Source organism: Ochotona princeps, chromosome 6 (assembly GCF_030435755.1).
Source record: "Ochotona princeps isolate mOchPri1 chromosome 6, mOchPri1.hap1, whole genome shotgun sequence".
NCBI classification, from domain to species: domain Eukaryota; kingdom Metazoa; phylum Chordata; class Mammalia; order Lagomorpha; family Ochotonidae; genus Ochotona; species Ochotona princeps.
The window spans coordinates 16,548,899-16,658,163 of record NC_080837.1 but is presented as its reverse complement, the minus strand read 5'-3'; the positions used below and the strand labels follow the sequence as shown (position 1 = coordinate 16,658,163).

General features: G+C 49.0%; 2 protein-coding genes and 3 non-coding genes across 6 annotated transcripts; 2 read left to right on the top strand and 3 right to left on the bottom strand.

Annotated features, from left to right (window-relative positions):
* Positions 1-7,029: 7,029 nt before the first annotated feature.
* CILP (cartilage intermediate layer protein) lies at positions 7,030-73,421 on the bottom strand. Its single transcript, XM_058665669.1, has 9 exons — positions 73,287-73,421; positions 18,917-19,070; positions 17,063-17,155; positions 15,260-15,532; positions 13,578-13,757; positions 12,613-12,927; positions 11,739-11,847; positions 10,930-11,087; positions 7,030-9,592 (listed from the first exon to the last, which is right to left on the bottom strand). The coding sequence occupies exons 2-9, from the start codon at positions 18,975-18,977 to the stop codon at positions 7,224-7,226; spliced, it is 3,558 nt and encodes a 1,185-aa protein (XP_058521652.1). The 5' UTR covers positions 18,978-19,070; positions 73,287-73,421; the 3' UTR covers positions 7,030-7,223.
* Positions 70,621-92,515, bottom strand: PARP16 (poly(ADP-ribose) polymerase family member 16). 2 transcript variants are annotated; one of them, XM_036495544.2, is made up of 6 exons: positions 92,025-92,515; positions 82,160-82,297; positions 80,153-80,365; positions 76,770-76,941; positions 73,287-73,428; positions 70,621-71,999 (listed from the first exon to the last, which is right to left on the bottom strand). In XM_036495544.2, the coding sequence occupies exons 1-6, from the start codon at positions 92,196-92,198 to the stop codon at positions 71,861-71,863; spliced, it is 978 nt and encodes a 325-aa protein (XP_036351437.2). In that variant the 5' UTR covers positions 92,199-92,515; the 3' UTR covers positions 70,621-71,860. The 2 variants fall into 2 exon arrangements, with proteins under 2 accessions (XP_036351437.2, XP_004578035.2); XM_004577978.2 differs by having other exon boundaries at positions 70,621-71,996.
* Positions 82,478-82,584, bottom strand: LOC131480605 (U6 spliceosomal RNA). The gene has a single exon (XR_009245659.1). It is a non-coding gene; the product is annotated as a U6 spliceosomal RNA (small nuclear RNA).
* Positions 92,516-103,407: 10,892 nt separating the features above from the next.
* On the top strand, positions 103,408-103,523 carry LOC118759254 (U5 spliceosomal RNA). Its single transcript, XR_004996058.2, has one exon. It is a non-coding gene; the product is annotated as a U5 spliceosomal RNA (small nuclear RNA).
* Positions 103,524-108,871: 5,348 nt separating this feature from the next.
* On the top strand, positions 108,872-108,987 carry LOC118759253 (U5 spliceosomal RNA). Its single transcript, XR_004996057.2, has one exon. It is a non-coding gene; the product is annotated as a U5 spliceosomal RNA (small nuclear RNA).
* Positions 108,988-109,265: the final 278 nt, after the last annotated feature.

The window sequence follows — 109,265 nt, the reverse complement described above, 5'->3', positions numbered from 1 at the left end:
CAGTGAGTCTGAACTTCAAATGTAGCTGGGCCACGGCACTGAGCAGCATGTGAGTGAATGGAAGCAGAATTTGTAGGGGCATATGGGTTCTCACTCCTGCAGAACAACAATCTCCATGGTCACACGCAGGAGCTGTGGCTGGGAACAGACTTGGTTGGAATACTAACGGAACACCCTAGTCGGGCTGGGGTTCCCACTGGTGAATGCAAGAGCCGGAATGGGGGTAATGCTCTAGGCTGGACATGGCTGCAGTCTCCCTCAGCATGGGTGTGGACTGGGTCTAGGGAGCACCAGACTGGGCTAGACTCCAGCACCCACTGGTACTCGTGAGAGTCAGGGTGGGTGTAGAACAGGCTGGGCTAGGTCAAGGCTCCCGCTGAACCACGTGAGAGCTGTGTTTGGGTGTGAACCAGGTATGGCTGGGCTGTAGTACCTAACAGTGAGAAACAGAATGGTTGTGGGCTGGTTGGGCAAGGTCTTGTTCCTGCCAGGACAAGAGGTGAAGAAAATCTACCTGGGCCAGACTCACCAGCATGTGCAATATCTGCCATTGGGAGGAGACCTGTTGGAGGAGCTTGGGTAACTCCTTGTCAGAACACAGTCCTTGCAGATGAGTGCAAAAACCAAGACAAAGAGCAACCCAGACCAGGCCAGGTTACAATACCCACTGGCATACATGTGGGTCAGGTCCAGGAGCTGGCCAGGTTGGCCAGTTTATAACATCCACTGGCAGATCTAAGAACCAGGTTGGAATGCGGGAGGGGCTGGGTTGGGCCGCAACACCAGCCAGTTCACACAGGGTTGGAACTGGAGGCTGTCTGGGCCTGGCTGGGCTGAAGAACCCATTGGCACAAGCTGGGAATGGGGACAGGTTGGACCAAGACGGACTGCAGCACCCGCTGGTGGATACCGAGGTGAAGCAAGTTATGACAGTCAGGGGGAGGTGGGTGCTGGGTCCATGAGCCCGGGCTTGGCACGTCTGGCAGGGTGCAGGTTGCCTAGCTTGGGTCTTTGGCACACCTGTGAGATGGGTGCTGGGTCTGGGAGCCCTGGGGGCAGGAGGTCCAGCAGGGCCTGGGTCTCCTGGCCTGGGTCCATGGCCTACCTACATGGTGGGTGCTGGGCCTTGAGCCTCATGGGTGGGGGATCCAGTGGGGCCTGGGTTGCCATTCCTGGGTCCTTGTCCCCCTTAATAGCAGATGCAGATCTGTGAGCCCCGGGGACGGGGGGTTCTGGAAGGACCCAGATTGCATAACCTGGGTTCTTCGTCTGCCTGCCTGGTGGGGGCCAGGTCAATGAGCCCTAGGGATGGGGGTCCAGTGGGACCTTGGTCTCCTGGCCCGGGTCCCTAGCCTGCCTGCACGGTGAATGCCGGGTCCATGAGCCTTGAGGGTGGCGAGTCCACCAGGGTCCAGATCACCAGGCACGGATCCTTTGCCCACCTGTGAGAACTAGTCTTCCTCAGTGAAAAAGATGGAATAGTGAACAACTGGCCCAGATCCACATGGAAGATGTGGCAGCCCATTGAGCCTTTCAGTGGACATCTGTACCAACCCAGAGGAAGAAGGACATAACAAATTAGACAACTACCCCAGTCAAACAATGACAGCAAATATCTAAGCAAATGGAGGCTCTGAGGTCAACTGTGTCAGCCAATGTACATTGAACAGGTTCCCTCAACCCTGGATCGGTGAGATTGACAACATTTCAGAACTAGCGAAACTACGTGGACAGAACCCACAGAGTATGTGCCACATTGGGAGCCTGGCCATTCTTCATCCTTGAGTACGGGAGCAGTTGGGGGACTGGGTATGGCTTCTCCCCTTATTCTTCCCCACCCCATCACCCCAGAAACGAGAAGGAGAAACAGAAAATTTGGAAACAAAGATCACACCCACTTTTCCCTAACCCTTGATCCATCCCACTCTGATCAATTATGTTAACATCATCTAAAATAGAAAATAAGTTAAAAAGAAAAAAAAATACCGACTCCTTCATTGGTTAGCAAGGAAACTGGGGTACAGGAGAAAGTCCTGCAGCTAGCAAGGAGCCTGTCTGGCTTTGGAGGGGAGGCACTGAGGAGCTAGGTGTCTTGCACTCCACTTGTCTGCAGCAATAGAAAGCATCTGCCTGCCTAGTTCTGCACAGACTTGGGCCCCTTATGCATGACTGCCACACCAGCAGCGAGCCAGCTCCTCACCATCCTGCCAACCTCAAATCAGATTCCCTATCCTCTAAGGAATCTCCCCTGGCCACAACCTGCTCTAAGCTGGGGGCCACCACATGTAGTATATTTGTTACTCTTTCATGAAGGCCTTTCTGTGGGCAACACATGACCCAGCATAAAGTTAGCCGTCCGTGAATATTTGGTCAGTGAGGAAGAATCAGGTGCCAGCTGCTGCCTGCTAGAGTGTTTATTCATAACAGCAGCAACAGAAGGGTCTGGGGTGGGGGCCCTATGTGTGAGGGAGCTGGTGGTCAGGATGTAGCAGCTTGCATGATGGCTTCTGAAGCAGCTGGGGTGTCTGTGTTACAGATGACTCTATCCTGACCCCCTGACGGGGGGCAGTCAACCTCCCCCAACCCTGCCCCAGGTGCCCTGGGCCAGCTGTCAAAGAGAACTGTTCCCTGGAAACAGGGAGACAAAAGTCAAGTCTGGAAGTGGGTCAAGTTGCAATGGAAAGGCCACTAGGTCTCAGTCCTGCCTTCGCTCATTCTCTCAGCAGTCATGGGGATGGGATACTCAGCCAGAGAGATTCTTAATTGATTTCACACTGAATATTCCCGGGAGCCAGGCATATGCTGATCCAAGAATACAAATCCAGCCCTGGCCAGAGGAGGCCAAAGGAACTGTCCTGGGCTGGCCAGGGACTCAGGGGAAGCTTTCAGTTCTGACTGTAAACAATACCCTCTTCTCCTCCAACCCCCTCAGTCTCTTTGCCCAACAGACCCTGGAGTGACTGGGAGGAGGTAGTGAATGCATGATACCCGGCTCCACACCCCACCAATGGGACTGTCGATGTTGCCAAGGTCCCTCTGTCACCAACCCCTGTCCTCTGACTGTTTTAAACCAGATCCCTGTTCCCAAAGCAAAACCCTGTCCATTTGGTCCAGCTGTCTTTACCCCCAGGGACAGGGGGCTGTTACGCAGCAGAGATTTGGGCTCTGGAAAGGCGAGGTGTCATACGAAGAGTTTTGCAGGGTAAGAAAAAGACCCATCACCTCTGAGTGAGCTCAGCTGGCCCTGCTGGAGAAGGCAGGCAGACTGCCCAAGCCAGAGGACATACTGGCCAGTTTGCCAGACCCTGGGCCAAGTAATTGTATAAGCACTACAGTATTGGAAAAAAAGAAGAAAGGAAAACTGGGGCATGATTGTAGTCTTGCTCAGGAGCCCAGAACACGCTCACCACACCAGGAATCTCGGCAAATGGAAACTATGATCCTTGACAACAAACTTGACTGATGTGGGATGCGCCTAGATGCCTAGCCCTGTAACTTCGGAGACCTGGCTCCACACCACCTTGTGACTGCTTCCCAGTGCCCCCTCTGCTCCACTGAGCACCTGGATCACTTTAGTGGCAAAAACAGACAGGACTGTGGCCTTAGAATCAAAGTATACAGAATGTTTACCTATTGGCATCTTTACCCTGGACTTCTAGTAAGGACAAAAGTAAATTTTAAGAAATTAGCATCACAGTGTAATTGTGGATGCTGGGTGTTCTTTCTAGACTTGGTAGGGGAACTATGGTTATCCTCTCCACTGGACACCTTGACTTTGAAGATACCCTATAGGTTATCTAAGATTTTTTACATTTTTTAAAGCTGTTTAAGTTTTGAGTAGAAATATTGAGTAGAAATATTGTGACTTATTTCTTTATGATTGAACTGTGAATAGAGGCCTTGCTTATATCATACAGACCAATGGCAAGAGATACATTTTCTTTTTTTTTTTTTTTTTTTTTTTTTATATATAATCCATTTTATTGTATTGTTGTTGACAATCTTTACATAGTTAACTATAGTTGAAGGAAAATCAAGAAAGAGAAGGAAGAAAAAAAAAAAAAAGGTTCAGGGGGATAGGGAGGTGGGCAATGCTATTATGTCCATATTGTTTCCATCATGTATCTGAGGTAAAAGGGGATATTGAGGGAGAAGCCCCACCCGGTTTCCCGCCCACCCCAAGTCCCATATGTGGGGCATGCTCTGAGATATGTGCTCAAGTGGAGTTAATAGTTCTCCAGTTATGAGTCACTGCCAGTTTCGCTCGATGAGGTGGTCCACTGATTGATATGGTCCATCATGAAGTCTCCATTTGTCCCATATTTCGCTGCCAACATGTAGCTGAGATGAATGATTGTCCTATTCTGTCTTCTGTCTTTTCTTGGTTAGAATTCTGAGTCCAGCAGTTCAAGTGGGGAGATCTCCAAAGATACTTTGAGGTATTCCCAGACCAGATTCTTGTATGTTCTAGCAAGCACAGGGCCCGGCACAGTCCATCACCCTGATCAGCTGGTGGTTGCAATTGCTGTGTTGGTTCTGTTTTCAGTCCCGAGTTGCACTGGAACCAATGGGTGTTGCAGTCCAGTCTGGTTCGGCCCTTACATCAACCAGTGGGAGCTGCAGCCTAGTCGGGGCGACCCACAATAACCCCCACCAAGCCTGCCCCCTACCCTGGTTTGCCAATTTGTGTAGCAGAAGACCAGTCTGTCCCCCATCCCATTTGGCTCTGGTACTTGTCAATGGGTATTAAAGCTTAGTTCTATCTAATCGACTCAACCATCCAGCCCTCACAGATGTTGTTGAGTGCCTCTGTCTAGCCATCCCAGCCCCCGTCCTAGTTTTCATGCCCTCCCACGGGAATAGTGACCCAAGAAGGGGGAACCCACTTTTTCCCTCCCAGGTCTCTCTGTCCCGGTTTATGCACTCTTTAGGTGGTCCTGTGATTTGACTCGACAGAATTAGTCCCCAGTGCCAGCTTCTGCCAGCTGATGCTGTGGCCCTGATCTTGTCCACATGCAGCGCACAGGTGTTGTAGCCTTGCTTAGTCGTGTCTGTCTCTATCCCAGCCAACACTCTCCAGTGGGAGTGGTTGTCCAGCGAGGGGACCAGCCCCTTAACCCCCCCGCCAGCTCTGCCCCTCCCTTCCTGGATCTCACGTGTGCTGGATGGGTGTTGCATTCATATCCAGTACAGGCAACCACGCCCTGGCGTTCCAGAATGTGTACTGGTTTTGTCGCAACCAAACCCGGCCCATTCCACACTCTGTTCTGGTGATCGGATTTGCCAGAGGATGACATGAACTGATTCAGCCTGGCCTGCTCCTGACCCATGCCGAATGCATGCCAGTGGGAAACTTTCCATGGCCTATTCTGGGCTGTTTCCAATCATGCTTCTCGCGCTTACCTGCAGGGACTGTGTCCTGCCAGAGGAGTTGCCCAGGCTCCTCCATCAGAACCCCTCCCAATGCCAGATTTTGCGCTTGCCAGGGGGTTCTTGAGCCAACCCTACTCAGTTCACCTCCTGTCCTAGCAGGAACAGTGGCTTTTCCTGGCTGGCTTTCACCCCATTCTGACTCTTGTTGTTGGATGTTTCAGCCCAGCCATGGCTCGTCCATACCCACATACAGCTCACACATGGCTCAGAAGGGGATTGAGACCCAGCCTAGTCAGTCCCACATCTACCCTGTTTCTCCATAACACCAGATGGTGCTGGGATCTGAACCGGCCTGGTGCATCCAATCCCAGCCCACACTAGTGCCTCGGGTGACTGCAACTGTTTCCTAGATAGAACGCAGCCCCCATTCCAGCACATACACCCCTTGGTGGGAACCTCATCCCAGCTGTGGCTTCCCAGATTGGGACCGTTCCTAGCTGTAAATCACACACCTGCACGTGGTTGCTCCGAGGACCATTAGGTGCCAGCCTGCTACACAAGCCGCAGCTTATCTTTTACTTGATAGGTGTTCAAAGCTCAGCATTGTTAAGGGATTGGAAGTTCTTCAAAGGAAGAGTTACTGGCATTGGGAATCTTTAGGATTGACTCAGATCCCAGAAACAGTGGGGTCACTCTAGAGCTATCTCAGCAGCGATTCAGATGTCCAATACCCCAGAGCTCCCCGGCCGGGCGGCCAGTAGGCACAGCCCGCCATGAGCCATGGGCACATGGCGGACTGGGTTCGGGATCCGAGCTAGACGTCCTCTCCCGCAGCCCTCGGCTCGCCTCTGGCAGCCGGAAGTTAAATCCTGCAGGCCCGAGGTTGCGCCCCTCCCCAATCCCGTTCACCCACCACCCAATGAGGGTGTTGGGTGGGTCCCGGACATGCCCAGTCACGGAGGCCTCCCCCCTCGGCGTACTCACCCCAGAAGGAAGCAGGCCGCACCCAGGCATGTCCGGGCCCAGCCCGCCATGAGCCATGGGCACATGGCGGACTGGGTTCGGGATCCGAGCTAGACGTCCTCTCCCGCAGCCCTCGGCTCGCCTCTAAGAGATACATTTTCGGGCCCAGCACGGTGGCCTAGAAGCTAAAGTCCTCGCCTTGAATGCGCCGGGATCCCATATGGGTGCTAGTTCTAATCCCGGCAGCTCTACTTTCCATCCAGCTCCCTGCTTGTGGCCTGGGAAAGCAGTCGAGGACAGCACAAGGCCTTGGGACCCTGCACCCGTGTGGGAGACCTGGAGGAGGTTCCTGGCTCCTGGCTTCAGATTGGCACAGCACCGACCATTGTGCTTACTTGGGGAGTGAATCATTGGATGGAAGATCTTCCTCTCTGTCTCTCCTCCTCTGTATATCTGACTTTGTAAAAAATAAATGAAATCTTTTTTTGAAAAAGAGAGAGATATATTTTCAATTCATTATCTGATCCTCAGCACCAGATTAGCCTTATTGCAAAAATGGGTAAAACCATGCAGAAAGACAAGGAAGTACTTCTGCATTAATGACACTACATAAAAAACAGGCCAAGCTGTAGAGGTTTACCAGTGGCCAATTTTTGTGTTCTTAAAAAAAATAAATAATAATAAAATAAAATAAACAGCACAAATAGGCTTTATTTTGCTATGTAGGGGCATATCAGTATCATGGGATGAGGAGAATAAGTCAAAGGCACGAGGAAATAAACAAGCCAATTGTACCAACCAGATGTGCTTAAATTAACCAAGTGACAGTTTGTGCCTCAGTGTCAGAATGACTGTCACATGAGGTGGGGTAGGAAGCACCGTAACATTTAGTTGCTCAGGGGTTGCTGAGCAGCCCCAGAGAACCTCCAAGGGGCTGGTCCCTCAGGCTGGCGCTGGCCACCCCTCCTGGCCCGCTGCTGCCTCCTCAAGGCCACTCTTCCTCCGGCAGTGCCTGCAGCAGGGGTCCTGGCTGGGGTGCTCTGGAGGTACTGGAAAGCACTCTGACGGCCCACCTGCCTCTCCACACAGTTAAAGGTGAGTGCCACGCCCACATTGCTCTTCATGATTCTGGAAGAACCGTCAGACGTGCCATCAAAGCACCTGCCAAGCGCTATCTCCTTGGCTGTGCGGGGATCCTGGTCGGTGACCGTGTAGATACCATAATTGTGGCCTAGCGGGTCCAGGGGTGCCAGCATAGTGTACTCGCTGCTGTCGTTGTTGACCGCCAAGGGTAGGTGGTTGACCAGGTACTCGTGCAGCATGGAGTTCACACTGACTCGCTGGCAGCTGCCCTGGGGGATGACTTTGACCAGCGTGCGGTCCACGCGGTCCTGGTCATAGAGCATTCCGCTGCACTTGAACTCCAGACATGCTGATGAGACATTAGGCTGGTCTCTATCTCGAGTGCTCTTCACATCTCGGATCCCGTACAGCTTCCCCACTGTCCGTCTGTGGGTACCCCCCATGTTGCGAGATCGCACATTCACCTCCAGCGGTCCCACGATCTTCACCTTAATGTAGCAGGCCCTGAACTCCATTGGCTTGGGCCACCACGCCAAGTAATCTTCAGTCCAACCCATGGGGTCATCTTCATTGAAGGGGACCGTGTTGTAGTCATACCGATCTCCCTCGACCTGGTAGAACCGGAAGTGGGCTGCACTGGGAGGCGCCTCCTCGCAGGCCCGAAGATTCTCAAAGGCATAGATGGGCCCATTGCTCTCCTCAGCTGAGTTGGGCCTTGGCTTGGCCGTGCTGATCTGGAACGCTGTCTTTTTAATGCGTGGGTCCTCGTGGTCTGTCCGACGGTACTTGAGCTTGTTGAGGTAGGGCTGGGGCACGCCGATTGCATTTGGATTAAATTTGGGAAAGGACTCCACCGCTTCCAACTCCTCCCCAGCCAGACTGGCCAAGACGTAGGCGGAATACGCATCAGGGGACTGGTCGTCACAGAAGGCAGGCAGGCAGGCTCCATTGGGGCCTGTAATGACGCTGTCGAAGCGGCCCCAAGCCCTAGGGTTGGATGAGAAGCCAGTTCTTGGCTCCAGGTTGATCACGGAGACCACGACCCCCTGGATCTGCTCACTGGGCAGGAACCTCTCACTCCGGTAGGCCCTCACCTTAACAAAGCACCTTCGGCTTTCAGGGACATCCAGGTTAAACAGCCTCCTCTCCCGGATCTCCAGGTTACCCACCAGGAACGTTCTCTGCTCCCTTTTGTTCCTCCCTGGGCTCTCCAATAGGAAATCACCTTCCTCCTCCCATAGCCCCGTGTCAGGGTTGAGTGACCAGAGTTTCATGGCAGACAGGTGCTCTGGCATCTTGACCTGGGTCGAGTCAAGCCGGACCTTCACCTTGCCAGCATTAAGTGGCTTTGCCGTGGCCTCCTCTGTGAAGTCCACTGAGAACATACCATATGTTCGAAGCGGCAAGGTATCTCCCTCATCATTGACAAAGTTCAGGTCACTCTGAGCAGCTGTGGCCGTGGAAACATCACGAGGATCCAGGAAGGTGACACTGGCCTTCACTTTACCAGCATAGGGCTCCCCATTCTGCTGGAAGAAGCTGTTGGATGGGATCTCCAATTCAGCCATGGGATCTTCGCCGTCCACTTCCCCCAGGGGGATGATGTTGGTCTCCGTGGCCTCCAGGGTGATGGGCTGTTTCCGGCGAAGCATCTTAATCTCGTGGAATACAGCACTCCCCTTCCTGTTAAAGGGCAACACTTTGGTGGTGTTGACAAACTTCTGCAGTCGGTCCACAAACGTGAGCACCAGCCTCTCTGTATCCTGGGGTACGTGTAGTGTGAAAGTGCCCTTGTAGCCAGTCATGCTCACACGGTGGCCCCCCAGGTATACATGGCCAAAGCGCATGGGCTCCCCGGTGTCCGCTGCACTGACACGGCCCCGCACGATGCTCCTTGTCTCCGTGCATCGCTGGCAGCTGCACTCCGCCGCCACCTTGGTGGGCAGCGTGTACCCGTTGCATTGGATTTCCCTCTCCTCAGTCTTGGAAATGCCACAGCAGTTCTCCACGGCATCCTGGCACCTGAGGCCATGATCCTGCTGTCCGGCACAGGTCTTGACTGGGCAGCGGCCCACGTCATAGTAGAAGGAGTTGGTGGCATTCTGGAAGCAGTCATGGGGCAGCCTGATCAGATAGCTCTCAGGGACCGGGTTGCAAGGAGCCGCATCAGGTGCTGTGGAGGGAAACAGAATGTGTGCTAAGATGTAAATTCACGTTCTACTTAAAGGGCACCTACTCTAGATCACCTCTCTGCTTTTCAGAGACTATGGGTGCTCACAGAGCTCTCATGAAAGGGAGATGGAGCAGTTCCTGCTAAGCCTATTGAGTACTTATGGAAACGATACTGGTTTGCTAAGACAACTGGACGAGTGGTTCTCAGTGACATGGTCTTGAGAAAGTTTTGGGGTGTTTTAATGAGGGGTGCTGCTGGCATGGATTGGGGCTATGGATGGTCCAAGTCCTACAACACCAGGCACTGTTCTGCCAGAAGAGTTTTCCTGCCACCTGCATGGCCTTCCCATTTATGTGGGAAGATATTCAGAGCCTGTTTAAGATTATCACAGCCTGGCATATTTTACATGGCTTTAATTACACACTAATTTTTGAAAGGATGCGAGCTCCCCAAGTGAACCAAGTAAACTCCCCAAGTGCCCGCAACAGCCGGGGCTGTACCAATCTGGAGCCAGAAACCAGGAGCCTCCCCAAGTCTCCCACATGGATGCAGGGTGCCAAGGCATTGGGCCTTCCCCCAGAGCCTCCCCAGGCCACAAGCAGGGAGCTGGAAAGGAAGTGGAGTGGCTGGGATACGAACTGGTGCCCACATGGTATCTTGGTGCATGCAAGGCAAGGACTTTAGTCACTAGGCTATCATGCCTGGCCACCCCTTTGCTTTCTAAGAACAAGTTCCCAGTAGGTTTTCAGCCTCGTGCTTCCTCTAGCTCCAACTTTAAATTTCAATCAAGTCACTCTTTCTTTATAAGGCTCCCTGCTTTCTCCACTTCTGTTCTTTTGCTCACATCAGTCAATGACTACAAATCAGAACCTTATGGGCAATTTTAAACCATGCAGGCTCAAACCATATCCCATGCAGGCCAATTACATCAGGCTCTCCAGGAGGCCAGATGGAGGCATCTGTATTTAAAAGAAACACTCAACCAATAGTGCTAATAGGCACCCCTGGCTGAGAACCATTATTTAAGGCCTAGAAGAAAAACTGCCCCTTCACACAGCCATCTATGGGCACTCCTTTCTGGTAGGTATCATTCTCTCATGCATTTAAAAGTTCATCGTACCTTATCTCCTTTTTTTACTGCATTTTCCATCTTTATTTATATTACTTCACCCCCTCCTCAAAAGATGACTGTGATGGCAAGAATCAGGTCCACCTTAGTGTGCTGGAACGCAGGAGCACCAGGCCCAGCAGACAGGCCTAAGTCTTTACTGCCCAGTTGTGTCCATTGGGCTGTGAGCCCCACTGCAGAGTCAGGACCCCTAGGAACTCAGACTTACCTATGACCATCAGCTGGGCGACCCGGGATTTCACAGCCCCAGCATCGCTCTGAGCCTTACAGAAGTACTCCCCAGCCTGGTCCTGCTGCAGGTTCCTCATCACCAGCTTGCTCTCATGCTTGTAGAGGGAAGGATCCAGCAAAGTATTGTTGTGGTACCTGCCAGTAAAGGAGAGGTAGGGCCTGAATGGACAATGGGAGAGCGGGCATTTCAAATGATGGTGCCAGGAGTAAGTAGCCAGGGATACAGGTAGCTTGACAGGAGGTGTTCTTACAGTTGCCAGTGCCACCTTGGATTCAGCTCATTCGAGAGTACTAATTGGCTTGGAGGGTCAAGTTCTAAGTTCAAGGCCCAGTCCCAGTACATAACTAGCTATAAATCCTTGGACAAATCATTTCGCCACCCCCTCTGATCCCTGAGCCTCAACTGCTGGACCATAAAGTGGGAGCAATAATTTGATCTCAGAAACACGATAGTGGCTGTAAAGTGTTGGTAAAGAGTGAAGGACCCACAACCATTGGGGAAATACAGTGAGGGAAGCTTGGTCTGCTCTCTGGGGAGATACCAATCAAGACTCTAAGACCAGAGACGCTCTGGGAGACCCCTGCTTTCAGGGGTTTTACTGTCTGAGCAGCTTCCATCACATTGACTCCCACCTGTAAGTACCAGCCAGTCTCCATATGGTGTCTCACTTGCAACTTGATGCTACTGACTAGTATGACTATTACTATTCATAAATCCAGATCCAACACAAGAAAGCTCTGGTCTCTGAGAGGGAAGCTGGGCCAGGTATCCAGCTGAAGACATACCAGAAATACTTCTCTGGATTGGGCTTCCCCGTGGCCTTACAGCACAAGGACACACTCTGGCCAGCTCTCCGTGCTTTTGTCTGGGGGCTTGTCACCATGTATGGAGTCTCTGTAGCAGAAGATAAGGAAGAATGTTCTGGCTTGTTCCGTGTGACAGGTTTCAGAGCGCCTTGCTTCCTCAGGGTCTTGGATGGCATTCACATTGTATGGCTGTCCCCACCTCCGCCCTGTCCACCACCAGCCCTGATACCTAAGCAAGCAGGTGCAGACTGGAGGCCACCTCCTCTTCATCCTCAGCCCCCCAAGCAACACTCAAGATGGGACCAAGGGGATTTTGTACCCACCAAGATTCCCAAGCACTCCCCTTGGAACAGGACTGGCTGTTTATGATAATGCAGTAGTCATGTTCTGCTGCCAATAGCAGAAATTTTTGGCAGTTTGCTTCCCCTACCCCCACCCCTGCCACCAATGGTGTCTCTCTCTCTCTCTGTGACCTACAAAGCTCATAACAAGGTGCTCAGGGAAGACCTCATGCATTGGAGGGAGCAAATCATGCAGGTATCTGATGGACCAAAACAGAAAGCAGAGTCCATGGCATAAGTGCAAAGGCCCTGGGTGGGAGTTAGTGTGTTTGAGTGACAGTTGGGAAGACACGATGGCTGAAGAAGAGTAACCCAGTGTGGAGAGGGTATTAAATGAGAAAAGAGAGGTAATGGCTTGGGTGGTGGAGGATCTGGAATCATGGCTCGCAAACCATCATAAAGATTTGGAGTTTTACTCTAGAAAAGGTGGGGAAGCCAACTTTTGTCACCATGACCCTCTTATTGGACACTCTTATCCTCCTCATCAGCCCTACCCCAGAGCATGTGGTTACCTGCCCTCACGAACTCAGCATTAACGGTAGCCGCTTTCAGTCTAGTCTTAGGCATTGTGAGCACAATGGGAGCAAACTTGGTCTTTGTAATCTTCAAGACACTTTGACCATCAGGGCACACACCAGGGACACGAAACCTCCCATTGCTGTCAGTCTGAGTCAGCAACTTAGGCTTCTTGGTCAGTAGGTAGACAGTGGCCCCTGGGGCTGGCGCACCGCCAGGGAGGGAGACAACTCCATGAAGCGTGAAGTCCTGGCACATGCAGGCATCGCAGTCAGCATTCACCTTCCCCATGGAGCAGGTCAGGTCACATGCTGCAAAACAAGGGACCACATCAGCAGGACTCATGCAGGTCCCAGCTCTTCTGCAACCATGGTCTGACCTGCAGGTTCACATGTGCTTCCCCTTACACCTTATGCCTTTGCTACTCTTCCTTGTCCACCAGCATCACTACCTCTTACTCATCCTTCAAGACTTAGCCCAGGCTACCCCTTGTAGAAAGTGCTCCTGGAGAGACCGGTGTTGTGGCCCAGTGGATAAGACATTGCTTGTGACACCGGCTCTGCTTCTTATCCAGCTCTCTGCTAATGGTCTGGGATGTCACAGGCAAATGGCTCAAGTACTTGAACCCTTTCTACTCAAATGGCAGATCTGAATGGAGTTCCTGATCCTACCCTGGTTGTTACAGCCATTTCGGGAGTAAACTAGAAGGTGGAAGATTCTGTCTCTCTCTCACACACACATTCACTTTGTTGGATAAATAGTTTTAAAAACAAATAGAAACCTTTCCCTATTCCCCCAAGTTTTGATACTTGACCCTGCCCTGTGTTCTTATATTTTCCCATATATTCCCATCAGAACATGTAATAGATACTCAGTTAACATTCAATGAGTGACTGACAGAATCTATCCCTGACAAGCCTGCTAACTCATCCATCTAGGCTGTGTCAGCAGAGGACAGTACCTGTACAAGCCTGGGACACACACAGCCGGCCTTCCTCAGTGGCCTCGGTGCATAGTGACATTGTCTCTGCCAAGCAGGCACGTGTGCGGGTCTGCACGCCAGTCTGGCCACAAGCAGCTGAGCACTTGCTCCAGGGAGACCAGGAGCTCCAGACACTCTCTGAGTCCCGGCGCAGGGACCCTGCAAAACACAGTCACAGACAGTCTGACCTTCCTCCCACAAGGGTCCTGATGGGAGACTGATGCTGAGGCTCCTTCTGCTGGGGTTGGATCATCGATGTCATGGATGTTTGCATTTGCTGCAATGACTTTTTTCAACAGACAGGAGTCACAGTTCTGGCACTCAAGGGCTAGTGGGGGCCTACACAGGGCTGGCGGCCAAGCACACGAACTTTGACTTGCTACCCTAGGGTGTATACACGATCCCCACATTACCTCTCCACCTGTAGGGGAATTGCCACATATTTCTGCAGAAGTCAGAGCCTGTGGGGACTTGGACATCTTACACCCTTTGCTCACCTGCTCACCTCCAGTTTATCGTCCCAGACCTCATCCAGAAGACCAGCTTGAGTATACCCTCCATATGACCACCACTGGCACTTGGCCTACCAAGTCAGGCTGTGTAGACGGGCAGGACCCCAGAAGGGAGGGTGCCCATCTAAGCTCACCTGCCCACATTCCATGTCTGTATTATCCAGTGTGTATGGAAGGGAGAAAAGGATGAGAAGAACATGATCTCTGAAAGCACAAAGGACCACATCCCAGCACTGCAACTCTCAGCTTGCAATCATAAAAAGTTACTCAACCTTTCTTAGCTTCCTTTAACTTGTCAAGGTGGAGATGCTTGAGACCAGCATCGTGACACAGCAAATTAAACCTCCACCTGCAATGCCGGCATACCATAAGAACACAGGTTCCAATACTAGACTCCACTTTTGTTCCAGCTCCTTTCTAATGTGCCTGGGAAAGCAGCATAAGATGGCCTAAGTGCTTGGGCCCCTGTTACCCCGGTGAGAGACCCAGATGAAGCTCCTGGCTTTGGTGTGGCCTAGCCCCAGCTGTTGCAGTCATCTGGGGAGTGAAGCAGCAGGTGGAAGATTCTCTCTCTCTCAATCTCTGTGTTTGTGTGTCTATGTGTGTGTAACTCTGCCTTTCAAATAAAATAAATTAATTTTCTAATTGAAATTTCAGATTTCTGAGAAGCCAATTGTAAAGGCTGAATAATGTGGATAACTCATCCGGGATCTTTCACATCAGGACAGTGTAGAAACTTAACACTCCATCAGCATTTGCTCAGATCAAGCCCTTTGCATCAATTATCTCATTTAATCTTTATAAAAACTTCCAAAGAGATGTATGGTTCCTTGTTTTGTACATGAGGAACCTGAGCCTAAGAGAATGTCAGGAAGTTTCTGGATGGAACATGGTCCCCAAGGTAGGTGTAGGATTCAGTCCCAAGAAGCCTGACTCCAGAGCCTGGGGTCTTCACCACAGTGTCACTCAAACTCAACATGACAGGTTGCTCAGAGAGCACCTAAAAATGTGGAACTCTATGGGAAAACTTCTAGTACTAACAGCACGGCATGACTCATTGTCCTGAGTTCCTGCCACCAGAGGCAGCCTCTGGCCTCTCCCTGTGCCATGACTGGTGGGAAGAAATGGTTGGGGACCACCCAGGCTCACCTGGTGGGCAAAGGAAGCGCACAGTATAATTGGAGCAGTTCTGGCCCTGCCGCTGTTCCTTATTCAGGCACCAAAAGCCTTCATGGGGGCTGCCGTGGACCACCTGGCCATTGCTGCCTGCGGGCATCCAGTCAGTGGTCCGAGCCTCCAGCCTCAAGGGACGGGCACACACACGATCACCATAGTAGAAACGAATGGCATCTAGCCGCTCATAGTCGCCCAGCCCACCTGGATGGTCAATGTTGAACCATGTGGTCCACTCGCCACTGGGACCTGTGACAGAGACAGATTAGCAGGAGCCACCTCTTAGTGTCCCTTCCGACTTCCAGCCACTTCCTGCTCAGCCCCTGGGCATCATCCCTGGGACCTCTCACACCCCTGACACTGGGGTCTCCCCTCCTGGCTTCTCTATATCCCAACTGCCAAGATTTCTTTCCAAGTTCTCATGGGCTTGGCTGAACCAGTCAGTAGTTTCCTGTCTGATCTGATCTCTGTACTTCAAGGGTTGCCCTGTACCCCAGTGCCACCCCTTCCTGGCACAGTTGTCAGGGTAAGCTTGCTCCATGGCCTGGGCCACACACTCTTCAGCTAGCTACTGTCACCATGCCATCCTCATCTCCCCTGCTCCCTCCCTGCCAGACTGTGCCCTGGCCCTAGGCAGCTGGGTACGATGCCTGCAATGGATTAGGCAGCATCATGATTTTGAGATGTCCTGTACACTAGGCCTCTCTCCCTGGGCAGATATATAGGCCAAATGCCATGTAAAAATGGACAGGCACTTGGCAACACAGAAGAGACACCATTTGGGATGCCCTCATCCAGTATCAGAGTGCCCCGGGCTCCACTTCCACACCAGCTTCCTGCACATCTGGGAATGTAGCTGGGAAGGCTCAAGGGATGGCTCCCAGTTCAAGCTCCAAGCTTCTGATTTGAGTCTTGCCCAACCTCAGGTATTGTGGGCATTTAAGAATTAAGCAATGGATAAAACAACTATCTCTCCAATTAGTAAAAAAAAAAAATGTATAAAATTTTTTAAATTAAACACACACACAATCTTTTGCAGTGGGTTTGCAGAAAACCCTGACTTGGCTTAAGAATGACCCTCTCCCTGGTGGGGGTTATTGGGGGTCGCTCTGACTAGGCTGCAGCTCCCACTGGTTGGTGTGATGACCGAGTATGTGATGAGCAGAACCAGGACGGACTGCAACACCCATTGGTTCCAGTGGAAGTCGGGGCTGAAGATGGAACCAACCCAGCAATTGCAACCACCAGCTGATCGGGGGATGGACTGTGCCAGGTCCTGTACTTGCTAGTACATATAGGATTCTGGTCTGGCAACACCTCAGAGTTTCTTTGGGGATCCCCTCAACCGAAATGGCGGACTTAGAACCTTAACCAAGAAAAGACAGAAGATAGAACAGTTCAGTCAACCACCACAGCTATATGTTGGCAGCGAAACACTGGACAAAGGGAGACTCTATGATGGACTATGTCAATCAGTAGATTATTCAACAGCCTCATCGTGTCTGGAGTGGCGAGACTGCCAGCAATGCATAATTGGTGAACTACCGGGACCACTTGAGCAAGGATCTCAGAGCATGCCCTACATTGGGACCTGGGGTGGGTGGAAGACTGGGTGGGGTTTCTCCTCAATATTCCCTTTAGCCCTTGTGACTTTTTACCCTAGTCAACAATGTAAAGATTGTCAAAATAAAACAAACAAACAAAAAAAGAATGACCCTCTCCCCCGTCCCCCACCCCGTATTCTGCTCCCTGTGCTCTCCCCATTGCCCCACCACTCACTGTCTGGAGGGTTAGCAGACTTGGCCAAGACACTGGGGGTCCTCTTCCCAGGCTGGACTCTTCTCACAGACTGGGTGAGCATCATCTGCCTCCCTGAGGGCAGAAGGAGAAGAAGTTGAACCATTGGTGGGGACCAGGATGAAAAGAAGGTTACAGGCGCCTCATCTGGCAGGGGAGGTTCCTACCGGGATTCAAATCCTTCCTCCACCACTTACTGCTGTGCAACCTCAAAAGAGCTTTAGTCTTCAGAGCTCATTTCCTGGTAACATACAGAAGTATTTGCAGGTAATTGTGAATGTAAAGGGACCTGGTATGTTCCTTCCACTTGGTCCAGAAAACCGATCAGATACTGACACTGTTGAGCCACCCTCAGGCTGTGGCTCCCATGTCCGTGTCTGGACCTGTCCTTGGCAAAATGGGGCCTCATTCCATTCTTGATTCCCTTCTCCTGGGGATTGCCATGAGGACTCAAGGAAATCAAAGGAAAACCTCTCTGAAATACATGAAGATTGAGAGTATGGTCTCTAGACGCCCCAACACTTCCTAACCGTGTGACCTGGAACAAGTGACTTAGCCCAGCTGGCCCACGTTTTCTATCCAGCCACGAGGATGAGAATAGTTCCTACCATGGAGGATTGTTCACAAAGTCCACTTAGAGCAACACCTTGCATGAATGGATGCCAAGTGACATGTTAGTAACTCCTTTTAGCCCAGTGCTGTACCAATTCCCTTCCCTTGGCAAAGTCCAGCAGTTCCACCCTCCCATGAAGGATGGGAATGGCCTCATTGAGAAAGTGTCCTCAAATTTCTGACCCCAGCTTGACTGGGTCCACCTCGGGATGGGTACAAGATCCTCAGGCTGCAGGAGGTCCCCGTCCTGTCCCACCCAAGGCTGGCTTGGGAGCTGCAGAATGAAGTGGTCAGGGGAGGGAAAGCAGAGAGCTGCAAAAGCTGGGAGAGATGAACTCTCATAGCAGGAGCCAATTCACTCCGCTGCTTGATTGGAATGATGGGAGCACTTTTTCATCAACCTAATCTGATTGCCTCTCATTCAGTTTCGTGCTAATCATCTCCACACACAGTAGCTGGCACAATGGAAAGAGCTAGGCAGGGGGCTGAGCTGCTGGTGGCTTACACAGCCTCTATTCTACATCTGTGGTCACAAAGCTCATGAGGACAGGCAAATGATTTTAAAGCTCTAATCAAGTGTGTGGTTAGAAATCAGCAGGGAAACGGAGGTGGGTGGGGGCGTCCAGGGCAGGGCTGAGAGCTTTGTCTGGAGGGTCAGCAGGTGCACCAGGCTGAGTCTCTCTACCTGGATGTCCCTTTCAGAGCTCTAAAACACCAAACAGGGACAGATCAGAGGGCAAGGAGACCAGCAGAAGTGGGGGTGGGGAGACGTCTGTGAAATTTGGCTGCATGATCCAAAGGACACGGAGTTTTAGGCCAGAAACATTTCCATGAAGCTAAAAACAGACCAACACCCAAACCTTGCTTTGGAGAACCCAGCCAGCCCCTGCGATTCCCTCTAGCTTTGGCTGCCAAGAAGTTCGGAGCTAAATTTAGTGTTCAGGGCCATCCACCCTCTTCCTTGCCTCCTCCCCTGCTCATCACTCTTGTCATTCAAGAGGTTTTCCACGGTGAGTTTTAATATTGGGAACTGTTTCTGTTTTTTGTTAGTTTGTTTTTAGGAGAAGCAGGCAGGGCGTATGTTATTAGTAAATCCATAAAATGGCCTCAACTCGTAGGGCCATCACTATATGCTAAGGTGGATGCATGGTTGGACCCCAGACCCACTATGACTTCACTATAGCGAATGGGAGACCTAGGAGCTGGCAGATACTTAGCCGGTACCCAGCACGGAGGTGATTTCCAGGAGCAGGAAGGAGAATATCCAGGCCTTGGTCCCTGCCATCTTTCCCTCAGGTCTCCTCAGGAAAAGAACAGGAGACAAGGACAGTGCTTCACAGAAATGTGGTGCCCTGGGCAGGTTCTCAGATCCAGTGACCTGCAAAGAAAAACAGCTTCAGGTTCCCCATTTCTGAGTTGTCACCTTTTATGGCTCAAGCAGAAATATTGTTTGACCTGTCAAGGAAAGATTGTTGGAAGGATGGACAGAAGGAAGTCCTGCAGGAGTGGCACTGGCCCGAGTTGTGATGATGGGTAGCTTCAGAGGGGCAGAGCCTCAGACTCCAAGTTTAACTGAGGCAGAGCTTGGTTCTGGTCCTGAGTCCTGGCTCCAGGACTCCACAATAACATCAGGCACACGGGAGAGCAGAAGTGAGAGAGAGCTTCAAAATGATGCACCCTGAGGTGCATCTGCTCCATCTCCCTTTGGTGGGGCTCACCCTCTTACCTTACAAAGGATCATACTGATCCTTTGTAGCCCTAGACCCCACCCTGAAAGAGGAGGCAGGCTGGAGGGCCCACTGGCTCAGACACAGCACCTCCATGAACAGTTTCCCAGATGTGCATGTTGCAGCTGGAATACATTGTGGGACTGCTTGTTCAGGGCCTAGTTGGGAGTCATGCATCTAGGAACCAGCTGAGGAAGAGCGGAAGAGGGTGCACTGTTGAGGATCCAGAGCTCCCAAGTAACTGTGAGTACAGTTTAAGGGTGAGGGGCTGCAAGAGAGGACAGAGGAAGACAGGCCTGGTAATGAGGGTGAGGAACTGAGGGGCACACATGGCCCAGACTCAGCAGAACATGTTTCTGTTTCGGCAGAGCTCTGGACGAACCCAAAGTTAGACAAATTCCAGGGGATTCCAAAGTGGTTCCTTCAATCTCCAAAGCCCAGGGCGTGGTATGAAAAGGAAGATTCTTCCCCTCCAGAAGAAAAATCCAAAAGTACATGGATGTCCCAGGGGAAGAGAAAAGCAATTCTATGTAGCAAATCTCCTAGCTGGAAAACCCGCTCCCCTTCCCACCCCACCTGCTGCTCAGATAAGGAATGGGTTCCAAGGTCTTAATTAGCACCTTCAAGTCTTATCCAAGCTCCTGGAATCCTGCAATACCATCCAGCCTGAGCCTGCTCCGGGGCCATCTGAGAGGCCAGGATGGCCGAAAGTACCTTGTGGAAAAGCCGTTTCCCATCTGGCAGCCCACAGAGGTTGCTCAGCTCCCCACCTCCCCCCATTTCCTTGGCATTTTCCACGATGGCTAGGTCTCCCGGCCCACGCTCTTCAGAACTCCTGGAAAAAAGCAGACTGGCTGAACGCAGGACAAAGCTGGGCGCCCACAGGTAGAGAGACCCTCGGTGGAACCATTTGGGGTGCCGGGTGCTCCTGGCGTCACTTGGGGGAGGGAGAGAGAGAGGGAGAAGACTCAGAGGTGATGGAAGAGATGCAAGTAAAAAGGGGTGTCTTCTCTGTGGGAGGTAAGGGATCAGCCAGAAGTGAGGGGATGGGGGGCTCAGCGGAAGGTAGGAGGAATAGCAGAGCCAGAAAGCTGAGTGCAAGGAAGGGGCTGAGAGGAAAGGAGTTGCAGCTCACCAGGTCTGGAACAGGACTTGGCAGCTGGGGGTCCGAGTGTTCGCCTCCGCAGCAGTCCTGCCGCAGGCCCTTATATAGCACAGCTGGTGGCTCAGGCTGTGTGGCAGCCAGCCACGGGGAGCAGCAGCGAAACCAGATCTGAGCCTGGGCCTCCCCTCCCCTTGCCACATCCCCTGCAGTTCTCAGAGGCCAGGATTTCACATCCAGAGCATTAGGGGGAGATGGCGCAGAGCCTGGTGAGGGGCCAGGTGGGCTGCTGCCTGGGGCTCCTGGGGCCAGAGTCCAGAGACAGAGAGGTGGTCAGGAGGTGCAGTGGGTGCTGGGAAAGAACCAAAGGGAATTCCACATCTGGGCAGTTATTTTGGGACTCTCACTGACCACTCCCCCCAAACTTCCTTAGCCCTGGCACATAGCCAGTCTTAGCACAGACCCCAAACAGATCCACAAGCAGCCTTAGCCACTCAGCTGGACACCAGCATCCAGAATTGGGCCACTGCTGGGCTCCTTTGGTCCCTGAGGCAAGCACTCAGTGAACTTCTGAAGGGAAGAGGGGCAGAGGAGTGGCGGGGGGGGGGGGCACAGGAGGACACCTGGTGAGAGCAGTTCTTTCTCGCCCCTTCCTGGCACCTGCCTGTACACATGGGAACACCAGAGCCCCAGCGTGTGGACTCCTCTGACCTGCCAGACACTCTTGTACTACATGAAGCATCTTTCAAAAGTTCACAGAAAATGTATATTTCAAAAAACCTAGGCAGGGATTCCAAATTTTTTGGCACCAAGATAACCTTAACTTTTAATGCATTCTCCATGAACTTTTTGAAGTCCCTTCACACACGCATACATGTGCGTACGTGTCTGACCTCCTGTCTGGGTGCCCCCCAGCCTGTGGCCAGCTGAACTTACGGGTGGTGTAAGCAGCTGCCTGTGTCTTGGGGCTCCAGCAGCCCCACTCTCTGCCCTAGGTGAGACTGCCCTTCCAGACTCATCTGGAAGGAAGGCTGCTGACACCCAGACTCACATACCCAGAGCTCCTGATTCAGGGCCTGGGACTTTGCAGATAGCATTGCTGCTGCTGCTGCTGCTATGACTTAGACAACTTTCTTGGAGTTGCTGATCACCAGGACAGAGCCCCAGCTGGAAGCAGAAGATGAGGTAGGAGGGTGTTGGGGAGCACAGAGGGAGCTCTTCAGACTCTGCTGTATGTTCTTGGGCTCAACCAGCCTGGGCTGGGCTTCTTGCCTCGTACCAGCACCAAGAGATGGAGACCTGTCCCTGTCCACAGCAGGTAAACTCACTCTTTCAACACACCCACACTGAACTCTTTCTCGGAGTAGGCTGTGGGACTGGACACGCGCAAACCATAACGAAAGAGAAGTGTCTGTGCACTCAGAGGAAGCAGGTGCATTTGGCAATCACTGGTTCTCAGGCCTCTGTGCGTGTGTGTGTGTGTGTGTGTGTGTGTGTGTGTATGTGTACCTGTTGATGCCCATCTGTGCCTTCCTCCATGTGCCTGTGCCTATGAGTATTATGTGTGTGTACCTATTTGTGCCCATCTGTGCCTTCCTCCACGTACATGTGCCCATGTGTTGTGTGTGTGTGTGTGTGTGTGTGTGTGTGTGTGTGTGTGTGTGAGCAGGGGGTTAGGAGTTGGTTTGCTCTGAGCATTATCCTGGACAGGTACTGTTGCAACATCCCCTGGGGTACACATGCTCCACAGGCGAATCCAATTTGTCTTCCCTTCCTAAGGCCTTGGCCTGTGCACTCTATAACCTGGCCCCACTATGGTCTAGCTTGTCTGAGCCAAATCGAGCCACAGACAACGTGTAGCTGTGATTATGATAGCAGATGTCTGAACTAAGCAAAGCTCTGATCTGAGGGACAGACAGAGAGAGGGTGAGACACATGGCCAAATCAAAGTACAAGTGAGAAATAGCAGCCAGGCAGTCAGAAGTCTCATGCTGATACTGCTGCTCATCCTGACAGGTGAACTTGGGCTAGTAACAGTGGAAGCAACCCAGGCTTCCACTATTCAGGGTCTCCAACTGTGCAATAGGAGGGTAGGCTGAATGAGCTCATAGGCCCATGTTGGTTCTGAGACCATAAGATTTGATGATACACTTAAAAAAAAAAAAAAAGCAGCTCAGGGCCAGTAAACCTCTGTCTGAGACATTGACACCCCATTTGGGTGTTGGTTCAACACTCAGATGCTCCACTTTTTTTTTCTTTTCTAAAGATTTATTTATTTTTATTGGAAAAAGCAGATTTACAGAGAGGAGAGACAATAGAAAAAGATCCCCTAGAAGTGGCCACAACAGCCAGAGCTGAGCTGATCCAAAGCCAAGAGCCAGGAAAGAGCATCTTAGGAGTCACCCATGTATGTGCAGGGTCCCAAGGCTTTGGGCCAGGCTCCCAGTTTCATCCTGACCCAGCCTTGGTCACTGTAGCTACTTGGGGAGTAAACCGGCAGATGGTAGATCTGTCCCTTAACTCTACCTTTCAAATAAAATAAATAAGCCCTCTGTTTTTTAATGGTGGGAAGGAGAGAAAGGAAGGAATGACAGCTTCAAGGAGTCTGGCAAGGGGTCAGAAGGGAGGTCATAGAAGCAACAGACCACTAAAGCTGAATAAGGAGAGCCTGACAGATGGGAGAGGAAGATGGGGGCGGCAAACCAGGGGGTCAGAGGTCAAAGTCGAGGTCAAGGTCAAGGCAGTTGGTTGTACTCCAAAACATTCAGTCTATGGAATTTTAGGGTGTGTAAAAAAGGCCTCCTGGTTGCCTTGCTGTCTTGTATTTCTGTAGTGGGAGGCAAGGAACCCTATGGAATGAACTTTTGGCAAAGTAACCAGTTGGGTGTAGTCATGGTTGGAATAGAGACGACAGATTGGGAGCTGGACAGCCCTGCCACTTGTGTTCCTCTAGTTTATTACCTTCCCCACCCCATCCCCTACTCCCACCAGAGTCTTTTCCTGCCCACATGCAGGACTAGGCTGTGGTCTGCACGGGGCAAGACTCCAGAATCTGAGCCTCCCAACCTCTCTGCCCAGCACTCCTACAAGGAGGTGACTGCTGCTCTCCTCAGCTGGGACCCCAGCACGGAGAGGCTTTGGGAAGCAGCCATAGCACTGTCCAGGGCCTGGCCTGGATGGGTTGGCCTCAGCCATAAGCGGCCATCTGGGGCTTTGGCAGGCCAGCCTCATCTGTGGCAGCTCCAATCTCCTGCCTGGAAAATTCTGGAAACCCCATCCATCACTCCCATCCCTGCCCAGGGGATGGGGGGCTAAGAGTTCAGTTTAGCCAGGCCACCTGTGACCCAAGCCTCTAGCCAGGACTCCCCACTCCCACTGCAGGGGGAGGAGCTTGGGAACACTAGGAGGGGTCTGCTCCTTGATCCTAGTGGCTATCTCCAGCCTCCTCTGACTACCCACCCACTTCTTTCTTGACCACCCTCTTGTGGGATGTGGAAACTCTGTATGTCTGAGTGGGACTAGGCTACTGATCCTGGGTACTAGAAGCTTTGGCCACTGCTTAAGGTGACCCTCACGGGCTGTGATCTACTGTCTGGTGGCCAGAGGCTCAGATTCCAGGTAGTTTGATGGGGGGGAGCACCCTTTGTCCAGGTTGCTCTCCTCCCTGTCCCAGTTGACCACTCTCCTATTTCTATTCCTGGGACTTGATGTCCTGCTTCTTATCTTCACCAGTATCTGTCCCCCACCTGCAGAGCTGTGTCTCTGTCTCCTCCCTCCCAGCCTCTCTGACTCCTTGGGCCTTGATGAGTGTCTCCTTAAATATCAGAGAACAGTGTTCAGTCAGCTGAGGACTCCGTGTCATTCACAAAGCACAGCCATGGTACTTGTCTCATCTTCAATCTCACAGCCAATCCTCCAGGCAGATGATGCCCATTGCACAGAAAAAGGACTGAGGCTCACATAGATGTCAGGTCTTCAGCTCAAAGGTGCCCCCTGGAAAGCAGGGATCTAACATAGACCTTGTCACGGGACCCTCTGCTCAAAGGAGCCACCATGGAAAACACACTCCACCTGCACACTTCTCCATAACAACGTAACTCAGACTGCTGGGTCCACCTTCCCCATGCACATGGCATTCTCACTTCAAAGAGAATCTAACATGATCTCCAGCTACTGATCACACATGTAGCAGATTAAATATGGTCATAGGGTAGGCATTTAGCCTAATAGCTAAGACGTCTGCCTCCTATATTGGAGTGCCTGGGTTCAAGATCTCCCTCTGGCTCTTGACTGTAGCTGCCTGCTAATGCACATCTTGAGAGGCAACAGTGACAGCTGAAGTAGCTGTGTTCTTGCTACCCATGTGGGAGACCTAGGTTGAGTTCCAGACTCCAGGTTGGGACCCACCTGGAGCTGTTGCTGCCATTTGAGGAATGAACCTATAGAAAGGCTTGCGCTCAGGCCTGGCGTGGTAGCCTAGTGGCTGGGGTACTTGCCTTGCATACACCAGGATCCCATATGGGTGCCAGTGCTGGTCCTGGCTGCTCCACTTCCCATCCAGCTCCCTGCCTGTGGCCTGCGAAGGAGGTTGAGGGCAGTCCATGGCCTTGGGCCCCCGCACCCATGTGGGAGACCTTAAGGAGGCTCCTGGCTTCTGGCTTCGGATCGGATCGGCTCTGGTCTGTGGCCACTTGGGTGGTAGACCGGCAGACAGAGGATCTTCCTCTCTATGTCTCCTTCTCTCTGTATATCTGACTTTCCAATAAAAAATATATATAAATCTTCATATAAAAAAAGAAAGGCTTTCTCTCTCTCCTTCTTAAATATTAATCTAAATGAATACATAAATAAAGGCTGCAACACGTCCAATATGAGGTAGAATCTTATTCATTTCCTTGACCTGGGCTGGCTTTGCGACTTGTTTCGAGCAGAGCCATATGGCAAAAGTCATGCTGTATAGGTTCTAGACTGTAGGCCTTAGAGTGCCCTACAGATTCTGTCTTCAATGCCTGAATCATTGTCTACCATACCGGAAGTCAGTTGGTTCTATCAGAAGATAGAACACATAGATAAGAACTGAGGCCCTCAGACAACAGCCAGGCATAGGAATAAGGTTATCTTTATTTTTTATCGTTATTTTTAAAGGTTTATTTTAAAGTCACAGAAAGAAACAGAATCTTTCCATCTGCTGGTTCACTTCTCAAAAGGCCACAATGGCCAGACCAAAGTCAGGAGCTAAGAACTCCATCTGGGTCTCCCACATAAAGTGCCAGAGGCCCAGGCAGTTGGATCACCACTCATTGCTTTGCCACGTACATTACCATGAAACTGGACTGGAAGTGGAGCAGCCAGGGCTCAAACCCATATATGACATTATATGGTATGCCAGTTTCTCAGGTGACAGTTTAATCTACTGCACCACAATGCTTGTCCCAAGAGTAAAGTCGTCTTGAACTTTTCATTCCAGCAGTTTCATGACTGGGCCCAAGTAGGACCAGCTAAGGAACAGCCCAGCCAAACCACAGATTATTCAGAAACAGCAAATCATTATTGTGAGCCACATGGTGTCAGCACAGTTTTATGCTGCAGCAGATAAATGATACATACACTAAGTCTCTTTCAGTTGCAAGTGATTGAATCTGTGGGGTATAACAAACTGGTGTCATGTAAGCCACTAAGATGTAACGTCCTCTGTTACAGGTCACTGGTAACTGAACCAGAGGCCATTCCTGTGTAGTGCATTCCATTAGCAACATACATACTCCTTGACTAGTGTCCCCAATGGAGAGAATGTCTCTTTCTCAATTGTTCCAGCAAAAGTTCCTTGGGAAAGTTCTCATTGGCTCATTCCTAACCTAGCCCCTTTAAACTTGGAGAAGGAAAGCTCTGATCAACCCATTTCTGGAGCCAAGGGTAGATTAGAACCCATTGGGATCATGTGAACTGATTTTTTTTCCTCAAAAGAAAATTGTGATATAGTCACCAGAAATAAAAAGAATAGATGCTGGGAAGTGAATAATAATGCATTTCTACTGAATCCACAGCCACAAACCAAGTGCCTTCTTCCTAGAATGTCTGGTTTATTGACCTTAATGTCGAGAGTCAGGAGCTAGGTCTGGCACTATGGCATAGCGGGTAAAGCCTCCACCTGAGGATTCCACATCCCCTATGGGTGCCAGTTCAAGTTCCAGTTGTTCCATTTTGAATCCAGCTCCCTGCTGTGTACGAGCACCACAGGGATGCAGAGGTGACCCTGTTTTAAGCCTGAGGAGCATTCTGTGGTAACCACGTTAAGCAGAGGAAGGAGAGTTCTCTGGGATATGTTGAGGGGGGGTGCTGTGGCCCATGCTCTAAGAATCTGCTCTCCCCTGGCTTCGACTTGGCTCAACTCTGGCCATCGTGGTCATCAGGGGAGAAAACCATGGATGGAAGAGTTTAATCTCTTTCTTTCCCTCCTGTTTTCTCTCTCCTCCGTTCTTCCCTCTTTTTCTATAACTCTGACTTTCAAATAAACACATCTTAATTTATATAAAGTCAGATTTATAGAGAGAAGGAGAGACAGAGAAGAATATCTTCCATCCACTTGTTCACTCCCCAAGTGGCTGCAATGGCTGGAGCTAAGCTGATCTGAAGCCAGGAGCCAGGAGCTTCTTCTGGGTCTCCCATATGGTTGCAAGGTCCCAAGGCTTTAGGCCGTCCTCTATTGCTTTCCCAGGCCACAAGTAGAAAGCTGGAAGGGAATTGGAGCAGCCAGGATATGAACTGGTGTCTATATGGGATCCCAGCGCATGCAAGGTGAGGACTTTAGTCACTAGGCTACCATGCTGGGCCCATCAAATAAGTAAATCATGAAAAAAAAGGGGGGGTAGGATTTGTCTCCCAGTCTTCCTGGCCACACTCTCCAGGGGTTTGCTAGCATGTTCAATAATCTCACTGTGCATCAGCCAGACTACCGCTAGGCTTCCCATAACCCCAGATCTCTTCCCATGACCCCAGACAGGGCCTCCATGGCTCTGGGTATGGGATGACTTCAGTTCTGACCACGACAATGTTGGGAGTTCTGGGCAGTGGATGAGTGGGGATGAGGGGAGGTGGATGCTGGTGTGTGCTCTCCTTAGCTGCGTGTTCTCCGTTCATGTGTCTGTTATTGGCTAGAGCTGAAGAAAGCTGAGAGTGAGGAGCAGAGTGTTTTCCCACACAACATCTGGGCCGTATGATTTGGTTTCTTTCCAAGTTTACTATCAGTCCTATAGCAGGAAAGGCGAGCTGGAAAATAGAAGGGCTGAGCTGGCCCTTGGTGACAGGGCAGGGTTAGTGAGACCTGGAAACCCTTAGAGACCATTCTTACTGGATTCCCTTTTTGTTCCCACAAACTAAGCACTATGTTCGGAAACTAGAACATTGTCCATCCCCACAAGAACAACAGCTTTGAGGGCAAATTGTTGGGCAGCGAGAGAGAGAAAGAGAGAGAGAAGTAATTTGAATCCCAAGCCCAATTGGCAAAATTAAATGTTTGACAAACCCAAAGACTCATGTAAGCTCATTCACACTGAAAATATAAAATATTAGGGCTGGTGTTATGGTGCAGTGGGTTAAGCTGGCACCCCCAACTCCAGCATACTATAGAGCATTTGAGCCCTGGCTATTCCACTTTCAGTTCAGCTTCCTGCTAATGCACCTGGGAAGGCAGCAGAGGATGGCTCGAGTGATTGAGTCCCTGCACCCATGTGGCAGATCTGGATAGTGTTCCAGGCTCCTGGCTTCCATCTGGCCCAGCCCCCTTGCTGTTGCACCCCTTTAGGGAGTGAATCAGAGGTCGAAAAGTTCTGTCTTTTTTTATCTCTCTCTCTCTCTCTCTCTCTCTCTCTCTTTGTGACTCTAATTTTCAAATAAATTAAATAAACCTCACAGAAGATATAAAGTATTTCTTGATTCACTTCACTTTGGAGATATCCTGTGTGATTAACGGCGCTCTGCATGCCCAGCTGCCAGCAACCACTGACATGCTTTCCTTCCCTGGGATCCACACGGTATGAGCCCTTTGAGTCTGCTCTTTTATTAGCAGAAGCATCCATGTTGCTGTGTGGGCTACTTTTCACAGCTCAGTGATATATTGTGTTTGCACCCCTCTTTGCCCATTTACCAGTGGAAGGATATGAAGTTTACCTCCAAGTTTTAGCAGTTGTACTTTATTTTATTGTTACTGGAAAAGTAGACTTACTTTTCCAGAGACAGAGAGAAAGATCTTCCATCCACTGGTTCATTCCCCAAATGGCCACGATAGCTGGAGCTGAGCTGATCTGAAGCCAAGAGCTAGGAGCCTCTTCCAGGTCTCCCACCTGGGTGCAAGGTCCCAAGGCTTTGGAACAGCCTCTTATTCTTTCCCAGACCACAAGCAGGGAGCTGGATGGAAAGTGAAGCAGCCAGGACATGAATTGACACCCATATGGGATGCTTATGCTTACAAGTAGAGGATCAGCCAGCTGAGCTATCACGCCAGCCCTAGCAGTTATATTTTAGCTATAAATATTTACATACGTGTTTTTGTGTAAACATGGTTTTCATTTATTTGGGGTGGATGCCTAAAAGTGTGGTTTTTCTGTGGCAAGTATATGTTTAACTTCTCCAGAAATTGCTAAGCTCTTTTCCAGAGTAACTGACCATTTGACATTCCCACTGGGCATGAGAGGTCTAGTTTCTCAGCATTCTTATCAACACCTGACCTGGGCAAGGTTTTGTTTCTGAGTAGATTTTTTTCATCTATTCTACTAGGTGTGCGGTATGATCTCACGGTGGTTTAATTTGTATTTCCCTAGCAGCCAGCAATGTTGAGCATGTTATTTACCATTCATACATCTTTCTTAGAAATCTATTTACTTATTTGTTTGAGAGGCAAAGAGACACAGAGAGACATTCAGACAGAGACCCTGCCCACGGTCCAGTTCCCAAACACCAGTAACAGCTACACCGGAGCTGAGAGCCCGGAGCTTAATCTGGATCTCCCATGTCAGTAGCAGCAGCCCCATCAATTGAGCCATCACTTGCTGCTTCCCAGGGAGGGAGTTAACAGGAAGGTAGAATTGGGAGCAGAGCTGGAATTGCAGCCCCAGTTTCAAATGCTCATCCCTACTCATGTATCTTATTTAGTAAATTTTTTCTTCAAGTATTTTGCCCATTGTGTAATGATTCCTTATTTTCTTCTGATTGAGTTTTGTGTATACTTCATAACACTTGTATTCTACATGTGAGTCCTTTATCATATATACACAAATTTATTCTGAAATATCTTTCCCAGTTTATGGATTTTCTTTGCCCATCAATCTTCTTTTAAAATATTTGTTTTATTTTTATTTGAAAGTCAGACATACAGAGAGGAGGGGAAACAGAGAGGAATATTCTCCGTCCATTGATTCACTCCCTAAGTGACCGCAATGGCCAGAGCTGTGCCGATTTTAAGCCAGTTTGTAGCCTGGAGCCTTCTCTGGGTCTCCTATGCAGGTGCAGGGTCCCAAGGCCTTGGTCCATCCTTGATTGCTTTCCCAGGCCACAAGCAGGGAGCTGGATGGGAAGTGGGGCCTCCGGTATACAAATCGGTGTCCATGTGGGATCCTGGCTCATGCAAGGTGAGGACTTTTGCTGCTAGGCTACTGGGCCTGCCCATCAATCTTTTATTTTCTGAACACTATTTTGCTGCTGGAACTGAGAAATTCACAGACTAAGTCACAGTTGCAAAGAATTTCTCTTCTGTATTCTCTGGGAGTTTTTTATTTACCTTTAGATCCATGATTCATTTTGCTTGGTTTTAAGATTTATTTATTTTTATTTGAAAGAAAGATTCACAGGGAGAAGGAAAGACACAGAGAAAAAGATCGTCCATTTGCTGGTTCACTGCCTAAAAGACCACAATGGCTGGAGTTGAGCTGATCCGAAGCCAAGAGCCAGGAACTTCTTCCAGGTCTTCCATGGTGGTGCAGGATCCCAAGTACTTGGGCCATGCTCCATTGTTTCCCCAGGCCATAAATAGGGAACTATATGAGAAGTGAGGCAACAGGGGCATAAACTGACACTCTTATAGGATGCTGGCACTTAAAGGTGGAGGATTACCCTGTTGAGCCATGATGCTAGCTCCCAAGGGTTCATTTGGAACTACTTTTTTGTATATAGTGTGAAGTACGGATCAAGGTTCACTTTTTTGTTGTTTTTTGGTTTTTGGCATGGAGTTGTCCACTGGTTCTGCTACTGTTTGTTGAAAAGACTGTCCTTTTTTCTTTGACCAACTCTTGTGTATATATATATATGTATATATATATATATACACATGCACACACACACATATATATATATATACAAATATATATTTAGCACAATGGCTTTTTGTAACCTTGACCTGACCACCCTAAAGCCTTCTCCGTACACAAATGTCAGTAGTGGGGGCAAATGTCTTTCTTTCATGAGCCTCAAACAGCACTGACAATGGCCAGATGGCACACAGAGCCCTTTGGGCTTTCACTTTCAGCCCCACCCCACCCTCCTCAAGGCACCTCATGACTCAGCCATGAGTCTCCCGAGGTCTGCACCAATAAACTCCCAGGAATGTCCAATACATTGTCAAGTATACCACCCCTCCCCACCCTGTTGACTTCCCTCTGCCCCTGCCGCCCAGGGAGGTTTGAATCCTACACTCAACCCATGAGCCTCCAACAGACAAAGGGAGAAGGCCTGCTCCTTTCTGCTCTTCACCTTGAAAACTGCTGTTGCTTTCATTTTAGCCAGAGCTTGCTCATTCAACCTGAGCCTGGTCATAAAGGGAGAAAGCACCCAGCCCCAGGGGTCCCAAACGCCCACCAAGACCTGGCTCCTGGGGATGCTTGAAACTTGAATCTGCTCAAGTACATTGTGTGTGTGCCTGGAACAGGCATGCATGTGGTGGGGGCGGTGCCAAAGGAGAGTCAGCCCATTTGCCTGAGTCTCTGAAAGGGTCTCTTGCCCATACATAGTTAAGTCCCCAGAGTGTGTGCCCTGACACCAGTTTCATGCAAATACTTACACTATTAGCCCAGCTACCATCTCCTCTGGGCATCCTTCCTTGCCAGTCCCAGCAGAGCCAACTGTCCTTCTTGGGTAGTCCACATCACAGCTGACTCCTCCAACAGAGCATCTGGCACATGCTAGTGACATTATTTTCTTGCTTTATCTCCCTTCTGTTTGCATCCTAGCACCCAGAATGTTCTGAAGCTGTGTGTGGCCTGGGCTGGCCTGGCTTCTCATGTTCCCTGGGCAAGATGTCATATACCCACAATGGCCCCATACCCTATGCCTACGACCCTCTTGGGAGTAGGGGGTAAAGCAAATCAACCCACAGGGCTTTCCCTTTGAGGTCACCACCCTGGGTCCTTCCTGTGGCCTGGGAGGGGCTTGCTGTTACCCTGCTGAGGGAGGAAGACTGGGATACAGGGCGTGGGCGGCCCCTGGCTGACCCCACTGTGCCCGGGGCCCCACGGCAGAGCGTCCCTTCTCTTCTCTGTACTTTCTGGCCCTGACGTGAACCTTGTTGGCGCCAGTGGGCTTTTCATAGTTTCCTGGCCATTTTACAATATTTCACCTCAAAAATGCTTCCGCCTCCTCACCCACGGGTGCATCTTTCCAGCGAGAGGAACCAAGGCTGGGATAGGGGCCGCCCACAGCGTAGCTCTGCAGAAGGAAGTGACAGATGGGTCTTCCTGACCCACGGAGAAAACTTCCAGACCGGCTCTGAGGTCTCGGGGTCCCACAGGAATTCTGGATCTATGGCCACAAGGCAGAGGGCCACCTGCTCAGCCCCATCTGAGACCCCAGCCCCAGCCTGTGACCTTTTCCTCTCTGGAAACCCAAGGGCTTCTTGCACGGGGGGAGGACAGGAGTGCTGGCTCCAAGGCTATGCCCTGGGGCCTCCGGTTAGCGTTTACCACGCCTGTGCCCAGCTGGGGCTGGACCTGGACCATGGATGTTTTTGAAGTTGTGTGTGTGACTCTCACACACACAGCTGGCCACTTTCTGAAGTGACTTTATACATACTGGTATTGCTTTGATGATCCAAGTGCCATGCCACCCATTTCCCCCAAATAGAACACCAACCATGCCTGAAGCTCCATTGCTTGAAGGGGTGGGAAGGAAGGTGGGGTGTCCACAGCTAAGCTCTGTGACATACAGCTGCCACAAGCAACCTTGTCCAACCCTGCCCACAAGCAGCCTTGTCCCCACACAACTGCCCAGTTACCCCATTTTCTGGACAGATAAGGTCCTCCCCAAAAGACACCCCATCGGTGGCTCACTTGCCACCTACCCCTGACAGGATGACAGAGTGTGGGGTCACCTGCTTCCATGTCATTCCTCTCTGGAGGCCTGCGGGGCAGAGATGACACCTGCCAGCCTCCACCTAAGGAGACAGCATCTGCACGTGGCTCCACAGCCCAGGGCAGGAACAGGGCTCAAGGTGCCAAGCTTCCTGTAGTACCCAGCTGCATTGTCCCAGAACGGTCCTGGATGGAGGGGCAGAGAGTAGCCCCTCCTCAGGGAGGAAGTCCAGCTCCTGCCTGAGGGCGAGAGGGCCTGTGCCTCAATCTCCTGGGTCAAGCTTCTCCAACAGGGCCTGGGCTAGAGACACCACAAAAGCTGGCAGCCATAGCAGGAAATGGTGTCTTCCTCTGGGGAGCTGTGGACGAGACTCCGTTCTTCTGAGATTCCCTCCCAGCACTGTGTGAGGAAGGAAAGGAGAAGGAGGGAGCCCCCCAGGGAGACAGGCTTCAAGGATATAGCAGCATGGCAGGCAGGCAGGAGGCAGGACAGCAGAGGGTGTGTCTGGCAGAGAGAAGGCCATGCAGGACCCGGCACTATGGCCTGTCCACTGCCATCTACATACCTTTTTGCAGCTAAAGGCACATTAGCAGGTGCAAATGCAAGGAAAATCCCTAGCTGGAGTGTGGCCTCTGAAACAACGTCCACAACCTCAGCAAGGCCAGAGGGGAGAGGAAACCACCAAGCCAGAAGAAAACTTCAATCTCTACAAGTCCGCCCTCCGCTTCCCAGTGTCAGAGGTGGAAAAGGCACAGGCTGTGCAGCCAGGTACTCTGGGTGTAACAGATAGCCTCCATCATACTTTAGCTGCATTTTGCTTACCCATCCTACAAGTATTTTCAGCATCACATGCATTCCAGGCCCTAAGCTATGGACTGGGAGTGCAGAGAAGAACAGAACATGATGCCTAGCTTGGAGAGACTTCCCTATGTGGGGACTGGGGAGGAGGGTATGGACTCACATGGAGCTCACAGACAGCACAGTGACAATCACATGCCTGGGTTTATGGCAAGAGATATAGTATCTGTTCTGGCAGTTCCTTTAGAGCATCATCTGAGAGCAGCTCTTGGGGAAGACTTCCTGGAGGAGGTATTACTAAAAATGATAAGTTTAGGGCCTGGATTGTGGTATACCAGTTAAGTCACCACCAGCATCCCATATGGATTGGAGTCCCAGTTGCTCCACTTCCCATCCAGCTCCCTGCTGATGTGCCTAGGAAAACAGTGCAGTATTGGTCCAAACGGTTGGACCTCTGCACCCAGATGGGAACTCAGAAGCTCCTGGCTTCGTATCAGCTCAGCTCTTGCCATCACAGCAATTTGAGGAGTGTACTAACTGATGGAAGGTCTCTTTCTCTGTAAAATCTGTCTTTCAAATAAAAATAAATAAATAAATAAATAAATAAATAAATAAATAAATAAATCATTAAAACACACACACATGAATGACAGGAGGCAGCAGTGGGATGTAAGGGAGCACTGAGCCACATGTCCTGCCCTGTACTTCCCAGACTAGTGAACAATACAGTCAGGATGGCTAACAGTGACCAGAGACACTGAAGGGTAAGATGTCTGCTTGTTTCCTCTTCGTGCAGACAAGAACACACACACACACACACACACACACACACACATACACACTCCCAGAAATCCCTGTGAATGTTGCAGGGTTTTCCAAAAAGTGCTCTGAGAGGTGGAAGACCACGTCTGGGAGAGAGAACTGTAAATTGGATGAATGGTGAAAGTGGATACGGTTCATTTTGAGCAGGAAATAAAGGCTTGTGGACCAGAAAAAACGGACCCAAATGCCTCCGAAAGACCACCGTCTGGATTCTTCCTGTTCTGCTTCAAATTCAGCCCCAAGAACAGATCCACAAATGCTGGAATCTCCATTGAAGAGGTCAAAAAGCTGGGCAAGATGTGGGATAACCTGATGACAGTGACAAGCAGCCGCCCATCACCAAAGTTGCTGCTAACTCTAAGCCTAAAGGCAGGTTGGATGGCACAAAGGGTTCTGCCAACGTTGGCTGGAAAAGGCTAAAAGAGACAGATGAAGGGAATGAGAAAGAAGATGAACAAAAAACTGTTCTGTTCTGTCTCTTCATGAATACCTCATCTTAAGGGAGCGCTAAGACCGGCATGTCTCTCCTCCGAGAGGTGTCTGTTGCCCTTATTGGGTCTAATTATGAAAATTCAGTATGGATCACTATAGTTTCTTTTTTTTTCTTTTAAGGTTGTTTTGTTTGTTTTGGGAAAGGCAGATTTACAGAGAGAAGAAGAAACAAGTATCTTCCATCTATTCCTTTACTCCCCAAATGGCCTACTTCCATATGGGTTCAGGGACCCAAGGTCTGGAGCCATCCTCCATTGCTTTCCCAGGCTAGAATCAGAGAGCTGGATCAAAAACAGAGCAGTCAGGACACGAACCCATGTCCATATGAAATACTAGCACTTGCAGGCAGAGGATTATCCTGTTGAGTCACCATACCAGCCCCAATTGCTATAGTTTCTCAAAGTACTCTAGAAATCAATGGTGGTTTACCCAACATGGCTGAGTTCCTGAGCACCCCTGAAACCATACTGACGTTGTGCGTATTTCTAGACGTCTTTAAAAGGAAAAGGCACGCTCCTGTTTTCATCACTCTGTGCACATTGCTCTTGATGTGACAAGGCATTTCAAGATGTTCCTGGCAGTCTCATTCAATATGCAAGATGGTGTTAATTCTGTGTCGTGCGCTATAGCTCCTGAGTTACCAACTGTGCCTGTCTATAGCTGTGTAAACAGAGCAAAACAACAGAGACAAACACCTAATGCGCCTTACCTGGTATGGAGTCTACGGGGAAGGATTCTGTGCAAGGGCCCAAGCTCAGGGTGTGCGCTGCAGGGTTGGATTTGTTGACATGGCAGTGGGTACCCATTTCACTTACGGTTGTCTTATTTTTGTGTATGGTGACGTAGCATTCTGCTGTCACTCAAGCTGTGGAAAAAAGCAGGGGACGGTGACAGCAGCTGGCTTGAGAAGGGTTCAGTGTTTTGGGATTTTTATGCTTTATTTTTTGTTTTTTTATTGAAGTGCAGTAGTTTCTAAACTGTTTGCTTTTTAAACAAACTGTAGAACTCTTCAGTGTCAGCAAAGCCAAGAACCATTGCCATCCATGGAAAGGCAAGGACCTTCTGTATTTGCACTTCGCCATGTTCTGCTGTTGTTTTTGCATGTTTACAAAGCTTGAATGTTTTTGAAGTTAAATAAACAGTACTTTAAAAAATGAATGACAGATAGATGCAAAGAAGAAGAAGGGAACTCCAGGGCAGAAATGGCAATGCGACCAGCTGAGCAAGAGCAGCCAAGGCAGGGCAGCAGCAGCAGTTGGGGACTGCTGGAAGAGGAAGTGCATGGCCACATCTCTGTCAAGACTATCAGTTGAAAGCAACAAAAGCCAACCATGCCTGGATTTTGGCTGGTTGGTTGATTGGTTGGATAGTGTTTTTTCTTGGTTTGGTTTGTTTTTTGTTTTTGTTTTTTGCTTTTGTTTTGGGGAGCAAGAGAGAGAAAGAGAGAGAGAGTGCACTCTTGTCTGCTGGTTCCCTCTCCCAAAGCTCACAATGGCCAAGACCAAGACCAGACCAAACCGAAGGCAAGAGCTGGGGACTCAGTGCAACTCTGCCACATATCTGCTGCCTTCCAAGCATCTACACTGACGGAGAGCAGGAAGTAGAAGCTGGAGCTGGGAGTCGACCCCAAACTCTCTGATGTGGAACGTGGGTATCTTAAGCAACATCTTTTTCTTTTTTAAACGCTTATTTTATTTGAAAGACAGATTTACAGAAAGAAAGGAGGACACAGAGAGAAAGAGTATCCTTCTACTAGTTCACTCTCCAAATGACCACAACAGCAAGCATGGGCCAGGCCAAAGCCAGGAGCTTACAATCACATCTCCAACTCCCAGGGACCCAAGTACTTACACCATCTTCCCTTGGTTTCCTGGACATATTAACAGGGAGTTGGATTGGAAGTTAAGCAGTCAGGAGTTGAATTGGTACTCATATAGGATGTCAGGGTCACAGGCAGTAGCTTTACGCACTATGCCACAGTGCCAGCCCCAAGAAACACCTTAACAATGAAGTCAGATGCCTGTCCCCAACATTGCCTGGTTTAGACAGAAAAGGAATTCATTAAATGGATCCTGGAACCCAGACTCTGGAAAATCCCAGTTCAGAACCTTGGAGCTAAACTAAAACACCATCAAAGGCAGCCACACAGAAACTCTCCACTCATGGCAAATTAGCTATGGTGGATCCCAGAGGTTATTTTATCTGGACTTCTCATTCTTGAGTCTATGAAAGGCTTTCAGAACATAAAAAGAAATCCAATTTTTTTTTCTTGAGATGTGCTTATTAACTTGAAAGGCAGAGTTACAGAAAAAGAAATCTTCATCTGCTCATTCACTCCCCCAATGGCTGCAAAGGCTGAGGATGCACCAGGCCAAAGCAAGGACCCTGGAACTTCATCTGGGTCTCCCACACAGATGGCAAGGGCCCAACCACTTGAACCATCCTCCACTACTCTCCAGTTCTCAGGGAGCTGGATTGGAAGCAGAGCAGTTGGGACTCAAACCAGCACTCATATTGGATGCTGTTGTCATAAGCGCCAGGCCCACAAGCAGTTTCTTAACCCTCTGTGCCGTATCACCGGCCCCAGAAATGCAGCAGTTTGAATGTCTTTTTGTGTATGCTTCTGGGATAGAATCTGTCACTTTCATCAGATTTGCAACAGAATCCTTGTAGTAGCTAATCCTCTGGTGGGCAACCCCTGAGGTGCAGGTGCAGGATAAGTTCCTTAAAGGACAGTTCCAGGGAAGGCAGCATGGAGAAAAGAGATTGATCAGGAAAGGATACAATTGATGCAAAATCTCATACTCAGCCAATCCTCAAGGGAGCCCAGGAACATAAGTTGTCCTCAGAGATGTCCCTCCTCCAGATACAGCAACTAGACCTTCAATCCCTACAGCAAACTAATACTGGTCATGGACCAGGTACCCTGCAGATTGACATGAAGCACAAATTCCCAGACATTTCTAGCTTCTCTAAGGGACAGCAGGGCTCCAGCACCTGAGGTCAAAAGACAATGAAGGAATGGGTGTACAAGTCTGGTGAAGTGAGGAGCGGGCATTTGGTGAAATGACTGAGATGCCCGCATCAAATATGGGAGTGCCCAGATTCAAGTTCCAGCTGCACCGCCAATCCCAGCTTCCCCCTTCATGTGTGCCCTGAGAAGCAGCAGGTGATGACCCAAGTGCTTGGATCCCTGACACACACTGGGAGAATGGTGTTCCTGCTCCTGGCTTCTGCCTGCCCTGCCCCATCTGTTATAGACACTTGAGGAGTAAACTGCCAGCCAGATGGACTCTCTTTCCCTTTCAAATTAAGTAAGTTAATTTAAAAAAATTTAAGACACTGGCACTGTGGCTCAACAGGTTAAATCCTCCACTTTCAAGTTCTGGTATCTCATATGGGTGCTGGGTCATGACCCAGCTGCTCCAGTTCCCTTCCAGCTCCCTGCTGTGGCCTAGAAAAGCAGCAGTGGGTAAGGATAACCAAACTCCTTGGTCCCCTACACTCATGTGGGAGACCTGGAAGAGGCTCATGGCTCCTAGCTTCAGATCTGCTCATCTCTGGCTATTACAGTCATCTGGGGAGTAAACCAGCAGATGGAAGATGCTTCCCTCCCTTATTTCTCCTTCTGTCTGTAAATATACCTTTCCAGTAAAATAAATAAAGCATTAAAAAATAAGGTAGCAAAAGTAATCCCAGGGTAGACCAAAGTTTCCAATAGGTTTATGTTCCAAAAAAAGTCAGGGATCACTTATCTAGGCCAACCACCCTGCTCTGTGGAGTGCTCCTGATAGAATCGTGGTCTGGATGTAATCATTTACCCTGCTTCTGAAAACAAATGCAAATGCTAGATAGAAGGACAAATTTTAACTGCACTGATTAGCTGGCAATGAAGTGAGTGAAACTCAGGCCAAAAAAAAAGCAAAAGCTAGGATCCAAAGAGAATAGCTGAGCCGTGAAATGAGCTTTGACCTTGAAGCTGTTGTTTGAACGTGGTGACCTTGAGCTTCAGCTTTTTAGCCTGCAGAAATCACATAGTAAGAACTCCAAGCTTAAAACAACAAGTACCAGGGGAATTGGTACTACTTTGATGACAGTAGACTGAAGGTAACCTACTCCTCAGAGTTAGAGTTGGATATTTTCTTTAAAGATACAGCCAGTCAGAAGACAACAGGCTCCTGAACAAGGCTGGGCAGAGAGGAGATGCAGCTGATGGATAGCTAAGCAATTAAGATGTCACCAGCATTGTGGCCCAGTGAGCTAAGCTGCTGCCTGCAATGTTCATATCCTATATCGGAGCACCAGTCTGAGTCACGGCCACTCAGCTTCTGATCCAGCCTCCTGTTAATGTGCTTGGAAAGCAGCAGAGGATGAGCCAGGTACTTCGGTCCCTGCCACCCACTTGGGAGATTCAGATGGAGTTTCAAGCTACTGCCTTTGGTCTGAAGCAGTTCTGGCCCTTGTGCCATTTGGGAAATGAGCAGTGAATGGAAGATTTTTCTATCTACCCCTTTTCATCACTCTGCTTTTCAAATCAATCGATCTTCTAAAAAGAAGTTAGAAAAAATAGTCACTTTTTTATATAGTGAAATGCCTTTAAAAGTCTTTGTTCTTTTTTTTTTTTTTAGATTTATTTTATTTTTATTCGAAAGGAAGAGTTACAGAGAGAGAGGAGGGACAATGGTTGCAATGGTAGGAGTTGGGCCAATCAAAGGCAAGAGCCAGGTGCTTCATTTGGTTCTCCCACATGGGTGCAAGGGTCCAAGGATTTGAGCCAGCCTCCACTGCTTTCCCAAGCCATAAGCAGGGAAACTGGATTAGAAAGAAATGGACCTGAGCCTATGAAACTGTCACATAATGCAAAATAATTAATAAAAAAAAAAAGCTCATGGAAGATGATTATTACAATAAAATATATGCATTACAAAGAAAAAAAAAAAGAAAGAAATGGACCAGGTGCCAATGCAGTGGCTCAACAGGCTAATCCTTTGCCTGCCAACACCAGCAGCTCACATGGGCACTAGTTCATGTTCTAGCTACTCCACTTTCCATCCAGCTCCCTGCTTGTGGCCTGGGAAAGCAATGGAGAGGATGGCCCAAAGTTTGGGACCCTGAACCCATGGGGGAGACCTGAAAGAAGTTCCTGATTCTTAGCTTCAAATCAGCTCAGCTCCAGCTGATGCAGCCATTTAGGTAGTAAAAAAGTGGATGGAAGATCTTTGTCTCTCTTACTCTTTATAAATCTGCATTTCCAATAAAAATAAATAAATCTCAAAAAATGGTGCCCTCCTGGCACTGCAGCCTAGTGGCTAAAGTCCTCACCTTGCATGTGCCAGCATCCCATATGGGCACCAGTTCTAATTCCAGCGGCCCCGCTTCCCATCCAACTCCCTGCTTATGGCCTGGGAGAGCAGTTGAGGATGGGCCAAAGCTTTGGGCCCCTGCACTTGCATGGGAGACCCAGAAGAGGCTCTGGGCTCCTGGCTTCGGATTGGCTCAGCTCTGGCCATTGTGGCTGCTTGAGGTGTGAATCAGTGGATGGAAGATTTTCCTCTGTATCTCTCCTTCTCTCTATATGTCTGACTTTCCATAAATAATAATAATAATAAAGATCACCCATATAGAAGGATAGACAATAGTGTTTAAAACAGAGGCTTGATATGTGAGATTCCTACAGAAAAGTGCCTTCTTCAATTTGCCGCCTTCTTCTCCCCAAGGCTCAGTCTTCTACCATACAAGTCAGAGTGCTTTTCTCTCCACAGATGAAATGACTAAGCACAGGGAAGGTACCTGGGGTGTGGCAGGTGTTCGATGTTTGCAGAAGGATGAAGGACAGTGAGTCACTTCCCTTCAGGGGCCTCAGTTTCCCACTCCTTCCTGATTGTTTCATCTTTTAGTCACTAGGAGAGCTGTGTCAGCACTTGCCAGTGAGTTGTGAATTTATCTATATTTTGCTTTGCTTTCCTTGGTTTTTCCTTTCACATTATGTGTTTGGAATCCGTGTTGTGGAGTGTATATAAATTTAGTATTGTTCCATTTCTCTAGTGAGTCAGATATTTTCTCATCATGAAGTGATCCTTTTGTCACAATGTTTTTTGCCATCAAGTTTTTGACTAAAATTAACATGGATACATCAGTTTTCTTTAGTTAGTGTTTGATTTTTTCCCACTCTTTTAACATTGTTATGTTCTTCTTTTATTTATTTTATTTTTATTTCATAGCCTTCATTATTATTATTATTATCATTTTATGATACAGTTCCATAGGCCCTGGGATTTGCCACACACCCTCCCCAATTCCCCCTCCTCACTGAGTTCCCCTATATTTTTACTATAGTATAGTTCTTCATAAACAGTCCTATGTCCATCATTGCAGGCATGGACAATGGCAGAGTCCAGCTTCCTATTGTCAAGATATAATAAACAGTGTCATTGACAGTTCATCTTTGGTCTGGAAGTAGAGATGCATACTGCATTGTTTCCTCACATCTGGATATGACAGTCTCCACTGCACCACTGCACAGTTACTATACATCCCCTTAAATGAACAGCCACAAAACAAAATCGACAACAGGAAGAAAAAAGAAATTAACAATGCCATGAAGTTAAATAACATGCTGTTGAATGACTAATGTGTCACTGAAGAAATGAAAAAGAAAATCAAGAACCTTCTTGAAGAAAATGATGCTACTGTATGATCTATTTGAAGAGATTAAACTTTAAAAAAAATCAAAATCCACGAGATACAGTTTCTGCTGATCTTTGTTGGTGAGATATGTCTCCTGAAGGCAACAAATAGATGGACTTTGATTTTATTTTTTTGTTTGTTTGTTTGGGTTTTTTTGAACCCAGTTAACTATTCGATGACATTTGATTGATGAGTTTAAGCCATTTACATTCAGGGTTAATATGAATGGGTAGTAATTTGGTCCTGTCATCTTAGCAATGGGTTGTTCATTGATTTAGTCTTCTATTGTTATTTTTCTCTGTGGAGAACATCTTTAAGTACAATTTGTAGGGCAGGTTTGGAAGAGGCATATTCTTTTTTTTTTTAAAGATTTATTTATTTTTATTACAAAGTCAGATATACACAGAGGAGGAGAGACAGAGAGGAAGATCTTCCGTCCGATGATTCACTCCCCAAGTGAGCGCAACGGCCGGTGCTGTGCCGATCTGAAGCCAGGAACCAGGAACCTCTTCCGGGTCTCCCACATGGGTGCAGGGTCCCAAGGCTTTGGGCCGTCCTTGACTGCTTTCCCAGGCCACAAGCAGGGCGCTGGATGGGAAGTGGAGCTGCCAGGATTAGAACCGGCACCCATATGGGATCCTGGCGCATTCAAGGTGAGGACTTTAGCTGCTAGGCCAAGCCGATGGGCCCGAGGCATATTCTTTTAACTTTTCTTTACTCTGGAAGAATTTTATTTATTTTCAAAGACAAAGGAAAGTTTTGCTGGGTAAGTTATCCTGGGCCGACAATTTTTTGCTTTTAGAATCTGGAATATGTTACTCCATTCTCGTCTTGCCTGTAGAGTTTCCTGTGAGAGATCTCCTGTGAGTTTAATTGGCATTTCTTTATGTCAATTGAGTTTTTTCATGAGCACATTTAAGGATCTTTTCCTTATGTTCGGTTGAAGAGAGCTTGATTATCGTGTGTCGTGGTGAAGATCATTTTTGGTCAAGCCTGTTGGGAATTCTGTGCCCCTCCTGGATGTTGTTTCCCAATTCTTTCTCTAGAGTAGAGAAATTTTCCCTTATTATTTCATTGAATACACCTTTAATCCCAGTTTTTCTTTCTGCACCTTCTGGGACTCACATAACTCTTATATTGAGCTTATGATCGTGTCTTTCAATTCTTGAATACTAATTTTGGCCTGATCCAGCTCTGCTTCCAGTTTTTTCTTTGTTTCCCCCTGGTGACAGGAAATATCTTCTAATTCTGAGATTCTCTCTTCTGCCTCCTTCATTCTATTTTGGAAACTCCACTGTGCTTTTAGTTTGCTCCACTGTATTCTTCATTTCTTTTATCAGCTTTCATTTGATTCACCGCTGTTATCCTATGTAATATATTCCTTGAATTCCTTGAATGCCTGTTTCATGTACTTCTCATTGTTGATAAGAAGCTTTATAACAAGTATTTTAAATTCTGTATTCCCATTTTCTCAGTGTCTTCCTTAGTTAACTCTGAGGTTGGCAAAGGGTTTTGCTCCTTTGCAGGGAGTCTTCAGTAACATACTTTGTGCCACTGTCTCTTTTGCTCTTGGTCATCAGATTCTTCCCCTTGGGGCAGACTTCTAAGCTCTGTCACCCACAGGTCTACAGTTCAATTTTACTTGTTGCAATTGGTACCTGGTACTTTCTTTGCAGTCACTTGTGCCACTCCCTCCAGCGAGTTCCAGGTCTGGGTTCTTCTTATGTTCGACTTCCACCATAATCTCCACAGCCCCAAATCCTGACTCACCACTCTCCACCTCCTGCGATGTCACGCTGAGGCTGCACCGTTGTCTGTACAACCTTTCTCCTATTTTCGGTTGGAGCAGGTCCCAAGATTAGGGAGATACCAGGTGTCCTATACAGCTAAGTTGTTGTTGGTACTGATCTTGCCAGAACCTGTTGGCCATTAGGTCTGAGGGCCACATGGACCTATTTTGACCTGTACAATGCAAAGTCAGTATTATTTTCCTGTGGGACCAATGCAATGTACTGAGCTCAGCGAGTTCGGTCCCAGCTCAGCACATGTGTAGCACTGTTGTCCCCACAGTCTTAAAGTTTTTCTCACCATACAAAATGGCACCCAATTCAGCTCTAGGGGGTGGACTGGGTTGTGGAATTCACCCTGTTCCCCGCACTGCCCATCTGGGACCTGCTGCTCTGTCTCTGTTCTTGGTTAAATCAAACAGACCAGCAGGACAGGCAGTTCTTTGTCCGAGTTTAGCTCCTGAGCTCCTGGTAAATGTCCCTTCCCACCCTGTTGCTGGTGGAGTTTAGATCGTGGCTCGCTGAATGCCGCTGGAGTATCAGTTACTGCAACACCACACCATTGTGTCTGCTGCTTTCCTGTGTCTATCACAGTTAGTGAATATGTTCAAAGATACATGATCGTAAGGATGTGGTTATGGTCATCCTTGGACGCTGCTCAAAGTTAGCCACAAGCCTTTGTGAGCCAAAAACACCAGACACAATGAAGTATCTTAGGAGGTTTATTCCAAGTGGGCAGGAACGGGATGGAGGTGGTGGGAGATCAGCGGGGGGGGGGGGGAAGGGAAGGAAGAGGTGGGGGGGGAGGCCAGAAGGATAAGAGAGATTTTCTTGTTTTAGATACACCTCTGATAAGATAGGAGCCAGTGTTGTGGCACAGTCAGTTAAGCTGTTGCGGATAGTGCTGGCATCCCAAATCAGAGTACCTGGCTGATGTGCTTCTGATCCAGCTCCTTGCTAATGCACCTGGGAAAGCAGCAGAAGACGGTCCAAGTGCTTATGCCCCTGCAGCTCACATAGGAGGCCTGGACGGTGTTCCAGGCCCCTGGCTTCAGACCAGCCCAGATCTAGCTGTTTGAGCCATTCAGGGAGTGAACCAGCAGATAGGAGAGCTCTTTCTCTGTCTTTTACTCTATGTAACTCTGCATTTCAAAGAAGTAAAATAAATTTTTAAAAGAAAAAGAGATAGTAGGGCCCAGCATTGTAGCCCAGTGTCTAAAGTCCTCACCTTGCATGCATCAGGATCCAATGTGGCCGCTGGCTCTGATCCCAGCTGCTCCACTTCCCATCCAGCTCCCTGCTTGTGACCTGAGAAAGCAATCGAAGATAGCCCAAGGCCTTGGGACCTTGCACCCATGTTGGAGAACCGGAGGAGGTTCCTGGCTCCTGGCTTCGGATCAGCTCAGCTCCAGGCATTATGGTCGCCAGGGGAGTGAACCAGTGAACGGAAAATCTTTCTGTGTCTCGTTCTCTCTGCATCTCTGCCTTGCCTATAAAAATAAATAAATCTTAAAAAAAAGAGAGAAAGAGAGAGAGAGAGAGGGTTAACAGCTTATAACTAAATTTATTCGCTTGTCTAGTCTGGTAATAATCTTCTTTTAACCAAAACATTTCACTCATTTACATTTATTAAAATATTGATATCCCAGGGATGCCCATATTTTATACATACCATATTACTTCATATTTTTTCATATTTTTTAGGTTTCTTCTCATATCTTTACTTCTTTTTTATTTTTTCATATTCCACTTTTATTTAGGTCAGTTTTGGTGGTTGCATTAGAAATTCTTAATATGCACATTTTGTCTAAGTCTAAAGTTAATAGCATTCTCAAATAATACAAAAGCTTTAGAATTAAGCTTAAACAGCCCTCACACAAGTTATATTCCATATTATTTTATGTATTTGAAATCTATCTTGTTTTTAGTTTTTAAAAGGGTTTAATTGAAAGGCAGAGTTACAGAAGAAGCAGAGACAGAGAGAGATCTTTTATCCACTGGTTCACTCCCTACATGGCCACAACAGCTGGGGCCAGGCCAGGTCAAAGCCAAGAGGCTGGAACTCCATCCAGGTCTCTAACCTGGGTGCAGAGGATCAAGGACTTGGGTCATCTTCTGTTTTCCCAGAAGTCTTAGCAGAGAGCTAGATCAGAAAATGAATCTGGGCCTGGCATGATGGCATAGTGGTTAAAGTCTTCGCCTTGCATCCACCGGGATCCCATATGGGTGCTGGTTTGTATCCTGGCTGTTCCACTTCCCTTCCATTCCCTGCTTGTGGCCTGGGAGAGTAGTAGAGATAGTCCAAAGCCTTGGGACCCTGCAACCACATGGAAGACCCTAAAGAAGCTCTTGGTTCCTGGCTTCAGATTATTGTGGCCACTTAGGGAGTAAACTAGCAGATGAAAAATCTTTGTCTCTGCTTCTCTCTGTGAATCTAACTTTCCAATAAAAATAAATCCAGGAAGGAAGGAAGGAAGGAAGGGAGGAAGGAAGGAAGGAAGGAAGGAAGGAAGGAAGGAAGGAAGGAAGGAAGGAAGGAAATGGAGCTGCCAGGCTTCAAACTAGCACCCATATGAAATGCCAGAACACAGGCGGCAGCTTAACTTACTGTGCTGTAAAGCCAGTCCCAAATTCTATCTTTTGCTTTTTACAATCCTTGGTATTACTGCTCATACGATATTTGTTAAGATTCACACGTATATGGAGCCCTTTTTTTGCTCTGCATTTCTTCTTGTCTCTCGGTCCTGCCATCTGGGATCACTTTCTTTTTGCCTGCTAGTGGCACACATAGTCTTTGTTTATTTCATTGTGTCATTATTTCTTCTTCTTCTCAAAATATCTTCTCACTGGTTTTAGAATGCTTGCTTAACAGTCATTTTTTCTCAGCACATTGATGATATCATTCCTCTGTCTTCCAGCTATTGAGAAATCAGCTGTTTCAGTCTGATTGTCATCACTTTGAAAGCAATTTGTATTTAATACTTAGGTATTCTGCATTTTCACTAGGAGGTGACTAATTGAGAGTTTCTTTTCATTCCTCCTTTGGGAGGATTACTGGGTTTATTGGATGTATGGATAGCCAAGTCTGAATGAGTATGAACCACTAGTGAAATATTAACTCTGTCCCATTCTCTCCTCTCCTGAAACCTCCAATTAGATGGATTGTGGGTATTCTCACTCCATCCTTCACACTGTTGAGTCATCTTTCATATTTTTATTTGTGTTGCACTTAAAGATTTTTTCCCAAAAAACATTTATTCATTTGAAAAGCAAGATGTGAGAGAATGTGTGACAGAGAGATAGATACATCTTCCGTCTACTTGTTCAGTGCCCAAATGGCCATAATGTCTTGGCCATACTAAGATGAAGCCAGGAGCTCTTTCAAATATTCCAAGGGCCCCAAGTACTTGAACCATCTTCTACCACCTTTCCAGGCACAGTAGCAGGGAGCAATAATGGAAGTGGAGAAGCCAGGACTGAAACCATATGAGATGTGAGATGCTGAAGTGGTAGGAATCAGCTTAGTTCACTATGCCACCATGCCAGCCCCTTTAAAGAACGTACTTAGGTCTGCATGCCAGTTTTAGTACCCCTGATAACTTGAAATAGTCTATAAACAATAGATGTTTATTTGGTTTGCGATTTTGAGCTCCAGAAAGACGAAGATCAAGGGACAGACAGAATCTGGTGAGAGCTTTCTTGCCTCACCCTAAGGAGGCAGAAGGCATCGCATGGTGGAGGAGTAAAAGATCAGGCTACAGATTCATTTCCCTTTCTAACTAGTCCATGAGTTAGACGGAAACCCTCATGACTCAATCTCCTCTTCTTAGGCCCTACCCTGTTACACTAAGGATTAAGCTTCCAATGCAAGCTTTTTGAAGACTCACTCAAACCTTAGCACAGGAAAGACTGATAGGGGTGCTTTGTTTTGTTGGAGAGCCCCTTAGCTCCAATCACCCAAGCCTCATGAGACCAAGACCACTGAGGCTCAAGTTTTATTGAATTAAAAAATGATAATACTTGAGCTAGTCAGTATAAAAAAGTTCTTGAAATCTGTGGTACAGTACTTAATCCTGTACTGCACACTTAAAATGTTGAAAGGATACACATCTGAGTTTTCCTATTGCAATAAAGAAGAAGAGGAAGAGGAAGAAGAAGAAGATTAAATATAAGTATCCTCAAGGCAGAGGTCAGTTTCATCACTCAGCTCACATCTGGATGTCTGATTCTTGTGACCCGAGTATTCCTTACTTTCTTGCCAGCACATTGGTGTATGTTTTTTAAGATTTATTTATTTTTATTGGAAAGGCGGACATACAGCGAGGAGAGACAGAGAGGAAGATCTTCCGTCCGATGATTCACTCCCCAAGTGGCTGCAACGGCTGGAGCTAAGCCAATCTGAAGCCAGGAGCTTATTCCGGGTCTCCCATGCGGGTGCAGGGTCCCAAGGCCCTGGGCCATCCTCGACTGCTTTCCCAGGCCACAGGCAGGGAGCTGGATGGGAAGTGGGGCTGCCGGGATTAGAACTGGCACCCACATGGGATCCCGGCGCGTGCAAGGTGAGGACCTTAACCTCTACGCCATCGTGCTGGGCCCCATTGGTGTATTTTTTTAAAATATTTTCTTTTATCCTTGACTGTTTTCAAAAAGAGCTTCTTAAAGAGTATCTATCTGACCTTCTTACCAGAAACTGAACTATTCTCAGTTTCTTAGCTTAGGCATAAAGATAATTGGACTGGATCAGAAGTTCTTAACACTTTGGGGAACACACAGAAGTCAAAACTTGGAGATTACCTCCCAAGAGCAATGCACACACATGCAGAGAAAACCAAGCTTTTGTTCCCCTGAAACCATCTGTCAGCCTTATATCAGGAACCTTCAAAGAATGCTTTCTGATATCAGACTAGCATTGTGGCATAGCAAATAAAGCTGCCACCTGTGATGGCCAGGATCCTATGTGGGTACTAATTTGACTCCGGTTGCTCCACTTCCCAATACAGCTCCCTGTTTATGTGTCTGGGAAAGCAACCCATGATGGTCCAAGTGCGTGGGTTCTTGCTCCCACATGGGAGACCCAAAAAAAGTTCCTGGCTCCTGGCTTTGGCCTGTGTTATGGTCACTGAAGTAGTAGAACAGATGATGGAAGATCTCTCTGTCTTTCCTCGCCTCTCTCTGTAACTCTGACTTTCAAATAATTAAACAAATATATTTTTTAAAAAGACTTATTTATTTTTTGTTGGGAAGACAGATTTATATAGAGAGAGATACAGAGGGAAAGATCTTCCATCTGTTGATCCACTCTCCAAATGGCTGCAACTGCCAGAGCTGTGTTGATCCAAAGCTAGGAGCCAGGAGGTTCCTCCGGGTCTCCAACATGGGTGCAGGGTCCCAAGGCTTTGGGCCATCCTCTACTGCTTTCCCCGGCCACAAGTAGAGAGCAGGATGGGAAGTGGAGCATCTAGGACACAAACTGGCACCCATATGGGATCCCAGCAGTTGCAAGCTAAGGACTTAGTCACTGAGCCATCATGCCAGGCCCAATAAATAAATCTTAAAACCTCTCACTTTTGACAGTCTTGTCATGTTCCTTGCTCAAAAGAGAGCTACCAAGAGTCTCACTTTGAGTTCCTGAGTTGGACCTCCCAGACTCTCCTGGAATCCCGTGGAAAGAGAAATGGAGAATGGTCAGCTGACACTTGTTCAGGCCCAGCCCGCGCTCCTTCCACCAGACCTCTCCGCATTATGCAGCCATCAAGCATTTATGGGCGCCCACTTCAGCCACCTATTGCCATGAACCTTAGCATCCCCCACATTCTTGGCTCATGCACATTGTATCTCATGCTGAGCAGAAAAACTGGGTTCAGGGAGTTCCCACCTAGGGTCCCACAAGCTTGCCACCACATGGCAGCTTTCAGTGCATATAGGATCATTGGTGCTGGCTGCAGGCGAGGCTGTCCGTGAGTATAGCCGAAACACCCACATGCAACCTCTCTCTAGGTACCCTGGACATCCTCACAGTGTGGCATCTGGAGTCTAAAAGAACATATCTAAAAACAGAGCTGGAGAAAGCCATTTTACCTTTTATGGCTGTGCCTCATACGTCTTTTGCCACATCCTGTTAATTGGCCACAAGTCAGTAGACTGGCATTTATTTACATTCTGTTAATTAGATGCAAATCATCAGACTGGCATGTGTTTATAGGAAGGTCAATTAGATCCTACTTCTTGATAGAAAAAAATATTTTAAAACTGCAGACATTTTAAATGTTTATTTTTATCCTATTTGACAAGCAGAGACAAAGAGACAGATAATTTCCAGCTGCTGGTTCCATTGCCCAAATGCTTATAATAGCCAGGACTGGGCCAGACTGAAGCCAGGAGCCAAGAACTCAGTTTAGTTCTCCACAATGGGTAGCAGAAGCCCACATACTTGAGCCATCATCACTTGCTGCCTCTCAAGGTGCACCCTAGCAGGAAAGTGGAACCAGGATCCAAACCCAGACACTCTGGCCATCCCATGTACCATCTCAACCACTGTGCCCAATACTTGCCCCACGTGGACATGTTGAAAACCACCACATCTGTGTTCTGTGTGTCAGCACTGGACAAGATATTTCGGATAGAGGGGAGAACAGGGCAAGCCTTCTCCATTGGCAGAGCTAAACATCAGTAAAATAACATTATAAACATCTACACAGTGATAACCTTTGATCGTACTAAGATGAGGATAGGGAGCCACAAGAATTCATGTTTTACATTTGTCTTGTCCAGGCCTGGCAATCCATGAAGAAATAGCTGAAAGAGAGACAATTGGGTTGAAACCTGAAGTGTCTGTGGATGCTAATGCAGTGAAACAAGTGGAAGAGCCTTGCAGACAGAGCAGACAGCCGGTCAAGGCACAGAGCAGGGTCAACAGTGGTCTGAGAGCAGACACATGGGATGGGGAGCGAACCAGAGAGCAACAACAGGAAGTAGGAGACAAGAGCATGGAGGTGTGCTAGGGCCGGCCCGCCAAGGCTTTGTAAGGCCAAATGAGGGTCCTCATCACCCATCTACAAGCTGTGGGACACTGTGGAAACATCCCAGGATAGAATGATAGGAATAGATCTTTGGCTCATGCCAGATGCTGAGTCAGGCCCAGGAGGGCTTGGAGATTCCTGTCTGCGGGACCTCCCCTCCCCAGGAGATCCTCCTACACCCACTCAAGCCAGCTGCAGTCTTGCTCTTGTACTTCTTGGCCTGGGACTCCAAGCTGGTCTCTCACATCCTACACTTGCCTACACTTGATCCCTCAGTCTTCTTCCCAGACACTGGAAGTTCTGTCGTCTTATCCAATTAATTACTCTTTCAGTCTGTGAGTTGATGTAATCGACTGACAAGTGCTGCCCCTTTCCTGTATCATCCTGCAATTAAAAAAAAAAAGACACATCTGTCTCCTCATTTTCCAATTCTACAAATAGAACCTTATTTGGAAAATGGTTCACTGTGAATGTCATTAAGGACCACATGGATTATCTGGGTAGGACCCTAAGTTCTATGACAAATGTCTGCTAAAGTCCCAGGCAGGGGAGAGATTTGACCCAGACAGAGGAGGAGGAAATAACGTGACCATGGAAAAGAAGAGCAGCATGATGTGGCCACAAGCCCAAGAAGCCAGCTGCCATCCAAGCTAGAAGAAGCAAGAAATAAAAATCTTTCTTGGAGCCTGGGAAGGGAGAATGGCCCTGCCGGCACCTTGACCTCAGTCCACTGCTCTGATGTTGAACTTCTGGCCTCAGCACTGTGAAAAGACAGCTTTCAGATCATTGTAAACCCCTGGTTTGGAGTCATTTATTGCAGCCACCACAGAGAATGAACTCTGACTACCTTTCCAGCTGTCCCCTTCCATGGGACTTCCTGGGTTCCCTCTTTTGCAGGGGACCTCAACTGCTGTGGTTGTTGGAATGCCCCAGCTCAGTCCTCAGCTGCTTTGTTCTCTGTTCTTTCTTGCTCCATGATCTCATCCCTTTACTTGGCTTTAAATGACTGCTTGTTTGCTAATAGCCTCCACGCTTGATCTCCACCCAGGCCCTTCTCACGGAGCCCAGCTACCTCCAGAGGTAACTCCAAAGAAAACCATCATTCCACACCCAGTCTCATCCACAAAGCTGTTCCCGGCCCAGGCCTCCCCAGCCAGTACAAGCTCCAGCTGGAAATGTGGTAAGCGTCCCAGATTTCACCACTTCCCTCCTGCCTTATATCCAGGCTGCTGGCCAGTCTTGTGGGTGCAATCTCAAAATTTCTCTCAAATCAGCCCATTTCCCTTCCAGCTCCACCAAGATCTCTCTCATTTGGTTGACTAGGCCAGCCTCCTAATGATTCCCAGCTTCCATACACAGGCCCCTTTTTCATAGCAGCCAGGGTGATTTTCAAAATAACATATGATAACAGGTTGTAGTTTTCTTTTTAAGCCTACTACTACAGACAGCAAAGGAGTTTTTTTTCCCCCCTCTTTATTATAAGTTTATTTGAAAGGCAAAAAAGAGAGACAAAGAGAGATCCTCCATTTGCTGGCACACTTTGCAATGGCTGCGGCTGGGCTGGTCTAAAATCAGAAGCCAGGAATTTAATCCAGCTTCCCCCTCGCCCAACCAAGAGGGTGGCAGGGGCCCAATAACTGGCACTGTCACCACTGCCTCCCAGGGTGTGCATTAGCAAGAGGCTGCAATTGGAAGCACAGCTGAGATTCGAAGCCAGGCACTTGGGTATGATACAAGTGTCCCACTCAGCAGCTTAGCTGCTGTGAGGTCCCTGACAGTCAAGGAGCATGTTTGACATGGAAGAGATGACTTCTAGGGGCTTCCATGGACTGGACCACTGCACCTGCAGGTAGGCAAGGGAATTAAGACAGGTCAATTTATAGAGGGGTGGTGACAAGCCAAGCCAGACTGGACCACAGAATTCACCTAACACTCTCAGGATCCAGGAAGGAGACCAGGCTGGGTCACACAATAGCACCTGGGGGCTCATACAAAGGATGGGCCTGAGGGTAGACCATACCAAGTAAATCCACAGCATCTACCGCCATGTGTAAGATCCAGGGTTGGGAGCAGGCCTGGTAGGGGAACTTGCTAGGCTGTAGCTCCAGCTTGGGAGTACAAAAGCTGAGGCTCAAGGCAGGCCAGGCCAGGCCAGGCCAGGCATGACTGCAGTATTTCTCAGCATTTGTGTGAGCCAGGTCTGGGGGCAGGCCAGGCTGGACCAGGCCACAGCACCTGCTAGCATGCAGGAGAGCTGGGCTACGCTGCAACATCTGCCAGCAAAAGCTGAGGCTGTGGGCAGACTATGCCAGGTTGGGTCAAAACACACATCAGCATGGGTATGGACCAGTCTAGACCCATCTACAGCACTTATTTGGCACAAGCAAGAGCTAGGATATGGTGCTGACAGGTCAGGTTGGACCTCAACATCCACCTGTTCACATGAAGACTGGAGCAGTGGGTAGGGCAGCCTGAGATAGGTTGCTTCACCTACCGGTGAATGCTGTGACTGGGGGCAGGCCATCTCAGACTGGGTTGCAGCACTTCCTAGAAAGCTCTGGTGCCTGAATGCAAGTAATATCAGGCTAGACTGCAGTATCCCCTGACAGGCACAAGATCCAGGGCTTGGAATGGTCCTGGCAGGGCAACTGTGAGCACTTTCCTGCTGGGCTGCAGCTAATACTGGTAAGCATGAGAGGCAGGGCTGGGGGTGGGATAGGATAAGATGGTATCACCCTTGACATATGTGTGAGCCAGGTCTGGGGGGAAGGTCGGGATGAGCATTCGTAGGTGTGCACAAGAACCAGATGGGAGATACAGGGCTAGACAGCAGGACATACCAGCACACACAAAAACAGAGGCTGGGGACAGACCTGGTAGGGGCTGTTGGAGGTACCCCAACTTACCAAGGGCACCACTGGTATGCATAAGGACGGGGTCTACGGTGGGCTGGCTGGGTTTGGCCACAGCACCCACCAGTTCTTGTGACAGATGCAGGTGAGGGCAGAACTGACTGGGCAGCTGTATCTACCCATAGGTGTTCGCTGGTTCAGGTGATGGACCACACCTGACCCTGCACTAGCTAAAACACACAAGAGTCAAGTCTGAGGTCACCCCAGGTGAGGTTTTTAGAGGACTCCCCAGCTAGATCACTGAATTCAAACCCCAGCCACAGGAAAAATAATAATATGTGTGATCCAACCTTGGAGTCCATGTGTTGGCACTGGGTCTCCTCAGTTACTAATGTCTGTGTAGTGGACAGCATGCCAGGATGCACAAGGGGAATATGACAACTCATCTAGAACAACAGAAGACACTGAGTGCCTTGTCAGAGGATGAAAAGCAGAACAAGTTGGACAACTCTCCTGACTAAGCTTTGAAGCATGTTTCTGGCCCTGTAGATGCACTAAGGTGGACTATGTCAACCAGTAGACCTTGGGAAGATTTTCTCAACCCTGGTGCAACAAAGCCAACAACATCTCAAAACCATCAAGACCGCTCAAGTAACATCCTTGGAACACTCTTCCCCACATCAGAGTCTCTAAGGCATCACCAAATGACCATCTCTCCTCCCCAGACACTGATACAGTTTGACTGCAAGGAGCAGTTCCCTTCCTTTCTGCCACCTCTGTGGATACAGGAGAAAAAAAAAAACTGAAACATGTGTCCCACCCACCTTCCTCCATAGCTCAACCCTCCCACCCTAACTGGAGGCCCATATGTAAACCATGTAAATGATATTTAAAAGTTTAAAAAGATATTACAGATATAAGTCCTTTGTTGAATATGTGTTTTACCAGTTTGCTTTCCATAATTTTCCTAATGGCACATTTTAGAGAGCAAAAGTTTTCAATGTCAATGAAATGGAGACAAGTATTAAGTTGGCACTTGCGATGCCCATGTCCCATATTAAAGTGCCTTATTTTAGTCTTAGATCCTGTTAGATGACGACCACCGACCGCCCACCTGCTGGTGGAATAATATCAGCAAGTTGTCCATAGTTGTAATGGAAGCTTTATTGGAAAATCTACTCCTGGGCCCCTTCGCGCAGAGCGGAAGGAAGATGGAGGCTAAAAGGGCAGCTGACATACGTATCTCGGAGTTTTATACTCCTCTAGACATGCGGGCTGGCAAAGGGGCTGTCTATGCCCCAGTTATGTTAGGAATGTCCATTCAGGTGTGCCACTGGTCGGCTGGAATCCCAGCAGGCCGGTGACGTAACTGGCTCCTGTGGCCCCTCCTGTTCTGGACTGAAGCCTGGGAGACATGCTGGGTCTGGAGCAGATCCAGCCCCTCACCTCCAGTGTCCTGGGTAGGCATCAGATCCTATGTTGCTCTTTTATATTTTTTTATTTTTTTAAGATTTATTTGTTTGGGGCCTGGTGCAACAGCCTAGCAGCTGAAGTCCTCACCTTGTCCGTGCCGGGATCCCATGTGGGCACCAGTTCCTTTCCCGCAGCCCTGCTTCCCATCCAGCTCCCAGCATGTGGCCTAGGAAAGTGGTCAAGGACGGGCCAAAGCCTTGGGACCCTAAATCCGCATGGGAGACCCAGAAAAAGTTCCTGGCTCCTGGTTTTGGATTAGCTCAGCTCCGGCCATTGCAGCCACTTGGGGAATGAATCGTCGGACAGATCTTTCCCTTTGTCTCACCTCCTCTCTGTATATCTGCCTTTCCAATACAAATAAATAAATCTTTTATTTATTTATTTATTTATTTATTTATACTGGAAAGTCAGATCAGAATTACAGAGAAAAGGAGAGACAGAAAGATCTTCCATCCACTGGTTCACTCCCCAAGTGGATGCAACTGCCAGAACTGAGCTGATCCAAAGCCAGGAACTTCTTCCAGGTTTCCGACGCGGGTGCAGGGTCCCAAGGCTTTGGGCCATCCTCTACTGCTTTCCCAGGCTACCAGCAGAGAACTAGATGGGAAGTAGAGCATCTGGGACACGAAGCAGTGCCCAAATGGGATCCTAGAACTTGGAAAGTGAGGCTTTGGTTGCTGAGCCATTGCACCAGGCCCAGCTCCTCTGCTTCTGATCTAGCTTCCTAATACACGCCCCAGGAAGCTGCAGTTGATCTCTCAAGAACCTGGGCACCTACCATCCACATGGGAAACCTAGATTGAGTTCCAGGCTCTTGGTTTAGGCCTGTCCCAGACCTGGCTGCTGAGAAATGAAAACAGTAGTTGGAAGATCTCTGTTATTCTGCCTTTCAAATGAAAATGAGCATAAATAGATAAAAAGGGTTTTTTTTTTTTAGTTTTAATGAAATCCAGCTGGTCAACTACTTGTTTTATTGTGAGTGCTTTTTGTACCACATCTAAAAACTCATCACTCAACCGAAGGTTATAAAATTTTTCTCCTTTGCTTTCTTTCATAAATTTCATACTTTTACACTTAGGTTTGTGAACCATTTGACTAATGTATGCTATAAAATAAGGCAGAAACTTGTATGTTTTTTCTACACAGATATTCGATTGTTCCTGTACTGTTTGTTGAAAAGACCATATTTTCCCCCAAGGCACTTCATCACCTTTTCTTTCAAGATTTATTTTTATCCTTATTTGAAAGGCAGAGTTAGAGAAGGAGAGACAGAGATGGAGAAGGAATGATCTTCCATCTTCTGGTTTATTCTCCAAATGGCTGAAGCTGAACCAGGAGTTTCTTTTAGGTCACTGGATCAGAAGTGGAGCATCTGGGACTAGAACCAGTGCCTATATGGGATGCTGGCAGTATAGGCAGAGGCTTAGCCTACTATGCCAGGTTCTGACCCCACCTTTATTTTCCTTTTATTTAAAAAAATCTATTTGAAAGGCAGAGTTACAGAGAAGGCAAAGGGGAAGACAGAGAAAGAGCTCCTGTCTGCTGGTTCACTCCTCAAAAGGCTGCAACAGCCAGAACTGGGCCAGTCCAAAGCCAGAGCCTGCTGCTTCTTCTGAATCTCCCACATGGGTGCAGGAACTCAAGCACTTGGGTCATCCTCTGCTGCTTTCCCAGACACATTAGCAGGAAGCTAGATTGGAAATGGAACAGCCGGGACCCAAACCAGTGCCCATATGGAATGCCAGTGCCACAGGCAAAGGCACAGCTATGCCATAGCATCGGCCCCGGCCTTGTCACCTCTATAAAACAAATCATTCCTATTCCTGGATCATCTTTTTTGTTCCAGGGATCTACACATTTATTTTTATATAAGTACCACATTGTCTCAATTATTGTAGTTTTATAATATTCCTTCAAATTGAGTTGATAGCCCTTTCAATTTTATACTTCTTTTTAAAATATTTATTAATTTATTTGTTTGAAAGTCAGAGCTGTATATATAGAGAGATTTTCTATCCTCTGGTTCACACTCCAGATGGTCATAATGGCCAGACCTGAGTCAGGCCAGGAGCCAGGAATTTCATCCGGGTCTCCCATGTGGGTGCAGAAGCCCAAATACTTGGGCCAACTTCTACTGCTTTTTTAAGGACACTAGCAGGGAGTGGATGAAAGTGGGACAGCCAGAAAAGAACTGAGAACCATAAGAGAGCTGATACTGCAAGCAGCAGCTTAATGGGCAGCACCACAACACTGGATAAGAATGGACATGTCTCATTCCCAGTCTTCAGTATTTAATCATCAACGCTATTGTTGGTGTGAGGGAGGAAGATTGACATTAGGGCTGGAAATAGAACCGACCCATCAATTGCAACCACCAGCTGATTGGGCGATGGACTGTACCGGGCCCTGTACTTGCCAAATACATACAAGAATCTGGTCTGGGTTCACCTCAGACAAAGTTTCTTTAGGGATCCCCTCAATCGAACCGCCGGACTCAGATCCCTAACCATGAAAAGACAGAGAACAGAACAAATCAATCAACTACCCCAGCCATATGTTGGCAGTGAAAAACAGGGCAAACAGAGACTCTAAGATGGACTATGTCAACCAGTGGATTCTTCAGTGACTTCATCGTGCTTGGAATGGTGAGATTGGCAGCGGTTCATAACTGTTGAATTATCAAAACCACTTGAGCAAGACCCTGAGCATGCCCCACATCAGGGACCTGGGGTGGGTAGGAGACTGGGTGGGGCTTCTCCCTTTGCCACTCCCTTTACCCCAGATATAGAAAAAGTATGCGGAAATGATAGTCTTACCCACTTTCCTGTAGTCCTTGAACCTTTGTGCCCTATTTAACTATGTAAAGATTGTCAAAAATATTAAAAAAATGGAAAAAAGATTGACATTAGCTCATGCGTGTCAAAGGGAAAGGAAGAAAAACTCATGTGGGAAGGGAGATAGGTGCCTTTGAAGCAGCCCAATGCTTACACATCAAAGTCGTGCCCAAGTCCAGTAATTTTGCAGGGGTTCCCAGCCCTCCTTCCAGGAGACATCCCAAGAGAATCTTCCTGGCCCAGCATAGACAGGACACTCAGTTCTCTGCTGAGTTGCCCAAATAGCCTGCCACGTATATTGCTTCATGCAACTTTGCCAATTTACTTGCCTCCACTCTCTGTCTCATGTCTGAACTTCTCTTCCAACCATCTCTGCTGACGTTAGCAGTAGGTGTTTCCTGGATGTTATTTTCCAGGCAGAGGGAGTTCTCTTTTCTTACTTGGCTTGTTTTTTTTTTTTTAAAGATTTATTTATTTTTATTTGAAAGGCAGAGTTACAGAGACAGGGAGAGACAGCGAAAGAGGCCATCTATCCTCTGGTTCACTCCCCTGATGACCGCAACAGCCAAAACTGAGCCAATCCAAAGCCAGGAACCAGGAGCCTCTTCTGAGTCTCCCACATGGGTGCAGGGTCCCAAGGACTTCAGCCAATCTCCACTGCTTTTCCAGGTGGATGAGTGGGGGCCAGAAGTGGAGGATCAGAAGTGGAGCAGCCAGGTCTCAAACATTTGTCCATATGGGATGCTGGCACTGATAGAAGCTTAACCTAGAACAATATTGTGTCAGCCCAAGGGGTTTTTCAAAGGTTCCTTTTTTTTTTTTTCTCTAATCAGGAATAAGTGTTGAATGTTGTCAAATGTTTTCCCTGCATATAGTAAGGTATAGATATTTTTTAAAAGATTTTTTCATTGGAAAGTCAGATGTACAGCGAGGAGGAGAGACAGAGATCTTCCATCTGCTGATTCACTCCCCAAGTGGTCGCAATGGCCAGAGCTGAGCCAATCCAAAGCCAGGAGCCAGGAACCTCTTCCAGGTCTCCCACATAGGTGCAGGGTCCCGAAGCTTTGGGCCGTCCTCAACTGCTTTCCCAGGCTACAAGTAACGAGCTGGAGCGGAAGCAGGGACGCTGGGATATGAACCAGGGCCCATATGGGATTCCGGGGCATTCAAGGCGAGGACTTTAGCTGCTAGGCTATTGTATCGGACCCTCTTCTGCTTTTTAATATGTGAATCAAGTTAGCTGACTCAAAAATGTTGTTCCAACCTGGTCTCTTAGGGCAAAACTCATTTGTTAATCAAAAACTATGTTTTTATCCATTTCAGTTAGACTTGCTGGAATCTTGCTAAAGTTTTTTTTTATTTATTTCATGAAGGATGTTAATCTGTAGTTTTTTTTTTTTTCTCCCCTTGGCCTTTCTCTGGTTGTGGTATTGGAGATAGGGTAGTCTTCACAGGAAAAGTTAGAAAGGATTCCTCTCTTTTCAAAGACCTGGAAGATTTTGTGTAAACGTAGTACTGTTTCTTCCTTAAATGTCTCATAGAGGGTCTGATGTTGCGGCACAGTCAGTTAAGCTATCACTTGCAAAATCAGCATCCCAGATGAGGAACACTTGGGGCCTCAGCTGCCCCACTTCCAATCCGGATTCCTGCTATTGCACATGGGAAAGAGTAGAAGACGGCCTGAGTTCCTGGGCCCCTGATACACGTGCGGGAGACCAGGATGAAGTTCCTGGTTTCAGCCAGGCCCAGCCCCTGCCATGTAGCCTTTCAGGAAGTGAACCAACTAAAAGAGATCTCCCTGTGTCTCCTCTCTATGTGTAAAATTAAAAACTAATTTAAAAAATGTCTTTTAAAAAGAAAAAAAAAAGCAGAAACCAGAGATCATCTTCGCCTTATTCACAGCCTCTGCATCTAGCGCAAGACCTAGTGCCCCGAGGCAAGCATCGACACTTCATTAAAACCAACTCACCGGCTGCTCAGCCAGGCTGCCTACCTGGAGAGTGCCCTGCGAGCCTGAGGTAGCCTGGGGTTTGTGGTCAGCCCAGAGTAGGTTTGCTGGCTCAGTGTGACTGACACGGCTCCCCTGTATGCACACTTGGACAGACATGGGGGTCGAGAGGCTCCCAGCTCCCCACTCCTCAGCAGAAAGGGAAGTGCGTGGGACGACCACACCGTGGGGCCCAGGAGCCCTCTGGCAGCCACCACTGCAGTCTCTTCCAGCCTCATAAAAGCCTCACCTGGTGGCCGCAGTGACCAGGGAGAGCCTGTGGAGCGGGCATAGAGATGGCTCTGTGGCGCCTTCCCTGCCTCCCCAACCTGGGCTCTCATGGAAAAGTTCTCCACTGGGCCTGACCCCAGGAGACAGGCCAAGGCCAGCATGGCCAGTGTCTGCTTTCCAAGGGTCCCAGACTGGGAGCCTGGATCCCCTAGGGTCCCCATTTCACTAGACCAGAGGAAGGCCATGCCCTCCCGATGTGGGGGAGGCTTGGCATGGGCGCCGGGGATGGGAACAGTTAATCCCAGCTTTCCCTGCGAGCGTGGCTGTGAGGTCCTGGCTGGGGCTGGGGTTCCATGGTGGACTTCAGTGGAGCAGGATGTCAGAGCAGCCCCGGATGGGAAGCAGCTGTTTGCTAGCTCCAGGCAGCAGGGCGGCAACAATCACCCAGCCTCTGCTCATGATGACATCACCCACCTAACAGTGCGCTGCTGCTGCTGTTGCTGCCGAGGGAAATGAGCTCAGGGCGGCCGTTGGAGGTGGCCTGTTTACTCACACAGCCCCTGGCCGTCAGCAGCTCCTTTGACCAGACAGCCCCTGTCGGGGCCAGCATGAAGCAGAAATTTCCTTAAACACATTACTTTGGCCCCAATCCACTGCTTGTTCCTTTGCTTTCCTTTTTTTGTTTTTTTTTCAAGAGGAAAATTCCTAGTTATCATCCCAAATAGAACAGCCCACTGCTGGAAGAGGGGAGTCGTGGTGACCCCCAGGGGGCCTCTTGCACTTCAGGTGACTCCCACCTGCCTACTCATCCACGGAGCTGAGAGACCCCTAAAAGCAAAGTCTGAATCAGCCTTGTGAGTGGTATGAGTGTCAGAGGGTTGGCCAGCCATGAACTCCGGGACAGACCCTCTCCTAGCTGGCTTTCGGGGCATTCCCCAGGCCGGCAGCCCTGGCTGCACCCTGGACCCCTCCCTCATTCCCTCCAGGTCAGGGATATTTCAGGAGGGCTTGAAAGCTGCCAGCTCTCACAGGCTCCAGGGGATTCCCAAGATGGTCACCCCCACCCACCTTGGCGGACAGTCCCCAGTCTGCAGCCACTCCCAGCTCAGCCATTCTAGAAGCCTCGAAGGGTACCAGGGGGTCACTGAGGTCTCCTCTCTGTCCCAGTGTTCCAGGATCCTAAGACTGCCTCTAAAAAAGGCAGAGTAGGGGTATCAATCATGGGCAACAGCTGCCCTGGCAGGATGTGTCCATTCTTGGGGCTGCCCAGGCAGGCAGGGACATGCTGGGGAGCCTCTGCCCTGTGGCCTGACCTGACTGAGCTCAGCATAGCTCAGCACCTGGTAGAGGCTCAGCTGCAGCCCACTCAGGGGGCCCTGAACCTGTGTTCATGGGAAACATGTCAAGGTCCCCATCAGAAAATGGGGTGCAGGGAGTGACTCACAAATGGAGTTAGAGGCACTGAAGGGAGGGCCAAGAGTTCTCCCTCAAGTGACCTCAACACCCGCAAACACCATACTGCCAGATATCCCTAAATCTAAGGTTCACTTCGACAGCCTGTCTCTTGGCAGCATACAAAACTGGAAAGACTTTTCCCTGTAGCTGTTTATTTGAAAGGCAGAGACAACTCGAGGTCATCCATCCACCGGTTCAGTCCTCAGATGCCTGCAGCAGCCTGGGCTCCAAAGCCAGGAGCCAGGAACTCCACCTGGGTCTCCCATGTGAGTGGCAGGGACCCAAGTACTCGACTGAGCGGACACCTGCTGCCTCCCAGAATGCACATTAGCAGAGAGTTGGAATCAGAGAAGGCCCCAGGACTTGAACCCTGATACTCCCCAGTAGATGTGGGTGACCTAAGTTATTGTCTTTAACCCCTGTGACAAATACCCACCCCTGGAAGGATTCCAGCAAGCCAGAAGGTAATCTTTGTCAAACATCCACTGTGTATCTGGCATTGTGCTTGATGCTTCAGATATCTCATTTCATTTTGTCCTCACAGCACTCCAGAGGAAGAGTAACTTGAAAAGACTCAAGAAGAACCTGGCAGAGTCAGGATTCAGGTTCAAGTTTCTATAGCTATGCAGCTCCCAACCTGACCTCTAAAAAGCAATGAACTCAGGAATGTATCCGATTCCTTCTGCAAACCAAACGAGGCCTATAGACAGTTGACAGTGAGGTTCTCCAACTCCGTCATTCTCTAGAGAAGGATCTGAGGCCACATCACAGAGTGTAGGTGAGCTTGACAGAGGGCCCGTTCCTGGACTGTTAGAGTGGTGTCCTGCCAGTGCCCCAGCCTAGTTGCCATCCTAGGTGAACCTTAGTGAGATAGGCAATGGCAGGAAGTTTGTGAACCTGTCCTCCAGGAGAGAAGACAAACAACGCAACCAGAAAAACAAACCCACACAAGTGTGCATACGGGCCAAGAATCACGCACAGGCACCTGGACCCATGTGCTCATTGCATTGTTCCTATCACTGTCCATACCATGGCCTTCCCTTCCATGAGAAAACAGGCCAGGAGGGCCCTGGGCCCAGCCCACCCTTAACTTGATCTCTCTCTGGCTCTGCCCTGCTCACAGACACCTCTCAAAACCCCAAGGGTCTGGTGTGGGGCCAGGCAGAGAGCAGGCCACGAGTGGATGGGCAAACCACCTTCTGAATGAATCAGTGAATGAGTGAACGAATTAATGCTTCTGCACCACTGATACACAGTGGCCAGCATACCTTCAGAGGCTCAGCAACATATTACTGGCAACAGGCACCTCCAGGGACATACACACTTAACTTACCAGCAATAAAAAGCCAGCTTGTATTCACACTGAAACTATCCCCACACATCTACTCCCACAGACACACAGACAGCTTAAGTCCAAGACTCAGGGCCCCATATTGTTACTCAAAAGACATCTGCAGCCACCCACCAGCTTGTACAGCAGTGAAGTCACTCAAAGCCAAGGACACACTTCCCAGGGCCAGCCCAGCTCTCATAAGAAACACAGCCCTCTGTGGGACACATCGGGGTAGCTGTACAAGCCTACACTGATAGACTCGGCTAGCCCACGGCAAAGTTGGCAACCCAGACAGACTGGGAAGGGGACATCTGTCCACAGAGCCTCCTCCGGACCTCCCAGGGCTCCCCTCAGCTGTCTGCCTTACTCCCCCTCCTGTCTCTAGGAATGCTTTTTGCAGAACGACTGGAACCCACTGCCTTCTCCCCAGCAGCCCCAGGCCAGAGAAGCAGATGGTGTGTATTAGAGGATATGGGGAGAAGGTGCCCTCTTCCCAAGGACTCTGCCCTCTATCCTGTCTGCCACCCAGGGCCTGGACCAGCCCCAGCTGGAGGCAGCTGGGCTCTGGGCGTGGCAGAGCCTTGTGCAGCTCCTGCCAGAATGATTTAGGGGCGCCCATGGGCAGTGCTCTTCCAGAAGCTGGTTTCCTGAGGAAACAGCTCAGCCTTGAGCCTGATCTCCAAAACACACCCCGGGTTGCAAACATCCCTGATCCTCTCCAAAGCTATGGGCAGCAGCTCCTGTGTGGGGCCCCTGACATCACCCTAGCCACAGCATCTGCAGCAATCCCAGCACAGCAGGAATTAAGGCGCTGTTCCTGCTTCTGCCTCAACTCTTCCATGTGCATGTCTGTGAAATGATCCACTGGGATGTGACGGTTTCAGATCTGGATAGAGGAATGTGGAAGCCTTAAATGGACTGGGCAGTGCCTGGACAAGGGTGAGGGGACTTTTCAGTCCAGGGAGAGTGGCCAGCAGGGGCCTCTACTGACTTTACTGGCAGTCAGTATGGCCAACACAGGGCTCATCTTGCACCACCAGCAGCTGGAGACTGGAGTGCCTGGTGTAGGGGCAACATGGAGACTCGGGAGAGAATGTTCTGTCCAGCCTGAAGACAGACAGCAACCTAGCCTGTGCCCGCACCCACTCGCCAGGTCCGCCAGGCCTCTGCTGGAGGTAGACTCTGGACTGTGGCCCCACCCAGCCAGGCAGGCAGGCAGAGACAGGAATGCCGTCCGGCACAGCTGGCTCTGTTTATTCTCTCCAGTCCCTGGGAACATCTCAGACAATTAGGGGGATTTGGTTGCTGGCATCCCTGAATTCAAGGTCTCGAAGAATTCAATTTAATCAGAGTGTCTGATGGCTGCAGCCCCCAGCACAGGCAGCTGGGCCGGCCAGGAGAGACCGTCGTTCTGCTTCTCTGAGATTACCTCTGGGGCCTGCAGCAGTGAAGGAATTGGAAAAGTAATCAGAGTTGAACTCAGAGCTCTGGTTGATAGGCTGGATGTCAGGGGAGATATCCTGTGAACTTCTGACACCCTAGGTAGCCCTGCTTACAAAACACAGCAGCTCTCACCCCAAAACGGGAGTTCTTCCCTTCCATCTGCGAGGCCTGATATTGGCGCTGCAGGCTCCCTGGACCACCAGCCCCAAAGCCCCCTTGCTCAGACAGCCGCTCTAGCTGTGGCCTTGTGCCCGCCTGCCTGCCTTGCTCTTGATTCCAGCTCTAGATAACTCTGGTTCTGCCCTTTCTGGCCTTTGCACTTCGGTGATTCACCTCTCCTTGCCCCCTTCTCCTGGGAAATAAAGATACTAGCGTCTGCCTTGCAAGGCCCTTGTGTGGACCACATACTTCCTCCATCACTCATCACAGGGTGCGGGCACCTGATACACAAGGTGCCTTCACCCCTCAGCTTGCTTACTGCTGCTGCTGCTGCCCCAGCTTTGGGCCTTCCTGCATGTCAGATCTTCCAGCCTTGGCCACACCTGATTATTGCTGCTTCCACAGCACCCTAGGAAAAGTTCAAGTTGATTGAAGGAGTTCCCTTGACCCTACGGTTACCAAAGACCCTAGGACAACCTGCTTCATCCGTCTCTCACTTTTGTACAAAAAAAAAAAAAAAAAAAAAAAAATTAAATTTGAAACAAAGAGAGAAATATCCCATCTACTGGCTCATTTCCCAAATGCCTGTAACAGCTAGAGCTGGGAAAGAGCCAACCTTAGTAGCCAGGAACTCCAGTCAGGCCCCCCACATGGGTGGCAGGGACTCAGCACCTCTAAAAATCAATAAAAAATTTTATAAATATTGATACATATTTATTAATATACTTGAGGTACTAGTTTAAAATCCCTACAGATCTCTAAGAGGTCATTTGTTATAGACCCATGTGGGACAGCCTTCAGTTGCTTAAAACCACGAAGGACTGGATAAAGAAACTATGGTTCATCTACTCTATGGAACACTACTCAGCTATTTTTAAAAAATGAAATACAATTGCTTATAGCCAAATGGGCCGAACTGGAGACCATTATGCTAAGGGAAATGAGCCAATCCCAAAAGGTCAGATATCATATGTTTGCCCTAATATAATATATCAAATAAAATTTTTTTAAGAAAGAATTGATGCCTCTTATTTTAAGGACTGAATTCTTTCTGAAATCCCATAAAATTCTCACCCCTCTTCACTCAGCATTCAAACTAAGGGCTCTTGCCTAGCCCCGGTTCACTCCATTTCTCTGAGGGCAAAGGTTTTGATTCATTCAACCACCTCCACCTCCCACACTGCTGTTCCAGGGCCAGGGAACTCAGATGGCCTGAGCGCAAAAGCTCACACAGCTAGACTTTCTGGATCAAATGCTTCAAATTCTTGGTGGCTCGGGTATCTGCTGAGCTGCGTCACGACCACCAAGAATCAGGCTGATACCACTCAGATTTTATGCTTGCTCAATTCATGAGACTCCATCTCCACCACGTTCCTTTGCTGGATATGATTACTGTGGCTGGGTGGTTCAGGTGGAGGAACTGGGAGACCAGTTGCGACTATGAATTTTCTGTTTGCCTCAGAAAAATAAAAGCATCTGTAGGGGGCTAGCATCCTTTCTGGGTGCTAGTTCTTGTCCTGACTGCTCCACTTCCAATCCAGCTCCCTGTTAACAAGCCTGCAAAAGCAGCAGAGAATGGCCCAAGTGTGCTTAGGCCCCTGCACCCATGTTGGAGATCCAGAGCAAACTCCTGACTCCTCGCTTCAGACTAGCCCAGCCTTGGCCACTGCAGTCATTTGGGGAGTGAACCACTGGATATGAGATCTCTTTCATCTTTTCCTCTCTCTAGAACTCTTTCAAATAAATAAAATTTTGAGCAAACTAATCCAAATGATTTTTTAAAATGCATCTTTACTTGTTTGAGCTTCATCTACTAATGTGATCTAAAATTTAAGCCATTAGTATGGTTATTAAAAAAAAAAGTTTATGTGGTAGCAGGGGAGAAAGTCTGCAATTCATACTCCGAGTAATTCGGACTGGCCTTGTCACCTCCTACCTGACCAATGTCACCAGTGCTGGCTGGAAGGGCCTGGCTGCAGCAAATGCGCTTTTCTCTAGGGTCCTTGCTTGGCCAGATGGAGGCAGAATGAAATTTGACTGAAGTGGCTTCACCCCATTACCTGATCAGAGCTCCCCTTGTCTTGAATCTCCAGTAATCTCTTTCATCACTTCTCCCCCCAGCTCAGTTTTAAAGCCTGTTTTAGGGGAAGGCTTTGCTCTCATTCACATGTATGAATAGGTATCAAACCCTTGACTTCACCTCTCTCAGGAGCATTTGTATTTTAAACAAAACGAGGAGCTCTGTGCTGCCACCCCCCTTGTGGAGAAAGCGAATAGGACTCCTGAGGTCACACAACGAGGACCCGACTCTCAGATACCCTCACACGCTGGTCCCACACTTCATTTCAAGTCTCATTTGTGGGGCCATCCCGCCATCACCATCTCCTGTGGCTGGGAAATGTTTTGCTTCCCTTTATTCATTTTTTTCACTCAACAAACCTTTCTTGAGGGCCTACCACATCTTACTAACCTGGGGACACAACAATGATCAGCTCTACTCTCAAACAGCTTTGTTGCATTTTAATACAAGAAGCATCGACTTCACCGCCATGTTGTCCATACAAGTAGAGGCCAGTCCTATGGCTGGCAGGAAAGATTTGGTCCATAGCTGCTGTTTCCTGACTTAGCATGTGGACTCTGCAGTGAAACGCTGGAAATTTTCAAGAAACCCTTTCCAGGTAGACCAGAGCGCCAGGCGGCAGGGGTGGAGACGGTGGTTTCTATCTTGCTTCGGAATGTAGTGATTTGTTTTGGATGTTCTAAATGTCAGGTTGGAGAAGCACGCAAAGGAGAGGGGGCTTATTCTAACCAGATCAGGGCAAAGAGGCAGCCCAGGACACTGTCTCCATGGTGCACAGCCCCAGACAGTCTGGAAACAAACAAAAACCCATCCAGAGGTGGGGGGGCGGTGGGAGGAGGGTGGTGGACAAAAGCAAAAACAAACAAAAGTCACGAGATGGAAAATTCACGAGGTGGGGCGGTGGGGTAGGGTGTGGTAGAGAAGAGAGGAATGAGGAGATGGGTGGGGGCTATGGAGTGGGCGCAAGGAGAGGCGTCTCCTGTTGTGGAATCAGGAGCTTCAGAAACTTCACAGCACCGAGGCAGATGTCTGCGCAATCCCTACGTCAGCACCAACCTGGGCTCCACGGGGGTAGTGGGCACTGATGCGCTGGGACCAGGTTCTAAAGAAAACAGCCAAATCCGGCTCTTGCCATTTTGGCAAACACTCCACTCCTTCCTGGTATTGTAAGCAGGCAGCATATGATGAAATTGTCACAAATGATGTTGAACCGCATTCAAGATCCACAATTCTCTTGTATGTACCTGTGCACTTGTCTGAAACCACCTGACCACAGTCAGACTCCTGCTCTCTGTAGTGCAAACTGTTTCCTGGGATTCTGGGTGGCTCCCAGAAGCAGCTACCTCACTAGGAAGAGACCCACAGATCACACCTCCCAAAGTTGACCATGGCATTAGTGACCCAGGGCTGTAGGCAACTTCATACCTTCTGGTCTCATCTGTTATCCACTGCCCGGAAGGGCTCCTGCGAGAGGAGACTGGCCCTCTCTGCCCCTCCAGAGGAGTGTGTGCCTGTGGCAGGAGCCTTACCTCTGCACCTCTTCATGCTGGAGCTGCTTGGCCAGTGGAAACCAGCCTCCAGGTGGGCACTAAGTAGAACTGGGAGTTTCACTGCAGCCTTATCTCTTTCCTGCTTGGACAGTGCCAGGCAGCCAGGGGGTCTCACACTACCCACATCACCCTGGCCTAGAGCTGACTCATCCAGTGGACACAGCAGGCACAGTGCCCAAGGCTCACATTACGAAACTGTTTCATTTCCTTTTGAGACAAAAGGAAAAAAATAAACTCTCAAGTGGAACAAAGTGTTTTAGCACATAATACTCACATATTCATATTTTTACCAATACACTCATAAAATCATTTTAAATACCTTTTACACAGAGGGAAGGAAGCTCACAAAGGCAAGTGCCCAGGGCCGTGGAAACCATCCTGCGGCCCTGCCTTAGTCCTCCCATCCCCCCACCCACGAGGACCCATGACTCCACGGTTTCCTTCCACCTTATCGAAACTACTAGGGGCTGTGCAGCTGGCCTATCAGAAACACCAACCAAGGTGCCTGTATGCCACGTCAGAGTACTTGCACTTGAGTTCCAGCTCTACTCTCCATTCCAACTTCCTGCTGTTGCGCAGCATGGGAGTTAGCAGGGATGGTTCAAGTTCTTGGATTCCTACCACCCACATGGGAGATTTGGATTGAGTTCTCAGCTCCTGGCCAGAGCTTCACTCGACCCCAGCATCTAAGGAGCAAACCAGCAGATGAAAATAATCTTTCCAGGCCCGGCGCGATAGTGTAGTGGTTAAAGACCTTGCCTTGCATGCTCTGGGATCCCATATGGTCACTGGTTCTAATACCGGCGCCCCACTTCCCTTCCAGCTCCCTGCTTGTGGCCTTGGAAAGCAATTGAGGACAGCCAAAAGCCTTGGGACCCTGCACCCACGTGGGAGACCAGGAAGAGCTCCTGGCTCCTGGCTTTGGATTGGCTCAGCTCTAGCTGTTGCAGCTGCTCGGGGAGTGAACCATTGGACGGAAGATTTTCCTCTCTGTCTCTCCTCTCTGTATATCCACCTTTCCAATAAAAATAAATAAATCTTAAAAAAAAAAAAGTTAAAAATCTTAAAAAAAAAAGAAAAAAAGAAAAAGAAAAGAAATAATCTTTCTGCATCTCTCTGCCTCCCGAACTAAATTTTTTTTTGAAATGTGCCTGGCAGTCACGTTTTATGTAGGTGTGCGTGAGTGCATATAAATAAGTATTTTTTTAAAAAAAGAATTACTTTACAGAAACAGATCTTCCAGATCAGCAGAGCTCTTCCATCTCACCCTCTAAATGACCTCACTGGCCAGAGCTGCACTGCCCAAAACACCTGTCAAAAACTTCTCAGCCTACAATCAATTCCCCTCTCAGGTTCCAGGGAGCAGAAGGCACAGGGCTGTCAATAATGAGACTGAAACCAATTCACCAGGTTCAACTCTGAGCTCTGGCATTTTCCAGCCATATAACCTTGGGCAAAGCTACTTAACCCTAGGGACCCAGTTGCATGTCTGTTAAAAAAGATAAAGCCTGTTGTGGAGACTGAAACAATCAAGTGGGACACATACCCAACAAGGCTACGCAAGTCAGCTCTGTGTCTCCTATCCTACGATCATGCTAGGACTCATGGCCAAGTATTTCCCAAAACTCCTTTTTAAATAAATTGTTGGGCCTGGTGCGATAGCCTAGCAGCTAAAGTCCTCCCCTTGAACATGCTCTGGGATCCCATATGGGCACTGGTTCTAATCCCAGCAGTCCTACTTCCCATCCAGCTCCCTACTTGTGGCCTTGGAAAGCAGTCGAGGACAGTCCAAAGCCTTGGGACCCTGCACCTGTGTGGGAGACCCAGAAGAGGCTTCTGGCTCCTGGCTTTGGATTAGCTCAGCTCCAGCCATTGTGGTCACTTGGGGAGTGAACCATCTGACGGAAGATATTCCTCTCTATCTTTCCTCCTCTGTGTATATCTGCCTTTCCAATAAAAATAAATAAATCCTTACAAATAAATAAATAAAATGTTTATTTATTTTCATTGATTCAAAATGCACAGTGAGAGAAAGACAAAGAGATCTTCCATTCAACAGCAGCCAAGGCTGGGCCATGCCAAAATCAGGTGCCAGATGCCAGGAATTCCAGCTGAGTTTCCCCCGCAGGAGGCAGGGTATAGGCACTTGGACTCCCATCCGCTGCCTCCCAGCTGCATTAGCAGGGCGTTGGACCTGAAGTGGTAAAGTCTGGCACTGGCCCTCTGATGTGGAATGCAGGCGTCCCAAGTGTTAGCTTCACCTGCTGAACCACAACACCTGGCCCCCAAAACTCCTTCCTAAAATACTTATTCCTCCGCCCCAGGGACTGTCAGCTTCCTAAGGACACAGGCATCTTGATATGGATCCAGTCTGATGACACTCTCCAGCTTAAGCCACCCAAATGAAGGAAGAAAAGCGAAGACAAGATGAATAGGGGCCAGCGCCACAGCATTGTACACTAAGCCTCTACCTGTGGCACCAGTATCCCATATGGGTGCTGGCCCATGTCTAGGTTGCTCCACTTCCAATCCAGCTTCCTGCCTTTGGTCTAGGGAAGCAGTGGAGGAAGGTTCAAGTCCATGAGCCTCTGTACCCACATGGGAGACCTGGAAGAAAGTCTTGGTTCCTGGCTCCAGATCAGTCCAACGTTGGCTATTACAGCCATTTAGGGAGTGAAATAGTGAGTGGAAGATCTCTCTCTGTTTCTTCCTCTCTATAATTCTGACTTGCAAAAAAAAAAAATAAATACATCTAAAAAAAAAACAGGAAAATGTGGTCATTAGGAAAATACTTTTATTATGTTTTAAATGCTCCAATATTCAATGTAAAATTCATTACAGTGGCTTTTGCACAACCTTACAAATTATAGAAAATTACTTCCCCCTTCATTATGGAAACTTCACCCTAAATCAAAGAGGGCTCTACAGTAGCCAAAACTTCCCGGGAAGAAGGCAAAGAACTCAGTGAACAGGGTTGTGGCTCTCTGGGCAAGCAGGAGCTTCTCCTACACCCAAAGACCCAGGCCACAGAGTCCCTCAATCCGTGAGGACCTGTGGCACACCAAGCCAGGCCTCTTCTCAAAATCCAGCGGCCCCTGAGGGTCTGCAGCGTGGACACTAGGGCCACAGGCCATGGCCAAGGCAGCTTCATGAGGACAAGAACAGGAGGCAAGCCTGCTACTCAAATCATCTCTCCAAGACACAGCCAGGAAGCAAACCATGGATACTGGCCAGATGGAGCTCTCAGGTTAGCAATTTCCCCTTTTGCTTGGTTCACAAAGTTGTCATGTAGTGGTTGAAAAAAAAAATCAGCAAACATCAGGTTCCATCTCCGCTGTAATTTGGTTGATTAATTTTTAGAAGATGATGGCGCCTCGAGTGGCTTGTGGCTGAGTCCCCTTCCTTGTGCCGTCCTCGGCTTGTGTGAGAGGGAGCGGGCAACAGCTGCAGCAGGAGGCCATTTGTTGACTTGAGAAAAACCGTGAAAATGCTTTGCACTCACACACAAAAGGCTGATGGAATTCAAAACTAAGTCTGCTGTCTTTTATGAGAAACATGACTGTGTAGTCAAAACAAGGCAACTGCCCAGTGATTGATAGTCCCCACTACGCACTTTATGCCTTCCAGAAAGCATTAGAGAGGGCCAGCCTCCTCCAGGAGCGATTGTAAACACGCCACTGACAGCCTGGACACTCTGTTTTCCAAACGCAGCAGGACTTCTTCCTTCAGCCCTAGCTGAAAAGCCAACTCCCTCAGACCATTTGAGAAGAAGCCAATAACAGGGCTCCCCCATGAAAACTCAAAGAGTGAGGGGCTGGCGATTCCCAGCTGAGCATGGCTGGGGGCATGGTCAAAGCAAATGTCACTCAAAGATGGTCCTGTGCCCCGCCTTCCTGGAGGGGCTAGCCCCCCCAGGCTCTAATCTGGCTGGACGAGGGGAGGGGCAATCATTCTCAGTAAGGCACGCGGTGGAGGTGGTCCCCACAACGCCAGGCCCCAAGAGCTCATCTCTTGGAGCGATACCAGAAGTGCTGGAATGCCGAGGAGTTGATGACGCTCACTATGAGTAGCAGCAGCAGGTAAAGGGTTATCATGACCGTAAACCAATGGCTGGAAACCCAGGAGAGCTGGCTTGAAGCCCTGCTGATGGGAAAAAAAAAAAAAAAAAAGAGTGGTATTGGGCCAAAAAGAGAAAAAAACATCTTCTCTTGAAAGTGTAGGCAACAAGCTTTGGCTCAGGGAAGATGAAAGGATGAATTCCATCCTCTACATGAGCCATGACATAAAGCTCTGTGCTCCTTGGCCTGAGAAATCCAGGGCCGCTTGTCCTGGCACTGATGTGTCTTTCAACAGAACATTTTCTAGTTGCACAAAGACAGCTATGCAATGAGCTCAGCCCCTCTCTTTCCACTTCCCTCCCCCGATACCTTCTGTATCCAGTCTTGTCTTATGCAAGACTTTATTGTCTGGAGGGCTGACCTAGCTCAGGGTGTCTGCCCAAATAGTGGCAGGTGACAGGTCCCCAAGGGGGAAAAAAAAGTCTTTTTGCTTTCAGACACACAGACAGACAAAATTCCAAGCTGGCCCAGTAAGAAGCTGACCTCAACCATTCAAGTGTGCATCACACACAGACACCCAGGGAAGAAGCAGGCAAGGAATGGAATTCCCAAGTTAGAAAATGCCAAATGACTTTAACCCACACACACACACCCATACTCATACTTGGCCAAGAATCCTTTATACATTTTCAAATTTGCATAGTGAGGGGCTGATATTTTGCTGGTCCATGAAACCCAGAAACAGAGGAGTGAGGATTATTAAATTATTATTATTATTAAATTACACCCTTCTGCTGTCACACCGGACCACCTGCTGCCCATCCCCACTAGCATCCCTGACGTGGACTCCCACAGTACAGCAAGACCTCAAGGTGACCCTCCAATGTGAGAACCCAGTGTTCTCCCGCCACCATGCTACCATGCTGCTGAGCTGGGACCAGCTCCAGCTGTGGTTCTTGAGAGCCGCAGGCCCTTACCTGCTGCTGGTGCAACACCCTGACCTTAGAGGTGACCTGAGGCAGCTTGGGACCAGAGAGGGGCAGATACTGGCTCAACAGCCCCTGTGGCCATGGGTCCACCGCTCCTGCTTCTCAATCTGAACTTATCAATGGTTTTAGGACCACGGTCATGGGCCTTTTGGCTGAGTGGCCCTTCTGTTAGGGGTGGTCTCCTACACTATTGATGTTTACCATTCTCTTTTCTTCCCTAGAATACTCAGACCTTAGAGGGTCAGGATCACGTCTTCCCTGCCTCTTACTCCTCCAGAACAGTGTCTGGACAGCACTGTATACACTTTGCATAGCGCAGGCCTGAGGCTGGTGGGAAAGCACGCTGACCATGCTGCATGTATGCGGTCTCCAGTCCTTCTTACCTCTTGGCCTGTTTCTGTGAGTACACCAGCAGGTACTTCACTCGCAGAAGCTGGTTATTGGTGACCACGAAGTACTTGGGTGGGATATCTCCCCCTTCACTGTGTTTGATCCTTGCCCTTCGGCGGTCTATCTCCTTGGTATCTGAATGAGGAGAGGGGAGGACACGATCACCAAGGAGGACCAGGATGACAAAGCAGGCGGCAGGCCTCCAGGCCCAAGGGTGAACAGGCCCTGCAGGCTGAAGAACAGGCTGTGCAGGCAAGAGGGGACTTTAAAATAAAGTTCATGGAAAATGAAACTCAAACTTTGTTTTGCTTTAAAGGTACAAAGATAAATGGAGAGAGATGTACCATGTACTGGTTCACTTCCCAAATGCCTCCTAATTTTAGCCAGGGTTGGGCCAGATGAAGCCAAGAGCCAGAAACTTAATCCGGGTCTCCCAGTGGGTGGCAGGGGACTGAAGTACTTTAAGCCTCACCTGCTGCCTCCCCTGGTGTGCATCAGCAGGATGTTCAACTGGAAGCAGAGCTGGGACTTGAACCTGGGCCTCTACTCTGGGATATAAGCATCCCAAGCAGGGCCTTACCTTGCCACACCAAATACCTGCTCCCATGGTTGGTTTAGAATACGTACTTTGCATGAACTTTCAGAAGATTCCTCAGATGTGACACAGCACTATTGCCAGGAGACCACAGCAGAAAGAAAAAAGGGAGGAAGAAAAAAATATCAGGAAAACAAAAGGGGCACAAAGGAAGGGGCACAGATGGGTGGAGGGAAAGCAGAGGCAAGAAGCTGATGAATTGGGGCCCGGTGGCGTGGCCTAGCGGCTAAAGTCCTCGCCTTGAAAGCCCCGGGATCCCATATGGGCGCCGGTTCTAATCCCGGCAGCTTCACTTCCCATCCAGCTCCCTGCTTGTGGCCTGGGAAAGCAGTTGAGGATGGCCCAATGCATTGGGACACTGCACCCACGTGGGAGACCCGGAAGAGGTTCCAGGTTCCCGGCTTCGGACTGGCGCGCATCGGCCCGTTGCAGCTCACTTGGGGAGTGAATCATCGGATGGAAGATCTTCCTCTCTGTCTCTCCTCCTCTGTGTATATCTGGCTGTAATAAAATGAATAAATCTTTAAAAAAAAAAAAAAAAGAAGCTGATGAATTGCTCTGTGGCTAGAACCTAGAAACAGGCCTCACCTGGAAAAGACCCCTTCAGGTGGAGGTGCAAGTCAACCACTCAGGATATAAGCTCCTGGGGACACTCACTTTCTACCCTTCCTTCCAAGATTGGTTTAAAAATTAGCAAAACAGGACTGATGTTGTACTGTAGCAAGTTAAGCCTCTAACTGTGACACAAACATCCCAAAAGTGTACCTGTTTGAGTCCCAGCTTCTTCTCATCCCATCAGTTCCCTGGCTCATGTGCCTGGGAAAGCACTGGAAAATGGCCCAAATCGTTGGACCCCTTTACCCACATGGGAGACCTAGGAGAAGCTCCTGGCTCCTGGCTTTGGATCAGTTTAGCTCTGGCCATTGCAGTCATTTGGAAAGTGAACCAGTGGATGGAAGACCTCTCTCTATCTATCCCTCTCTCTCTCTGTATTTTTGCCTCTCAAATAAAAATAAATAAATCTTAAAAACAAAACAAGGAAACCATAAAACCACAAAGGCTGAGGCTGCCTGCTTATGGCAGCAGGGGCAGCAAGACCTCCCTGGACTGGCTCATCTCACAGTTTGCAAACCTCCTAAGAAGGACACAGGCATCTGGCCCGGGAAGGTGGTGCCAGACCTAGGCCTGGCACTCGGGATGCCAAGCTACTTTATAATAGAGGCTGTGCCAGGCAGCTTTCTACCTCCTCGTCTTCAGACTGACCAAGAGGCCTCCTCTAGAGACAGAATGTCAGGTCTACAACTCGAGCAGCACAACAGGGAGCACGGGGCAAGAGGTGTCAGGGACACAAAAGTGAGGTAGAGACAACATGGCCAGCCTCAGCAGCTCACAGCATCTCCACCAGTGTGTGTAGTGTTAGGCTGGCCAGCATCTACTGACTGACAAGTACATTCCAGACTCCATCTCTCTCTGCTGAGACATCTGCTCCATTTATTGGTTCTCCAGCTGCACACAGAGCTGCCTCTCCAGGGGCCTAAGACCAAGTTCCACCCTGAAAGAAGCCCAAGCTCTGGTCTCACCATTTCTGCCCATTGTTTATTTATTTAAAGATTCATTTATTCGGGCCCGGCGGCGTAGCCTAGCGGCTAAAGTCCTCGCCTTGAACGCGCCGGGATCCCAAATGGGCACCAGTTCTAATCCCGGCAGCTCCACTTCCCATCCAGTTCCCTGCTTGTGGCCTGGGAAAGCAGTCAAGGATGGCCCAATGCTTTGGGTTCCTGCACCCATGTGGGAGACCAGGAGGAGGTTCCTAGCTCCTGGCTTTGGATCGGGACAGCACGAGCTGTTGCGCTCACTTGGGGAGTGAATCATCGGATAGAAGATATTTCTCTCTATCTCTCCTTCTCTCTGTATATCTGACTTTATAATAAAAATAAATAAATCTTTTAAAAAAAGATTCATTTATTTGAGTCCAGCATGATGGTTAATTCTCCCCTTGCAAACATCGGAATCCCATATGGGTGCTGGTTCCTGCCCTAGGTGCTCCACTTCCCATCCAGCTCCATGTTATGGCCTAGGAAAGCGTAAGAAGATGGCCCAAGTACTTGAGACCCTGCATCTGCATAGGTGACCCAGAAGAAGCTCCTGGCTTTGTATTGGTTCAGTTCTGGTTGTTGTGGGCATTTAGGGAGAGAACCCAAATGGTGAACCCAAATGGAAGATCTTTGTCTCTGTCTCTCCTCTCTGTACATCTACCTTTCAAATCAAAATAAATAAATCTTTAATAAATAATTTAGGGGGAATTCAGAATTACAGAGGGAGAGGGAGAAACAGAGAAAAAAAAATTTCTATCCATTGATTCATTCCTCACATGGCCACAATATCTGGGGTTGGGCCAGGCAGAAGTCAGAAACCAAGGTCTCCTATATGGGTGCAGGGGTCAAAGCAATTGGACCATCTTCTGCTACATTCCCCAGGCCATTAGCATGAAGCTGGACTGAAAGTGGAGTAGCTAGGCTATTGACTGGCACCCATATGGGATGCCAGTGTCCTAGAAGAGGTTTTACCCACTAGGCCACAATGTCACTCTCCTGTTCATTACTGAACTCTTGCCTCCTCCCCACAGCTCTCCCTGGCCACCATGACCACACAAGATGGGTCCTTGCTCTGAATGACCCTCACAAACCTCACCAGCCTCTCCCCAGGCCCTCCCTACCCATCCAGTTGTTCTGTGCTCTTTCCTGTGGTGTGTTCAACCCCTATGAAGACTCCCCTCCTGGAAGGCAGGCTCCTGTCCTCTTGTCCTGCACTGCTCTGACCCCACTCACCCCTGGGCACCAATAGGTCCTCCACCCAATGGCTGGGCTGTGCGCTCACTCACCCTTCTTCTTGGTTTGGCACTTAACATCCGGATGGTCAATGACCTCGCACACGGCCACACAGCTAAGGATGGGGCCGAGAAGGCTGCGCTGCCAGCCATGGCCATGGGGGCTGTAGATGAGGGCCAGGCTCAGGTCACTGGTGAGATAGGTCCCCTCTCCAAACAAGGATGTCTGAAATGGCAGAGGCCAACAGAGAAGAGACACAGCCAGGTGAATGCAGAGCACCAACGCTATGCGAAGACTAAGCCTGCCTCCCATCAAGTTGTAAACAGAACAGTTCGACTCCTTTTTGTTCCCAACAAGATGTGGGTGCCAACAACCTGGGGCATCTTCATGGCACTCTGAGTACATTCCCATCTGACAGTGGTTGGACTGACTATGCATTTGGCCACCTGGTCTGGCAAACTAGCAGTTCCCTGTGGTCAAGGCTGAATGGGAAAAACATAGGCATCGTCATCCAAACAGGCCTCAGCTTGAATCCCACAGCTGGCAATTACATAAACCCTCGCTGGCTCAGGATCCGCATCCACAAGAGAGGGGTAACGTCTTTCCTTCCTAAGTCGTGGCCAAAGGTGACAAGAGACATGGACATGGGATATCCAGCAAGACTCCAGGCACGGTGCGCACGTGAGAGATGGGGTCTCTGTGTGAAACGATGCTGCAGTTCCTGGGATGTGAATGGCACTGAGCACGGGGACAGGAACAGCCTTGCGTGCAGCGAGGGAGTTGCCCCTTGTGAGACAGAGGGACTCTGAGTCCTTCCTTGGAAAAGGCATGAGTCAGAAGCAGACGCTGTAACTAAATGAGGAAGCGCTCTGCAAAAGGCAGGCTCTGTTTCACTCTTTGTGCTGGTGTTGACCAACAAAATGCCAACCCGGTACCCACCATGAAGAAGCATGCTATGGGCCAACACTGCAATGCAGCAGGTTAAGCTCCACCTGCAATGCCAGCATTTCACACTGGAGTGTCAGCTCCAGGCCCTGCTTTTCAATGTTCAGCTTCTGATCCAGCTTCCTGCTAACGTACCTGGGAAAGCCGCAGCAGATGGCCCAAGTACTTGGGCTCCTGCCCCCTATGCAGAAGACCTAGATGAGTCCCTGATCCTTTGCTTTAGCTTGGCACAGCCCTGGCAGTTGCAGCCATTTGGAGAGTGAATCATCAGATGGAATCTCTCCCCCTGCCTTCACCACCACCCCCCTCTCTGCCTTGCAAGTAAATAAAGAAATTTTTTTCAAAGATTTATTTTTATTGCAAAGTCAGATATACAGAGGAGGAGAGACAGAGAGGAAAATCCTCCATCTGTTGATTCACCCCCCAAGTGGCTGCAATGGCCAAAGCTGCGCCTATCTGAAGCCAGAAGCCCACAGCCTCCCCCCGAATCTCCCACATGGGTACAGGATCCCAAGGCCCTGGGCTGTCCTCAACCATTCTCCCAGGCCACAAGCAGGGAGCTAGACAGGAAGCAGGGCCGCCAGGATTAAAATTTGCGCCCATATGGGATCCTGGGTGTGCGAGGTGAGGACTTCAGCAACTAGGCTCCCACACCGGGCCTAAGAAATCTTAATAGAAACAGAGAAGCATTCAAGGTGAAGGAATTACAAGCAGAAACTACAGCAGGTGCAACAACCACAGGCTTTGCTCATGGTAGACAACAACAATCACAGCAATGGCCAACATTATCATATCAGTCACGTGGCACCTGGCCAAGCTGACACCATATCCTTCTCAACATAACATTTAGGCAACTGCTGACAATGCCTGTGCTTTCCATTCAGTCTGAAATCAACCTTTAGCTCTAGGCAACAGTTCCAGTGTCCTGAAGTGGTAAGTACACTGGAAGAACTCACAGAAGTACACCCTGTGTTGGGGAACTGACAACAGTCTCACTCATTGGCACCAGTTTCCACAATTTCATCACTTAACCTCAGGGAAGCTCCCTGCCAGGGGAGGTGGCACCCCCACCCCTCAGCAGCTGATACAGACCTCTCCCAGGACACAGGGCTCCCTCTCTCCTGACCCCACATCGAAGCTCTGTGCCTGGGCCTGCCAGGTGTTCATCTCTTGCCAGACCCAGGCATCTTGTGCAAGGCTACTGGTGGGACATGTGGGTTGTACACACCACAAGAACAAGATCACACCTTCAGAGATGCAGGTGGGATCCCTAATAAGCCTCCTCACCCGGCCCAGGGGCCTGGAGGGGATGGGTGGCTCTTAGTAGATGCCAGGCAGCTGCTTCCTGAGGTGCCACAGTGCAGACCAGGTGCCCAACCCCATGAGCTGCCTACAGCTGCCCTAGGCAACTTCAGGAGACATAGAGGTCCCTGGGTGCCAGCAGGCTGGCCATGATAACAGCAAACCCTGATGACCCCGATGAGATATGGGGAAATGTCCCTCCTTGTGACCCCAGGATGGCATTAGCTACAACCGAGCCTAGGGCTCTGCTGGCCTTCCCCATGATACAAGGGAAGACAGGCAGCCTTTCCACAGCTCCTGGGTACCCTGGTCCACCTACCCCAGCAGCTGCCATGCCTCCCATGGGCTCGGGTACACAAAGAAGCCTGTGTATACATGCTCCATTTCAAGCCTCCCACACACCGCAGGGCAAGTCATGGCATCTTATTTTACAGATGAGGAAACTGAGGCTCACAGAGTTTAAGTCAACATGCCCAAGGCCACAGAGTCATCTACATCTCTGCCAATCCACAGCCAGTCATCTTCCTACCACATCTGACCCAGGGATAAAGCAGGTGCCAGCAGCAAGCGGGCAGTGGACAACCTGGATTCCTAAAACTGGGAGGAAAGCAGCTCAAGGGGGCCTAGGCTGTGGGGGAGGGCCTCTCCCTGGGACCCTGATGTTGAACCCTGGAGCACTCCAATGGTGGAAGCTGCTCTGATGGCACCAAGCATGTGAGCCTCCAGGAGGGACTAGCATGGGCCTGTGCATTCCTGACAACCTCCCCAGGGACATGGGTGCCTCTGACAGGGAACTCCATAAGTAGCTTGGGCAAGTCATACACTGGGACTCCCTCCCCCACCAAAGGCAAAGTCACATCTGGGCCCCACTGCCAGGGAGACTCAGGTGGTCAGCCCGGCTGTCCTCTCACCCCCATCCTGGGTGGGATTTTTTTTTTTAATTTCCCCATGGGATTCCACGTGGACAGCCAAGGCTGGGACTGCTACTGAAATGGAAGCTTCAAGGTCATGATGACCTTGGAAAGACAGGCTCTGGTTCAAGTCCAGGGTAAGCTAGGACACTGTGTTCTCAAGGCTCTGACTAATACCAACCTGCTGGCCACACTGCAATGGCGAGGCCATTGTCAGCCTACCCACCTGCACCCTTCCCCAGTCCCTATCACCACCTCCAACACCATCCCCACCCTACCTTGTTCAGGTGGCAGTGCAGCCCATTGTGGATGATGGAATGGAAGTTTTCAAGGCGGCTGCCGTGGAAGGCGTAGAATAGGTCTCGTTCTCCTTTGGTCTCATAAAATTTGGCATTGGCTGGGTCGAAGTACTCAATTTCAAACAGGAAGTCCGGGGCAGGGGCAGGGACAGGTGTGTGAGGGGCCCCAGTCAGCTTCTGGATCTTTTCAAACTTAAAAACATAAAGGGAATCATTGTTTGACCTGAGCAGCTAGGAAATGTGTCACAAAAATGACCTCCCAGGCCCAGCATGGTAGCCTAGCAGCTAAGGTCCTCGCTTTGCACATACTGGGATCCCAAATGGGAGCTACGAAAGTTCTAAACCCAGCAGCCCCACTTCCCATCCAGTTCCCTGCTTGTGGCCTGGGAAAGCAGTCGAAGACAGCCCAGGGCCTTGGGACCCTGCACCCACATGGGAAACCCGGAAGAGGCTGTGGGTTCCTGGCTTCTTTTTCTGAGAAGCTCCAGACATTGCGGACGCCTGGGGAGTGAATCAATGGACGGAAGATCGTCCTCTCTGACTCTCCTCCTTTCTGCATATCTGACTTTGCAATAAAAATAAATAAATCTTTTTTAAAAAATTACCTCCCAAAACCCTGGACTAGTTCTCATGAGAACAGGTAACCATGGCAACATTAACACATAAGCAAGCTCACTGTTCATATTCCCAATACTTTCACCTATTTCCTGTATCCTTTACAATGATCTCACGGGACAAGAAGGTGTGACAAAGTACAAAAATGGCCATAAACACTGGCTTGAACTCCTGTCAGTACATCAGGGCACATGTCACCAAGATTCCATCAAGAGATGGCTGGTTTCTGCACTCCTCCTTGGCCAACACGACCTGACATCCACAACATGGCAGAAACCCAAAAATAAAAGATCCAGGGCTAGTGTTGTGGAACAGTGGGTTAAGCCACCACTTGTGCCACAGGCATTTATTTGGGTGCCAGTTTGAGTCTTGTCTGCTCCACTTCTGATTCAGCTCCTTGCTTAAGCACCTAAGAAAGCAGTGGAAAATGACCTAATTACTTGGGTCCCTGCCACCCACATGAAAGATCTAGAGGAAGGTCCAGGCTCCTGGCTTTGGCCTAGGCCAGCCCTGACTACTGTGACCACATGAGGAGCAAACCAGTGGATGGGAGATCTCTATTTCTGTCACTGTGCTTTTCAAATAAACTTTAAAATCTTTTTAAAGGGCCTGGCGTGGTGGCCTAGCAGCTAAAGCCCTTGCCTTATAAGCACCAGGATCCCACATGGGCACTGGTTCTAATCCAAGCTGCTCTACTTCCCATCCAGCTCCCTGCTTGTGGCCTGGGAAAGCAGTCAAGGACGGCCCAAAGCCTTGGGACCCTGCACCCACATGGGAGACCCAGAAGAAGCTCCAGGCTCCTGGCTTCAGATCAGCTCAGCTCTATCCATTGCAGCCACTTGGGGAGTGAACCAGCAGATAGAAGATCTTTCTGTCTCTCCTACTCTCTATCAATATTTCCAATAAGAATAAATAAATCTTTTTAAAAATTTAAGCAGCTAAGGGGCTGGCACCTTGGCTCAGCAGGCTAATCTTCCACTTTCAAACACCAGCATCCCATTTGGGCACCAGTTCGTGTCCTGGCTGCTCCACTTCCCATCCAGCTCCCTGCTTGTAGCCTGGGACAGAAGCAGAGAATGACTCCGGTTCTTGGGACCCTGAACATATGTGAGAGACTGAGAAGAAGTTCTTAAATCCTGGCTTTGGATCAGCTCAGCTCCAGCTGTTGCGGCCATTTGGAGAGTGAACCAGTGGACAGAAGCTATCTCTCTCTCCTTCTCCCTCTCTGTAACTCTTTCAAGTTACATAAATAAATAACATGCATGCAGTAACCCTCTCAAGAGGCAAAACCCAGGTCTCAGGGTAAGGCCCGGGACTCAGCATTTTCAGCACTTGGGGCACATCTGGCACAGTCCCAGAGCCCAGTCTCACCTCTGCCTTGCCGGCACTGTGGATCGTCAGGACCTTGGAGGACAAGATCCAGCTCACCAGGTCCCAGGCCTGCCTGTCATGGTCTCCCGAACACTGCAGCAGTTCTTTCAGGTTGGGTAACCTGCTGGCATCTGCAAGCTGAAGCCAGGGCACAACCTCCATTAGTGAACATCCAAGAGATCATGGTGGCCTGGTGCCCCCTGGTGGTGTGGTGAAGAAAGCAACTTGCACTTATCCCCAACAAAGATTTTCCTAAAACATTCTGTCCACCACACCCACTCCAAGTAACCCTTTTTTTTTTTTTTTTTTTTTTTTTTTTTAAATATGGAACGCTTCACGAATTTGCGTGTCATCCTTGCGCAGGGGCCATGCTAATCTTCTCTGTATCGTTCCAATTTTAGTATATGTGCTGCCGAAGCGAGCACCCAAGTAACCCTTAATGCTAAAACCCAGAACTCTGACAGGTTTGTCCTGTAACTCATGTGGTACAGAACCTGGCCTGTGCCAACGTGAGGCTTCACTCAGCTATTTTCTGTTATGACCATGCATTTTCCACCCTCCCTGAGAAAAGTATTACCCATGATGACATGGTGGATGCACCTGTGGTTAAGGGTGAACTAAGCCCTTGTCTTCTGGCATGAGAATCTGTTCACTTGCTGTTAATCATGCCCCTGGAGATGAGTAAGGCTGCTACACAGTTCACAGGAAATGTGCAACCTACCATGTAGCCTGGGAGGCACTGCACCTGTAGGGTGGTGGGCAGCTCAGGTTTCCCCTGGCACCTGTGTGGAGGATACTTGGAACAGCCCAGCTCCTGGGGCAAATGGGGCTCTGGCATGGAGGCAGAGCAGCACCTCCCCTGCTGGGGGTGTGTCCTCATCTCTAACTGAGCTGTCAGTTTTGGAGGCAAGGATTAGCAAGGACATTCACAGAGATGCCCAACATGGCCCTGCCACAGGCTGGAGTTTGCCCTGAGCCTTGTAACGGAGACAGATGCCCCTTGGGCCTGAGAGAGGCCTCTGCGCAGGCTGGCTTTATCATGTTACCACAGCAGGGGAGAATCACTTTAAAATTGAGAAGAGGGGCCAGCAGTGTTGCCTAGTGAGTTAAGCCACCACTTGCTTGTGACACAAGTATCCTAGGAGTCCTGACTGCTCTGCCTCTGATCCAGCTCACTGCCTTCCCTGGGAAGTTAGTGGGTGATGGCCTAAGGATCCCTGACACCCATGTGGGACACGCGGGTGGAGTTCCAGGCTACTGGCTTGAACCTGGACCAGATGTGGCTGTTTCTGCTATTTAGGGAGTGAACCAGCAAAAGATCTCCCTCTCTCTGTCACTCTGCCTTTCAAATAAATGGATATTCAAAAAATAAAATCAAGAAAGATCAGAATCCTGAGACTTATTTGGCACTAGGATATTTTTGAAAATTTATTTATTTGAAAGTTAGCATTACAGAAAGGGAGAGAATGATCTTTCATCTGTTCGTTCACTTCCAGCCACAGCTGGCCTTGTCTAAAGCCAAGAGTTTCTCCTGGGTCTCCCACATGGGTACAGGGCCCAAGTACATGGGCCATCCTTGCTGCTTTCCCAGGCACATTAGCAGGGAGCTCAATGGGAACTGGAATAGCCAGGACACAATGTAGTGCTCACATGGAATGATGACTTCACAAGCAGTGGTTTAATCCACTATGCCACAATGCCAGCCCTGGCACTAGGATTTCTGATGAGGGACAGGAGACCTTAACTGATAATGACAACGCATCTGCTGTTCAGGAGCGACCCCTGATAAGAAGAGATTGAGCCTCTCTAGCACAGCACTGATGGCAGCTCTGGCCCCTCCCCAGCACATGGGTGCTGCCATGGATGTGACCTGTTGCACACCTTCACTCGCCTGCTCCCCTGGATGCCCCAGGCCTTATCCCTACTGACCCAGGAACCCCCAGCCCAAGAAACCAGCCTGTTATTTAAACCCCTAATGCCCACACCCCCAGGACTCTGTCCCCAGGACAGCCCAGCTCCTGGAGGCCAAGATCTGGCTCGTGCTTCCCTAAGCCTCCTCTTTCCTGGACGTAGAAGGAGGAGCAGGCGCTCTGCAGGCAGGCCTCTGTGTGTATCCTGCTCCTCCTCAGGTCAGACGGGGGCCTGAGCGACACCTGTCAGCTCTGACACAGGGACCCAGCACCTCCACAGGGAGTGTCAGGAAGGCTAAGAGAACAGAATCTAGGGATAGCCTAGGCAAGTCCATCATTTCCCAGACACCAGCGCTCAATCCCTCCCTCTGTTCAGTCCGGCTCTAGCTCGTTGGCACTTGTTGAATACTGAGAGTTCTTTTCCAGTCTGCTGACTTTGGATTTTCTTCCTTAGCTCTGTGGCCAAAAATCAGAAACATTTCAGACTCACTTTAGTTCTGTGTTTCCAAAGACTCAATCAACAGACGCCTCTCTCTCCATGCAGGGTCTGAGGATCCAGTTAGGACACAAGTGAGTATCAAAACTGCCCAGGGACCTGGGTTACTCAGGGATTGTTTACTGAGCCTCCACTCTGGATCAAGCCCTGTGCTGGGTGGTTTACAGATTGTGAAAAAGGTCCCCCAGGGGCCTGCACTATGGGACAGTAGGTGCCACACGCCTGCAACATGGCATCCCATATGGAGGCCAGTTCGAGTCTTGGCTGCTCCACTTCCCAACCAGTTGTGATAATGAACTTCTGAAAGCAGCAGGAAACAGTCCAAGTGCTTGTGCCCCTGCCACCCACATCCACATGGGAGACCACTAAGAAGCTCCTGGCTTCAACCTTGCCCAACCCTGGATGTTACAGCCATTTAGGAAATGAACAAGTGGACGGTTCTCTCTCTCTCTCTCACTCTAATTCTGCCTTGCAAATAAATAAAATCAATATTTTGAAACATATATATGTATGTGTGTGTACATATACATATATTTAGAAGGCCCCCAGTCAGGTGGAGAGGCAGAAAGATGAATAATCACAACTGAAAAGTATTCATTATCATAACAAAGAGATAAAATGATTTGTGTTGGACCTCCGGATGGGTTTCACTGCGAAGCTGTTAAGGACCCAGTTTGTGTTGCAGATACCTGGCAGTGTGGCCTGTGGTTAGGGAAGAGGGTGGTGTCAAGGTTAATCCTACAGACTCTGCTCCCAGACAGCAGGATTCCAAACCCAGGGACCCCTGCTGGCTGGGGGCTGGGAGGGGCCTGGATAGGCTGTCTGACCTAAAGTCTGAAAAGTGAGGGACATGAGGTCAGCCTGCGCCGGGTCTGGTACTCCACACAGGAACCTTGGATTCTGTTCAGTAGGGGACCCTCAAGCAGCCACCCCTTTCCTCAGCATCCCTGGACACCTTCCAGCTTTGTTGCCCCTTCTTTTCCATTTCTGGTCTATGCTTGCTACCCCTGCTCTCTCCCTCTTACACCCTCACCTGTGAGCTGTGGGCCACTGCAGCAGGCTACACCTAGACACAGGGAGTCCCACTATTGCACAGTTAGCTGGGCAGGACCCTTGCAAGGACCTGACCTGGGCAGTGGGAGAAGCCCCACCCAGCTCTGAGCTGGCCCCTGGCCTCACCTGAGCTCCGCTTTGGGGCCAGTCTCCCTCAACTGCCCCACTGACTGTCCTTGCCCATAACCTGACCTGCCCATGTCCTGTGTCACCTTCCATACTACTCTGCAAAGTCCACCTGCTCCAGCAAGTCCCCAGAACTTGCTCCCATGTGCGCTTCAGCTAGTTCTTTTGGGAACCAAGCACACAAGGAAAGCTGCCAGATAAAGTATAGTCTGTCCCATTCCACTTCAATTTCAAAGATACAAAAGATTTTTTTTTAAGTAGAACCCATGAAATGTTTGAGGCATTACACACACAAAAAAAGTTATTTGCATTGCAGCTCATCAGAAATTCAAATAATTCAAATATAGGTGCTTCGTCTCTGCTAAATGCAGTGACTCTGCCCTCAATAAGGTCGTGGAGTCTGGCCTCTGCCCACCAGGCCTCCTGTCACCCGCTGTCACCCACTCCCTCCCCAGCCCCCAGTGCTAGCTCCTGCTTGAGTTTCTGCAGGTGCCTAGAGGGACAATCCCCTCAGTCTTGGTGGCCAGCCTGAAGTCACTTCCACAGTGAAAGCCCTCCCTGGCTCACCACGACCTCTGTGCTCAACAGCTGTGTTCTATGCTCATGACTACAGCACAGCTTCCTGTTGACACCCGACACTCCCTCTGGGGCCACCTCTGACCTGGACAACATACTCTGGACAAACTTACCCAACTGATCCTAGAGCCCCAGCAGCCAGCCTAGAGCCTGGCATGAAGTTCAGAACTTCTAGAGGCTGCCTGTGGACAAGGGATTGGCGTAGCAGCTGTCACCACTTGGGATGCTTGCACCCATGATGGAGTGCCTGACTCCAGTCCAGGCTCTTGCACTTACAATCAGCACTTCTGCTAACACACACTCTAGGAGACAGCAGGTGGTGGCTCAAGTAATTAGGTCCTTGCCACCCACGTCAGAGACTTACTGAGTTCCAGACTCCTAGTTTCTGCCTGGTCCAATCCCAACGACTGCAGGCAGCTGGAGCAGCCCATATAGGATGTGGCACCACAGGTAGTGGTTTAACTTGCTGTGCCACAGCACTGGCCTCTATTTTTTTCCTTTTTAAAAGATTTATTTATTTTTATTGGAAAGGCAGATCTAGAGAAAAAGAGAGAAAAAGAGAAACAGAAAGATCTTCCATCTGCTGGTTCACTCTCCAAGTGGCCGCTTGCCCTCAGCCAGAGCTGAGCTGATCCGAAGACAGCAGCCAGGAGCTTCTTCCAGGTTTCCCAGGCTGATGCAGGGTTCCGAGGCTTTGGGCCGTCCTCCACTGTTTCCCAGGCCACGAGCAGGGAGCTGGATGGGAAGTGGGGCAGCCAGGACACAAACCAGTGCCCATACGGGATCCCAGCACTTGCAAGGAGAGAATTAGCAATGCAGCCATTGTGTTGGGCCCCTGATTATTAATTTTTATGAAGAAATCAGAAGCCAACCTTTAGCCTAGAGGAAAAGATGTCTTCATTCCACTTCCAAGCACCTAGTAACACCGAGCTCCTGGCTCCAGCTTCCTGCTAATGCAGACAGGGCTCAATAGGTTGGCTTCTGCCACCCCTGTGAAAGATCTGGATGGACTGAGTTCCCAATATTGGCCTTGGGCTAATGCTAGAAATTGTGGGTATCTGAGGAATGAAGCAACAGTTTGGAGTGCAATATCTCTCTACCCCTCAATTTTTTCTATTTTTTATTTCTTATTAGCAGGGCCAGCGGCCAATACTGTGGCCTACATAACACTTAAAGCTGCTGCTTGCGGCACCGTGCCAACATCCCATCTGAGTGCCAATTGGAGTCCCAGCCACTACACGTCCAAACCAGCTCCCTGCTAATGCTCCAGGGAAAGCAGCAGAAGATGGCCCAAGTGCTTTGGGTTCCTGCACCCACGTAGAACAGGATGAAGCTCCTGGCTCCTGGCTTCAGCTTGGCTCAGCCCTGGCCATTGTGGCCATTTGGAGAGTGAACCAACTGATGGAAGATTCCCCTCCCCCAACTTTTCCTTTCAAATCAATCAATCTTTATACTATAGAATTATCAGTAAACTTCAGTTGAGAAATAGAATAGCAATAGAGAATATCTACAGTGGTCTGATGGATACTATATAATAGTTGAAGAAATTACTCTTTAAAAAGCAAGTGTTTTTGGTAATTTCTCAAATTTTAAAAAGCCACTGAACAAACAAAACCTAGTAGCCCACAGACCACATGTGGGAAATCAGGAAGGATACAGCTGGGGAGCTGGCTGAGCTAAACCTCAATGAGGGCTGTGCTGAGGGCCACAGGGGTTGGAGAATGAAGTCTCCAGGGAAAGAGGTGGTGTGGGTGACTGGGCCACAAGGCAACGAGCCAGCAGGGGGCAAGCCCAGGAGAGGAAGAAGAACTCAACCTGCTGGCTTGGGACAGGAGGTGACAGGCAGCCGGAGCCACATTGCAATCACCCAGGTCACAAGGTCCCTGGGAGGAAGCCCAGGAACCTATAGGTTGGCAGGTGTTGCCACAGGTGTTGCTTTGCATAAAGGCGAGGTTTGAACATCCAGATCTACAGAACGACTCTTCAGAGCATGCCCTTAGAAGCAGTGGTCCTCTCCCCAGGTTGGCACCACCAGGCAGCTCTTAGATATTCCAGCATCTGGGAGCAGGAGAGTGATGTGTCACTAGTGTGTGATTTGCTGATGAGGACAAGAATAATGACAGAACCTGTTATGCAAAGTTGTTAGGAAGATTAAATGAATGACACAAAGCAACTGCCCATGGCAGTGCCAGGCAAGTACAACTAGCATCCCTGTAAGGACCACACGCTGCATTACTGTGAGCCATCCGAAGCTCACCAGAAATGGTCTGTGTTGCTGGGTTGGCAGGGAGGGGGAAATGCCACCCTTCTCTCCACCCTCTCACCATTGCTGGAACCTCTTCCCAGCCACATGCCCACCAACAGGGGCATTGCTTAACCTCTCCAGGTCCATCTGCATCTCTGTCAAACTAGGGCTCCCCCTCCCCACCTTTGAGAGAAGTAAGGAAATAAAGCTACATTCTGAAGACTGAGCACTTTCCTTGGGAGATCTAGTGTGCACGTCAGAGCACTGGATCAGGTATTATTTCTTTTTTCATTTGCTCATGAAAATGATCAGCTCAATTGTTATAATTTTTAAAAGTCCCAAATAAGTCAAGTCCAATCCGATAAAAACCTGGGACCAATCCCAGAGCCCCCTTTGTACTCAGCCCATACCCGGCAGAAACCCTGATGGTGCTCATCTAGAGCCCCTTCAGACAGAGAGAGAACCATTTGTGCATTTCACTGGTGTACCTGGTAGTACACTACCCACTGCCCACTAACAGGAACCGGCATCTCAGGACACCAGCTGTGGTCAAGCCAGGGCCCCCTGATCCTATCCTCCCCTCTTCCTCCTCATCTCACCCTCTCACACTGCCTCTGCACAGCTCTAATGTGAGTGCATTTTCCAGGTCTCCCTATTCCCTCTCCTCCAAGAATACCTCTGCACACATCTTAGGGCATGCAGAGCCCTAGCCCTGCCCAGTAGCCACACTATAGCACAGACTGGTCCTTGTGGCCAGCTCACCCCTCCCTGGAATTCCCCTTTCCTCTTCTCTGTCCCACAGGTCCCCCCGGTCTCAGTGTAACATCAGCCACACTTTCGGCCACTGTGCCCACTGCATCGGGCTGGGGGGGCTGGCACTGAGCTAACCTCTCCCCGTGTGTTCAATTTCATAACCTCAGCCCCTGGCTCATGGCAGACGTCCCATAAGGATCTGTCATTTACACCAAAGGAAGGTTCGCTCCCTCCATCCTCCCAGACCTGACATCACAAACTCAGGAAGCTGAGCGTTTGCTCTTGCAGAACCAACCAGAGAGGAAGTCAGACAGTTGGCCTGTCTCATTCTCTTTGACTTCCTATGTCCTGTCCTCCTGACATGCTGGGCATCATGGTCAGGCCTGAGATACCCTCACCATGTAGCTAGGATGGACTTCAAGACCCAGGTAGGACAAGGCTGCCAGCCCTGTGTGTCCCTCAACTTCCTGGAAATGACACTGAAGAAGGAAACCAACAATGACCTCATCATAAATAATGCTAAGTAGGTGGTCATTTTAAATAGCCCTTTTCATCTGTCACATGCATGGCTCATTACACTGAGATTTATTTATTCTGGAAGAATTTGTGTAAAACTGGAATGAATGGGGCCAGTGCAATGGCTCAACTATTATTCACCTGCAAGCACTGGCATTCCATATGCATACCAGTTCAAGTCCCAGCTGCTCAACTTCCCATCCAGCTCCCTGATAATGACCTAGGAAAGCAGTAAAGAAGCACTTGAAGATGGCCCAAAGCCTTGGGACCCAAATGGGAGATCCGGAAGAAGCTCCTAGGAGGGTTCAGATCAGATTAGCCTAGCTGTTGTGGCCATTTGGGGAGTGAAAGAGCAGATGAAAAAACTTTCCCCATGGGCCTGGCATGACAGTCTAGCAGCTAAAGTTCTCGCCTTGCATGTCCCAGAATCTCATATGGGCACCGGTTTTAATCCCGATGGCCCTGCGTCCCATCCAGCTCCCTGCTTGTAGCCTGGGAAAGCAGTTAAGGACGGCCCAAGGCCTTGGCACCCCATACCCGCATGGGAGACCCAGAAGCAGCTCTGGGTCCCCTGGTTTGGATTGGCTTAGCTCTAATTGTTGCGGTCTCTCTTGGGGAGTGAATCAACAGATAGAAGATCTTCCTCTCTGTCTCTCTTCTTCTCTGTATATCTGACTTTGCAATAAAAATAAATAAATCTTAAAAAAAACAACTTTCCCTTTGTCTCTCATTCTCTCTGTAAAATCTGCCTCTCCAATAAAAATAAATCTTAAAAAAACAAACAAACAAAAAAAAAACCTGGAATGACTCAGCGATTGGGTAAAACTCACCAGTAAGCCAGTCAGACCCAGAGCCTTCTCAGAGGGAAAAAAAATGACACCTAATTTAAGGTCTTTAATGATATGGACTATTTTGACTTTCTGTGTTTTAATAAATTTGGGTAAGTTACATTTTCTAGTTAATCCCAGCAGTTCAGATGGCAAAGTTTCTGGGGGCTGGTGTCATGGCATTATGACACAGTGGGTGAAAGTCATTGCCCCCAGCACTGGCATCCCATATGGGCACCAGTTTGTGTCCCAGGCTGCTCCATTTTTGATCCAGCTCCCTGTTTATAGCCTGGGAAAAGCAGCAGAGGATGGCCCCAAGTCCTTGGGGCCCTACATTCACGTAAGAGACCCAAAAGAAGCTCTGACTCCTGGCTTCAACCTGGCAGCTCCAGCTGTTACAGCTACTTGGGGAGTGAAACAGCAGTTGGAAGACCTTTCTCTCTGTCTCCTTTCCCTCTCTGTAACTCCATCTTTCAAAATAAAAATAAACATAGTGTCCTGGCGCAGCAGCCTAGTGGCTAAAAGTCTCGCTTTGCACACGCCAGGATCCCATAAGGGTGTTGGTTCGTGTCCCAGTGGCCCCGCTTCCCTTCCAGCTCCCTGCTTGTGGCCTGGGAAAGTAGTCGAGATCAGCCCAAGGCCTTGGGACCCTGCACCCATGTGGGAGATGTGGAAGAAGCTCCTGGCTTCTGGCTTCAGTTGGCTCAGCTCCAGCCATTGCGGTCACTTGGGGAGTGAATCAGCAGACTGAAGATCTTTCTGTCTTTCCTCCTCTGTGTTTTCTCCTCTCTGACTTTCCAATAAAAAAAATCTTTAAAATATACATACACATGTAAAGATTGTCACCAATATAATAATAAAAAAGAATTAAAAAAATAAAATATACATACACATAGAACTAATCCTTAAATAGACAAAAATAACTCATTTCTGGAGCCCTTATGTCTCAGGACAATTGCAAGAAACTAAGTGTCTGTGAGGCCTCAGAGAAGCTAGTTCACACATGTATTATCACATCGCATCTAGAAACCAAGGCAGTTTGGAGAACTTCTGCTGTCCAACTATTTGCAAGGGATGGGTCACTTCCTAGGTACAAGGAACTGAACCGGATTCAAATCAACACCATCTGGCTGGCCATGCTAGAAAATTCTGCAGACACCTCACTCCTGGGGGTCCCTTATCTTTAACACCAGGTTCTCTGGAATGTTCCCAGTTCACAGAAACCTCCCCCAAAGCCAGGGGCGGGAAGGAGAAGTGCTGAGTGGAAGGGGCTGGCGTGTTCATGGACATGGGGTGCAGCTGTGTGCGCGCAGGCCACTTGGCCCAGGACGCAGTGGGCAGCGCTGGGGCAAAGGACACTCACCAGGGCCTCAAAGTCCTTACAGTCGTGGCGGGCGTAGGACGCGGGGAAGGGCCGCAGCACCGAGTCGCGCTTGTAGCTCTGCAGGGCCGAGGCGAACAGGCTGCACCGGAGGTCGGCGGCCAGCACGTCGCGGCCCGCAGCCTCCCTGGCGGCCGCCTTGCCCGAGGGCTGCATCCCGCTCAGGGGGCGAAGGCCTGGGGCCTCGGGCCTCAGGGACAATGGGCCGTCTCGGGGCCGGGCGGGGACCTCCCGAGCCTGCGGAGGAGCCTGGGCACGGGGACGCGGGGACAGCGGTGAGGAACGCGATGACTAGCGTCCCCGCCCTGCGAGGACGGCGGCCCGCGCGCTCGCGGCCGGAGGACCGCAGGTCAGCCCGAGGGTTGGGTGGGGGGCGGGGAGAGAATAATAAAGGCCCCCCAGGTCCCAGCCAGGGGAGGGGCTATGACACGGACTGAGATGACCACGGCCGCAACGTGCTGGTTGCGCGCGTCTCCTGCGCTCAGCAGGCTCCCCGCGCCGGGCGGGCGGACAGGCGGGCGAGGCTGCGGCGCGCGGCCCTTCCTGCCCCGCCTCCCGCCGCGCGGCCGCAGTCGAAGCCCCGGCGCTGTCCCGGCTGCCCGCGGCGCCGCCTGCGCTCGGCCGCCGGTGCGCGGGCCCACCTCCAGTCCCGACCCGCTTGGGCTCCCGCGCCCCGGCCTACCTGCCACCCCGGCTCCTCCCAGCCCGACCCCCTCTGCTGTTACAGGTTGTAGGTGCGCACCCACTCGAGCCCCTCATTGCCCACCTTCGAGGTATGCACAGCCAACAGTCCAGCATAGAAACTGACCGGGCGCCCCCCACTTGACCCATCCTTGTTGTGGACTTGCCTTGTTTGTGCCAGCTAGGAGGGCTGAGCCTGCTAGTGTCGTCTTGGGGATTGCCTTCTTCAGGGACTGAAGGTGCAGAAGGACCCAGTTAGCTGCCAGGGAAACTGAGGCCCAGGGTGTGGCACAGTGCGGGCAGACCAAGAGTCCTTGGGTCACAGAATTCCTGAATCACTTCTTAAGTGTCTGGACTGCGAGACCATGCTTCCTGCGGAAAACCTCATGTGGAAACCTCGCGTGGAAACACACGCCACAGGTCATTGCTGGATTCCTGGAGTGAGAAGCACCTCCTCTGTGATTGTATATGCACAATTTATGCGTATTTTTTTTCAGATGCCTTCCTTAAGGGCCTCCATGTTCCTGTCACTCTAATCAGCATGCTTTGAATTACTTGTATCCTTTCCAAATCGTTGAACTTTATTTTATGGCCTAGCCTAGACTTTGGGAAGACATGTATGTTGAGCAGTTAGTGTTGGTAGCCAGTGAATGTCCACAAAGTCTCATTGCTTTATATGTTCTCAATTCTATTTCCTTGTGGATTTTGTGTCCAGTGGTAGAAATTATTCAAAGTTGGTTATCAGGGTCTTGGTGGTGGTTGATTTTGGGTGTAAACCTGACTGGACTAAGGCACGTCCGGAGAGCCAGGTAAATATACTCTCTGGGTTGTGCTATGAGGGTGTTTCTGGAAGCAATAGCCTTGGATTACTAGCCTGGATACCTAGGCTTAGCTCTGGCCTGTGTGTGGAGGGACTGAGCACAACAAAAAGGTAGTTGAAAGGCGAATCCACTCTCTCACATCAGGGTCACTAAGGCATCATCAAATGATTGTCCCCCATCCGCAGGTGCTGGTGTAGTTTGGCAGCAAGGAATGGTCCCCTCCCCTTCCCTCTCTGTAGACACAACAGAAAAAATTTGAAATATTTGTCCCGTCTTCCTTCATACCTGCACCCATAAATCTGCCTTTTCAATAAAAATAAATAAATCGAAAAGGCAGATTTAGAGAGAAGGAGAGATAGAAAGATCTTCCATACAATGGTTCACTCCCTAAGTGGCTGCCATGGCCGAAGCTGAGATGATCCGAAGCCAAGAGCCAGGAGCATCTTCCAGGTCGCCTACACGGTACCGAGGTGTTGGGTCATCCTCTACTGCTGTCCCAGGCCTTGAGCAGAGAGCTGGGTGGGAAATGGAGCAACTGAGACACAAACCAGTACCCATACAGGATGCCAGCACTTAAAGGTGGAGAATTAGCCTGTCGAGTCACAGCATCAGCCCCAATCTCAGATTTTTGATAGACTTACCTGATGCTTTTGCGGTCAGTGTTACTAATTTTTATACACCATCTTGCCTTCTGTTTCTGTATACCTCATATCTTTTGTAGTTCTATTTTTCCCTTACTGTTTTATTTTGCATTAAATTAGTATTCCTTATTTATTTTTGGGTGGGGAGGGGGAAGAGAAACAGAGAGATTTTCTACATGTTGGTTCACTCCTCAGAAGGTCACGATGACTGAGGCTGAGGCCAGCCAGGCCAAAAGCAGAAGCCAGGAATTCCATCCAGGTTTCCCATGAGGGTGGCAGGGACTCAGACACTTTGGATAGCTTCTGTTCCCAGGCACATAAGCAAGAGAGCTGGATCCGAAGTGGGACAGCCAAGACTCAAACTGCTGCTCAAGTGGGATGCCAGTCACTCAGGGAGTGTTTCAAACCACTGTGCCATCATGCCAGCGCCTAAATATATTCTATTATGGCATCTTAATTTCTTTAATTTTTCCCCACTGTTTAAAAAAAATTCTATTTCCTAACTTAATACTGGCATTGTGGCACAATGAGTTAAGCTGCTGCTTGCAATGCCAGCATCCCGTGTGAGCTCTAAGCTCTGATGTGAGTCCCAGTTGCACATACAGATCCCTGCTACTGTGCCTAAAAGGCAGCAGACGATGGTCCAAGTGCTTGAGCCTCTGTCGTCCACGTGGGAGACTTGGATGCAGTTCCAAGCTCCTGGCTTTGGCCTGGTCCCACTGTAGCCATTATAGTTGTTTGGGAAATGAGTCAGTGGAGGAAGCCTCCCTCCCTCGCTTTCAGTAACTGTATCTTTCAAATAATAAATAAATAAATAAATAAGATAGAACCATCGTTTGTTGCTTTCTCAGGCACATCAACAGTGATCTGGGTCAGAAACGAAGCAGCCTGGATTTGAATTAATGCCCACATTTACCAACACCACAGACAGAGGCTTAACATACTATGACATTGCCCCCAATAAATTAATCTAAATAATAATAATAATTGTTGTTCTTTTTTTTTTTTGAGATTCATTCATTTTTATTGGAAAGACAGATCTACAGAGGGAAGGAGAGACAGAGAGAAAGATCTTCCACCTATTGGTTTGCTCCCCAAAGGCCACAATGGCCAGAACTGAGCTGATCCAAAGCCAAGAGCCTCTTCTGGATCTCCCATATGGGTGCAGGGTCCCAAGGCTTTGGGCCAATCTCCACTGCTTTCCCAAGCCACCAGCAGTTAGCCAGATGGGAAATGGAGCAGCTAGACCACAACTGGCAATCATATGGGATCCCAGTGTTTGCAAGGTAAGGATTGAGCCATTGCACTGGGCCCTCTGTTGCTCTTTCAAATAAATGAAAAGAAATAGAGGCTGGTGCCATGATAGATCAGGCTAATCCTCCATTTGCAGCACCAACAGCAGCATTCCAGGTAAGCAGCAGTTCAAGTCCCAGCTGTTCCACTTATAATCCAAGTCCTGCTTGTTGTCTTGCAAAGCAGCAGAGGACAATCCAAGTGCTTGGACCCCCACATAGGACACCTACATGGGAGACCCAGAAGCTCCTGACTCCCAGCTCTGGATGTACCCATTTCTGGCCATTGCAGGGGAGTAAGTCAGAAGATGGAAAATCTCTCTCTGTATCTCCCTCTCTCTGTAAAAATCAACCTTTTTTTTTTTTTTTTTGAAGAAAAAAAATTTAAGATTTATTTTATTTTATTTTTTTATTACAAAGTCGGATATACAGAGAGGTGGAGAGACAGAGAGGAAGATCTTCCGTCCGATGATTCACATCCCAAGTGAGCACAACGGCTGGTGCTGTGCCAATCCGAAGCCAGGAGCCAGGCCTTCCACACAGGTGCAGGGTCCCAAGGCTTTGGGCCGTCCTCAACTGCTTTCCCAGGCCACAAGCAGGGAGCTGGATGGGAAGTGGGGCTGCCGGGATTAGAACCGGCGCCCATATGGGATCCTGGGGCGTTCAAGGTGAGGACTTTAGCCACTAGGCCACCGTGCCGGGCCCAAAGAAAATTTTTTAATAAATAAATCTTTTAAAAATAAAAGAAATACTCGAAGAATTCTTTTGTAATGTTGCTAGTGATTATTTTAGGTATGGCTTACCACTTACATCTAAATTTATCAGAATCAGCTTCAGATTTATTCTAACTTAATTTCTGTGAAATACAGAAATGTTACTCCTGGGTCCGGTGCAGTAGAATAGCAAGCTAATCTTCCCCATGCAAGTACCAACATCCCATATAGGCGCCAATTTAGGTCCCGGATGCTCCACTTCCCATCCAGCTCCCTGATTACGGCCTGGGAAAGCAGCAGAGGATGACTCAAGACCGTGGGCCCCTATATTCATATGGGAGACCTCAAAGAAGCTCCTGGCTCCTAGTTTTGGATCAGCTCAGCTCCAGCAGTTGCGGCCATTTGGGGAGTGAACCAGTGGATAGAAGATTTCCTCTCTGCCTCCTATCTGTAAAATCTGCATTTTGAATAAAAATAAATATTAAAAGAAGAAGAAGAAAGAAATGCTGCTTGGGCTCATTCAATGACTGGCTGGCTAGTTCTCCACCTGCAAGTGCCAGCATCACATATGGGCACCAGTTCATGTCCCAGCTGTTCCACTTCCCATCCAGCTCCCCGCTTGCGGCCTGGGAAAACAGTAGAGGATGGCCCAAAGCCTTGGAATCCTGCACCCACATGGAAGCCCCGGGGAAGGCTCCTGGCTTCTATCTTTGGATCATCTCAGCTCCAGCCATTGTGGCCATTTGAAGAGTGAATCAGTGGATGGAAGATCTTTCTGTCTCTCTTTTCTATGGATCTGCATTTCCAATAAAAATAAATGAATCTTTAAAAGAAAGAAAAAGAATTGCTACTCCTGTAGCACTCTATTCCCTTGACCCTTTTGTGATATTCATATGTAAATAACAGTTGTAAATGTGAGCTGTGAGAGGTGACATCTGGTACAGTGGTTGCGATGCCTCCTGGGACACCTGCTCCCAGGTTGGCTTCTGAGTCCAGCTTCCTGCCAATGTGCATCCTTGGAGTCCTCAGGTAATGTTTCACACCCTGGGTCCCTGCCACCTGCTTGATAATCCTGGACTGAGTTCCTAATTCCTCACTTCAGCCTGGTCCAGGCCTGGCCACTGCAAGCATTTGGGGGAATAAAGCAGCAGATGGAAGATTTTTCTCTGTCTCTCTAGCTTTCAAATAAATACATAATTTTTTTTGGAATGGAGATTGAGATGGCATAAATATTTGAATGAAGCGTGTCTCTTTCATAAAAAGGCTGAGAGAAGAAAGGAGAACTTTTATGTCATGTGATGTTATTTACCATTTCCAGTTCGATTTATTCTTGTGGATGTGAGTTGCTATTTGGAAACATTTCCTTAGTGTTCTGTGACTTTTCTCCCCCATAAATTCCTTTATGCTATTATTGGTTAATGTATTACATTTCCATATATTTTGCACCAACAGCACATTGATATTTTATGCAACTGCTTTTTAAATCAGTTGAAAAAAAAGAATTCTACATTTGTCATGTCTTGCGATGATATAGTTCATTTTACTGGTATACTTTGCTTTTTCTAGTGGATTCAAGCTGCCATTTGAGGTCACTTTTTGTCAGCTGATGAACTAACTTCCTTTGACATCTCTTGAGGTGTGTCTCTGTTATGCTTACCTGATAATTGAATTTACTTGTGAGAAGGACCTTTGCTGGGTACACAAGCCCGATGAGCAGTTTTGTCTTTGAGCACCTGAAGTGCTCATCTCATCGCTTCTGCTGAGAAGTTGGGTTTAAATTTTGCTTTTCTTCCTTTATAGTTGTTTTTCCTCTTCTCTGCTCTCAAGATTTCCTCTTCATCTCTGGCTTCCAGTATTTTTACCATGTGTTTCTTTCAAATGCAGCTCACTGGGTTTCCTGAAAGTATAGATGATTACTTTTCAGTAAACTTGGACATTTTTTAGCTATTATTTTTCTCATTTTTTTCCTTCTCCTTTTTCTCCTTTCTGTCTTTCTGGTATTCCCATTATACATCTGCTGGTATACTTACAAAGTTCCACATTTCTTTGAGGCTCAGTTAGTTTTTCCTTGAATTATTTCCTCTCTGTTCATTGGATTGTATCATCTCTTTCACTCTGTCTTCAGGTTTTCTAATTATTTTTTTCTGCCAGTTTGTATCTGCTATTCAGCTCCTCCAGTCAGCTCTTCATTTCAATTACTATACTTTTCAACTCCAGCATTTCCATTTGATCTATTTTCCTTTATATAATTCTACCTCTTTATTTGATGTGACATGATCCTCATACCATTCTTTGTTCATCATGATTTTGTGCAGTTTATTTGAGTATGATTACTTTGAAGGCTTTGTCTGTGGAATCTGACATCTGGTCACTTTTGCGGGCAGTTTGTGTTGTCTGCATTTTCCCGGGTGTATGAGTCATACTTTCCTATATCTCATGATGGCAATGTCTCCTAATTTTTTGGTTGTTGTTAGAGACAGACAATTCAGATAATTGATTTCATCCCCCTGGTTATTGGTTTCCCCCAACACTTACTATTGTTTGATTTGTGTAGTGCCTGACTGGGTTATTCTGTGTCATCTCCTGAGTCTCTTGTCAGGCCTCCAGTGTTGCTCTTCATGGGACACGTCCACTGCCATCTTGATCTGCTGGAGGTTTTTGGCAGAACGTTCTCTCACTGTTTCCCCAATCACAACCAGCTGCCAAGTCCACTGAATTCCAGTAAGGTTGTTCCTTTGTTTTCAGCAATACCCCGAGGCACAAATGTCTCCATGACTAAACCAATCAGGTTCGCTGGGACCGAAAGACTGGTTCTGATCCTCTGGTCGCTGTAGTAGGAGCAGTGGCAGAGGGAGCAGCTCCAGTCTGCATCTGCTTCCGAAGGAAAAGGAGACACGGCAGGTTGCTCTAGGTACCACATTTTTTAGAATAGCCCAGCTCCTGCTGCATCTCACTCATTTTCATGGGGTCTCAGCAGCAGCCTTGTAAGTCACAGCTTCCCTTCTGTTGCCCAAGCTGTTGGATCTGTTGAGTCGCGCTGCTGCCTTCTCTTCTCTGCTGGGTTCTTGGTCTTGTGACCACAAAGAGACACCCCAAGGGCTAGCTGCCCCTGAAAACTGCTGCCCCTAAGTTGCTTGCCCTGACCTGTTCTCAAAGTGCCTGGCACCGGTAGGCAAAAAGTATTACACTGCCAGGAGGTGGTGTGGGTTCCTAACTCATGACCCTGAACTAGTTGCCTGAGACCATAACAGAGATGGGATCAAAAAGTATAAAAAGAAAGAGGATAGATTTATAAGAAAATATCTGGTGGTTGATTTTCAACATACAGTGTGTTACCAGAAAAGCTCAATGAGTCCTGTTCCTCAGCTTAGTATAGAAATAAAAAGCCAGGCTGGAGACAGAACTGACCCGGCAATTGCAACAACCAGCATGTGCATAAATAGATTGGGCCAACAGACTGTGCCGGACCTGTATTGGCAAGCACACACAAGAATCAGGTCTGGGATCACTTCAGATGAAGTTTCTTTGGGCACCTCCCAACTGAATTACTGGACTCAGAACCCCAACCATTAGACCCAGCTAAAGTCCTCATCTTGAACACGCCGGGATCCCATATGGATGCCAGTTCTAATCCCAATGGTCCTGCTTCCCTTCCAGCTCCCTGATTGTGGCATGGAAGACAGTTGAGGATGGCCCAAAGCCTTGGGACCCTGCACCCACATGGGAGACCTGGAAGAAGCTCCTAGCTCTTGGCTTCAGATCTGCTCAGCTCCAGCCATTGCAGTCACTTGGGCAGTGAATCATCAGATGGAAGATCTTCCTTTCTGTCTCTCCTCCTGTCTGTATATCTCACTTTGCAATAAAAAAATAAATTAAGAAAAAGTCCCAACCATTGAGAGATCTACAGGTCTGACTGTGGAGTGCAGGTGTCAGAGCTGGGCCTCCTCCCGGACAGCAGATCCAGCTGCACATGGAGGATATGGCAATACACTGGAGTCGGCAGAGGATACCTGGTACCATTAACAGAGGACAGAGAACAGAACAAAATTGATCAATTATCCCAGCCAAGAATTAGCAGTAAATATCTGGGCAAACGGAGACTCTAGGGTGAATTATATCAGCCAGTGGATTCTGGAGAGATTTCATCATAATTGGAGTGACAAGATCAGCAGTAATTCAGAACTATTGAACTATCAAAACCTCTTGAGCAGGACCCTCAGAGCATGCCCCACAGCAGGGGCCCTGGGTGTGATGTTGGGTGGCTGTCCTCCATCTCAGGGTACAGATGCGTTTGGGAGGCTTATCCCCTTATCTCCCTCCTTCCCCCAGATACAGGAAGGAAAAAAAGATTGTGGAAATAATGGTCTCACTCACCTTCCTGTAGCCCTTGACCCTTATATTCCTAATCAACTATGTAAAAATCATCAAAAATAAAAATAATTATCAGGGAAAAAAAGGAAATATGCAGCCAGGAATTGGTTGCAGAAAGTGAAGTTTTATTTGCAAAGTGACTAGGTGGATTTAAAAAGAAGAGTGGGTTTTTGAGTTTTTTTTTTTAAGATTCATTTATTTTTATTGGAAAGGCAGATAGATATACAAAGAGGAGGAGAGACAGAGAGGAAGATCTTCCATCCATTGATTCACTCCCCAAGCGGCTGCAAAGGCTGGAGCTGAATCAAGCCAAAGCCAGGAGCTAGGAGCCTCTTCTGGGTCTCCCACATGGGTGCAGGGTCCCAAGGCTTTGGGCCATCCTCGACTGCTTTCCAAGACCACAAACAGGCTACCGCGCCAGGCCCAGATGTTGGGACCTTAAGTGCTCCCTAAGCCCTCCTAGTCTGAGTGGGAACCAATGGGGAAAACATTCCCCATTGGTGGGCTCAAAACCAGTTAGGAAATGGCTGGGCAATTCTTATGCCACCCACTTGAAGATGTGGCCAAGATTTCAGTGTATTTGGAGGGCCTCACAACAGTCCTGTGGAACTTTTTTTACTGGTTAACTATTAAATATTAATGACTAGTGGTGATTTAAGCCTGTGATTATAGAGTGGATTAAAATTATGTCTTGAGCACAATTCGTTGGTTCAATAACTAAATCCTCACCTGCAAAAGCTGGGATCCCACATGGACACTGGTTCGTGTCCTAGCTGCTCCACTTCCATCCAGCTCCCTGCTTGCAGTCTGGGAAAGCAATCGAGGACGGCCCAAAGCCTTGGGACTGCTGGCTTAGGACTACAAGAGCTCCTGGCTCCTGGCTTTGGATTGGCTCAGCTCCAGCCATTATAACCACTTGGGGAGTGAACCAGCAAACAGAAGATCTTCCTCTCTGTCTCTCCTCTTCTCTATATATATCTGACTTTCCAATAAAAGTAAATGAATCTTTTAAGAAACAATTTATTTTAAAATTAATAGTTTACAAAATGAATAATTTAAAAAAATTATTTTAAAAGGAGATGAGGGAGAAGGATTGAAAGGAGAAGGGAAGGGAGGGACGTATGGTTATCTTAGATCTGTTCCTGTGAAATCATGAAATTGGTTCTGTTTATATTAATCAAACATTAAAAAAAAAAGAAGAAGAACTATGAAATTCTGGTCCTGCATAATAGCCTAGTGGTTAGATCCTTGCCTTGAGGAGCAGCCCCAACCATGCCAGGTTACAGTACCTGCCAGCATACATATGGGTCAGATCTGGGGATAGACCAGCCTGGGCCAGGATCTGAGAACCAAGGCAGGGGGCAAGAGAAGCCAGAATGGGCCGCAGCACCAGCCAGTTCACCTTAGGACCAGGACAGCAATCAGGCTGGACTGGGATAGGCTGCAGCACCCACCATCAGGATCTGGAACAGGAGGCACACTAGACTAGGCCAGGCTGCGCAATAAGATTGTGGACACTCAGGTGAGGCGAATCATGCCAGCATGGGCCCTGTGGGAACCAGGGATGGAGGATCTGATAGGGCTCGGGTAAACGACCCAGATCCTGGGACCTGCCTTCTAGGTGGGTGTTGGTTTCGTGAACCCCAAGGGTAGGGGATCCAGCAGGGCTTCAATTTCCTAGCCATGTCCCAGGACCTGCCTACTAGGTCAGGTTCATGAGACCCAGGGATGGGGGATCCGGCGGGGTTTGGGTTGCCTGGCCCAGGTACTTAGATGCACTTGAAAAACCATCCATATCCTACTTAATGAAAAAGGTGGAGCAGTGGACACAGGCCCTGTTGTAAAAGGAGAATGTGGCAGCACATTTGGTGCTGTAGCAGAAGAAGGAGAGCAGAACGAACTGGACAACTACTCCAAACAATGACAGCTAAAAATCTTGGTCAGTGGAGCCAGTGAACATTGGGAAGGTGACATCATCCTTGGATCGGTGAAATCGGCAGCATTTTAGAACTATCCAAACCACTTGGACAGAACCCTCGGAACATGTACACATTGCGACTCTGGGTTGATATGAGGTGGCGGTTCCTCATCCCTGGGTTCTGGGATGTGTGGAAAGTCAAGTGTGGCTTCTCCCTTTGTCTTTCCTCTTCCCCCAGGAACAACAAGAAGAAATAACAATAAATTGCTATTTGGAAGCAATAAATTCACCCAATTTTCCCTAAACCTTGATTCTTTCCACCTTGATCAAGCATGTAATCACTATTAAATAAATAAAATAAATAAAGCCTTGCCTTCCATCTGCCGGGATCTCATATGCCTCCCTCTGAGTGGAATTGACGGATGCTGCTAAGTTCCTAGCAAATCCTCTGCCATTCCTACAGGTGGAGGGAGAGGGAGCCAGGGTCCAGATCTGTGTTCACTATTCCTTTGCCTGCAGCCAACCCCCAGCATTAGAAAAACCCCTTTAGTTAAAAGAAACCAGGCTCAGAGTCCCAGTGTACAAATAGGTGAAATGCAACTCTTTCTAGGTTACCAGATGCTTTAAGTCCCACGTGAGAAAGCCTCTACTTCACCTTTGTAATGTGGCCTCAAAGACCTGCTAGTTCGCGAGTCTGAGGGACAAATATTTAGGCTCATTTGCATACCCATAATGCATTGCAATAAATTCAAGTGTTCTCATGTAAAAAAATCATGGTGTTTATTTCTTTACTTTTTAAAATGTGTTGCTTTTACTGGAGGATTTGTAGATATACACTGCTGCAGGTGTTATTCCTTGGAATAAGTGTCTACCATTCATTATCTAGGAGTTGGAGTTATACTAGTACTGAATTAGAACCAGGTTGGGTATACTCTAGTTTCTCTTCAGATCGCATGAATCTTTCGCCTTTTACTAAAGATTTCCGTGGAGAGGAACAATTCTGAGTTTTTACCCAATTTTTTGAGGCCTTGTTTTATCAAGGCAACATGATGTAACAAATATCAGAAAACCTTGTGGTTAGCTGTGATAGGCTATAGGTTGTGGGTGTGTACTTTGTTTTATTAGACTTTAGATAGTACCGGACCAAGAGGTAGGTTCCAGGTGGTGTTAGTGTCTTTAGGAGGTTTTGTTTTGGTGAGGTTCTTAAGGAAAAAATAAAGATTTTTATAACGTTTTATTTACTTATTACAAGGTCAGAGATGAGGAGAGACAGAGAGGAAGATCTTCCGGACACTGTGCCGATCAGGAGCCAGAAACCTCCTCCAGGTCTCCCATGCGGGAAGTGGAGGTGCCGATGTGGGATGCCGGCATGTTCAGGGCAAGGACTTTAGCCGCTAGGCCACAACGGCCGGCGCATGTTGAAGCTTTTAAGAAAAATTAACATAACAGACATTCAAGTACAGTAGCTAGGCTCTTGTGTATTGATAAGGGCTGTGCACTTATATCACTCCAGGGACCACATCCGCTGTAAGGCATCTCATGTGTGAGCCTTCAGAGATGGGCTGTGTGGTCCTCTCCCACCTGCTTTTTGCAGACTGCAGATAATGATGGCCTCATCCATGGGACTTAAGTTCATTGCTGGGTGTTGAAAGCTTTGGGGCTCCCAACAAAACGACCTCGAGAGAATGGGTGCATCTGTTTGGGGGATCTGCATGTCTTTGAAGACTGGAGGAGAATGCCCAACAAATTGTCAACTCTTGGAGCAGAAGTTACAAACCCGGTTGTCACCGTGAGCTGGTTAGTGACATGCTGAGACTGCCACCTACTGGTTAATGGAGACAACATTTCTTCTGTGACAGCTAAGAAAACAGGCAGGGTGGCATTTGGCCTAGGGCACCTAACTTAAGCTTGTTACCCACACACACTCCGCAGGGAGCTGTGAGATTGGCTCAAGTAACTGGTCCCCTCATCCATGTGGGAGGCTGAATTGAGTTCCCTGCTTGCAGCTTTAGGCCTGTGGAATGCCTGCTTGTTAGGGATGCTGGGGACCAGAACATGGGAACTAGGGTCAGCATGATGTAGTAACACACCCACCTACGGCACCAGCATCCCACATGGGCACCGGATCAAGTTTCAGCTGCTCCACTTCCCATCCAGCTCCCTGCTTATGGCCTGGGAAGGCAGCAGAGGACGGCCCAAGGCCTTGGCACCCTGCACTCGCGTGGGAGACCTAGAAGTAACTCCTGGCTCCTGGCTTTGGATGAGCCCCTCTCCAGCTATTTCCCATTTTTGGAATGAACCAACAGATGGAAGAACTATTTATGTCTCTGTAACTTCTTCAAATAAGATAAGTGAACTCCCTTTTAAGAAAAAATATTTTCCTTGCAAAATCAGATATACAGAGAGGAGGAGAAACAGAGAGACAGATCTTCTGTCTGACGATTCACTCCCCAAGTGGCCACAATAGCCGAAGCTGAGCCGATCTGAAGCCAGGAGCCTGACCCTCTTCTGGGTCTTCCACATGGATGCAGGGTCCCAAGGCTTTGGGCCGTCCTTGACTGCTTTTCCAGGCCACAAGCAGGGAGCTGGATGGGAAGTGGAACAGATGGAACATGAACTGGCGGATCTCAGTGTGTGCAAAGAGAGGATTTTTTAAAAATTAATTTATTATTTTTTAAAATAGTAATTACATGGTTGATCAGGGTGGGAAGGATCAAGGTTTAGGGAAAATTAGGTGAATTCATTGCTTCCCAATTGCTATTTCTTCTGTTGTTCCTAAGGTAAGGGGAAAAACAAAGGGGAATACCACTGATGACCTTCCACACATCCCAGTAACCAGGGATGAGGACCCGCCAGCTTATACCAGAGTCTCAATGTGCACATCCTAGGATTCTGTCCAAGTGGTTTGGATAGTTCGAGGATATTTTTTTAAACATTTATTTCTTTTTACTGGAAAGGCATATGTACATAGAGGAGGAAAGACAGAGAGGAAGATCTTCTGTCCGATGGTTCACTCCCCAAGTGGCCACAATGGCTGGAGCTGACCCAATCTGAAGTCAGGAGCCGGGTCTCCCATGCGGGTGCAGGGTTCAAGGCTTTGGGCCATTGTCAGCTGCTTTCCCAGGCCACAAACAAGGAGCAGAATGGGAAGCTGGGCTGCCAGGATTAGAACTGATGCATTCAAGGCAAGGACTTTAACCGCTACGTTATTGCACCGGGCCCAAAGAGAGGATTTAGCTACTGTGTCATCGCGCCAAGCCCAAGATGCTTTTTTTTTTTTTTTTTTTTTAACTACAAGTGCTTTCTGTCCATGGTCAATTGGATCTGCAGATTAAGGTTCTCCACATTTGGCCAGCTGAGTGAATCTACTTAAAGCTGTAATACCTTAGGTTATCTGAAGAAAACTGTTGATATAATTTTTGTGCAGATTCATTTATTTTGAAAGCGATACAGAGGTAAACAGAGAGTGATCTTCCATCTGCTGGTTTATTCCACAGATGGTCCCAGTGGCCAGTATTGGACCAGGCAGAAGCCAGAAGCTTCTTCTGGGTCTCCCACGGGGATGCAGAACCATCTTCTGCTACTTTCCCAGGAGCCAAAGCAGAAGTGCAGCAGCTGGAACACAAACCAGGGCCCATATGGGATGCTGTTGACACAGGCAGCAGCTTTACCCACTGCACCACAGCATCCGACCCGATACAGTTTTCTGTTTGTTTCGCGATGTTAAAAGAGAATGTAAATATTCAAAGCTTGTGGGTCTAAAGGGAAGCCGACATAGGACTGCATGACCTGAACAGGTGTGACTGGAACTGAGCACTGACAGCGGGCAATGCATGAACTGCAGCACACAGGAGGTCCATCTGGGATGGGGGCCTGGCTGGCACCCACCCAGGGGTCCAGGGACCAGCCTGTCCAGTTGGAGGCCGGCTCATTACAGCACACAAACACAAGGACAGTCTATGAGACGAGGCCCAAGTGACTGCAAGATTCTCACGGCCCCTCCCCATTGCCAGAGTTGGAAGCACAACAGAAATGATTTTTCAATAATAGACTGGATTCTTTCTCATCTTGTCTTCCCACAAGACCTGCAGAGTCAAGATTCCGGGTCTAAAAACAAAACAGAATTACCCGATCCCCAGTAGATTTGTATAAAAACTGGTAAGAAAATCAGGTGTCGGGGCAGGCACCTGGTCATAGCTGATAATTCAGGTTTGTGTTCCGATTCCTGCAATTCCATTTCCAGCTCCCTGTTGGCCTGGGAAAGCAGTCAAGGACGACCCAAGGCCTGGGGACCCTGCGCCCATATTGGAGATCCAGAAGCAGCTCCTGGCTCCTGGCTTCAGATTGGCTCAGCTCCAGCCGTTGAGGCCTCTTGTTGAGTGAACCAGCAATGGGAGAACTCTCCGACTTTTAAAAACTGGGGGCTGAGAGGTGCACGCTCCTGATCATGAGCTGCCTTTGGTGGGCTTGGTGACCCTTGCCCTTAGGGGATGTACGGTGGCCCAGTGTGTCTCGAGTCTTCCAGGTAACCAGTTGGCGCCCTGTGCCCAGACCTGGAGTTTGCCTCCTCAACCCACTATGGGTGGTGTGTGGTGGTACAGGTTGGAAAAATAAATGGCTTCTGGAATCGGCGGTTCGGGCCTCGTAGGACAGCCAGAGCACTCCGTCCCCGCGGAGAATTGGTCCTGATTCAGTGCGAGACCCAGCGAAGCCGGGCTGGTCCAAGCCTGACCACCACTTTGCCGGCAAATCGGAAAAGGCGTGAGAGCTGGGAAGTGAATCGTGTAGTCAGCCAACTGCCAGGACTCCTCCAAATGCCGACGAACCCAGCACAGCCAGGTCAGAACTTGGAGAGCACGGGGCAAGCCAGGACACAAACCAGCGCCCTGCTCCAGAAGGAGGCCATGGCCCACCCCCGACAGACTCGTGGCTCTGCACTCTGTGATGGCCGCCTGTTAACGCAGCACTGGCACGGTAAGCGCAGTCCTTCCCTTAAAAACTTGGAGGAACCTGAACAGTTCCTCTGACAGGACACTGACCCTACAAATAAGCGCAGGAAGCATGGAGGAAAACAACCCAGAAGAGGCTATGGAAAGTGTCCCACTGGCATACATCTGGCTCGGGTTGAGGGCAGACCTGGCTCAGTCGGTTTGCGTCATCCACTGGCAAGTCTGAGCGCTGGAGCTGTGTGGGGGTCTGGCCAGGTTCGGTTGCGATAAACACAGCACACAACACAAAATGCCAAGGCGAGGCTGCCTGTGCCTGTTAGGAACGCAGCACCCAACCAGCACACATCCCACTGGTTTAGGTGAGGGTTGAGTGTGTGATGGGCAGAGCCGGGATGGACTGCAATACTCATTGGTTCCGGTGGAGGTCAGGGCTGAGAATAGAACCAACCCAGCGGTTGCAACCACCAGCTGATGGGGTGACGGACCGAGTCGAGCACTGTGCTTGCTAATACATATAGGAACCTGATCTGGGAACACCTCAAAGTCTCTTTGGGGATCCCTTCAATCAAAATGGAGGAAACAGAACATTAACCAAGAAAAGATGGAAGATGGAGTAGATCAACCAACCACCTCAGCTATATGTTGACAGCGAAACACTGGGCAAGGGGAGACTCTATGATGAACTATGTTAATCAGTGGACTCTGCACCTGCCTCATTGTACCTGGATTGCTGCTGATGGTATGTTGGAGCTTTTGACGGAGCGGGATGATACTCTGCTAGCTCTGCCTTCAGACCAGAGGGAGTCTCCCTGAGAAGGTGTTGAACTTGACTGGACAATGGGACGCTGGACTATACGTTTGTTATATGCTGGCAATGAGGGAATCCCAAATGAACTTGAGCTGTGGTTATGCAACGGAGTGGAGGAATCCACCATGGGGGCAGGGTTTGGGGAGGGGTGGAGAAAATCCCAGTACCTATGAAACTGTCACGTAATACAATGTAATTAATGTATAAATTAATTCAAAAAATGCAATAAAAATATTTGAAAAATTATAAATTTATAAGTAAGCAGCAGCAACAATAACAACAACAAAAACAAATCCACCAGCTTGGACAAGCGCGCGCACTGCGAGGCCGGAGCGCTAGTCCCTTCCGTTCCCGGAGCGTCCCGCGCGCCCCCTGCAGGCGGCGAGTGGCGCTGCGCCGAGAACTGCGCGGGAACGCGGCTCATCTGCATACCCACAGTGCAGTGCGCGCAGCACGCGTGCACAACGGCCACATTTACAGTCCAGTGCAGGAATGTCTGGTGAGGATTCGGACTTACCCCTCAAAACGCAACGTGAGTGCGTTTATTGTGCTGGTAGATGTCTCCGTGACGTAGTCACCGTGAGTTAAGTAGGAGTGTGTGGTGCCCGAGGAGTGAGTTGTGGTTGTTGCAGTTTATACTCTGGTTTCTCTTCAGATCGTATAAATCTTTCGCCTTTTACTAAAGATTTCCGTGGAGAGGAACAATTCTGAGTCTTTACCCAATTTTTTGAGGCCTTGTTTCGACAAGGCTATCTCAGTGTTGTTGAACAATAGATTGTGGTATAACACTATCATCACATGGGGTAGAATATAAGCAGAGGAGTTAAGGTGACGAAGTCGCAGCATTCGTAACACAAGATCCTGTTGTGTGAACCAGTAAATAGTTTTATCACATTGTTCTTCAGCTGCAGGATCTATGTTCTGCCTGTTTTTATGTCTTTTCCCCGTCCTGGTGTGTTTATGACCTAGGGGTGCAATAGACATTCTTGGAACACTTCATTTGCGTGGATGATCCAAGGAGGAAGCTCC

Bases quoted from the DNA above. Each gene is read 5' to 3' on its own strand.
- PARP16 (XM_036495544.2), bottom strand. From the start codon at position 92,198: ATGCAGCCCTCGGGCAAGGCGGCCGCCAGGGAGGCTGCGGGCCGCGAC. The intron at 82,298-92,024 runs GTGAGTGTCCTT...CCCTGGCTTCAG, and splicing joins GTAAGGACTTTGAGGCCCTG to CTTGCAGATGCCAGCAGGTT. The intron at 76,942-80,152 runs GTAGGGTGGGGA...CTGCCATTTCAG, and splicing joins TGCACTGCCACCTGAACAAG to ACATCCTTGTTTGGAGAGGG.
- CILP (XM_058665669.1), bottom strand. From the start codon at position 18,977: ATGGCAGGGACCAAGGCCTGGATATTCTCCTTCCTGCTCCTGGAAATC. The intron at 11,848-12,612 runs GTAACCACATGC...CTTCTGCTACAG, and splicing joins TGCTGAGTTCGTGAGGGCAG to AGACTCCATACATGGTGACA. The intron at 11,088-11,738 runs GTATGTCTTCAG...CTTTACTGGCAG, and splicing joins AATCCAGAGAAGTATTTCTG to GTACCACAACAATACTTTGC.